Source organism: Rattus norvegicus, chromosome 13 (assembly GCF_021556685.1).
Source record: "Rattus norvegicus strain SHRSP/BbbUtx chromosome 13, alternate assembly SHRSP_T2T, whole genome shotgun sequence".
In the NCBI taxonomy this organism is placed as follows: Eukaryota; Metazoa; Chordata; class Mammalia; order Rodentia; family Muridae; genus Rattus; species Rattus norvegicus.
The window spans coordinates 81,252,702-81,390,392 of NC_141546.1; the positions used below are offsets into that span (position 1 = coordinate 81,252,702).

Sequence of the window (137,691 nt, forward strand, 5' to 3'; positions counted from 1 at the left end):
GACTTGTCAATCAGGGTGGGGCGGGCTGGGCGGGGCCGGGAGGGTGGGGAGGGGCGGTCAAGGCTGCGCTCGGGACGCGGCCGCGGGCAGGCAAGCGGGCGTAGGTTGGGCACGCGCCCACTAGGTGAGGCGAGTCACGTGACCCGAGAGGCGGGAGTTGGCGAACGGAGTTTGGCTGGGTGCTTTCCCGACTGTGAGACGGGCGGGGCCGAGAACCAAACACACGCAACGTCTGCCGAGCGCCAGGGGGCGGGGCCGCCGAGTGGAGTCGAGTGGAGTCGAGTGGAGTCGAGCCTTCAGAGTCTGGGGCGCAGGCCTTCCGCCGAGTTGATCTTTCGGTTGCTGGTGACCGTGGGCCGCGCGGTCTACGGTCGGGCTGAGACGCGCGCTGCAATGGCGACCTTTGTGAGCGAGCTGGAGGCTGCCAAGAAGAACTTGAGCGAGGCGCTGGGGGACAACGTGAAACAGTAAGAGCCGCGGGGACCAGCCTCCGGGCCTGTCCGTGGGTGTGCCCCAACACCAGGGCTGCCTTAGTCCTTGTACTCTCTCACCTCCCTGAGGCCCCAGGCGTCTCGCGGCCGCCGCGGCTCCCGTGCGGCTCGGCTCCGCCGGGACTCGAGGCGCTGGGGGATTTCCGCCTGGGCGCCCCCGACACCGGTGATGCCCGCGTGGGGCGGGAGCAGCACTCCAGATGCCCGGGAAAGGGCGGAGCGGGGGCGCGCTGGGGCGCGCTGGGGCGGGGGCCCCGGAGGGCTTCCTGGAGGCGGAAGACTGGCGCTCAGGGGCCAGCTGGGTTGCATTTAAGAAGCGCTTTGAAAGCGGGTTCGGAAGGCACACAGACCCCAGGTGAGGTCGGTCGGTCACCCGCCCAACAACCACAGCATCCAAGGGGGCGGCAGCCTAGCTGCTCGTAGGACGCCTTTCCCAGCGTTCTGTACGGGTTATCCAGTCCTCAAAACTCTGAGATCGGTCCAGTCATTACTCCCATTTGATAGACTCCGACACCCAGAGATTACCTATTCCTCCAAAGCCAAGGATGGCTTCTGGTTCCCACCCGGTGATGCTTTACAGGGGTTACTTGTAAAATATCCTCGTTTCCCTGCCGGCCTGTCAGCAATGACTGGAACAGAGTGACAGCGGGTTAAGCTGTAGCCTACCGCAGTCATTGGTGCCTCGAACTTCAACTTTGGCAAACCCATAGTTCCTGGCACTGATGCAGAAAAGACTTTCAAGAGCAGTCAGTGAAAGCAGAGATGGGGTGTGTTAATAGAAAGGCTGTCAAAAAAGCATAGATGCGAGCTTCTCACCAGAGCTCCACTTTCAAAGGCTTTAAAAGATATTAATTATTATTATTTGTAGATTTTAAGCACCAAAGTTAAAAAGAGATGCCCAGGGAAAGGAAAAGACATACCCAGGTGTGGGTGTGGACTTCTCCAGGGAGGGTCACAAAATTATGTATTTTGGTGGCAGTCTTGTTACACCTAAGAATTTGGTACGTTTCTTTTTCTTTTCTTTCTCTTTTCGCTGATGAGGTGGACAGGCTTATAAAATATGATAAAGTAAAACCAGGAGCCATTAAAATTGCACAAGGGGTTTCTGTCCTGATGACCAGACAGTTGCCATCTTAGAGCCTGGAAGGGCGAAGGAGGCCTAAGGCAGATACTGTTAGTTGTGTTGGAATTTTCAGTTTTAACTGCTGAGAGACTGCAAGCCGAGTGGGGTGAGGGCCTCTTTTGCCTTTTTATGTTTGTCAGTTTTGATCGTCGGGCCTCAAGACCTTCACTCCAAGCTTCATGGGTGCCGAATAGTATCACAGAAGGACCATCTGAGATGCAAGGAGGAAAATACATTTAAAAATTATTTCAGTAGGTAAAAATGGCAGCCTCTGGCTTCATTAGAACAGTTGTATGCTTTTGTAATATTGTGTGGTAAGACTTACTTTAAAAGACATATCGGGAGACTTGTCTCTTTTTGCATGCACAGTGCTCACAGGGTTTTGGAAGTGAATTGTTACACATGGTGCTAAGTCTGCAGGCCGTGGCTTGTGAGGGCCGAGGCTGTGACTCTGGCTAGACACTGCCTTCCAGACTCAAGTGGCAAGCTTAGGGCTGACAGAAGTCTTTGCATTCCCTCTTCCACTTGCAAAGGCCAAAGGTCACTGTGGTGTTTGTTTAAAGATGGGCACTGGCTGATTCTAAATTTTATGGATGTGTCATGTGAACCCCACAAGTCTTTGTGTCAGGGATGCAGTTAGTGATGGAATTGTTCTACATTTCTCTTTCTGGTCTTTGTTCATTTTAAAACCTGCCATCTTGGTTAAGCTCTCCTGTCTCTGGGCATTTCCTCCTCCTAAGCAGTTTGCTTTGCATGGTACATCACGACCACTTCAGTGTGGTCCTTGGAGGTGGGTGAAACAGGCATCTACAGAGTGCATGATACGCATTGTTTACCGTTTATCCAGCCATCCAAATGCTAGAACCGCAGGCGTTCAGTCACTCATACCCAGGAATATTGTCTTTTTGATGGGGTGCTTAAAACTCAGTTTTTTCTGCTGATTAGTGTACAATTTGAGCTCATCTGAACGGAAGCATGGCACACAGAGTAAGTATTAGTAACCACTTTCCTCCCCATAAAATGTTCACAGTTCAGAGTGAGGCCCCCATGCTCTTTTAAGAAGGTGACCAAGAGAAGGAGAGGCACAGCCCTGCCAGCACTAGTCTGCCCTGAGTCCATCTTTTAGGGAGAAAGGATGTTTCTTGTTGGTCTTCTGCCTCTGTGGTATGTTCCTTTGCTAGGCCTGCCATGACAAAGTACACAGGCTTGTTGCTTAAACCACAGAAATTAATATTTTCACAGCTCTGGGGGTTATAAATCCGCCAGTGTGTTGGAGGGGTGGGTTTCTTCTGAGGCTCTCCTGGGACCTCTGCAGGGGTCTGAAATATCCGCCCCTTCTATGCTGCTGACTAGACAGACTGGCTTAGGAGTCACACCACGGTCTCATCCCAACCCAGGTCTATCTTTATGTAGGCCTGGCCCAGAGCCACGTGCCCAGAGACTGGGTCTAACACAGGGGAATTCAAGGAGGCTTTGCACCTCAGTCACAGACACCGGGGATTATAAAATTGTCTTCCCTGGGGGTTGGAGCAGCTAGAGTGAGCCCAAAATCTGTGGAGAGGCAAAAATCTGTGGTTTTTATGTCATTTCTCCTACTGCAGATACTGGGCCAACTTGAAGTTGTGGTTCAAGCAGAAGATCAGCAAAGAGGAGTTCGACCTTGAAGCTCACAGACTCCTCACCCAGGACAATGGTAGATCTTCTCCAAGTTTCCCCAGATTTGCAATTAGTACTTTTGTTTTTGATGCCGTGTAAGAAAATCTTAACAATATTATGGTTACAAAGTTAACTGGGAAGAGTGGTAGGGAGAGAGGGAACATTAAGTATTTTCGAGCTACTCTGACTTGTGACAACCTTCTTTCTTTTCAGTCCATTCTCACAATGATTTCCTCCTGGCCATCCTCACACGCTGTCAGATTTTGGTTTCTACACCAGGTAAGGGAGTGGGAACGTTTCCAGTTTTGGGGAGGCGGTAGCGGGGTGGATATTTAACTTCCTTTATCAGACACCTCTCAGGTTTACAAAGGAAATGTTTTACCACCACCACCACAAAATGTTTTTTAGGTGATAATTGTACACACATGTGCAAGCATGCACTTGCATGGGCACTGATGGACGGACACACACACACACACACACACACACACACAATCGCCTCCTTGTACTTAGTACTCTTGCTCCCCACGCAGCTTGCTACAGGCTGGGAGTCAGGATTCAGAAAGTGAAGGCTGGGGAGAGGGAGGACAATTGGTACTAGGAGAGGACACAGGAGACACAGCTGAGCACTAGGTGCTGGGAAGGCACAGTGTAGAAGCCTGGGTTTCGGCTGTGCTCTGATCAGAGTAGCACCCAGTAGGAGGCTCAGTGTCTGTTTGTAGATTGATGGGAGGAAGTAAGTGCTTTGAAAATGTCCCTCCTGATAAAGCTATCTTGGACCTTGCTAAAACTGTGGGTCTCAGGTTCTTCCTGCCTCTGCAAATTAAGTCAATGTTTTCTTTTTCAAGCCAGGGGTGATTCTGGGTATCTTAAAAGGTATTTGGGAAATAGCTGGTGTTTTGAGTTATCCTTTAATAATTTTGGTTTTTATTATTTTTATTTATACATCTACGGATGGGTCTGTGTGTGGGTGAGGACAGTTACAAGTATCACCTCTCTTGGGGCTGAAATTCCGGGTAGTTGATGAGCTAGTAACTGAACCCAGGTCCTCTCGCTCTCCAGCCCCTCCCTGTAATATACCTCGTAAGGATTATAACTAACTTCTCTTATTTGATAAAGAATTCAAATACGATCTTAACGTCTCCTCTGAGTGTAGTGGACAGTGGTTGTTCTTCTGACACTGGAGAGGAAGTGGCTCCCTTACTGTTTACCACATTGTCAACACGCAGTTCTACACTGTTGTCAGGGTTCCCGTGTTTTGTTTAACTTAAGTAGCAGTGGACTTTTACTAGATTTGTTTCATGTTTAAAGTTGGGTCATAATGCTAGTCTGTGTTTGAGCAGAAGAGCCAGCAGCCTGTGAGGTTGGCTCCCTGTTGGCAGGCATAGAGTGCAGCCACCTACCAGGCTAACACAGGCTAACACCGCAGGGCTAACACGGGCTGCAGGAGTCGTGAGACAGCCGCAAGATTCAACTGTGTCCCGATATAATTAATATTTGATGTTGTTTAACCTTTACACTTGTGAACAGGCACAGTAACACCATGAAAGCCAGACAAGAGATTATGGGCAGTATATTCCAAGTGAAAAATGGTGTTAGTGAGAATGCACTTGGCGATTAATTAAATAAAAACTCAGTCTTCTTGAATGTATGTTATTGGTTATTTTAAAATAACTAAAAATCTCCAATTTGGAAATAAAGTATTATTTCTTCATTGGATACGATTTCCTCATAATGAAATTAATATTTGCTAGTAACAAAAGAATGGTTTTTGTTAAAAAGTAAAATGTTCTTCTTTGTATGTAACAATCATAGATGGACCTGTTTCATTTTTCTTTTCTTTTATACTTCTTATTTCTTTTGTTTTGTGTGTATGTATATGGGTGCCCATGCCACATGTGTGTGTGGTGGTCAGAGGGCACCTTGCAGGAGTCAGTTCTCCCTGTCCACTCTGTGAGCAGAATCCCAGGGACTGAACTCAGGTCGTTAGGCTGGGTGGATGCTACCTTTCTTTGAGCTCTCTATCCAGCACTGTTTCCTATTTTTCTAAGGCCAGAAATACACTTTAAATTATATTATTTTTTGAGTACAGCATGTTAGATAATCTTTGATGTAACTCCTCAGGGTATTGTCAGTCTCTTTAGAGTGAAAACAAACCAGAACAAGACAGAATGGCCCCGCCTTCTTAAGCAGAAGCCTTGGCCGCAACCAGTCCTCAGTGCTGTGGGCACCTCTTCCTTTGGCTTCCTCTGTGTTCACAGAGTGTGCTCCTCTCCTTCATGGGCCGCACTGTCAGCTTTTCTGCCAGCATCTAGCATCCAGGTTTAGGTGACTGTAGGTTAATGTTTTCCACAAAGCTTCGCTAACACCTACCCCAGACAGACAGGCAGACAGACAAACCTGGAGGCCATTAAAATGGTAACCAGTGGATCTGGGGAGATGGCTCAGTTAAGAGCATTTGCTCTTGCAGAGGACCAGATTGAGTTCCTAGACCCCATATGACAGCTCACAAGCATCTGTCACTCCAGCTCCAGAGGATTTCCCAACTCTCTTGGGATCTGAGGGCACTGGACATTATTTGTGATGCACAGATGAGCACACAGGCAAACACTCATAAAATAAAAATAAATTAATCTTAAAATGGTTAATAACAATTACGTTATTACAATTACGGGGGTTTTTTATTTTAAAATTATTTTTGTGGGGAATGGGGCTGGAGAAATGGCTCAGCAGTTAAAACCATACTGCTGCTCTTGGAGGGGACCCAGTGTTGGTTCCCAGCACTCCCCTTAGGTGGCTCTCAGCTCCCGGAACTCCAGTTCTAGGAAATCCAAGGAAATCCAAAGCCCTAGCCTCCTGGCATACAATCATGTACATGCATACATCACCCCCCCCCCCCACACACACTTTCCACATATATACTAAAAAGAAACTTTTAAAAATTACTTTGGAGGAGTATATCTTCGAAATTACTATTTTGGAGATATTTTTCCAAGAAAAAAAATATATATAAATATATATAATTAAAATACCATATTTGTAGTTCTAAAAGTCCCCCCAAATCAGCAGGAAACATTTTTTTGGGGAAAGGCTGCTCCTTCCTAGTACACTGCACCCCAGTCAGTCAGTCCAGTGTCTGTTGTTAAGGACAGTGGTCCATTGTCCCTCATCCTGGCTTCAGCCTGTCTCTGGCTGTGTGAGCTGCACTGCTTGTCTCTGCCTTGTTACCCTGTGCCTTTTAGCGCTCCCCAGCGTTCTGAGGTGCTTTCTTTTCGTTTGAAGGGTATGTGTTGTCTTTTCCCTTTTCCTGTCTGAACATCTGTGCTTGTCCTGTGCTGCTGTTCAGTGTGGTGTGCTCCCCATGGTTACATCCTGGACTCTTAGACCTCAGTGTATGGTGGAGGAGATGGGGGAGGTTTGTAGGCCCTGCAGTAGCTACGTCAGAAGCAAGATTAGATCAGTGAATCTCGGTACTCCTGGTTGTTTAGATTTTTTTCTCTTTTGGATGCACAGTTTTGCTGCATGGGATTCCTGGGTTTCTTTTTGAGTAGTGGGGTAGTATGCCAAAGTTTGGCTATGTAGCCCAGGTTGGCTTTGAATTTGGAATCATCCTGCCTTCCATGGTGCTGGGATCATGTGCCACCATCCCTGGTTACTGGCAAACTTGAGAGAGTAAGCAGGCCGATCATCTCTGGTTTCCTGTTTGGACATGTGACCCCCCCCTCCCCCCCCAATCTTGAGTGTGCTCCATTGCGGATATTCCGTGTTACCAAATGTGATGAAGTGTCTTCCTTTCATTTCCAGAATGTAGCAAAAACCCCTGGAGACTTTGCTTTCCGGTGAGCTCGACAGCCCCGGGTTCAGTCCTGAAAGCTTTGTCCTAGGAAGCCAGCATCCTCACTGCTTACCCCGGCAGGCACCAGCATGCTGAGTGTTGTGAGAAGAGTCCTCCTCCCTCCTCCCGCTCAGCTGTCTGTTGTAGTTCCCTGTTGTGTGCCATTGTGCTTGGAAGTGAGCAGAGCTGCTTTGTGGGCATGGGGGCTGCATTTGCACAGAGGCCTGCCCATGGCTCGCTACTTCGCCATTGCTGTCTTAATGTTCTTAATTCTTAAACCAGGAGTGCTACATTTTAAAAACTATATTTTCATTGTGTTAGGATTTCATAATGTGTATAATGTGTTTGATTAATTCTACCTCTGCCACATTTGTATTTCATATTAGACCTAGCCCATGGGAGCTTTGAACATTCACCTTGTATTAATAATGATTTTTTGGCTTACCAAGCCCTCCTCACTCCTCGTCTGTTAGGCCTCCTTTGCCTGTCCTTTGCCTGTCCTTTGCCCGTCCTTGCTGGGTTATGGCTTCCATGGGTAAACTTTGTAAGTTATTACCTTGTCAGTCCATCCTGGAACCTATTGAGACTTCATTTCGTTATTTCTTGTAGGCATATGCTATTTGCCTTCCTTTATTTTTAGTCAGGTTTTGAAAAAGAGGTAAATACATGTGTCCAGTTAACCAACTTAGGGTCTGCCCCTCCCCAATTAATTAAAAATAGAGAGCTGGGAAGACGGAAGCGTGAAGACTGGAGTTTGATCCGTTAGAAGCCATGTCAGAGTCAGGCGTGGCGGCCTCTGTCTATAACAGTCTGCCTCTGCTGGGAATCTGGGAATCTCTGCTGGGAAGGCAAGGAGGGGAGGAGCTTGCTGGCTACATAGGTTCAGTGAGAGACCCGTTGTAAGAAATCACCTCCACATGTGTCTGCATTTGAGTGTGAACACACACACACACACACACACACACACACACACACCACACACATACTAAAGGTGAAAAGTTTGCTTTCCTTAAAAAAATTAGTTATAGTCAGAAAATGTTGTTTGAGAGAATTATAATTTTGTACAGCAGTAGAGAGAGAAGGTCGGATCTGAGCTTCAGTAATGTTTCCATTACCACCATGCTGTTTTAAAAGTCGCTGTTGTCATTTCTACTCTGGTAATTGTGGTTTTCACCATGGCTATTGTTTTTCTGTCTCATAGAGGGTGCTGGATCTTTGCCCTGGACAGGGGGCTCTGCAGCCAAGCCCGGAAAACCTAAGGGCAAGAAAAAGCTTTCTTCTGTTCGTCAAAAATTTGATGTAGGTCATCTCCGATAGATCCCAGGGACTGTGGGGTTACAAGCTAGTGCAATAAAACAGCTCTCAATTTCTGAGCTTGGGAAGGGGGGTTGAGAAAGGTCTTCTTCGCATAGTTCTGGCTGTCCTAGAACTTGCTTTGTAGACTAGGCTGGCCTTGAACTCAAGAGATCTGCCTGCCTCTGCCTTCTGAGTGCTGAGACTAAAGGCACCACCTCACATGGCTGAGTAGCTGTGATTTTTGGGGGGAGGGGGATTTTTTTATTATGTATACAGTATGCTGTCTGTGTGTATGCCTACACACCAAAAGAGGGCACCAGATCTCATTATAGATGGTTATGAGCCACCATGTGGGAATTGAACTTAGGACTTCTGGAAGAACATCCAGTACCCTTAACCACTGAGCCATCTCTCCAGCCCAGTAGCTGTGATTTTAAATATTACCAGAATAAATGTATCCTTGTCAGCGTTTTCATATGCCATTAGTAGTTCAGAATTTCTAGTTGTTGGAAGCTGGACTCATGCTACCTCCTCAGTTGTCTCAGATCAGTGCGTCACCCGGGAGCCTCTGGTAGGTTCCTGTTGATACTCGGAGGTCAGCACAGAGACTATGAAGTGTGTGACTTCGTCACTTGTAAACCTTTTGGGATGTGTGGGTTGTGGGAGGGAAAGGTTTTCATCCCAGGCTCTCGTGCTCTGTGCTTCTTCATGGGAGTAGCACACACTCAGTGGTGCTCGCCTCACCACCTCTAGAGTCAGACCTGGGCTAAAAATGTGCTTTGTACTTAGGAAGTGGAAAAATACCAATGTTGTTTTATAATATATATATTGATCACTGTCTCCACTGCAAAATCAAAGGTACCAGGAACAAATCTCCCAGTGGTGGCGGAGTATAGGAATTCCATAGGAATGCTACAATTTTACAAATAAAGGTTAAGTACTTTAGATCACGCCGTAGGCTTGTGTTAGGAGTGTGAACCGACAGTCACACTAATGAGCTGCTGCTGTCCTGTCACGTTAGCTTGGCGTATTCGTCAGAGCTGTTTGGTTCATCAGGCTTTCTAAACCCTAACTGGAGCATTGATGATATATCTGTACTGTCAGAATCTACTTAAACGTCTGCATTTTCTGAGCAGTTCTACGTTGTCTCTTCCGATTGTTTCCATTGTTAGTTTTCATTTTGTGACCACCAAGATGTAAACAGTGAGCCATGAGTGTAGTAAGTGGCTGGGCTGAGCACGGAGGTGCACACCTGTAATCCCAGCTCGTGGGAGGCTGAGGCAGTATTATGAATGTGAGCCTAGCCTTTCACGGCTGAGCCATCTCTAGCCCATGATTACTTTTTACTTTTAATACTCCTGTGGTATAGTTTTGGCTGTCTTAATGTGTAGATCCCCAAGTATGGTAGATGGGTTTCTTCTGTTTGTGTTTTGTTATTTGCTATTGAAGTGAATAATTTTGACGTTTGCTTACTCAGCATAGATTTCAGCCCCAGAACCCCCTCTCTGGAGCTCAACAGTTTGTGGCAAAGGATCCCCAGGATGATGATGATTTGAAACTTTGTTCACACACCATGATGCTTCCTACACGAGGTCAACTTGAAGGGAGAATGATCGTGACTGCCTATGAGCACGGGCTGGACAACGTCACCGAGGAGGCCGTGTCTGCTGTTGTCTATGCGGTGGAGGTTGGTTGCCTATTGGTAGAAGTAACTACAGATGATTGTGAGGAGCTTGTGTGTGTAAAGCTGATCCTGACAGGAACTGCATGCCACTCCTTGTCGTCACTGAAGGAGAGACACCTCACACTTAAAACCGAAGAATCACCTTTAATTGACACGTTTTCCAGACAGGTTCCTTCAAGTACTCATTCGCCTGCTAATCTCTTGTTTTAACTTGTCAATATAGGGAGAGTTTTTAAGAAGAAGAAAACAGAGATCAGAGACTGGGGTGGCTTAGGTCACTTGTGTAAGGTAGTGAGTGCTGCATTTAAAGAGCCTCCGTGTGGCATTTAAACAGTGGGGCTGTTGAACCCATGCCTCAGTCACCTGTCCACTTTGACAGAAGTGCATTGCACCAGTGCCAGACAGTACACAGCTGAGGGTAGATTATCCTCCTAGACATTTCTAAGATGATTGATGCCTTAAACGACTTCTGTGTGAAAACCCATATTAAACTGCGCGCGGGTGTACTGATAGAAGATAGTTACACCGGTATAAGTACAGGGCCTAGCCTGATCCTGGCTCTCCTGTGCTAACATGCATTGGGAGTGTTTTAGTTTCACATTCCCCAGCCAGCTCTGAGGTACTTGGCTCTTCTATAGGTGAGGAGAAATTGAATAGACATGTGTGGTGTTCTGCATCTGTTTGAAGAGCTTTTGAGAACAAAAAGCCTCTGCAGTGAACTTGGTAACCAGCGAATACTAGGTCTTATGTCAAATTTTAAAGTCATTTGTCTTTAAAAAAAAAACAAAAAAAACCCAAAAAAACCAAACTACTTCCTTTCCCAAAACCCATTTCTGAGAAGCTTCAGCTAAGGAAAACAAAACAGAATGCCAGTGGAGTGGTGGACATCTGCTCTGTGTGATGTCCAGTCTCAGCCCTGCAAACTGAAATAAAATCCACTTCAGAGCAAAGCTTTCCCTGCAGAAAGCCTCCTCCTCCTAGAGAGCGGAGTGAAGACTCTGGCTCATGCGTCACCCGTACCCTGCCCCTGTCGGCGTGTACTCTGTTGAAGGGCAGCACTCTGTCGTTCTGCATCTCCACCTAAATGGGATGAGCGTGTGACAGGGGAACTTCTACACTTTGCCTTTGAGGGGCTCTTGCTATTTTTCTTTGTTTTTTTACAGAATCACCTCAAAGATATTCTGACTTCAGTTGTGTCGAGAAGGAAAGCTTACAGGGTTCGGGATGGTCATTTTAAATATGCCTTTGGTAGTAACGTGACCCCACAGCCATACCTGAAGAACAGTGTGGTGGCTTACAACAACTTGGTTGAAGGGTGAGTGAGTGGCTTCCTGTGCTCTGCTGCTTGGTCACTGACTTTATGCGATAGGCCACTGTTTAAAGGATCAGTTACTGTGTCTCTGCAAGTTTGACTTCAACACAGTTATTTCTTAAGCTGCATGCTCTATGGTTTTTTTGTTTGTTTGTTTGTTTGCTTTTTGTTTTATTCTTTTTAAATCAGTGATCGTTTGATCTGATTGCTTTCTCACTTTCTGAAGTGGGATTGGGTAGTTCCTCAGATCCTCAGGTTGTTTCCTGATGGTAGCCTCTGCCTGTTGAGGATGTGGTTGGTCTCTTCTCAGCCAGAAGTGTGGTCTAAGGCTGGGTCTTTACAGTGGGAAGAGGAGGAAGAATGGTAGATGTTTGTTCATGGCCTCATATGACCCTTTTAGCCGGAGCTCAAGGCGGTGGCCTGTGTCCATGTCGTCTGATTGTTCTCAACATCCTGTTGTACAGATATGATCTAGATCCTCAACCCACTCTGGCTCCCAGGGCCATCTTCAGTTCCAAGCCACTCTTCTGTGAGTTGGCTTGGGTTACCTTTACCCATTCTGCTTTCTCACAAAATGTAGTGTTACTTTTAACCTGTAGGAAAGAAATAGCAGTACAGTTTTCTTGTGGTCACCGTAGTGACTGTTCTTACTCTAAAGGCTGGAGTTTGTCTGGTTGTCTGTCTAGTGGAGGACAGGAGGAAGGATGTGACCATACAAGGTCAGAGCAAATATTTAAGACTGGAAGGACAGGTAGGAGCTGCAATAGGGAGCTTACAGAGAGAAGGCAGGGTGAGCGCTGACAGTGGCTTTTCCAAGGCCCTGGAGACACTGATGAGTATCATCTCTTTAGGTTTCCACCGGTGGTAAGTTATTTCCCAAACATCATTCAGACATACTTGTTTGGCATTGCTTCATGTTTAAGTCACTCTCTAGGGAAAGACGAAAAAGACAAACCCCAGTGTTTGGGTAATCAGAGATGTTGGATTGTCTGTGCCATGGCTTTGTCCTGGAGCCCTCCATCCTCGCTCCCCGTCCCCAAAGCTGTTTCCCTAGCAGAGCTTCTCTCGTCTGGCGCTTTACATCCAGTTGCTGCCCGTCTTCGCTCCACATTCCAGGCAGCTGTGTACTTGCTGTGCTAATGTAGAGGCCGTGCCTGACTTCCCAGCTTCTCAGTTATTTTGCTTGCTTTGGGAAGTTAGCAAGATCTGGGTAACTTTTATTTTACTCCCATTTTGTCTGCTACTTTTCTTGACGTGTATTTTCTAAGTCTGCGGTCATTAATATTTGCCTTCTCCATTTGTTTTCAATTTTATATTTCTAAAGTTACACTGTTTTTGTTGTTGTTGTTTTCTTTCCAAAATGGAAAGGTTTAAGGGGCAGGAAACACTTTGGTTCAGTGCCCTGAGCTAAGCCAATGTTAGTATTGTGGAGGAGGGAGCGGTGTGCCTGCGTTATCTTGTCTCCAGCCTGATAACCTGGGACTTTTTGAAAACCAAAAATCTTTATACATGCAGTGAGGTTTCCATTTCATCTAAAGACATGGAGACGGAGATTTCCCAGCTAAGCCTCTATTCTAGGTGTTCACTTATCTCCACTATAGGTGCTGAGAATAGTTCTCTAAAACTTCTTTTCCAGCCCTCCGGCCTTTCCTGCTCCTTGTGCCAGTCAGAACCCAGCTTCTCACCCACACACCGATGACGCTGAACAGCAGGCTGCATTCCTGTTGGCTTGCTCTGGGGACACTCTACCTGCATCGTTGCCTCCAGTGAACATGTATGATCTGTTTGAAGCTTTGCAGGTATTTCTTGGCTCCTTAAGGTTTACCTATGGTTACTGATGACTCGGAATCTGCAGAGGCACTAGCTTTTCTCCTTTCGACTTGCTTTTATGGTCCACTGTAATAGCCTTATTTTTATATCTCAAACCCTGTAGCTCCTCTTACTTTATCTCTCGTCCTCTACCTCATTAAAACAAAAATTCCACCCTTAGTAATCCCCAAGTTCCTTATCTTCGGCTTTTGTTTTTAATTTTTAAAATGTAAGTAGTTATTGTGTGTTCGCAGTGGGTGCAGTGTGCCATGGCTTGCATGTGGTCAGAGAAGGACTTTGTGGGCTCATTCTTTCTTCCCTTCCACCTTTACTTCACCTGAGTTCCAGGGATTGAACTCATGGAATAAGGCTTACATGGCAGTTATCTTAGCTGCTGACTGGCCCACAGAACCATTTAGTTTTCTTATTATCTGACTTGGGATTCACTAGGTTCTGATTTGAAATTCATAGGGTATCTAAGTCATGAGGATTTAAAAAAAAAATACAGGTTTTATTTTTGAATGCTGGAAAATAAGTCTACTGAAGCATAACAGAAAACATGTAACTTTAAAATCACAGGTGCACAGGGAAGTCATTCCTACACATACTGTGTATGCCCTTAACATTGAAAGGATCATCATGAAACTCTGGCACCCCAATCATGAAGAGCTACAGCAAGACAAAGTCCACCGCCAGCGCTTGGCAGCCAAAGAAGGACTTTTGCTCTGCTAAATTAGGATTTGAAGATTTGGGACCATCATAAATTAATTGGTTGCTGAACATTGAATGCTTTTGAGTCCACATTTCAAAATTGAAGTGTATAGTGTATGTATAACCTTTCCTATGGAAATGTGACATTTGAGTGCATTTTGTGTTGCTACTGTGAAGCCATTACTATGTCTGATGACCAGTGTATCTGTCCCCAGCATATGGAGCAGTCATTGTTCTGTGTCTGATAGGGATATTAAGACACCTGGGGTGTCTCTGGTCTGTCAGTCAGATCAGTGATGTTGTAGAATAAAGATGCTGTTGTAGTTCAGTCCCATGATTAGCAGGACTACTGTGTGTTCAGTGATGTATGTTCTGTATCTGGCAGCATAAAATCTGCTGTTCTTGAAGAGCTGTACTCTGCATATTGGTGGAATAGCCTGGTGTTCATCAGGATCTTAGTGACTGGTGAGCAGATGGAAACGCTCCCGTGTTCACTCCAGGGAGCAGGATTAGATGCGTGGTTCTTCTTTGCATTTACTACTCGAGTCCAATTCTTAGAATGTAGTTATCCTTACAGGGTTTTCTATAATTCCATTGTTTTGGCATTAGTATGTCCAAAGGCTGACAAGCTTGTTAATCCTATAGAATGTTTTCATGAAATCTTACTAATTTTCCTATTTCTACAAAATGTCTGTTTTACCCTTTGAGGTGGTACTATGACTTACCTTTGACAGTGTTACTGGTAACCAACCTGCTTTACAGCTACGTTGCTTTTCGCTCATGTAGTACTGATGAGTAAGTTAGATGTATTAGATGGGTTTTCATAGGCCTAAGCATCGGGTACATGTAAATGTTTTTCGTGTGTTCCTATATCTGGATCTGTGGATTTGGTTTTGTATTTTAAACATAATAAATAAACATTTTGGGAGAAACCCCTTTTCTGTTTATTCAAATAAGCAGATAAGGAATATTCTCTTCCACAGAAGCAAAAGTGCAGCCGTATGAGATCTTAGCTCAAACTTCAAAGGAATGCAGCTTAAGACTTAAAAAAAATAATAAAAAAACCCAAACAGCAAACCTTTTAGGGTGTCAGGTGGGGGACACTCAAGAACCTTTTGAGGTCGAAAGGATTTGGAATGATGGGCACAGACCACTGCTGCACAAAGGGCCCCAGTGCTGCCCAGGATGTGGTGTTGTGTATTCTCCTGAATTCACAGAGGCGGCTATGAGTGGTAGCTGGTCTTGGCTGTCCCCAGCAATGGAGAATTCCAAAAGGGTGTAGCAGAGGATGTTCTAAGCTCGAAGTTGTTCACTGTGCTAGGCCCTGGCCTATGCTTAGTGACTTCTCCAGTGAGACCACAGGGTTCCAGATCCATCCAGTTTTGAGGTTTACACTTGGGTCTGTCTTCCATGCCAGGTGTCAAGTGATTTTCTGAAGTGGGCAGATGGGGTTGGGAGTATGGCAAGGACATAATAGAAATTAAGATATTTAAGAGTTCCTGAAAAAGATTTCAATTTTTGTGTTCTACCAAAGGCTGGCTCTATATCTGTTATCTCTGTTGGTCATGCGTCTATATGCAATGTCCTACAATTAGGAAATAATAAACACATTGTCAAAAATAACTTAGGAAAAGCACTTGAAGAAAGCTGTTAAGAGACTGTAATTACAGTGACTCACTCCCAAGTTGTTTCGACTGTTTTTAGGTTTTAGTAGCGTGTTTAGCCACAGGTGACTATGTACCAACTGTCTGCCTTACTTTACCAGGCACATACCTTAGCCATTCATTGTAACACCCTAGCACTTTGTTTCCCCCACTGTTACAAGTCCATCTAACACTTCTGTGCTTAACGGCACACAATAGAAGCCTGTGAATATACTTATACTTGAGAAATTTATGAAAATGACATCTATCAACTTTGCACATTGACTCCTCTGTAACTTTAATCATGGCTGTAACACTGCTAAGACAATCTACAGAAGAAACCTATCTGAACCTCTCTAACTTTTATGAACTAGTTTAACCCTATAGTCCCCTTCCTTTAAAACAAAGCTTGCACCACTTGCAGTACATGCCAGGAGACTGCTTCAGTGGTGTCACGCAGTGCTGCCAGATTGATGAGTCACATGTAGGCAATAGCTTAAAACTTAACTTTTGACACTACCAGTAGGTAAATAAAACCACCAGAGCCTACTGTCTTTATTATCAAAGTTTATTACTGGGATCAGTTTCTGTCTAGTAGGGAGTACCAGTCTCAGTGTGCTATGGTAATTCTCAGGAAATAGCTGTTCTGCTCAGTAGTTGTCCTGGGGCTATGCTAGGTATAGAGCACCTTAAGTCAGTGGAAGAATGTGCCCAGAAGACCCAGACAGCAGAACCATCACTCTAGGAAAGTTCCAGTGCTATGCAGCCTAAAAGGCATCTCAGCTGATGAGTGAGGGTATGGAATGAAAAAGGAGTTAAACCTTAAGATTTTCTACTCTTAAGATACCTGGCTTTTGTGGGGAAACTCAAACATGACATTCTTTATCAAGCAAGAAAAATAGTCTAGAAACAGGACAGTCAAAGGAAGATAATAAAACACAAACCTGATGAGTGCGTGGAGAGGAACAGGGTTTAATTAGATGGCACTGGGCGTGACAAGACGGTACAGACAAAGCTGATAGGAAACAAAATGTCAGCAGTTCCTTGAGTTCTTAAAAGTCTTGATCATGTGTTTGGAACTCTGACAAACTGGGCAGGTTAATGACTGGTTAAACATGAGAAGAGTTAAGGACAGACAGGAGCATGAATACCTGAGTAGAAACTGGGGAAGATGCCGAGAACAATGTACAGTATCCACAGGAGCAGAGCGGAGGAAGGAAATGTGATCTCAGCAACCTGCTGGCTAGACTGAGAACTTGGAATGAAGGATCTAGCAATGGCTTTGCCTATGAGGTTCTGGTGGGAGTTTTGTAGCATAGTGTTGAAGGAATGTTTTTCTTAGCAGTTGACTTAAATGAGAATGCAAATTACCATTGCAGAAGTCGTCAGTGACTCCTATTCTTGTATGGTTGGAGTCTAAAAGCAGCTGTGACTTAAGGCCCAGTTCCTCCCATTGCCTTTTTCCAAGTCAGTGGGCCTTGTTCTGGGTAGACAGGAATGTCGACTCCTGCAGGCAGCCTGAAAAGCAAAGGCTTGTGCACCATGGGCTGCCTCATTAAAGGTGACAGGTCATCATGTAAGACACTAGAAAGGTCTAGCTGCCAACCAGATTGGAAAGGTGACTGTAAGAGCATCGTTTATTTTAAAGTCTTTATCTTGCACCCTAACCTAGTTTACCTACAGAAAAGCCATCTTCTGCACCAAGCCAGTGTCCTACTGGTTTTTTTGTTTGTTGCTTTTTAAAGATTTTATTTAAATGAGTACACTGTCACTGTCTTCAGACACACCAGAAGAGGGCATCGGATCCCATTACAGATGGTTGTGAGCCACCATGTGGTTGCTGAGAATTGAACTCAGGCCCTCTGGAAGAACAGTCAGTGCTCTTAACCGCTGAGCCATCTCTCCAGACCCCCACCCCTGCTCATTAACATCTCATTCCCTCAGTGAGTAGACATGTAACAGGAGTACATGTGTGACATGTTTCTACAAAAGCTTTCCTTTAGTCTTGACCTGTGTGGAAACAGCTTCTACTGAAGCACCTATGGAGGTGTACACACATACACACACACGCACACTTGAGGTTTTTTTCCCACAGTAAGGACATGAGAGCTGTGGTGACATTACATCTTGGTGCTGTAGAGGTGTTCTCCAGAAAACACCTTTGCTCATTTGGGTTTATAGGCTTCTAGACTGAGCAGATCGAGACAGCTCTGAGAGAAGAAATGGGGCACCAAGTTTCTTTTCTAATCTTGTTGCTGAACATAAGGGTCCTAGACTTGGCTGACATCTGACAGGGTATAGTAGATAGGACTGTCTTGATGGGATGTTCATGCTCTCCAGACTAAGGATGCTCAGAGAGCCTCACTGCCCATTTTGGTCTCTCTGCAGCCATCTTACAAGTTTTCCTTTTTCTCCCAACTGTTTCAATCACAGTTCCATTTGCTGGAAAACGGAGAGAACCTAAGTAGACATCAGTTCAGACTTTTGGATGTCTTTTAACAAAATAGTGTTCTATTCCACAGCAGGAGGTGGTTTAATGCTTGTGTCTTCTGAATCTCTTCATGTCTGTTTCCGTTACCTCCCCCAGCAGCTGTACAGAGATGGTAGCATCTGGAGGAGCAGAAGCTCAAGCTGATGTGGAATGTCCCTGGGTGCACAGCTGTGGCTTGGCATGGTCTTCTGCCCTTTCCTTTTCTGGCAGTCTTTGACTAGGTTCCTGGAGTGGTAAATTGCTTAGAAAATTGAAAGTGTTTTCTAACAGGGTGAAAGCAAGAATGTGAAAGGCTAAAACAACTGCAACTCAAAGTCTGCTGTCCAATGGGGCAGCAGAGTGGTCAGCAGCAAAGGAGGGAGCCTGAATCCATGGGCTTTATAAAGAGTGTGTAGGGTATGAGGACAGGAAGGGGGTGTGTGCCACTAAGGAGCCTGTGCGTATACAGCTCACGGGGCAAAGACTTCTATTAGCTTTCACTTGCGTGGTGGGGTTGAGGGAGACAAGTAAAATGTAAACTAATAGTCGTTTTTAAAGGAAAGGTATGCTAATTTTAGGTTTTCTATTAAAGAGCTGGCCATTTTCCTTTTCAAAGTATGTAGGTAGATTGAAAAGGAAAATGGGAAAGGGGCGAGTTGTCTGCTTTCTATGTGTCCCTTACTCTGGCTCTGGTCCTTCTCCTGTTTGCTCAAAGTGTGTGTATAGGGGCTGTGGGCCTTTGCTAGGTTAATTTTATGTGTCTATGTGTGAGTCTGCACCATATATATGCAGGAGCACAGAGGCTAGAAGAGGGCATTGGATGCCCTGGAACTGGAGTTACAGCTGGTTGTGAGCTGTTATACAGGTGCTGGAAACTAAATGCAGTCCTCTGCAAGGATGAATGGTAAGCATCCCTAACTGCTGAGCCATCTCTCTAGCCCAAGGCTGTTTTTAGTCACACAAATACAGCGTTTCTGTGTGTGAAAGTGTGCATGTGACTGCAGGTGTCAAAGGGAGGCTAAAAGAGGTCACTGGACTCAAACTCAAGTTGCAGGTGTTATGAGCTGTAGGATGTGGGTGCTGGGAACCGAACTGTGCAGGAACAGTTATGCTCTTAACTGCTAGGCCAGCTCTGCAGCTCTTCAAAGATTCAGTTTAAAAACATCATCTTTCAGATTCCTGCTGACAACAGGAATTGCCTCTAACGGCTCACCCCATAACTAAAGTTCTATGAAAGCAAGATGATATTTTTAAACTCTCAATATTCCCTAGACAAAAGCAAACAATACATATTGTCATCTCCCTAGTGGACATGGAGATGATAATAACCTCCCTAGGACACAGAGCTGAGGACCAGAGGTTACCAAACTGAAGGCAGACTTTGTTCTCTCCCTGGGCGGTGGTCCTGCAGATCAGTGAAAGGCAGTGCAACTTTGTTAAGTAATTCAAGCAGACAGCCCAGCCCTAAATGTTCAGCATTTTAAAAGAAAGTTGTCTCTTTAGACAACCTTTTTGTGAAGTAAACAATGTCAGACTGTGTCTAGAGGCCCAAGTAACTTTGCAGTGGGACTGCTCTCATGTGAAGTGTTGTGACAGTTCCTTGTTCATGTTACCCATTATAAAAGCACTCCTGGATCCAGGCCACAGAACCCAATCTAAATCAGTTTCTGACAATGAAAGTGCTAGGACCTGCTGCATGGCAGGCTATTTCAAGAGAACTCGAAAAGAGAAAACTAAGGGCCAGACAAAAGGTAAGTGCTAGCTACGACCAGGGGCAGCAGTGATGGCGGAGGATCTATTCCAGACCAGTTACCTGAATCCTCTCAGTCATCCTCAGCCACACCTTCATGACCACGTTCTTTGGGCAACTCGCCCTCGATTTCCCAGAGGACATCACCTTCTTCCTCTAAGTTGCTAGAGATGTGGCACTTTCTGAACCCCTGGACAATTGATTCACTTGAGATACTATTCCACGCAACCATGATCCACTCCAGGAAGAGGCCCAGCGGTGGCTTCTTAGCATTTCCAGTGGGGCTCAGTGCCAGGTTCCCAGCCAGAAGCCAGTTGGAATACTGGGCCCGAACACTGTCATTCAGTGGCTTGTAGACAACCACATCCAGCACCTGCAGCTGGGAGGTCAGGCCCCCCGGGATAATCACCATGTCTGTGTTCATACTCTCCATGGAAGTCTTCACAGAGTCGGTGGCATGGCACCGGAAGCCATTCAGGATCAGCATCCCTCGTTGTTTGGGTACAGCTCCAGTTCTCCGTCTCCACACAACTTCCAACCAGTCTTGCATCAAGTCCTCAGTCATCCATCCATAGCGGTGGCAGCGGATTTCCATGCCACTGGGAAACTTCCCAGGGGGGATATATGTCCCCCTCAAGATGATGTATGGTGGTAACTTCCTCCCATCAGCCAAGACCCCCAGCATGGCTGTGATCCTCAGTTTCTCCCTGCCTGGTGTCTTGACCAGGATGGGCTTTTCACCCTGGTTGTCAACAGTCACTCTAGAGGGCACTTCTAAGCAGATGGGTGTTTCATCTGCATTGCCCATCTGTGCCACCTCATAGTCGTGTGTCCGGCGCAGAGCAAGCACACTCTGCTGGTAAGTGACGAGCTTCTCAGTCAGGTCCTCGGCCAGGTGCTGAGGAACTGGCACTTTATGCCTCAGGGATAGGTCATACCTTCTCATCATCCTCCGACACCAGCCCAGACTTGCCTTGAACCCTTTCTCTGGAATGTTCATTTCCTGGGCGATTTCAAGAGCTTTCAACTGCATTGCCTCCCTGGTGATGGGGTCCCCTTTGGCCTGCATGTATCTGACATACTCAGCCACCCGCTGGTCTACCAGAGCAAATCTTCCATTCTTGGGGCCTCGGAATGCCCGCCGCATGGCATGGGCGTTTTGGAGCTGTGGCTTCACTTTGCGCCAGTCTCGGACATTCTTTTCCAACACCCCGAACTGCTTGGCAGCCTGACAGTTGTTGGTACTCTCAGCGTGCTCCACCACCATCAGCTTGAACCCCGCATCGTAACTGCGGCGCATGCCGCGACTGAACTGAAACTTGCTCGCCAAGTCGTCAGCTGAGAGGTCATACCCAGGGAAGCCCATGGCCATATAGAAGGGGTACCCCTCACTCCACTCAGGCAGTTCAGTGATGTCCTGCGGCAGACGCAGCCCAAAGCTGTTGAAGTGCTGAGGTTGAGGAAAATGGGAGGTGGCATTCATCGGGTTGGCCCAATCTGGAGTCCTAAAATCAGATTCTTCATTTTCTAGAAGACAAGGAGGGGCAAAAATAATGCCAGTATGTAAAATGGTCTATTCATAGACTGGGGGAAGGTCATAGTTTTAATTTTTGATCTGGAGCTTATCAAAAGTAAACCACAAGTTTAACAAATAACCAGCCTAAGTCCTTATCTAAGTCCCATTCATACCGAGTACCAAGTCTCATTTCCACAGCCCTGTGTAACAGAAGTCCTTTGAGATATAAGCAAAGAGGCCATAGGTGTTATGGAATATATGCAAGGTCGCCAAGTTAATAAGTGACAGAGAACTTTCAGTGTGCTCTGAACACAGGTACTAAGCCTGAAGCACTTATTCCTGGGGCCATGTTTGGATGAAAGCAGTGCTTGTGGGTGAGCCTGGTGATGTAGACCTGTGATCCCAGCTACTTGGGAGGCAGAGGCAGGAGGATGACAAATTCAATGTTGCTATACTAGGCAATTCAGTGAGACTCTGTCTCAAAATAGAACATAGAAAGGGCAGCTGGGCTAGAGCTTGCTTGGCATGTACATGGCCCAAGGTTCGATCTCCACTGTCACACCACCATTCAGTGTTTATGTGGACAGGAAGCCACTACCTAATACTACAGAAATCTGGGTGTGCCACGGGCTGGCTGAGCCACAGCCCTTAAAACAACAACAACAAAAATCCCACAACCCAAACAAACAAACAAAACAAACAAAAAAAAAAACCAAAAAAGCCCAAACCTACAACAAAACCTGTAAGCAGAATGGAGCCTTTGAAGCCTTTTACACAGCAGACACCTGGTTCCTGAACAGCGAACGTGAACTGCTTCCCCTGTATTTCTGTTTGGAATGTGGTCACAGGAAGCATGGTTTACTGTATCTCGAAAACTTAAAGGCCATTGGCTATAAAACCCACTGTTAAAAGAACAGCTATCGGGGTTGGGGATTTAGCTCAGTGGTAGAGCACTTGCCTAGCAAGCGCAAGGCCCTGGGTTCGGTCCCCAGGTCTGAAAAAAAAAAAAAAAAAAAAGAAAAAAAAAAAAAAGAAAAAAAAAGAAAAAAAAAAAAGAAAAAAGAACAGCTATCACATGTCCTTTGTTTAAGAGGCATTCTCACTTCCAAGGTAAAATGCAAAGGAAAGCATGTAGTAGACTCAGTGAAATACAGCATTTTAAACTCAACTAGGAGAATAGCAAATATGCTGGTAGTTTCAAGGCTGTGTTACACATACCTCTGTATACGTGTGTGTGTGATGGGTACATGTACACACATACTTTTCTCTTTTTCTGAGATGGTCTCACGTAGCTCAGGCTGGCCAAGAACAACCTTGAACTTCAAATCTGCATGCCTCTACCTCTCAAGTGTTGGGACTCAATGTCTTTTTCTAAATTCTTTTGATAAATTTGGTACTACTTAGAAATAACTGCTCAGATGTACTATGGCTGTTACTGCCTTCCCTACCCATTAAGGAACAGGAAGCCTAGAGTGGAGAAACCTACCAATGTGCTGTCCTTCCTCTCACTAGGTCTGCGCAGAGGCATACGGCATGCTGCCCAAGTGCTGTGCTCATACAGGTGCTGTATCAACCCCAGACTGCTTTACCCACACACCAGGCTACACATGAACCAGTAAGGAAGAAATGGAGGCCCAGGAGAAAGAGGTAGCCTAAATGCACACAATACTAAAAGGGGAAGCTTTACATTCCAAAGCCTACACATATCTTTGTGCCTCACCCCTAAATACCCTACACACTACACATGGAAACTGCAAACCCAGCTTCTTGTTCCCCTTGGGTAGATGCTCAACTGGTTCACTCAGTACCTGCAAAGGTTACTCCCTGGAGCCGCCACTCATCAGATTCAGGACACTCCTCTTCCCTTTCCAACCGATTGATCATATCTGGCTTGGGGAATGGGAATTCTGTTCATAAGAAATAAAGTAGGGAAACAGCTGTGTATTTATTACCAGCCTGGCACAATGCCAAAGGAAGTACTATGCACCCTCCTACCACCCCCAGCTCCCACTGTAGAAGATGAGGACAGAGCTTGGTGAGATGACACATAAAGGATGGAAAGCAAAATCCTTGGCTTTCTGGTCCTCTGAATGGGAGCTGTACTAGCAACAGCAAAATATGCCATTGAAGCAATCACTCTGGAACCCAACTGAGCAAAACTGGGAAAGTCTTCCAAGTAGAAGAGGGGTGGTGCATGTGTGTGTGTGTGTGTGCGCGCGTGTGTGTGTACTGTCAGGGTTACATCCCTAAGGGTCTGAAGCTGATAAGTGTAGGGGAGGTCTTACCCTAATTGGATCTTGATTGTGTCAATAAAAAAGGCAGAAGCCAATTGTAATTGCTGGGCGAAGACAAAAAGGTGGGACATCTGGGTTGCAGGAGGAAAAGATGGGGACACAGAGAGAGAGGATTTGGGCCAGAGTGGCGATGGTAGGAAGCTGCAGAATGCAGGGCACCTAGAATGTGAAGCCTCTGCTCTGGGCGGAGGCCAAGGAGGATGGAGGGGGCTGGTTGCTAAGATTAGGGCAGGAAATTCTTCGCCCAGCCACTGGGTTATCTGGCTAGTTTTAAAATAATAAAACTGTCTAGTGTTTTCCATCTGCAGCGCTAAGGCGGGCAGGAGGAGAAAGTGGGAAGCCAGGGTGGTATTGAAAGCTGGGTGAAGCTAGCCGTGAGGGGCTGCAGGAGTGTGGACAGCAGCTCCTGGATTCTTCGGGATTGGAGTTGGGGGATGGTCATAATCGAGTTGGAACTAGGGGAACCTGGAGAGGTCATAGCGAGGGCGAAGGCACCGGGCAAGGAGATAGCATGATTTTAAAATTACATGCAACAGATAAGACAGCAAAGTCTTCCTTTCAAGAATCAACAGAAGAGGGGCTGGGGATTTAGCTCAGTGGTAGAGCGCTTGCCTAGCAAACGCAAGGCCCTGGGTTCGGTCCCCAGCTCCGGAAAAAAAAAAAAAAAAGAATCAACCGAAGACAGGCTTTAGATCGATCCGTGGTGACATTTCTTCCTTTCTAGGAGTAGGAATACTTGGGCCAAATGAGGACTGCTCTAAGATAAGAGGTAACATGAGTTTCTAAACAGAGGTATGTAATCTGTATGTCATATCCAAATCAAAACCAGGAAATTAAGTTGGCATAGACACAAGAGGGGAGTTCCACTCAGAGGAGGAGGTTGGATACAGCATAGAAGACAGAGACACTAATAAAGTTCTCTGGGTCCAGAGAGTCCAAGAGACAAAGGAGAACAAAGCATTACCCAGGGACAGGACAGTCTCATAATTCATCCTCATGACTTCCCGGTAGAGGGCTTTTTGTTGCTCTGTCAGAACTTCCCACTCCTCATCCGAAAAATATATGGCCACCTCATCAAATAGGGCTGGTACCTGGAACATGAACAGTGCTTTCTGAATGACCGGTATGTACATGCACACGGCCTTCATCCTCACAGGTCACCTCAGGGCTCTCACCCAGGGGGAGCCATCTCTCTATAGTCTCATTGCTTTTGGAGACAAGAGCCCTCTTGTGCCCCACCACTATAACAGCTGCCACCATCACATTGAGGGACCTGGCATCATCTCCTCAGGTAGTGCATGAAATCTGTTCAAAGTTCTCCTGGGATTCCAAAGCCATCCACATCCCCACAAAGATGTCTACCTTATCTTCTACACCTCCCTATCTCCCAGCCAGAGGTCCTCAGCCCAGAGGGTGGGGCTGCATTTCAAGCTGAATAGGATTATTGCTTTCCAAGGCATCTTTGTGGGTCACGAAGACCTCCTCTCAGTGAGTCAACCTTTCCTACTGTTGACTCAAGGCCAAGGCTGTTCTGAGGTGAGCTGCAAGAGAAGGCACCTAGCTTCTCTTCCAGTCTACAGGAGCCTGAGAAGTAGAGAAGCCCAATTCAAGCTTCACTCCTGGATTGAGATCCCGGCAATATGGTAGGCTTTCATGCCAAGAGGAGACTCCCTCTCCTCTCCCATTTGCCCATCTTTCCCCTTCCTTTTCTGGGTAACAAAGGAGGGCGTACCTTCCTAGCTAAGGATGGACAGCCACCAAAATCTTTTGTTCTTCCAAGTGATTTGCTTTTCTTTCTACTGCATGTTCCTTTGTGGTCATTAAAAATTCTATTTCAAAGCTCACACTTAGTGGGAAGAAACCACTGATAAATAAACCTGTGTCAGGCTTTCCACTTTGCATTTTCCCTTTATCCTCAAAGCTGTTGTCTCTCCGTAGCTTAGAAAGTCTATGTATGTATGGCCTACAGCCTCTCCAACAGTCAAGCTGTCACTCACTCACACCCTGGCCTTCCTTATCAACTTACTATAGTAAGTAGTAAGTACTCTCTTCTATATAGGGAGCATGAGCTGGGAAAGGCCCTATAACTGCTGCTAGTTTCCCTCAGTAATCTCACAGAAGAGCAAAGACATTCCAGTTTAGCAAGTGTTGGGAGCATGGACTCCAAGGAGTCTTATTTTTAGGCAAAGGACACACAAAGCCAGTAAGTGACAAGGTTGAGACAGCACGCACATGAGCCCAAGGCTCTCACTAGAGGGAGAACGTCTACCCTGAGTGACTCGCCATCTTTCTGCTGCAGCTGTATTAGCTTCTCACCTGATGCTTGCACACCTTTGCTCACTTGGCCCCTTGGCCCACGAGGTCCTCTTCTTTTGCACCCACCTATCTTCAAGCCCTAACCCAGACTATCCTACTCTGCGGGCCATGAGCACACCAGCACAGCACCATGGCGTCCTGAGCTCAGCACTTTGTCACACCGGACATTTTGTTTGACTTCTCTGCTCTTCATTTAAATCTGACTTTGCTGAAAACAGCTTGTACTCAGTTTGTTTCTGTAAACCTAGAATGCTTCCTATAACTCAGTGGTTCTCAACCTTCTAACACTGCGACCTTTTAATATGGTCCTCATGTTGTGGTGACCCCCAACCATAACATCTTTCATTGCTACGTCATAACTATAGTTTTGCTTCTGTTAATGAACTGTATTATAAATATCTGATATGCAGGATCTGATCTGTGACCCCCGTGAAAGGGTCATTCAACTCACAAAGGGGTTATGACTCCCAGGGTGAGAACTAATGTAATAGCTAGTAGGTGCAAATCATTTATTACAGAATGAGTGACATATTATTACCTCTGGATTTCTCTTTTCCTGTTATACTTGGAACAGTTTCAAAGAATTAAAAGTTTTATTTGTCAAGAAACCAAGTCAACTCTCCTGAGTAAGAATGGACAAAAAAAGTCTTTACATGTGGAACAGTAATTTGGAGGTAAAAATGGCGTGGCCCCTAGGCTTTCCTGACTTATTCTGCAATCTAGAAGCCAGGCAGCTCAGAGAATTCCCCGCCTACTCTATTCCTATTACCTAAGATTTTAAACAACTCTCTCCTGACCTTTTTACTCCCTTACAAGTTCCAGATCTAGGCCATAACTATTTATAGGCCCCTTCTGTTTGCTGATAAGAATGCTGGCCTGGTTATACCAACCCCTACAGAGCAGGTAACACATTTTAGACCTGGCAGATCGGTGACTGTCAAGAGCTGATGTGGGGACTCCTCTCCTAATTATCATATGGCTAGTGGATCAACAAGTTCATGACAAGTACCTAAGGCACTGTCCAGAGAAGTAGGAAGCTTCCCCAGAGCCCTGTGAAGATGGGGCAAGACTCTGGGTCCTACTAGGCAAGCCTTTTATGCTGCAAAGAAGCCTTTTACTTGGTCAAACTCGGCAGAAGTAAACAAGGCTGGCTCTAGGAAAAAATTGAGAGGCCAGGCAGTCTGCAGTTCAAGCTTCAGGTAAGAACCTGCCCTTCCTGTCCTTCCTCCCTCACAGGATTAGGGACTTATCAGAGAGGTGTTCACTCTCCCTCCCAGGAGGCTGGCACTCCAATACTTGCTCGCATGGTGTCTGTGAAGAAGAACCGCACAGGTTTACTAACAGGAGGCCTCTGAGGGCAGTTGGAACCACCGCACCACTGGAGTCTCTGCTAGGCCAGGTAGTGTAGGCTATTTCCATTCACATAAACATTTTATCTCTTTGAAATATTTAAATAAGCTCTGGATATGGGCTTGCTATTGAACTTTTACAGTTAAGGAAAGAGAGGCCAAGGAGCTAGTCTGAGTCTAAAGCCACTGCTGTCTCAACAGGCCACATGGGCCTTATCAAGGCTACTGTAGCAAGTAGCCTTTCCAAGCTCTGCCCTACAGAGGCCTTTCATACAGACTGAAGGGTTTAAGGCTTATTCCTTAAGGTTACTCAGGCCAGCTCTAACTGCCGGGTGTAGCACACCATGTGCCCTGGTCTAGCTTTCTCCATTGCCTGTTCCATGATGAGGGTTCTAGCTTCAGGGGCAGTTCTTAACTCCACCCACAGCCTCCCTTTGCCACGCCTCTGACCATGCTGTTCTCCTGTCTGGCGGGCAAACTCTCCTTCCCCTTTGCTCCTCCCACTCATTATAAGGCCAGATCCAAAGTATATTGTTTCTTTCTATTTGAAACTATTTCTACTCCACCTCTAGTATAGACCACAGTGTATGTGTGAGATGTCTTATTAACCATCTACTTATCATCAAAACATGCATTTAAAACACGTATTTTCCTTCCCTTAATTCAATGTGCTAGAAGATCTAGGTCTGAAGCACGTGCTATTGACATTTCAGACAACTCGATTCCTTGTTATACATGCAGGGCACCTTCATCTGCACTGTAGCCGAACAGGGAGATCCTTGGCTGAAACTGCAGATGCCAGGAGGCCCTCACACCTCCACTTCCACCTCGGGTCACAAGAACTAAAACGGTTGTCTCTCTACACTTCTAAACATCACGGAGTGGGGAGAGGCACAACTCCAGTGCTCAAGACTTCTCCAAGAAGTACACTGTCAGGCCTGAATGAGCCATCCCCACTTCTGCCTGTGAGAATATCCTGAGCTGACCTCCGCTGTCCTTTAGGCTTCTTTCGCTGTCTTGAAGTCATGAGTCCCCTCATGAGACAGGATGCCATGAAGGCAGGGATCTTGCCTTAATCCTGTGTGCACTGTAGATGCATGGTAGACTTCCTGGAGGTTACCAATGCCCAAATCTCACGCCTTCCCCTCAGGCTGCCAGACTCCCTCATCCAGCCACTCTGCTTGTTTCTTCCCTTGGCTTTTCTCATTTGCTCACCACAATCGAGATGTCTACTTCTCCAGCCCATTTAGATATACTGGGTGGCTCAATTTAGCCTCAGAATCCAGGGCTGCTTCTGCTTTGAGGTCTTCCTTCAAGCTAGGCAGGACTGACTCCTGCCTGAGTCAGAACAGAGGAGGACATAGTGGATAGAGAACATGAATGGATAAATACAACAGCCCCAGGCCAGTGAGCCCAGAGTCTGGCAATTATTATAAAGCCACTAGTTTATAATGAGACGGAACACAGAAAGGCGCTCCACTGGCTGGGCTGTAGCTCAGGAAGTCAAGGATTTCCACAGTAAAGCAGGTAACCTTTAGATACTCGAAATTCCCGTCTGTAGGAGGGGTGGACTAGACAATGTGGAAGAAGGGTCTTTCTAGTTCTTTGCCCGCTGCTCTGAGTTCTATGATGAAGGGCTTCCCTCTCACAGGCACCAAGGATATGATGTACTGAAAATGTTTATATACAACGGTAAAGTAAGCAATGCCAATTTATTGTTCATATTCAATTTCCATGACTCTAGTAACCACTGTAAACAAATGCATGTATTAAATACTGTTGCACTTGTACCTGTCTCTTCCTTGGAGCCTGGCGTTTCCACACACACCTAGGAGACATAGCTATGGGTGACAACTCCCATGTCAGCTCTGTGACCCAAGCCTAACATGTATTTAGTGCCTACAATATGTATGGTGCTGTTGTCAGGCACGGGGGAAATGGGTGGCTGAGTGCAAGAAGACAAGGTCTCAGTTTCTGAGACTTCCTTGCAGCCTTGTCCCCTCACCACCTCCTCCACTATTTGCCTTCTGAAACCACAAGGCTGTTTTCTCAGGAATGCAAACACAGGAGACTGGGCTATTTTTACTTCCCATGTCTGCTCTAGGAGGAAGACCCAAAGCAAGTCCAGCTCTCAGGCTGGATCCCCACACCTTACTTACCCACGTGCCTTCCGAGCAGATTTGCACTTTCTGCATCTCTACGGGACCATCCTCCAATTCCTGGATCTCAACCTCATCTTCTTTTTGCTCTTCTTTCAGGGTCAAATTTAGAGGGTAGGCTCGGGACTCCATTTCTGCATTCAAGAGTTAGCAGACAAACCAGATGTCAGTGTGAACTCACGGTCTGTGAGAGGGTGTCTCACACACACACACAAACCTGTTTAGGTCAAAGCACTGTCTGCTTCCCGCTGGAAGGAAGGGATTCGGAAAGGTAGCTTATTTAATTATTTGAGAGGCTGTGGGCAGATAATGTATCTGGCTAACTTCAAATATTTAAAAAGCCTCCTGTGGTAGAGACCAGAGTAGTTTTCATAGAGCCTCTGTGCAGAAGGGCAGAACTTGGAACAGTGGGGGTGCATTCCAGGAAGAGATTTCAAAACAGTGCACTGACAGGCAGAAGCTTCCAGTGCTAGTACCACCAGAACACGGAATCAGGACTAGAGGAGAGTGGTGCTGATTTGTTACCGTGTCAAAAGTATCTGAGCCTAGATAGGAAATTTGAATAGTTTGCCCAAAATACTTATCACCTGGATTTTCCAGATTCATAGGCGCTGTCCACAAGCCACTTCAGAAACTTAAGTCTTTCTGCCTCAAAGGACCTCCCAAAGCCAAGTCCGTGATACAGAGAGGGGCGTGCCCGGGTGGCGAAGGCCAACCCAAACCTGGCAGGACTTCTCCTCGCCTCTGGGTTGCAAATTCTCTCTATTCGAAGCCTCCTCAGGCTGGTACAAAGAGGTTCCCCGTAAAAGGCTGAGGGCAGCTGCTGGGTGTGTAGTGAGAGTGCATCCTGTGAGCTCCATTTTCCGGGACTTCCCGAGCAAAGATCTTCCCAGAGTTCGGAGTCAGCTTCTTCAATGTTTCTGGAGTGGGTGGCGGCATGGGGAGGTAGGAATACTCGTGAGGTCCCGGGAGCCGCGGCCTGCGCCCGGCAACGGGGCGGGAGGTGGGAGGGGTCGGGCGAAAGTGCCCGCCGCCCCTGCTCGCTCCAGCCATCTTGCCCTGCCCTTTCCCGTCACCCCCGCCCACCGCTAAGGTCCTCCGTCCACCTGCAGGGCGGCGACAGTCCACGCCGCCCACCTCCCGGGCCGGCCCGCAACAAAGGCGGTGGCGGCGACACTGCCACGGGCGATCCCCGCCCCGCCGCCGCCCAGCCTACCCCGCCGGCCTCGAGGACGAGCCGCCCAGGCCCCGCGCGCACTCACCCCGGCCGAGCGGGTGGCGTCGCCGCAAGCGGCGACGAGGGTTGTGACCCGGCATTCACCGCGCCATCGGCTCCGCCGCTCCCGCCGCCCCAGCGCGGCCCCTCGGGAGGGAGCGAGGACACGTGGTGGGAGGGGGGTGGGCGGAGCCCAGGGTGTTAGGGGCGGGCTATCAGCGGCTGACGTCAGCAGGCCTCGGCGGCGCTTCCGGCGACGTCGGTGCTTCGAGCCGAGTTAGCCCAGTGGCTGGCTGCCTTGTGGCCGACGAGGTGGGCTTTAACTCGGAGGAACACCGGTGGCCTCTCCACCCAGGCGTTCAAGGCGTCCAGAAATGCTCTGTGCGCGAAGGTGACTGGGCTCCTCATTCCAGTTCTGTCCAGAACTCTGTTCCTAGCGTACCCGAGGAGCGAACTTGAAGAGTTTTGTAATATTGCCCATTAACTCCCAAGCATGTCGTTCCCAGGACGAAGTAGCTGTGAAGTTCTTTCGAGTTGTTTGCCCATAGCTTCGTGGAGAATACAGCAACCATGTTCCAAGAGCTCGAAACTCTTTTTATTTCAGAAAAAGATTACAGAGTCGGAGATCTGTTGGGAGCTTGTTTAAACAAACACCACACACACACACACACACACACACACACACACACACACACACACACTTACTTCATACTTACTGAAAATACTAAGAAATTGAAGTCAAACTGGGGGCTGGGTGGTTTTATAGCCAATGAGAGTACGGGGTGTGGATGGCAAGGTGTGGATAATTACTGGGAGGAAAGATCAAAGATTGAGGGATTCTTGCTAAACCCACTGAACTGGATTCTTGTTGAATGCAGACCAGGGTGATCAGATAAATCAAGGGTGCTAACGTGACTTAGGGGGATTCTTGCTTAAACTAGGCTGGGCAAGCAGAAAGAAGATGGGGCGGGCACTACGGCAGAGGCTGCTCAGGAGAGGGTTCAAGAACCTAACTGTGGTTAAGAAAAGAATCTTTTTTAAAAAAAGATTTATTTTTATTATTTTAAGTAATATGTGCATGGGTATGTGCTTACGCCTGAAGGCCAGAATCATGGGATACCACTGTGTTGGAGTTCCAGATAGTTGTGAGCTGCCCAATGTGGGTGCTGGAAACTGAACTCTGATCCTCTTCAAGAGCAGTGCTCTTAACCCCTGAGCTGTCTCTACAGCCCCAGGAGAAGCTGTCTTTAAATATTTTACTCTAAACTTATTGCTTCTGTCCACATACGCATGTGCATGTGTGTGTAAGCACAAATGCCAATGCATAGATGAGCTATGCTTTTAATGCATACAGTACAGCACAGCAGACACACTTTTGGAATGTCGTTATGGTTGAGAAGAGCAAAGGGGGCTTGATCACTGGTTAGAGGTTATCGACATGCTGAGAGAGAAGGTTAGGATTTCTCTGTTGTTTTAATGGATAACTCTTCTGATGTGTAAATTTAATTTTTTAAAATCAGGAGTGGTGGGTTAAATCGATAGTCGCATTTTAACTTTGCTGAAGGAAATGGCAGTTTCCATCAGAAAAGTGAGGAGAAGGTTGTCAGGAAGAGAGCCAAGGGTGCTGGGTCATGGCACCTTCTCTCAAAGATGATCGTGTGTTCTGATGTAAGAAAAAAAAGCAATGCTAAGTTTTAGTCTTAGAATATATCCATAGAGATGATGAGTGCTTTGGGGTAGAGAGCCTTTCCCCAAGTGTTGCAGCTTAGCAAAGACAGCCGTCCTAGTTGATCCTTGGTGAAACAACTTGTATACTTTATTCCATGTGGTCAAAGACTGTATGAATCTTGGGGAGTAGGATGGGATTTGGAGAGTATAGACTTCCTATTGTCTGAGGTTAAGATACTGGTGATGCTCATGACCAACTGCCAGGGGTCACCTTAGTAGGGTGTTGTGGTCACATGCTCCAGAGCAGGCAGAGACAGAGAAGAGGCAGCTCTGCTCCTGTGGTCTCAGATCTCTGAGATGTCCAGGGTTTGAGCACTTCCCACCTCACCAGTTTTTATACCTATCAGGTAGTGCAGACCATATGACTGACGTAGATGCTCCAATGTTTTAGAGAAATTTTGAGGGAGTTTTTAGGCAGGCAACTTTCTCTGTCATCCCTATAGTTTTGGAAGTTGCCTCACAGCACTCCCTGTGTACTCAGGCAATATTTATTCCTTCTCAAGTCTCTGATGGTGTTGAAGACTAGATAGTTGTGGTCTTACAATTAAGCTTAAGTTGCTTAGGATGTTTTTTAGATCTAAGGAAATGTTTTAGGTTAGTAATACAAGTTATGATAGAAAATGATTTAGGTACAAACCTCTGAACTCACCAAGAGAGGATAGATAATATACAAAGTTGCCAACTACAAACTGACTGGACTTTGTGAATGTAAATCTTACCAAACAGTTTTTATAATTGTTTCATATTTGTTCTTACTGTATGCCATTTATTATTGTCAGAGAAAGAGCCTTTTTATTTAGATAAAAGGGGCAAATGTTGGGGGTTAGTCTTTTGCTATGCCTACAAATGCTAAATTCTGAACCTCAAGATCTGGTTGCCCCAGACGAGAGAATTCTCAGATACACCAGCCTTTGTTGTATAAACCTTGCCCCCCAATTTGGTTAATAATAGGCTAGAGCCTATGATTGGGCAGTAGAGAGAGAAAGACGGGACTTGAGGATCCAATGAAGGGAGGTCTCAGGAGAGACCAGGGCGAGGAGAAAGGAGACACAGAGAGGAGAAGGCTGCCATGAAAGGAAATGGAACATGAGCACATGGCCAGGAGAAATTGACCCTGAGGATAGGCTCATGGGACAGAAATAACCTAGGTGAGACTCAAACAGCAAGTAACGAGGGACATATTCCTGGGATGTAAGTTAGAATAGTTCACAACCTGCCCAATCTAGGCTTACATCTTGTAAATAAAATACCAAGACTTTTGTGTCCAGCTATAATAAATAATTTACAGGGTAAAAAGGGCTAGGATACACACACACACACACACACACACACACACACACACACACACACACACACACACACACACGCTGTCCATAGGCTTGGGGAGAAGGTAGAAAGGGGTAGGGGACACACCAGGAAGCATCCATAACACATCTCATTCTATACCCAGTGAATGAGAATGGCTCCTACAAGCTTAGACATTTTGTTTCTTGGTCCCCAGTTGGTGGAACTGTTTGGGAAGGATTAGCAGGTGTGGCTTTCCACCGTGACTTTTGAAAAATGTCCTGATCTGTGACTTATGTTCTGTTACTATAAAACCTTCACAAAATTGTTACCATGTTGGAACATGGGATCTGGAGTGACCTAAATCTGTTTTTCCATGGCATAGTTACTCATATTAAACTTAAGGAAAAAAAACTTTCTTATCCCCTTTGAGGTGAGAGTTGAATTTTTGTTTTGACACTACTGATATCCCACTGGCCTAACACTTCTGGGGGCAGGCTGAGGTCAACATACATAGAAATTCATTCTGTCCCCCATCAGACCATGACAAAGGTGTCAACAAATAATACTGCCACTAGGAAATGAAAAATTAAGACCAATAATTCAATTTGCAACATTATCTCTGAGTTCTTTCATTCAAATATGTACCCATACCCAATCTATTACATCCCAAAGCCTCACCAAATCATAGCACCAATAAAAAGTACAAACGTTAATAGCATTTATTAAGTTTACTTGATAAAATTATGAATTAAGAAAATGGCTTAGGGACAGGATAACAGAAATAATTATTTCATTTGACAAAATAGGGGATGGTGGACATTTAAATCATATTCATAACAATTCTGAATTTCCAGTGGACAAATGTTGATAAATTTCCTTGCTTTGGAAGTTTGTGCCCTAGGCCTTGGTTCAGATCTTTTCTGAGAGTGATACCAAAATCCATTATTCGTCAGTAACTTGGCTTTGTATTCTGGAGGACCCCTTATCTTGCCTTAGCTCTTCTGCAGAGGGCACTGGGGAACAGATTGATCTTATTGACAGAATGACCTCCTAGCCTGCTTTCTTCCTTCAGGAGTTGGAAGCCTGTGGACTCTTAAATATGGCTAAAAGTCAATTTTAAATGTGTCCTTTTGGCGAGTATAGGTATGTGAGGACTACCTGCAGATGCTGGAAGAGGGCATCAGTTCTCTGGGGTTGGAATTTCAGATAGTTGTACGTCACTCTGTGGGTGCTGGGAATTGAACCCGGGTCCTCTAAAAGAACATCGAGTGCTCTTAGCTCTTCTTCATTTCCTCAGTTTGTTTTTAAGCCATGTTTGTAGAGCCCTTTCTTTCCTGCCATAAGTCTCTTAAAAATGTTTGAGTTTTCTAAAAATTTGGTTCCAACTGTTATCATTAGCCCAAAGAACCTGCACTGTTCTTTTGAAGACGCAATTCTCTCTTAACCCCAGTAAGAATACTTTAGTCACTTCAAGCTTCTGAGACAAGACAGTTAGTGTTCCCATCAATTCTTGCATGCAGCTGAAAGGATACTCCATGTATTTCATGCCCCCTTTAACTCTCATCAAAGTGCATGCTTTTGCTCTCCCGAAAGAGCCTACAGTGGCTGATGCCTTACGTTAGTCGTTTTTTGGGGGGATAATGTAGGAGGTCCTGGAGTCCAGGTCCTTGAACACTCTAGGCGAATGCTTTGGCATTGAACTATATACCTTATCCATATTGTTACTAAAACAGGATCTCACTGCACAGCTCAAGTCTTGGCTTTCCGCATGCTGAATTACAGGTGCATATTACCCTGTCCGGTTGGAGCCAGATCTTACTGACCATTCTTGCAGTCTGATGTGAAAGAGTCTGATGTGAAAGGGTTTTTTCCATCTCTCATACATGTGTACTTCCAAACCATTTTCCTCTCATTTGGCTCTTTGCTCTGGTACTTTATCAGATGCATCTGGTAGCAGCTCATTCGCCACCAACAGTTTCACTTAAAGTCATTTCGTTACGTCTGATGCCTGTCACTTAGGTAACCATAGTGACAGTCTTACCACTGCCTAACGAACACATCACTTTCCAGTTTCCATAATGGATTCTGGGACACCTGCTACCCAGTCAGAAATACACTTTAAGGGTTTTCTCTCAGCACTTCTAATTGTGCATTAGCCAAGCAGATCTCTGGTGTGGCATAGAAAAGCCATTGCAAAGGGAAGTCCACTATTGTCTAGCTGGCGTGGCCTTGGCTTACCCATGTAGCTACGTTACTTGCAGATGTCTGTCTGTCTGTGATTCCAGCTTTAGGGCTCAGGTTTGTTTTGGGCTTCAGGGTCTCAGAAACTTTTCTCATGGAAGATAATAGAACACAAGGGGACAATCCCCACCGTCCAAGCATATCCCAAGTCTCCCATTATTTACTTATATCCCACTGCCTAGTCTTTGATATGAAACTTTTCAGTTTTGTTATTTGTTATTGCCTGTATTAGTTTCCTATCTTTTTAAATGATAAAGTACTTTGGCAAAAGCGACTTAAGAAGGAAAGGCGTTATTTTGGCTCACAGTTCTTTGGGGACACAGTCAGTTACCGTGGCAGGAATATGAGGCTTACCTCTCATTTGGCAGTTCAGAAGCAGTAGGCTATGACCCCTAAGGCTGATCATCAGGGACATACTTCCTTTACCAAGGTTCTGCCTCCTAAAGGTTACAGGCCTCTCCCCAGTCCAGATAGCACCTCCAACGGGGTCACACATCCTCCGTGGGACATTTCACATTCAAACAATAACACCAAGCTATGAAATTTTCTTCATGATTGGGTCTTGATGAGGTGTTTGTGTCTGTTAATTTTAGATTATTAGAAGAATAATCTAATGTGGAGATGCTCCTAGCAGTCTCTAGTGATCGATAATACTTCTGTGAGGCTGGTGGCAATATCTACATTTTCATTTCTGACTTTTGTTTAATTTATATGAGTCTTCTATCTTTTTTGCTTGGTCTTGCTAAGGGCTTGTCAGTTTTTTTATTTTGGAATAAATTCTTTGGTTCATTGGGTTTTTGTACTTTGCTCTCACCTCACTGGTTTCTGTTCCGATCTTTATTCTTTCTTCTACTAGATTTGGGTTTCATTTGTTCTTGGTTTTTAGTTTTTTGTGTTGCACTGATAAGTTGTTCATTTGTGAACTTTCTGCCCTAAATCTTTTGGTATGTGATATTTTCATTATCATTTATCCCAAGAAATCAAAAACATCTTTATTAGTTCTTAATTGAGTCATTTAGTTAAGAAGTTTACTCTCTCTCTCTCTCTATATATATATATATATATATTACCTATAATATATATTACCTATATATATGTATGTGTGTGTATGTATATGTGTATATGTATATGCATATATATAGTTCATAAAACTTTTCTTGTCATTTGTTTTTAGAAAAAGTAATATGGTTTCAATCTTAAAAAGGTTAGAAGCTGTTTTTTTTTTAAAGATTTATTTATTTTATGCATATGAGTACACTGTAGCTGTCTTCAGACACACCAGAAGAGGGCATCAGATCTCGTTACAGATGGTTGTGAGCCACCATGTGGTTGCTGGGATTTGAACTCAGGACCTCTGGAAGAGCAGTCAGTGCTCTTAACCACTGACCCATCTCTCCAGCCCGAAGCTGTTGTTTTATGGTCTGTCACATGACACATCCTGGATAACATTAAATATGATATTTAGAAGAGTGTGTGTTTGTAGCTGGTGGGCAGAATCCTTGTAGATGTCTGGTAGGTTCACTTTGCCTAGATGTAATTATCTCTGGGGTATTGGTTTTCTTCCCGAATGATCCATCCACAGTGATGGTGATGTGTTTAAGGCCGTATTGGTATTGGACTGGAGTTTATCTTTCCCTTCAGACTTATTGGAAATTTCTTAGATATTTTCATACAATCACTAATGCCTGTGGCTGAAGCCACACCTCCATCATTAGATAAAGAGCCTCCTGTGTCCTCTTCATACAGACTACATAGTTGTTTGTAGTTTTTAAAAACCCATTTAATCACTCTACATCTTTTAATTGGAGATTTTTATTCACTTACATTTAAGCTAACTATAGATAGCTTATGTATTATTATTGCCAGTTTATTATTGCTCTCTGGTGTATTTATAGTTATTTTCCCTCCCCCTTTGTAGAGTTTCCGTTTGAGGCTAAGTGATTTCTCTCTAGTTGTGTTTTTATTTTTATTTTTAAAAATTTGTGTGTGTGTGTGTGTGTGTGTGTGTGTGTGTGTGTTCTCTTGCAAGTATGTTAGTGCAACATTTTGTGCCAAAAGATGTCTACAGAGTCCGGACAAGGCAGTCAGATCTCCGAAACTGGAGTTAAAGATGGTTGTGAGCTGTCATGTGGTTATTGGGAATGGGATTTTGGACCTCTGGGAGAGCAGTCAGTGCTCTTAACCCCTGAGCCATCTCTCCAGCTCCTAGTAGCATGTTTTGATTACGGGTTTTTTACCTTGTAGATTTTTAAAAATTTATTTATTTCATGTTTGTGAGTACACTGTCACTGTCTTCAGACACACCAGAAGAGAACATTGGATCCTAATGCAGATGGTTATGAGCCACCATGTGGTTGCTGGGAATTGGGTCCTCTGGGAGAGCAGTCAGTGCTCTTAACTGCTGAGCCATCTCTTTAGCCCCTACCTTACAGATGTTTAATATTAATTCTACATATATTTTTATGTCTTAAACATATTATTTATATTCCTTTTTGATCTTCATTCTAAAGATATAATATATAGGAAGGTAGAGATGTTAACGTTAGCGGATTTCAGGGGCAAGAACTTAGTTTTGTGAGGGCTAAAATTGTTTACTTATAATAATATTTACCTTTTTAACTCTGCTTTTCTGAGACCAAAAGCTGTTGGTTTCTGGTAATAAACTCTTGCTGGCAGCAGCAGGGAATTAAGAAAAAAGGAACCTCCTGCTGGCCAGGCAAGAGGCTTGTAGCTTGGTAACCCTTCATGAACCAGAGAGAAAAGAAAATGGAGAAAGGGAGACTTCAAGCACACACATATACACACACCCTGGTGGGCCCCACCACCCGTCTCATCAACCTCACAAGTGTCTTTGCATACTTACATATGTACACACATACCTACACATGCATGTAGCAGCAAACAGACATATACATGTATACACTTAGTGACTGGGGCAAAGCCCCCCAAGCCACACTTTGATCCTTCTCTCTGGCCTTCTTAAACCTTCTTAGACTAAAGTTTTTTTTAATCTATCTTATAGGTAAGTTTTTAAAAAAATTACCTCACAGATAAAATGTTACACAAGGGGGAGTTACAGAAGGATGTCAGTAGTAAGTTCAAAGCAGTGCTTCATTCTGTAAGCTCATTGTAAGTTCAAAACAACAGTTTCCCATGGCCTTGCTTTACCATAGCTCACACATGTGGCTTCATCCTTGGACCTGACCGAGAATTAATGGTTTTCCGTTGTTGTTGTAAATCTGCCCGATCTTATCTGCTTTCTTATCCTAGTGCAATTAGTTTGTGACACATGGACACATGTAGGTTTACTGAGCCCTATTTTCAGCTTTTCACAGAGCTGGAAGTTACTTGTATACATTTAGGAATTCTATAAAATCATTATCAGGAATTATGAAATCATCAATTTGTCTGCACAGCATTACTACATGATAGGATATCTTTATCGATCTGCAGAAAATCTAATAGGGTAGGCTAATGCCCAGGAATCATTAGGCTATGTAATAGTCACGGGAAGGGCATATCAGCAGCAAGAATCAATCCTAGGATAAAAATCTCTGAAGCCCTGCAATTCAGAGCTTACCCCTTGCAATATAGATTCCTAAAGCTGTGGTTGGTATAGTATCAATATATCAACACTAGAGGGCACCCCAAAACTATATTTTGCAGCAATCATTAGTTGACGTTTTTCAGGACGGACTGACTGGGTTTTAGAATGATTTCTACTTATTGATTTAGACATTTTTAAAGAGGATGTATCTGGGTTGCCAAGATGGCTCCGTGGGTAGAGGGTTTTACTGCCAAACCTGAGCACCTGAGTTCCACCCTGGGACCACATGATGGAAGGAGAGAACCTACTCCCTGAGATTGTCCCCAGGTCTTCACACACACACACACACACACACACACACACACACACACACACACACACACACATGCACGCATGCACACACACAGACACACACACAGAGTAAGTGAATGCAAAAAATAAAATGAAGATTTTCAAATATGAAATATTAATAATTAATATTTCAAATATTAAAAAGTGATGACTTTATTTTCAACCCAAATATCAGACGCTTCAACGTGAGTAGCTGTGCAATGAGAGTAGCTGATCACTAAGGCAGCTTATTTGAAACAAGATCTTCAGATGATTGTGAACGGCTCTCAGTCTGAGAATACAGACACCTCTCAACCACTCACTTTTGCATTAAAACTTTTTCTTAGCTGTGCGGTGTTGCTTTGAGACACCCACAACACACTGTTATCCTTCAGAATTCCTATAAACAGCAAAAAGAGCGTGCTACTAGGCCAGTGCTGCTGGACTTACACATGGCTGCGGCTCCTGCAGAGGCCGAGGCTCCAGTCTCAAAGACCTGGAGCTGTTCTCTGCCCAGTAACAGCTGCCAGAGAAGGTGGGAGACTCGAGGAAGGGCTGGCATCATCTCACAGCCGCACTTCACAGAGGCTATTATTATCAATTACTGACAGGAAAGGGGAACAGAAATGGGAAGTAAGGGATCCGGGCCAGAGATGGTACGATTAGACTTTTTTTATTCCCAAAGACAAGTTTTCTCCCTTCCTATTTGTACTTGGAATCGGCACATCACTGCTCGCAGTGTTTCTTAAGTCCTTTTGCCTCTGGTCGTTGTTCTATCATCTTAAGTTTGTTGGAACATTTTCAGCTTTTGGAAATGGCCCAGAAATGTAAAGTGCTGAGTAGAGGCCGGATGTGACGTTCCCATTTCCCCTGAGGAGGGTTTTCCCCACACTGATACTGGCGAGTCAGATGTGCTAGCACTTTGATGATTCGGGACACTTGGATATCTTTTTTGACTCCTACAATTTGTGCTGTTTTATAGATAAGAAAGCTGACATGAAGGTAGATTAGGTGACCTCCCTGTGGTGACACCAAATAGTAAGAGACAGATGTGGTCCTGACATCCAGCCACCTGGCTCTAGCGCCGCTTTAGCGGGCTCCACTTTCACCGGAGGGTGAGGGGTTCTACCCCTGGCGTCTAGTCAATCTCCTCAGACCTGTCTCTCCCCTTTCCTAAGTTTATACATCTGAGAAAGGTGCCTTGGAAAAGAAATAAGACACAGGGCCACGACCTGAGCCACAAGCCGTGCAGAGCAAGGAGGGCTGAGGGCCGAGAGCTTCCTCTGCTCTTCAAACAAAGGCTGGGTGTGGGAGACAGATGAAAAATTCACAGTAAAAAGGAAGGAAGCAATAGAGAAACTCTATTTCTTATTTGTTATTTGGAAACCACTCCCCCAGCTCTAAACAAATTAAAAGTGGGATCGTTAAGAATAACAAGGGCGTTACTCACAAAATGTATATTTTTTAGATTACAAAGACTCCGGGCTTCAGAATCAAGTACATCAAACCTCCAATGCCCTCTCCTCTATCTTGATCATGGAGAGATTACCCCTCGCCTTTCTAACCTCACTTCCCTGCTTTGTGTAAAGTGAATAAGCCAGGGGGTCTGCTGTGTGCTGAGTTTCTCCCACAGTGTCTATTACACACAAATACTCCCTGGAAAAACACAGAAGAAAATCAAGAGGGAGTAAGACAGGGGGACACGAAAAATGTCCAATGAGAGGTTGCTTTAATAGAAAACTATGTCTGCGCCATAGTGTATTATTTAGCAGCAATTTTATATGTTTTCTTGAATTTTGCTATTTTGTATTTTTGATAAATATACATATTCTTTTTTTTTTTGATTCTTTTTTTTCGGAGCTAGGGACCGAACTCAGGGCCTTGCGCTTCCTAGGCAAGCGCTCTACCACTGAGCTAAATCCCCAACCCCATACATATTCTTGATTATATAAATTAATGAGTTATCCTTTAAAAAATAGCCTGCAAAATCCCATGATCATCAAGAGGAATACCTCTCTCCCACAGTAGAGGAAGCACACCATGCCTAGTGTGTGAACCCCACACCGAAGAGCACTGTCTGTCCTTACTAACCTTGGTCTGTGGAAGGCTCAGTAGAGCCAGGAGAGGAGGAGCGGCTTTTTGGAACAGGTGACATTTGGTATGAATTTGAGCACAGAGTGTAAATAAGTAGAAATAAAATGAGCAGTTGGTGAATTAATCTCTGATTATCCTTTGGTCAGATCTAAGAAAAGGGTCTGTGGTTAGAGTGCCTAAGACAGAAAATAGTATTTGTGAGCCCTGAGGGGTAATTCAGGAGCAGTTCATGAAAAGAGCCATTCAGTGTGAATAGTTACAGTTACGACTTATAGAAACTTCAGAATATTTGAGAGCTTAACCAGTACACACAGTCTGGTATTGTAGAACTCTGTCCTGACATGGTCATTACTCCTGAAGTCAGGGCAACTTTGATTACCATGCCAGACCCTCACAACATTAGGTTTGTTAACATTTCATTGTGGAAGGGCCACATGAGGCCCCACAACTTTCGAGATATAAACATGATTAACAACTGTGGGAGGGGGAGGAGCTGTTCTTTGATGAGATCAACCTACGAGTTGCTCATGATCCCTAAGAAACCCTGAGAAACTCATTGGTTCATCAAGCTAGACTTGCATGAAATCATTTTCTTTTTTTAAAAATTTATTTACGTATATATATTTGTGTGTGTGTGTGTGTGTGTGTGTGTGTGTATGAGTGAGTGAGTCTGTATGTGCATGTTTCTGTGTGTGTGTGTCTGTGTATGTTTGTATATTTGTGTGTGTGTGTTTGTGTGTGTCTGTGTCATGCATATGCATGTGTGCCACAATGTGCATGCAGAGGCCAGAGGACAATCTACATAGTTCATTTTCTCTTTCTCCCATGTGGCTCCCTAGAATTGAGCTTGGGTCTTTACGCTTGGCAGTAAGCACATTTCCTTGCTGGTCCATCTCACTGGCCCTGGGGTGGAATCAGTTCTTTGGTTGGTTGTGTTCCTCCCTGTAGTGAAAAAAAAAAAAGCATTTGTCTGCATGGAGTGATACCGTAAGCCTGTGATCCATTGTGAACTGTTGGGCTAGGAAAATAAAGTGTACGTTGGGTAGATTCCATTGTAGCTCAGTGGTCCTCAGTGTAGACGACAGGCTGTTGGCATCTGTTTTCCATTAATAATGGATTCGTTCAGTGGATTCTCAGAAGCTGCACAGTGTCCCTGTTATCTTTAAAAGGAAGAATAGAAGATAAGGCTAAGTCCCAGAGAGAACTATGCCTTCTGGGAATTCCGAGCCTCTTGGTGACTGAGCTTTTTCTAATTGGTGATGTGGTGAGTGCTAAGAAAGCTGCTAATGGGCACCACTCAGCACCCGAGGGGTGAACTCATGAGGCCGCAAGTGCTACAGCAGCAACGGCATGGCAGACAACCCCATCCCAGCGTCTCATCTCTCCTGCCCCTCCTGCCTCACAAGATGGCTTTGCTATAACTAGGAGATAAACCAAACTTACAGGCACAGATAATCAGACCGGTATTATGATTACTATACTTAAAAAACCCTCTTATTGATTCCTTGTGAATTTCCCAGTCATCTCTGTAGAGAGAATATCTCGTGTATTTTGTGGTTGCATCACTTGTCAATGAAAAGGTATGGCCCATGGCTTAGGCAGGAAATAGAAGGTGGGACACCCAGGAGGAGAAAGAATTCTGGGATAGAGACAGGCTCGGTAAGATCTGCCTGCGAAGATGTGAGGAGACAGACGCATGGTTCCTGAGCACAGGTGACCACCCAGGTGGAAGAATGTGGGTGAAAATAAGTGGGTTATCTTAAGTTATGATTCTAGTCAGAGAAGAGCCTTGCTCTATGGCCAAGGTATTTGTAAATATGTTTTGAGTTTGAGCTTTATTTCTGAGAGCATGAGGCTGGGAGGAAGAGCCAGGCCTAACTATAACACATCTCTCCTGTCCCTTTATTTCTGCCTTTCGCCCTTGCAACCTCTCCACAAAACAAAACAAAACATTGCTGTGGAAGCTGCTATATGTCAGGTGTTACACAGTATATCCTGTCTGTCCATACCCCGTCTGTCCAAACAGCTTTGCCTGCAGATGCTCATTGTGTGGTTCAAGGCTTCTGGCTTTTGCTACTCAATGCTGGACCCTCACCGGGGACTCCTTTTGGATATCCTTTTAATGCTCAGTGTCATGGAGAACTTGCAGCTTTGGATATGCAGGGCTGGCCCCTTTACATGCTCCAGCAGTTCATGGATGGCGTAGCTGTTGGTGTGAGCCAACTCAGAGTCCTGGTTCTGGGCCTGGGTGGAGCTGAGCTGGCCAGCCCTCTAGCTCTCCTGCACCTGAGCCACTAGGGCTGGTTCTTCCACTTTGTCCAGGTGAGAGGCAGGGACGCTTCTGATTCTAAGTCCTGGGACCAGCTCACCTGCATGCCACAGGTGTGTGTGTGTGTGTGTGTGTGTGTGTGTGTGTGTGTGTGTGTTTTGCAAAGAGTGTTTAATATACTTTATTTAATTTTAATTTTTAAGTAGTTTGACAAGTGTAGTTCATCAGTTGGCTTTCATGAGTTGGCAAAGCATTGGGGCCAGAATTAGGTGTTGGATATTTATGGGAAAAGTCGGTTTGGCATTATCTAATGTGAATAGGCTTTCTAAGAAAGGAAATAAATAACTTTTATGTAGCCACTTAAACAATGAAGAAAACTTAAACAATCTAGTTCCACTACACTTGTTAGGTTAGTGAAAATTTTCTTAAGATCTATCACTGTCTTCATCTCCCTCAGCCTAGGACCAATCCTTATTGAATAGTTGTTTTGGGAAAGATAGTATATATATTTATGTGTGTGTGTGTGTGTGTGTGTGTGTGTGAAATATATATATCTATAATATATATTATATCTATATATTATAATTTTCATACATTTACAACTTTCACACACACACATAGGCACACATGCACACACATACCATTTTAAGGGTGCAAATGCTTTAATGTATCTTCTTTAACTTCCTGAAGAAGCACCTGCCCTTTTCTCACCCCTAAGAAAAACTAAACCAAGCACCAGGCTGATTTGGCTTCCAAGTTAACAACTGCTCAGCCACATTCCATAACTCAGTTTTCTACCCCCAGGACAATCAGGACTCATTTACCATAAAGTGGTTTCCTTTTGTATTAGCTCGAGGCTGGAGGTGGAGAGGCCCTGGCAGAAGGACAGAAGGCTGTAAGGTGACTGGTGAAGCTGTCTGTGTATCCGTGATCTTTGAATTCACTCTGCCAATGGGATAACTGACAGCCGGGTTTGAGGAACTGATCCCCATCACGTTCTGTCCTCCAGCTTGAGGGCAGGGACAGAAAACAAACCATTGATATAGCTGAAATTAACTAGGAATTTATACATTAATCTCCGGAGCATTACATCGATATCATTAGTCACTATTATTCACTCCTGGCCTTGTTTTCCAGACGATGCCATTGTTTGGGGAGGTTGCACAGCCTTCGGAGCAGGTGAATCTCTGAGGTGGCCTGGGATGCAGTGAGGTGGGGTTGGGAGGGAGGTGTATCCTCCTTTCTGTCCTCTCTCTGCTTTGTAGTCTAGCGGCCTCATGCTTCTTCTTGCTTCTGTTTTTAATCATTGGTTTTAGAATTATCTATTTTACTCGGTGCATATGAATGTCCTGACTGCATGAAGTATGGCAGTCCTGTTAGATCCCCTGGAAATGGGGTTCCAGATGGTTGTGAGTCACCTTGTGGGATCTGGGACTCATACCTGGGTCTCTTACAAGTGCTCTTAACCTCTGAGCCATCTTTCCAGTCCCCAGCCTCATGCTTCTGGTGCCACAGTAGAGAGCTCTTCTGGCCACCATGCAACTCCTGAAATGTGAATGCAAATAAACCCTCTGTCCCTTGCTTGTCAGAGCAACAAGAAAACTAATTTAATAGATCCCGAAATCTCTTGTTTTAAGAATGAGGCAAATGAGGCTTAGAGTCAGTTTCTCAGCCGGTTACTGGTAAATAGGTATCTCGGTCTGCAGTTACGCGGTGTGGTGTCTTCTGCTGATACACCAGATATTCTGCAGGGTCTTGGAGTGATGGTGGGATGAAGAAAGGAAACCACACCTGGAGTAACAATTTAGCAAGGACAGTCTGCTTCCTCTTTCACAGAGCACAAGGTCTGAGAAATCATTGGTGAGATCATCAACTCACCAATGAAGAGTTCACCACTCCCCTCTGAGCCACCTCAAAGCTCGGAGTTGGCCTCTGCTCCTGGCCCATGAGCATCCAGCAGGAGCAGGAGCTAAAGCTGTGTTAATGGGAGGGGCTCCATACCATCGGTTGGGTCTATGTACAGCACCCAAGCCTGGACCCCATATTCATCATAGACCCACTGTATCAGCAAAAGGCTCAATGGGGAAGGAACCTGGCCATTGTATGATTGTGCGTATGTGAGAGAGAGAAAGGGGGGTAGAGGTAGGGGTAGGGGAAGAGGGAGAAGGAGACAGAGAGAGTCCTGTGTTGGGCATCAATGTGAAGCATGGGGCTCTTCATGGCAATTTTAATGAATCCATCTACTTGCCTTTTCATGATTTCTTGGTTTCTAATCTTGTAATTTTGCTTTCTCTGGGATCCAGACCAACCAGCTAATCCACTGTCTACTGCTCAGGAGTGAAGGCGGATTCTATGTCTCCTTCCACACAAGGTAAGCAGTGCACAGGTCTGCCTACCAGGAGTAATTAATTCCCAGACAAACTATCTTGGGTCCAGGGCTGAGTGTTCTCCCTCTATCAACTGGATGTAGCTTTCATCCATGAAGTAAAATGAACGACAGATGTCAGTGCATCAGATCGGGTGACTCTGAGATTGAGGATGTTCAACTGATTTCTATTCTTTTGACATTTCTAGGTTAGATTTAAGTGCTGGATTTTTCTTGTACCAGAAGTTGGCTCTGTGTTGTGAACATCCTCACTCAGTGAGTTTGACCATTTCTTCTTGGCTTGTTTAAGGACAGTTTCTGTGCCGTATCCAGTATATACTGTTTTCACAGCAGAGGGCAGAGAGAGATGCTAGAGGCTCCAAGAACCAGGCGTGCACATTTAGAATTGCTAGTTAGTCCAAACGCACGCATCCCACTTGCTTCCATTATCCCAAGCAAGTCACCTGGTCAAGGTGGTAGGTGGGTATGTAATCAGTATTCTTGTTGTTGTTGTCATTTATTATTATTACCACACACAGTTTCTAGGAAAAACATAATTCATGAGATAATCAAATGATTTCAGCTGCCAGCTGCTATTTTTTTATTCGTAAAGTACATTCATTATAGTACCTAGTGTGCCCACATGGTTATTAGAACTTAACTTTTTCCCATGCCATGGTATATCACAAGGAGGCAGAGCACTAGAGGGGCTACAAATGATCATGCCAGACTGGATGGAGAAAAGTCCACGAGGCCTTAACACTCCACCGAGAACTAAGCTACTGAAGAAATCTCAGAGCAGGACAGGTCTTCCTTAGGGAAGAGCACACGAATTGGTTGTTCAATGACAAGTAGTCAGCTCTAAAACATACACACAGATAACATTATACACACGGAACAGACTATGTTTAGGAATATATACATATGTACATATATATACGCACGCAAGAACAAGTAGTGAAAAAAGAGGGTATGAATTTGAAGAAGAATGGGGAAGGACTATATGACAGGCTTTGGAGGGAGAAAAGGGATTAGAGAAATGTAATCAAATTATAATCTCAAAAAGGAAAAACAGGCTACTAAAAAAAAAGTCACCTGGTCAAGTTGGTAATTGGGTATGTAATCAGTTTTTATTGTTACTACTACTACTGCTACTACTGCTGCTGCTACTACTACTGCTGCTGCTGCTGCTGATACTACTGCTACTGCTACTACTACTACTACTACTACTACTACTACTACTGCTACTACTACTCCTGCTGCTGCTGCTGCTACTACTACTGCTACTGCTACTACTACTACTACTGCTGCTGCTGCTGCTGCTGCTGCTGCTACTGCTACTACTACTACTACTACTACTACTACCACTACTACTACTACTACTGCTACTACTACTCCTGCTGCTGCTGCTGCTGCTACTACTACTACTGCTGCTACTACTACTCCTGCTGCTGCTGCTGCTGCTGCTACTACTACTACTGCTGCTGCTGCTGCTGCTACTATACCACTACCACTACAACTACTATTGTTGTTAATTACCACAAGCAGTTTCTAGGCAAAAAAGAAAAAAACCCTTTTTACCTGTGTGTGTGTGTGTGTGTGTGTGTGTGTGTGTGTGTGTGTGTGTGCAGGAATGGGGGGCTAGGAAAGTGGCAGGGACAGATATTCCCCACACATTCCCCAAGCTTTCTTCATTCTCTTCTCTCATCGTTATCTTTTTCTATGATACCCAGTGTCTACAGTGTACAATTTACTGTGTAGTTATAAAGTTTTTATACTATTTGATTTAGGTATATCTCTGTCTTTCCAGTAAACTGAAAATATGACCCATTATAGTTCCCTTAAAAATTTAGCACAGTGCTAAAAATGTTTAAGTTCTTCGATGTAACAGCTAAATGACTGATAACACTTAGATAATATAATCAAACCCACAAATCTCACCTGCAACTGCAGTAGTAGATACCTGCAGCTGTGGGCAGGAAACGTTTGCCTATTGTTATTTTATTTACGTGAGAAACTGACTTCTTTTGTTTGATTTTCTTGAGAGAGTCGAATAGCCCAGGCTCTCCTTGAACTCATGGTCTTCCTCATTCTTGCCTCCAACGTTCTGGGTTATGCACGCGCATCACCATGCCCTGAAGAGAGAGTTCAGAGAGCAGTTAGTTCTTAGGAGAAGAAAGAAGATTCACTGATGTGTTCAGCACATGTGTGTGACAGGCCTAAAGACATCCCTTCTTCAGAGTAGATATAAATCTTATGGGGTTTTCCTTTTTTAAATTTTTTTATTGGATTTTTTTTATTTACATTTCAAGTGTTATTCCCTTTCCCGGTTTCCCATCCATAAATCCCCTATCCCATCCATCCCCTCTCCCCCTGCTTCTATGAAGGTGTTCCCCCTCCTGAACCACCCACCCTTTCCCACCTCCCCGCCCTGACATTCCCCTACACTGGGGAGTCCAACCTTGGCAGGACCAAGGGCTTCTCCTCCCATTGGTGCCCAACAAGGCCGTTCTCTGCTACATATGCAGCTGGAACCATGGGTCTGTCCATGTGTACTCTTTGGGCAGTGGTTTAGTCCCTGGGAACTCTGGTAGGTTGGTATTGTTGTTCTTATGGGGTTCAAGCCCCTTCAGCTCCTTCGATCCTTTCTCAAACTCCTCCAATGGGGACCCCATTCTCAGTTCAATTATTTGCTGCTAGCATTCACCTCTGTATTTGTCATGCTCGGGAAGAGCCTCTCAGGAGACAGCTATGTCAGGCTCCTGTCAGCATGCACTTGGCATCAGCAGTATTGTCTGGGTTTGGTGGCTGTATGTATATGGGCTGGGTCACCAGGTGGGACAGGTTCTGAGTGGTCGTTCCTTCCATCTCTGCTCCAAACTTTGTCTCCATATCTCCTCCTGTGAATATGTGTGTTCCCCTTTAAGAAGGACTGAAGCATCCGCACTTTGGTCCTCCTTCTTTTGAGCTTCATGTCGTCTGTGGATTGTGTCTTGGGTAATTTGAGATTTTGGGCTAAAATCCACTTATCAGTGAGTGCGTACCATGTGTGTTTTTTTGTGACTGGGTTACCTCACTCAGGATGGTATTTTCTAGTTCCATTCATTTGCCTATGAATTTTATGAGGTCCTTGTTTTTAATAGCTGAGTAGTACTCCATTGTGTAAATGTACCACATGTTCTGCATCCATTTCTCTGTTGAGGGGCGTGTGGGTTCTTTCTGGCTTCTGGCTATTAATAAGGCTGCTATGAACAAAGTGGAGCATGTGTCCTTCTTATATGTAAGAGCATCTTTTGGGTATATGCCCAGCTGGGTCCTCAGGTCAATGTCCAATTTTCTGAAGAACCTCCAGACTGATTTCCTGAGTGGTTGTACCAGCTTGTAATCTTGGGGGCTTTTCTAGTCAGGGAAAAGACTTAGATATGATTTCAGTTTGGGGAAACAACATGGTGGGAAGGCCACCACAAGCATTTATCTTCTTATTCTTATAACACTGGAATAGAAAGTTAGCTTAGATTTAGCCACCAGGTGTCAACATATATTCAAACTTGGCACTTGTTAAAACCTCCCAGTGAGCAGTCAACACCAGGTGCTGTTGTTTTCTTCTTTTCTCTTGTAAAGTGCATTCATGAGAGACCAGCTTTCCCACAGAGTTATTAGAACATAACTTTCTATTATGCTAACCTGCAAAGCAACATGTATCTAAAGGCCAATCTTGACCTGACCTCTGGTCAAGACAGTCGGGGTCAGGAACACCTTCACTACTCTGTTGTCTTATGACCACAGCAGGTGTGTAAGCTCCCCAGGGTATGGTGAGACCTCAGAGACCATGAAAGAAGATTCTGGAACTTGCAGACCATTTTGACTTGCCCACTGATCCTCAATGGTGAAAATGAATTTGTTTCCCTTCTCATGGTCCTCTTGTTTCATAACTGACACATTTACATCCACATGTGTAAACATTTTTTTTTATGAGCTAGGATCAGATGTGAGGAAGTAATGCACTATTTGCCTTTCTAAGTCTGGGTTAATTTAGTAATTAGCAATATAGCAGTTTCTAGATCTATCATTTTCTGCAAATTTCATAGTTTTTTTTCATGACTGAATGAAATTCCATTGTATAGGTGCCATGCTATAATTTTCTATTTACCTGGAAACTATAATTTCTGAGGTTTGATCTGGCTTTCCCTTCCTCACTTATCTAGGCCATATGGAGCATGGGTAATTTAGCAACAGAGAGACTTGGGATCGAATCTGGGCCTCTCACTACTTACTAACTGCAGGACTTGGGGTGAATTATAGTTTTCTGTCTGCAAAATGGGGCAATACCAATTTAACTACGAAGGCTTACCTGGTCAATGGCCTAAGTGAAAAGCTGTCTGTAACTGCTTCCATATGCTTCCACATCGATGAGGTAAGCTTGCAGTGATGGGCATCTCACAGCCTCTTACTTCTCACCAATTACTTTCCCGGACAGGCCAGTCTTCCCGATGATCTCAGACATGGTTTCCTGGTTTACATTCTTAGATAGTGAAGGACTAGACGCATATCAAGGAGACTGGATGTCCTTTCCTCAGTTTTCCTTTGCGAACATTCCATCTTCTTTTGCTACTCTTTCTAAAGCATGACTTTCTCTTTCATAATTGTCTATCTTAAAATTTTATGGGCTTATTCACATGTATTTTGATTGTAGGAAGGACGGGTTCCACAGGATACCAGCTTTTGCCATGGACTTTAATTGAATACCCCAATGAATCTAGCGTAGTACTAGGCATGTGGAGATTGAGAATATTTAAGGATCTGAATGGAAACTAACTCAAATAATGTATGACATACACACACTCACATACTCACACACTTGTGTGCATTCTTCTAGTTTTAATTATCAACTAGAAAGCCTAGAGTTGTTTGAGAGAAAAGCCTTCACTGAGGAATTGCCTAGATCAGATAGCCCTGTGGCATATCTGTGGGGGATTATCTGGGTGTTTGCCTGCATGTATGTCTGTATGCCCGCATGCATGTCTGATGCCCACAGAGACCAGAAAAGGGAATTGGATCTACAGGGACTGTAATTATAGACAGTTGTGAATTGCCACGTGGGTTCCGGGAATTGAACCTAGAAAGAACAGCCAGTGTTCTTAACTGCTGACTATCCACCCCGGGTGGTTACTCTGAACCCCACCTTGATTATTAATTGGTGCAGAAGGGCCCAGCCCACTATGGGCAGCATCAACCCTAGGCAAGTGTTTCTGGACTATGTAAGGAAGCTAAGTACGCATGAGCTTGTGAACGATTGAACCAGAGAAAAGCCAGCAAACACTGTTCCTCCATGCTTCCTACCATGGGGCTTGAATCTCCATGTTCCTGCCTTGAGTTTCTGCTCTGACTTCCCCCAAATGATGGATTATGAACTGGAAGTATAAGGCAAATAAACCTTCTCCCCAACAAGCTGCTTTTGGATGGAGTGTTTGACCTCAGCAACAGAAAGGAAACTAGACCATATGTATAATGCATAGATATATAGATACTTAGATACATACATATACACATACATGCATACATACATACATATACACACATACATGAACGCATGCATACATACATGCATGCATACATACATACACACATGCATGCATACATAGATACTTAGATACATATATACACACATACATGCATGCATCATACATACATACATGCATGCATACATACACACATACATGCAACATAGATACTTACATACATGCATACATAGATAGACAAATAAGTAGTAAAAACAACACATGGAATAATTTGAGACTGGCAGATTTTTTTCTTTCTTTTCTATGTATTTATCTTTTTACAATTTAATTTAATTTAATTTTTTGTTGTTTTTCTTTTCTTTTTAAAAATTTTTTATTAGATATATTTCTTTACTTACATTTCAAACGTTATTCCACTTCCCAGGAATTGCTCTTGGCAGCTCTAAATCATAAACCCTGTCCATAAGCCCCTATTCCTGCCCCTCCCCCTCCCCCATATGGGTATTCCCCCTATACATCCCCCTTATTGCCCACCCCCATATTCCCCTGCACTGGGGGTCCAATCTTGGCAGGACCAAGGGATTCCCTTCCCCTGGTGCCCCAACAAGGCTATTCTCTGCTACATATGCAGTTGGAGCCCTGGGTCAGTCCATGTACAGTCTTTTGGTTGTGGTTTAGTCCCTGGAAGCTCTGGTTGGTTGGCATTGTTGTTTTTATGGGGTTGCAAGCTCCTTCAACTCTTTCAATACTTCCCCCAAGGGGGTCCTGTTCTCAGTTCGGTCATTTGCTGCTAGCATTGACCTCTGTATTGGACATGCTCTAGACGTGTCTCTCAGGAGAGATCTATACCCGGTCCCTTTCAGCATGCATTTTCTAGCTTCATCAATCTTTTCACTAGTATTTTGAAACAAAGTTTCACTCTATACCCCGGTCGTCCTGGAATTCACAGTGTAGCTCAGGCTGGCCTTAGAGTCCTACTGATTCTCCTGCCTTACCCCAACGCGTGTAATCACCTGGCTTGTACAATGTTTTCTTCAAGAATTTTGAATTTTTGGCATTAGAAGACACCCAGCTATCTCTTATTAAGCTTTCTGAGATGGCCCACCTTGACTGTACTAATTTCAATCTGTCCCTCTTTCAGTCAGGATCACTGCATGTCTGTGAACATAGACGCAGAACCAGCAGAGGCCACTGCTCTGCTGGCCACAGCTAATGATGCTCACGGACTTAGAGCTGCCAAGAGCAATTCTAAAGTGCAGAAGTACAGGCTGGTCTTGGGTACCTACTGTGCGCACCTGTGCAGCTCACCTGCTCTGCTATTCTTCCTTCTCTCATCAGGCTCCAGTGAATGAGTCTTTTCTCATCATGGTGAGGTGTGTTGAGATATTTATTCAGAATCCTACAATCAGGAAGATTTGAACAATCCCTGGATATTCCAATATCCACAGGGTGTGCCAAAGGATTTCACAGACACCTCGATCTGTGTGCCCCAGCTATGAGAACCAAGCAAGCCGTCTTTAACTCACCCTCAGAGGAAAGAGAAACACAGGCATGACCCTCCTCCAGCCTGCCTAACACAAGATTAAACAACAATGAATGGGTGAACGCATTATGTTACATAAGCCTGTTAGAAATTTCTGAACTTAAAAAGCCACAGTGCTGTAATATATTAGTAACACACATTTTCTCTTAAGTTTTGCAATCTCTCTCTCTCTCTCTCTCTCTCTCTCTCTCTCTCTCTCCTCTCATTCTGTTTTTCTTCAAAGTTTCATAACTCTTAGAAAATTTAAGTGTGGCTACATACTGATTTAAATTGAACGACTTTTATTACTTTCTGTCACTAGGTTTCAAAACTTTGCCTAATATTAAAAAGAAGGCATTGCCATTCGAGTAAATCAATACCATGAGTACTTATGTAACTGTTTCGAAGTAAAATTTTCTCCAAATATCATGCCTTGGCATAACAGATACATGGATAGACAGAAACAACAGAAGGAGACCAAACTCTTACGTTGTATATATACATCTATATAAAACATAAAATGTTGTTAGTATATTTATTGTAGTTTTTGAAATTATTTTAAAACATATACACATATACATACATACATACACATACACACACATACACACACACATACACACATACACACATACACATACACACATACATACACACATACATACACACATAGACACACATATACACACATAAAAACATACACATACACACATACACACACATACACACATACAAACATACACATACACACATACACACATACACACATACACACACATACACACATACACACATACACACACATACACACATACACACACATACACACATACACACACACCCACACACTGTGATTTATAGATATTCTCCTCTCTAAAGCTCAGGGGTTGCCAATGTCATAATTTTCAGAAGTGATACTTTTATGAGTTGATTAAAGCCATATTGTCTTTTCTCTAATGAGTGGGACTAAAGCCAGTGGAAAAGATGCTTCACGTAGGATTTGTCTGGTTGGACCTTCTGCCTTCCCCCATGTAAAGGATCATCAAAGTACCACCTTGGAAATGGGACTGGTCATCTCCAGGTCACTGAATTGACTGTGTCTTGACCTTGGACTTCCCAGCCTTCAGAACTATAGGAAATAGAGCTCTGTTCTTATACATTTTTATTGGATAATTTATGTATTTAAATTTCAAATGTTATCCCCATTCCTGGTTTCCTCCTTTTCCCATACCCTTCCCCTTTTTTCTATGAGAATGTTCCCCTTCCCACCCATGTACTCCCTCCTCAACACCCTGGCATTCCTCTATACTGGGGAAAAAAGCCTTCACAGGACCAAGGGCTTCTCCTCCTATTGATGCCAGACAACGCCATCCTCTGCTACAAAGGAGCTGGAGCCATGGGTACTCCCATGTGTACTCTTTAGTTGATGGTTTAGTCCCTGGGAACCTGGCGGGGGGGTCCTGGTTGGTTGTTATTATTGTTCTTCCTATGGGGTTGCAAACTATTTCAGCTCCTTCAGTCCTTTCTCTAACTCCTTCATAGGGATCCCTGTGCTCAGTCTGATGGTTGGCTGCAAGCATCTTAATCTGTATCAGTAGGGCTCTGGCAGAGCCTCTCAGGAGACATCCATATCAGGTTCCTGTCAGTAAGTACTTCTTGGTATCAGTAATAGTGACTGAGTTTGATGACTGCATATGGGATGGATCCCCAGGTGGGGCAGTCTCTAGGTGGCCTTTCCTTCAGTCTCTGCTCTACTCTTTGTCCCTGTATTTCCTCCTGTGTACTTTGTTCCCCCTTCTAAGAAGGAATGAAATACCCACATTTTCGTCTTTCTTCTTCTTGAGCTTCATATGGTCTGTGAATTGTATGGGTATTCCAAGCTTTTGTGCTAATATCCACTTATCAGTGAGTGCATACCATGTGTGTGTGTGTTTTTTTTTTTTGTGATTGGGTTACTTCACTCAGATGATATTTTCTAGTTCCATCCATTTGCCTATGAATTTCATGAAGTCATTGTTTTTGGTTCCTTCTTTTTTTTCTTTTCAGAGCTGGGGACTGAACCCAGGGCCTTGCACTTGCTAGGCAAGCGCTCTACCACTGAGCTAAATCCCCAACCCTGAAGTCATTGTTTTTGATAGCTGAGTAGTACTCCATTGGGTAAATGTACCATTCCTCTGTTGAATGACATCTGGGTTCTTTCCAGCTTCTGGCTATTATAGAAAAGGCTGCTATGAACATAGTGAAGCAGGTGTCCTTGTTATATGTTGGAGCATATTTTAGGTATATGCCCAGGAGTGGTATAGCTAGGTTCTTAGGTAGTGCAATGTCCAATTTTCTGAGGAACTGTCAGACTGAATCCAGAGTGGTTGGTTGTACCAGCTTGCAATCCCACCAACAATGGAGGAGTGTTCCTCTTTCTCCACATCCTTTCCAACATTTACTGTCACCTGAGTTTTTGATCTTAGCTATTCTGACTGGTGTGAAGTGGAATCTCAGGGTTGTTTTGATTGTATTTCCCTGATGCTGAACATTTCTTTAGGTGTTTCTCAGCCATTCAATATTCCTCAGCTGAAAATTCTTTGTTTAGCTCTGTACCCCATTTTTTAATAGGGTTATTTGGCTCTCTGGAGTCTAACTTCTTGAGTTCTTTGTATATTTTAGATATTAGCCCTCTATCAGATGTAGGATTGATAAAGATCTTTTCCCAATCTGTTGGTTGCCATTTTGTCCTATTGACAGTGTCCTTTGCCTTACAGAAGCTTTGCAATTTTATGAGATCCCATTTGTCAATTCTTGATCTTAGAATATAAGCCACTGGTGTTCTGTTCAGGAAAATTTCCTCTGTGCCTATGTGTTTGAGCCTCTTCTCCACTTTCTCTTTTCTTAGTTTTAGTGTATCTGGTTTTATGTGGAGGTCCCTGATCCACTTGAACTTGAGCTTTGTACAAAGAGATAAGAATGGATCAATTTTCATTCTTCTACATGCTGACCTCTAGTTGAACCGGCACCATTTGTTGAAAATGCTGTTTATTTTCCCCCACTGGATGGTTTTAGCTCCACTGTCAAAGATCAAGTGACCATAAGTGTATGGGTTCATTTCTGGATCTTCAATTCTATTCCATTGATCTACCTGTGTTTGCGCCAAAACCATGCAGTTTTTACCACGACTGTTCTGTAATACAGCTTGAGGTCAGGGATGGTGATTCCCCCAGATATTCTTTTATTGTTGAGAATAGTTTTTGCTATCCTGGCTTTTATGTTATTCCAAATGAATTTGCAAATTGTTCTTTCTAACTCTATGGAGAATAGGGTTGGAATTTTGATGGGCATTGCATTGAAACTGTAGCTTGCTTTCGGCAAGATGGTCATTTTTACTATATTTACCCTGCCAATCCATGAGCATGGGAGGTCTTTCCATCTTTTGAGATCTCCAATTTCTTTCTTCAGAGACTTGAAGTTCTTGTCATACAAATCTTTCACTTGCTTGGCAAGAGTCACACTGAGGTATTTTATGTTATTTGTGACTATTGTGAAGGGTGTCATTTCCATAATTTCTTTTTCAGCCTGTTCATCCATCGAGTAGAGGAAGGCTACTGATTTGTTTGAGTTAATTTTACACACAGCTACTTGCTGAAGTTGTTTATCAGGTTTAGTAGTTCTCTGGTGGAACTTTTGGGGTGACTTAAGTATACTATCACATCGTCTGCAAATAGTGATATTTTGACTTCTTCTTTTCCAATCTGTATCCCTTTGACCTCCTTTTGTTGTCTGATTGCTCTGGCTAGAACTTCAAGAACTATATTGAATAAGTAGGGAGAGAGTGGGCAGCCTTGTCTAGTCCCTGATTTTAGTGTGATTGCTTCAAGTTTCTCTCCATTTAGTTTGATGTTGGCTACTGGTTCGCTGTATATTGCTTTTACTCTGTTTAGGTATGGGACTTGAATTCCTGGTCTTTCCAAGACTTTTAACACGAAGGGGTGTTGAATGTTGTATTAGATGGTGAGAAATGCTTTGGAGAGAAATCTAATGAGATTATCATGCATTTTTTTCCTTTGAGTTTATTTATATAGTGGATAATGTTGATGGATTTCCATATATTGCACCATTTCTGCATCCCTGGGATGAAGTCTATTTGATCATGATGGATGATCGTTTTGATGTGTTCTTGGATTTGGTTTGTGAGGATTTCATTTAGTATTTTGGCATTGATATTCATAAGGGAAACTGGTCTAAAGTTCTCTTTCTTTGTAGGGTCTTTGTGTGGTTTAGGTATAAGCATAATTGTGACTTCAAAGAAGGAATTGGGTAGTGTTCCTTCTGTTTCTATTTTGTGGAAGAGTTTGAAGGGTATAGGTATGAGGTCTTCTTTGAAGGTCTGATAACTTCTGCGCTAAAACCATCTGGCCCTGGGCTTTTTTTGGTTGGGAGACTTTTAATGACTGCTTCTATTTCTTTAGGGGTTATGGGATTGTTTACATGGTTTATCTGATCCTGATTTAACTTTGGTACCTGGTATCTGTCTAGAAAATTGTCCACTTCATTCAGATTTTCCAGTGTTGTTGAGTATAGTCTTTTGTAGTAGGATTTGATGGCTTTTTGAATTTACTCAGTTTCTGTTGTTATGTCTTCCTTTTCATTTCTGATTTTGTTAATTTGGATACACTCTCTGTGCCCTCTGGTTAGTCTGGCTAACGGTTTACCTACCTTGTTGATTTTCTTAAAGAACCAGCTCCTGGTTTTGTTGATTCTTTGTATAGTTCTTTTTGTTGCTACTTGCTTGATTTCAGCCCTGAGTTTGATTATTTCCTGCTGTCAACTCCTCTTGGTGTATTTGCTTTCTTTTTGTTCTAGAGCTTTCAGATGTGCTGTCAAGCTGCTCTCTCCAGTTTCTTTTTGGAGGCACTCAGAGCTCTGAGTTTTCCTCTTAGCACTGCTTTCATTGTGTCCCATAAGTTTGGGTAGGTTTTGCCTTCATTTTCATTAAATTCTAAAAAGTCTTTAATTTCTTTCTTTATTTCTTCCTTGACCAAGTTATCATTAAGTAAAGCATTGTTCAGCTTCTACGAGTATGTGGGCTCTCTGTCCTTTATCTGTTATTGAAGACCAGCCTTAGTCTATGGTGATCTTACAGGATGGGATTATTTCAATCTTCCTGTATCTGTTGAGGCCTGTTTTGTGTTTGATTATATGATCAATTTTGGAGGAAGTACCATGAGGTGGTAAGAAGAAGGCATATTCTTTTCTTTTAAAACTCTCAATTACTATAAATGGAGAAACCAAGATATTCCACAACAAAACAAAATTTACACCATATCTTTCCACAAATCCAGTCCTACGAAGGATAATAGATGGAAAACTCCAACACAAGGAGAGAAACCACACTCTAGAAAAAGCAAGAAAGTAATCTTCTTTCAACACACCCAAAATAAGATAGCCACATTAGCATAATTTCACCTCTTACAACAAAAATAACAGGAATCAACAATCACTATTCCTTATTATCTCCTAATATCAATGAACTCAGTTCTCCAATAAAAAGACAGAGACTAACAGACTGGAAAAGTAAACAGGCCTAAGCATCTTTTTTTTTTTTTTTAGATTTATTTATTTTACGTATATGAGTACACTGTACTATCTTCAGACACACCAGAAGAGACCATCAGATCCCATTACAGATGGTTGTGAGCCACCATGTGGTTGCTGGGATTTGAACTCAGGACCTCTGGAAGAGCAGTCAGTGTTCTCTTAACCGCTGAGCCATCTCTCCAGCCCAGGCCTAAGCATCTTGCTGCATTCAGGAAACACACCTTAGTGACAAAGACAGACACTACGTCAGAGTAAAACGATGGAAAAAAAATTTCCAAGCTAATGATATCAAGAAACAAGCTTGAGTAGCCATTCTTAGAGTAAAATTGCTTTTCAACCAAAAGTTATCAAAAAAAAAAAAGATAGGGAAGGACACTTCATACTTATCAAAAGAAAAATCTACCAAGATGAACTCTCAATTCTGAACATCTATGCTCCAAATGCAAGGGCACTCACATTCATAAAAGAAGCTTGACTAAAGCTCAAATCTCACATTGCACCTCACACTATAATAGTAGGAGATTTCAACACCCCACTCTCATCAATGGACAGATCATGGAAACAGAAACTAAACAGAGACACAGTGAAACTAACAGACATAATGAACAAAATGGATTTTACAGATATCTATAGAACATTTCATCCTAAAACTGTTTATATATATTTTAAAGCCTGTCGTAATTCTGTTACGGAAGTGTGGGCTAAAGCAATTTGAGTATGATACTCTTTAGTCATTGCGTTCTGTAGCCAGTGAGCTGAGTGTGTCACTGACATTTTCCCACAGTGCACAGAGCTCCTCATGTGTAGACTTCATTGTCAGCGGTCTTAGTTTTGCTTATATGTGGAGGGATTAATAGAATTGCTAGACTTTGTGGTCATGCAGCTCTATTCAGGGTGCCGACTCTGCCTCTTGCTAAAAGCCTTGGCTTTCCTTTTAATAATAAAATGAAATTAGCAGTTCCTATCTATTGCACTGTTGTGAGGAGAAAATGAAATATCCATGCAAAATGTTCAGCACAGGGCCTGCCACCTCTGCTAGTAATTATTAGTGGCATTACATCAATATGCCTTTGTCTCTCCTTTCAGATATATTCATCTTTTCTATAATTATCCTGCCCTTTTCTGCCTTCAGTCCATTAAGCAATTTTTTTTGATATTCCATTTTCTCTTTGCTGTCATGTTTTGGTCAAATAGTTCTACATTATTATTTTAGTAATTACAGTTGAGATCACAACTCATACCCTTGGATTTTTACAGTTTATCATTTGCGTGTACATGTGCTGTGCATGTGTATGTATCCATGCTTTAATGTGTGTGTGCATGCACCCTGAACCCGAGCTCATCACTTCTATGCTTTCTAGGGAGCCAGCTTGCTCCAGGCACCCTGTCTCCACCTTCTGCGTGCTGGGAGTGCCGGCTACTCTGCCTGCCTATGAGTCCTGGGGATGTGACCACTGGTGCACATGCATGCACAGTGTCGTGAGCCTTCTCTAGCTCCATTTACCTTAAACTAGACATTTGACACATCCCAAACAAGGTAATAATTCCATAGTAGTTTAATCTATTTATTTCCACATTTTGCGTTGTTTCCCTGAATCTCACTTCTGCCCGTTTTATTAATGCCACAAGAAACAGTTATTCTAACTGCTTTCTACAGTATGTTAATTATTTCTTGAGGCTGTGATGAAGTTCCATGACTTATGAAAGAAAATGCCTTTCATTTTGGCTTCCAGTCTCAGAGGACAAGAGTCTGTCGTGGTGAGGAGGTATGGTGCATCAGGCGTGGTGACGGGAGCCGAGAGCTGAGGGATCATCTCTCCAGTTACAAACAACAGAGCCCAGAGAGAACTGGAAGTGGGACAAGGCTGTAAATTCTCAGAGGCCACCAGTAGTGACACACTCTTTCTCCGCAACAGCAAGATTCTGCAACAGCACTGCAGGGAGCCATATTGGATTTGGGCCTAGCCGCTTTTTGAACTGCATGGTTCAAAGTGACTAGGTGACTCTGGGCTGTTTGGCCACAGAGACTCACCCCTAAGATGACTGCCTTAAGTCTTAAGATTGTTGGATGAAAGCCTCTCCCATGAATTTATGGCACAGGAAGATAACATTCAAGGGATGCCTCAGCTCCCTTAGCAGATACCTGTTACCTCCTGAATCAACACCCGGTGTCTCCACCGCCTGACCTCATCGTCTACCGCCTGACCTCTTTGCCTCCAGCTATCACTACCTATATCCGCACCTCCTCCTCCTCCTCTGTGTTTCACAAAGGACACTCCCCCTACCTGAAAGCCTTAAAAGCTGTCTCATTCACCCCAATAAATGAGACCTTGACAACAGAACTTTTGCTTGGTCTCCTTCTCTTCACCCCCATTTTGGCCCACAGGTAGAAAGCCTCTTTGGGACCCTGAATAACTGGGTCCCCGCTGGCGGGGACACAGCACTACCAAGTGGGCACTGTGTGTTTAAATATACCCTCCTCTCATGGACGCTTCTCATTCCAACCATCACAGCCTTCGATCAGAATAGCATAACTAAACTCATCAAATGCCGAGAAAATACTGGAATCCAGCTGTTCTCTCATCAAGCCAGACATTAATGGTTTTTGCCAAAATGTAAATCAGTGCTGATCTTTTCATTAAAATTTCTTTGTTCTGAACAGAGAACCATTTTTCTAAAGAAATGTTATTTATGCCATCATACATTGCATAATTATTTTAAATGAGCAAGTACTTTAAAAATCTTTAACATCTCCATTTATTTTCCAATTACAGAAAATATCCATAGGCATAAAACACAGGAAAAATGGTTCTTTTATGGTCTTTGACAGCTTCAGAAGCATGAAGTTATGTTTTGATGGTATTTAAAATAAGGGGGAGAGATATTGTTTACCAGGTGGCTAAACGTTAAGATTAGTTTTTTTTTTAATGTCATTTCGATACTTTGTAAAATAGGTAGATTTTCTTTGTGCAATAAATTGCTATATAATTTGTTTTGTAAGAAATATTAGTCATTAGAGATAGTATCTGAAGAGTATGTTTAAATATTAATAGCAAATCACTGCACAACAAACAAATCAAGGCAGGAAAGGAAATAAACCAATCTTCCACATTTAAAACAGAAGAGTCGAATAGACAGACAACATCCATTAGCAAATTCCCAAAGGCAGAAACTCGGGCTTAGATGACTGCAGAGCAGGAAATGTTAAGACGGGATGTGTTTTATATAAAATGAGTTTATTGAGTGGAAATCTGGGTCGTTAAAAAACATTTTACTGATTGTAATTGTTGCAATGGCAGGAGCAGAGGCAGAAATGAGAATTCTCATTGTAAATATTCATGTTATAGAGTGTTGTAGGCAGTGCAAATATGCCAACTGCTCTCATCTGAACTGTCAAACTGGATTCCAGCCAGAGAATGCTGGCATGAGCAGCCCCTTAAACTGCAGCTCGAAGGGCCCTCTTATATTCCAGGAGAGAGTGCAACCACTGGTATTACTGTCTTTGAGAGCCATTGATTAAAAATAACTAAGTGATAGGGGAGGTTTTAGCCTTCCTTTATTGCGATGCCATAAAGTACCAACACATTTATGATGCAAAGTTGAAGTTCCACATTTAAAGAGATAAGATACACTACCCTTAAGATTAAATTATTTTAATTATCTGTTTGAATCTGTATGACTTGTGAGTGCAGGTGGCTGCAGAAACCAGAAGCCAGAAGAGGGCATCAGAACCACTGGAGCTGGAGTGACAGACAGGCTGTTGTGAGTAACCTGATGTGGATGCTGGGAACAGAACTAAGTCCTCTGCAAGGACAGAATGCTCTCCTAACTGCTGAACCATCTCCCAGCCTGTAGTTTTAGATTTTAAAACTCTCTCTCTCTCTCTCTCTCTCTCTCTCTCTCTCTCTCACACACACACACACACACACACACACACACACACACACACACACACACACACACACACACACAGAGCGCACATGTAGAGGAGGAGAACTTTTAGGAGTCTTGTTCTCTCTATCATGTAGGTCCTAGAATAAAACTCGGGTTGTCAGGCTTGGCAGTGGTTGTTTGACCCATGGAATCATCTTGCTGGTCCCACTTTTACTTTTCTGAACATGCCAGAAAACGGATTATGGGTGGCTTTGTGAATGTAATTCACCTAAAATTTCCAAAACCTTTGAAAACGTGTCTGTGTAAAACTCGATTTCCACCGGAGCATAATGCAACTAAGCTAAACTAGGGACAAGTGTGTCCCACTGCTATTGAATTATTAAGAGTCAGAAACAAAGGCTTGAGAAAACCAACCACATCATTGGATGGTAGCATGCATTAAGACCTTAAAACTGGCATTGACAAAATGACTATTCATAGAGGACAGTGTGGCTAGAGATAATAAAATTTAGCCAATTAAGAGATTTTCCTCACCCTTACCATCTGCAAACTATTTATCACTGACTAGGTAGGAAGGATATTATACAACTTGAAATAAATTATATCAAATATACAAGGTATTGCCCTTCTGCTCTTTTAACTGAAGGAACTGAAGCTCAGTATGTTTGCATAGCTTATCCGAGGGATCTGCTCTGATGGGTTGAGTAAACAAGTCCATAACTCCTTTCTAGTAACATTGTTATTAATAGAAATTGCTCACACAGCTCTGTGAAGGCAAGCTTCTAAAGTATTAACTACAAGCCAAGGAAGATGTATGGGTGTCTGGTCCTCAGCTGGTGGGACCAGAAGTGGGCAGATGAAGTTTATGTATTCAGTGTAGCATTCTCTCTGTAACCGGTAATGAAGCCCACAAAAGTGAGGACTGTTTTTAAATAAATATGTAGATGGTGCTCTGGCTATATAACTGAAATTTATTCAAATAATCTTCAGATTTGTAGGGGTTTGGGCTATATTTTCTCATTTGTTGCTGGAAGTAGAATTAGCCTCATCTAGAAGAATTGGGATTTTTATTTAAAGTGACATTTATAATTTTGGATGATTAGTGACATCTATTTTGAATTATTTCCTGGTCTTTGGGCATATTCTAGGATTTGGTTGTGCATTCTGCGTTGTTTCAGCATCCCTTGTATACCTTCATTTCACTGAGTGACCCTTAGCTAAATGTGCATATGGGCACTGGGCTAGGCTCTGGGGACACAAAGATGACAATTCACTCTCTCCTATTTGTAATTACGTAGACGTTTAGCTGTATTACAGTTGCCAGAGGGGGAAGAGAAGGATGTCCCGGAGAAAGGTGTCGGGGACTGGGACCGGATCGCCAGACTGGGCAAAGCTAGAGCCCTGCCCTGAGTAGATTTCTGAGAAGGGCTTGACTTTTTCAAAGAAGAAGAACATCTTGCGGTCTAATGATTCACCTTATGTCCTTGGGCACTTTCCAGTACTCCCCCCATCCCCCGCTCCCAAGCTTCAGTCCCTGCTTCAGAGCTTTAAATGCTGTACACTCCTCTCAATAAACAGACCTTGACAAGGACACTGCTTGGTCTCGCTCCTCTTTCTCGCCCGTTCTCCTGAAGGTATGGGTTCCCCCTCGACCCCCATGAATAACTGGGTCCCCGCTGGTGGGGGCAGAAAGGATTTATTTTATCTCAATTCCATCAATGTAAGAAGTCAAGCGGGGAAGGAATTTAAAACAGCTAGCTTCATCATATTCATGGTTAAGAGCAGAGGGAACGATGTTATCCCCTTTCCCTGTTTCCCATCCATAAACCCCCACCTCTTCTCCCTCCCCCTGCTTCTATGAGTGTGTTCCCCTATCCACCCACCCCCTCCTGCCTCCCTACCTTGACATTCCCCTACACTGGGGCATCGAGCCTTGGCAGGGCCAAGGGCTTCTCCTCTCATTGATGCCCAACAAGGCCATCCTCTGCTATACATGCAGCTGGAGTCATGGGTCTGACCATATGTCCTCTTTGGATGGTGGTTTAGTCCTAGGGAGCTCTAGTTGGTTGGTATTGTTGTTCTTATGGGGTTGCAAGCCCCTTCAGCTCCTTTAATTCTTTCTCTAACTCCTCCAATGGGGACCCTGTTACATTTGAAATGTAAATAAAAAATCCAATTAAAAAAAAGATAAATATGCACAGACCACATGAAGCTCAAGGAGAGGGATGACCAAAGTGCGGATTCGTCAGTCCTTCTTAAAAGGGGCAACAAAAATATTCATAGGAGGGATATGGAGACAAAATATGGAGCAGAGACTGAAGGAGCAGCCATTCAGAGCCTGCCCCACCTGGGTATACAGCCCATTTATATACAGCCACCAAACCTAGATAATATTGATGAAGCCAAGAAATGCATGCTGACAGGAGCCTGATATAGCTATCGTTTGAGAGGTTCAGCCAGAGCATGTCAAATACAGAGGCAAATGCTAGCAGCAAACCATTGAACTGAGAACAGGATCCCCATTGGAGGAATTAGAGAAAGGATTGAAGGAGCCAAAGTTGCTTGAACCCCATAAGAACAACAATAACAACCAACCAGGGTTCCCAGGGACTAAACCACTACCCAAAGACTACATACACATGGACAGACCCATGGCTCCAGCTGTATATGTAGCAGAGGATGGCCTTTTGGGCACCAATGGGAGAAGAAGCCCTTGGTCCTGCCAAGGCTGGACCTCCCAGTGCAGGGGAATGTCAGGGGGGATGGGAAGGGGGTGTTTGGGGAGGGGAACACCCTCATAGAAGAAGGGGAGGAGGAGGGGATAGGGGGCTTATGGCTGGGCAACTGGGAAAGGGAATAACATTTGAAATGTAAATAAAAAATCCAATAATAAAAAAAAAGACAAATAGGAAAGCAAACTCAAAATACATGCCCTGCAAACAGCTCGGAAGTTACAAAAACAGGGACTAAGCACAGATGTATTTCCCTGTGCCATCCTTACTCAGCACCTTCCTTTAAGAGGAAAGCCACAGTTTTATGGTTTTTTGCATAAGAAAATAAAAACAAAATTTCAAAGTAAAAATGATTTGAGAATTATTTGTGATGTAACATGAAATTATTTAATGTATCTTTCTATTTATGTTCTTACAGAAGTAGTTAAAAGACAGTGAGAGAAAAAGAGCAGAGCGAATGCGCACATACATGCTTACTAGTCAGCTCACTTTTTTCTTTCTTATACAGCCTAGGGGATAGTACCACCCAGAGTGGCCTGGAGTTTCCACATTAACTAACATAATCAAGAAACCCCCCACAGACGCGCCAACAGGACAGGCTGTTCTAGGCAATCCTACATTGAGACTTTCTTCTCTATCGATGTTTACATTTTGTCTCGTTGATAATTAAAAGGAACCATTGTAGGGGAATAGGTCTAAAGAGGAAATATCTGGCTTTAAAGAAGCCCTGATACTGGAATCCTGAGCTGCCTGGCAGGTAGCCCGCCTGCTGAGAGGATCCGATGTCATAGACACTCAGACCATATGGGAGAACTGCAGGCTGCATGGAGAGACAAAACAAAGAACATTGTTATTGCTCCAGCTCCAGCCACCATCTGACTGCAATCTAATGAGAAACGTTAGCCAGAACCTTCTTTGGAATAAGGAGAAGTAATACAATTTTTTTATCAGGTTGATTTATTATATAATAGTAGCTAATCCGCATAAACCTTACTCATTTTTCAAATCTTGAATTACCGGTTTTTGTTTTATCCACTGGACCAAAAAGCATTTAGAAGAATAATTTTTGGTTTTGTGTTTTTTTTCTTCTGTCTTTATTTTTTTTTTTTGCACCTGAAGAGAGAGTATCACAGAGAGGGGAGACCTGTTGGGTTCTGCACATAAATGCACTTTCTGACTTACCATCCACATGTTTTGAGTGACTAATCGGCTTCTCTTCCTGACTTAAGGCTGACAAGATGATTCTCTGTTATTGTCAGAACGTGATGCAAAGTTGGAAGATTTCGGCTTAATCCCTATACAGTTGGGAGTCATGGTGGCTCCTGAGGCCAAGCTACTCAATCCATTAGTTTTATTGCTCTTGAGGTGATAGACAGGTATTAGAGCTTGTCAGCATGTGAGGGCTGAGGTGTGGGATAGTCCCTGGTACACATATTAACTATCTCACGCTTATAAAATGCGACCAGGCTCTGTGGCAGAGAAAAGACACAAACTCAAGTTAGATCCAATTAAAGGGTTGTTCCCTTTAGGCACACAGGAGTCCAGCTAGGACTCATTTGGGGTTTTCAATGTTGTGGTGACAGAGTATGGTGTCATTATTGTGTACATGACAAAGGACCAGTAGTTCTGAGTGGTCAGCTTGGAGAAGGCTTTTCAGGAAGTAGAAAGAGAGCTCTAGAAGGAGCTCTAGAAGTTCACAGTCTCTGATTGGGTGAGACCTGCTCTACAGCATGGAAATAAAAAGGAGAGGACATAGAGTAGGAAGGGGACACACGGGAGAGGACACAGAGTAAGTAGGAAGAAGACACACGGGAGAGGACACAGAGTAGGAAGGGGACACAGGGGAGAGGACACAGAGTAAGTAAGAAGAGGACACAGGGGAGAGGACACAGAGTAGGAAGGGGACACAGGGGAGAGGACATAGAGTAGGAAGGGGACACACGGGAGAGGACACAGAGTAAGTAGGAAGAGGACACACGGGAGAGGACACAGAGTAGGAAGGGGACACAGGGGAGAGGACACAGAGTAAGTAAGAAGAGGACACAGGGGAGAGGACACAGAATAGGAAGGGGACACAGGGGAGAGGACACAGAGTAAGTAAGAAGAGGACACATGGGAGAGGACACAGAGTAAGTAAGAAGAGGACACATGGGAGAGGACACAGAGTAAGTAGGAAGAGGACACACGGGAGAGGACACAGAGTAGGAAGGGGACACATGGGAGAGGACACAGAGTAAGTAGGAAGAGGACACACGGGAGAGGACACAGAGTAGGAAGGGGACACATGGGAGAGGACATAGAGTAGGAAGGGGACACACAGAAAATCATCACACTTTTTTCTCGCTTTTGTTTCCTGTCAGCATGAGTGTAGAGCTTCTGCCTTTGACACTGGTGCCGTGATGTTCTTCTGTCTCACCATGGGATCACAGTCTGTGGAGCTGAGTGCCATGGGCTGAGACATCTGAGACAAGGAGCTAATATGTGTCATTTATGCTGGGTCTTTTGTCATAGAGACACAAAGTCTCTGCCTTTGGCAACAGTGTTGTTTTTCTGGAGCTGTGCTATGGTCTTTGAGGATATTGAATGCTATAAGTCTACATGCACGTGATGAGAAGTTTGCTCATTGTACACCTGTCAGTTTTGTCTAAGTGAGCTCATGCGGATTTTTTTCCACACTAGATTTTTTACTTCAATGTTGTATTCTTGAGATTCTTCTTGTAGTTTGCTAAAATTGTGTTTTCTAATTGCCATGCCTTTTTGTAGTTGATTTTTCTTACCTTAGGATGGTTCGTCTTTAAAAAACATTTAAACAAATATAATAACACTGTTTTATTTATTCTTTGAGAGTTTCATACATGGATACAATAGATACATTTTTATCATCCCTTCTGACACCCTCTGTCTTTTCTCAGTTTGGGCTTTACTCCAACTCCCAGAGATCCAGCTGCCTCTGCTTCCTGAGTGCTGGGATTAAAAGCATATGCAGCGTGCCTGTCACATTCATCCTTTATTTATTTGTTTGTTTATTTATTTATTTATTTATTTATTTTGACAGCTAGTATTTTATTCAGATAGCAGTCTCATTACACATGGTCCAAGAACATTGCTTGGGGAGATGTATCTTCCACCTTAGACCATCTTTTATTCTTGAGACAGGGTTTTTCACTGGCCTGGAGCTTGAGAAGAAGTCCAGGCTGGCTGGACAGCTATTCCTAAGGATCAACTTGTGTATATTTTCTCCTGGGATTGCAAGCATATACTACCATTTCTGATCCACAGAGAAAATTCCAGGCTAGCCTAGACTACACAGTGAGGTCCTGTCTCAAAAAATATTTCTAACAAAATGGATAGTGCCCGAAAAAGGACACCCAAAGAAGTCCTCTGGACTCCATATACATATATGTATATTAATATCAATAGTGCATTTGCACATAACACACAAACATGCATGCACTTAGCTTCAAGTCCTAATGCTTTTAAGGCAAGCACTTTCCCAAGGAGCCATGCCCCTAGCCCTATACTGTCCCCGCCAGCGGGGACCCAGTTATTCAGGGTCCCGAAGAGGCTTTCTACCTGTGGGCCAAATGGGGGTGAAGAGAAGGAGACCAAGCAAGATTCTATTGTCAAGGTCTCGTTTATTGGGATGAACGTTACAGCTTTTAAGGCTTTCAGGTAGGGGGAATGACCTTTGTGAAACATGAAGGAGGGGGAGATGAGGTTATAGGCAGTGATAGCTGGAGGCTAAGAGGTCAGGCGATGAGGTCAGGTGGTGGAGACACCGGGTGTTGACTCAGGAGATAACTGATTTTTGCTTAGGCTGAAGCATCCTGTGAATGTTATCTTCCTGTGCCATAAATTCATGGAAGAGGCTCTTAGAGGAGTATGTGTGGCCAAGAGTCACGTAGCCACTTTGAGCTATACAGTCACAAAATGGCCAGGCCCAAATCCAATATGACTCACTACACTATACTAACAATTGGTGATGTTATGACCCCTTTACACAGACTTTTGAGACAGGAGTTATCTTGGGAGAGGACATAGAAGACTTGGGGCATGGCTACTTAGGTTAATGAAGGAACCATTCACTCTGGGGATTGTGGGTAGGCTCTAGTGTACATAGGTCCTCACAAGGCTCATCATTTCCCCTCAACCCAAAGTCACAGAACTTTGTGGGTGATTGACCCACAGTAGGAGATAGAATTCATGTGTCCTTCTGTAACCCTGCAGGGAGTAAACCACATTTCAAGATAGGGACAATTTTCTCTCCCTGAGTTATAATGCCTTATTTCTTTTAAGTTTAATGTGTGTTTGCAACATATTTATTCCCAGTAATAAGATGGGTTTTGTTCTATTTTTCCTCTGGGAACACTGAAAAATGAAACACTTACCCTCTGCTTCACCAGCCTGGCTTCCCCCCCAGGCTGTGGATAGAAGTTCCTGACAGTGTGGTCCTCCAAAGAGGAGGAAATAAATAGAAAAAATGACCGAGCAGCTGCCTCAGGAGCTCAGGGTCTGGCCATGGATGAAACCCTGTACAGGACCCTCCCATCCTGGTCCCAGTGTCTGTTCTGGGACTTAGTTGGCCAGATTGGCTTATACCCCTGGGAAACATCCTAATGCTTGTGGCAGGCACAAGGGAATCATTTTCATGGAATCTCAATGTGGTTTGTTTCTTTAAACTAAAGCTCACTTGTACTGCCAATGTTGAAGATGAACGGTTTTAATCTTTTAAACTAGTGTGTGCATAATTTCTATAAAAACTTCTTAGGTTTGAAATGATCAATGGTGTCTTGGGATGTAAGAGTAATTAATGGTGCCCAGCAGGGAATACCATCAACACAGAAACATTTTAATTGTTACATGTAAAGGCTCTTGAATATATAATTGAACTAAAGCCCAGGGGGATTACTACCACAAATGAGAGGACAATTCTGAAGGCATGGATTTCAGAGATAAATCCACTTTTATAAAACCTGGATCCTTGATGGTGAGAACAGAAATATAGAAAATACAAAAAGTGCAAACAAATTATGACCAAGACAGGATAGACCTGATTTTGTAGTTTGGGAGTGGATCCATTATCATAAGATTATTCAGTTATTCAAAAACTTATAAATATGATACGTATAATTTAAATAAACTCATTCTTAGAGCTGTTTGAGGTTCATGACAGGTACAGGGTCTCCCCATATTTCTTGCCTCCATACACTGTAAATCTTCACGGTTATCAAAATCTCCTTCCGGACATATCGGATTTACATGTTAAATGGATGGACCACTATTCAACTCTGGAAGTTAAAATCCATGTGGCACTGCCATGCTTGGGGTGGTGCGGTGCCACAGCTGCTGTGCAGATCGCACATGACCTGCTTTCCAGGCAGCAGTAGTTCTTGACAGTTCACCTGTGACAAGAAAGTCAAAAATACACCGAGGTGCCGACACTTTCCTGGCTCATTTACCTTGCACATGTAACTGTCAAGAAAAATGAACAATCAGCCTCTTGTGGCCCCATATTTAGAATAAGCCTTGGATTGCGTGCACATGCTCGCACGTGCACACACACACACACACACACACACACACACAGAGCAGGTTCTCAATTTGTAATATTTTTATTACTGTATTCTTTCTGTTGTTTGAATCATTCTGTGAGACCCCATGAAACTGAAAAGCTTTTGAAAGGCTAAGTACAAAACAGCAGCCTACAGACAAGAAAAAGATCTTCAGCGACCCTACATCCAACGGAGGACAAATATTCAAAATATTAGAAAACTCAAGAAATTAGACATCAACAAACCAAGTAACCCAATTAAAACATGGGGTCCAGAGCTGAACAGAGAATTCTCAGCAGTGGAATCTTGACTGTCTGAGAAGCACTTAAAGAAATGTTCACCACCCTTAGTCATCAGGGAAATGCAGATCAAAATGACTCTGAGATTCCATATACATTGTCAGGATGGCTAAGATCAAAAACTCAGGTGACAGCAGATGTTGGCAGGGATGCATAGCAAGGGGAATACTCCCCCATTGCTGGTGGGAGTGCAAACGTGTACAGCCACTAAGGAAATCGATTTGACAGTTTCTCAAAAAAATGGGAATAGTTCTACCTCAAGACTCAGCTATACCACGCCCGGGCACACACCAAAACGATGCCCCACTCTACCACAGGGACACTTGCTCAACTATGTTCATAACAGCTATTCATAATGCCAGAAACTTCCCTCAACTGAAGAATGGATAAAGAAAATGTGGTACATCTACACAATGGAATATTACTCAGCGATTAAAAACAAAGACATGATTTTTGCAGGCAAATGTTTTGAACTTGGTAATATCATCCTGAATGAGGAGACCCAGAAAGACATCTATGACAGGAACCTAGCATAACTGTCTCCTGGGAGGCTTCATCCTGCAGTAGATGGAAACAGATGCAGAAACTCACAGCCAGACCTCAGACGGAGCTCGGTGAGTCTGTGGAATAGTTAAGGATAGAATCCAGTGAGCTGGAGGAGTGAAGACCTACAGAGTCAACCTTGGCCTATGGAGGCTCACAGAGACTGAACCGTCAACCAAAGAGCATGCAGGGGCTGGACCTAGCTTCCCCCACCCTGCCGTTTGTAGCAGATGCACAACTTGGTCTTCATGTGGAGCCCCTAACAATTGGAGCAGGGGCTGTCTCTGACTCTGTCGCCCCGCATTGGATCCCCTTCCCCCACCTAAACTGCCTGGTTGGGCCTCAGTGAGAAAGGAGGTGCTTAGTCCTGCTGGGATCAGATGTCCCAGGGTGGGGTGGTACACAAGAGGGCCTTCCCCTTCTCTGAGGAGAAGGGAAGGGAGTAATTGGGGGGGGGGAGGGAGATTTATAAGGCCAGGACTGGGAGGAGAGACAGGAGGGAAGTTGTGATTGGGATGTAATATATATATTTTATACATACATATAATATTATATATTATATTATATTATATATAATAAAATATATTATATATAATATATATTATATTATATATAAATAATAAAAATTTTCTGTTTCTATTCTTACATCGTTTTCTTTCAATTCTATGTATTATAAGGGTATCTTATTCTTAGAACATTCAGTACTCTGTTGACTGGTCAACATGAAACCATCAGGAGACTCTGGAGCGCTAATCCTTAAATGGAACATTTATCTCACACCCCTTTTCCAGAAGGTTCAGAGATTATCGCAGGATGGGTGGAAGGAATATTTTAAGAACCAAGGGCCTCCCATCCCACTGATGCAAGATAAGGCCATCCTCTGCTACATATGTAGCTGGAGCCATGGGACCCTCCATGTGTACTCTTTGGTTGATGACTTCCTGGGAGCTCTGGGGGCTCTGGTTGATTGATATTGTTGTTCGTCCTGTGGGGTTGCAAATCCCTCCAGCTCCTTCAGGCCTTCCCCTAACTCCTCCATTGGGATCCCCGTGCTCAGTCCGATGGTTGTCTGTGAGCATCTGCATCCTTATTGGTCATGTCCCTCTCAGCGGACAGCTACAGCAAGCTCCTGTCAGCAAGGGCTTCTTGGCATTCGCAATAGTGTCAGGGTTCGGAGGCTGGATGCCTCAGCGTAGGGGAATGTTAGAGTGGCAAGGCAGGAGGGGAGGGGTGGGAGGGGGAGCCCTTATAGAAGTATGGGGGAGGGGGTTGGGAGAGAGGGTTTGAGGAGGGGAAACTGGGAAGGGGGAATAACATTTGAAATGTAAATAAATTAAATAACCAATAAAAATACTGTTGTCTATTAAATTGAAAATAAAAAATAATAAAATGTCATATCAGATGAAAAGAAAAGATTTTAAGAACCAGAGTTCAGGCAGGGCTGCTGATAAACATTATCTTCTGGATTTGGCAGGGCTATTGCACAGATGAGTGCAGTAACCGGGAATGTGTGTACAAGACCTGCAGAAGATTAAACCAGCCAAAATCCTCACCATGGATGGCTTGGGACTTATGAAGGCCCACCCCTAGCTGAAGAACCTTTTGGACAATTGGTTGCAGCTGGTGAAGGAGGGTTTCAGCTTGTTTCAGGGGTACACCCACTCCTATGGACGGCACCGTGCACATACTGTGCATACTGACGGGCCTCAGTGGGCTAAAAAGTGCAATAAATCAGGATGGAAAGTGGTAGAAGGTATGGGAGGATTTATTCAAACTGTTATGCGCATGTATGAAATTCTCAAGCGATAAAGGGGAAAACATTCCCAGGATCTACATTTCAATTCTCGGTGTGTGGGGACCTTTGTTTTTGGAAATTGTAAACACTACTTACACTTGTTTCTTGTACTCACCCCACCCTGTCGGTAGCACTGTGACACAGCTTCCCCGTATGAAGGGTGCAGAGTGCTGACTTGTCTCTTACGTTCTTTTTCCGTTCTGCCCGCACCCAAGCCCCTTAGATCAGGCACTGAAAGAACCTAGCTCGAGTCTCAGGATGGTGCGTCTCAGGAAACACCGATCCCGGATGAGCCCCCAAATGAAAGATCCCACGCAGAGAGAGACCCTTACTCAAGTCTCGGGAAATCGCGGACCCCAGACACAGAGAGACCATTTTGGATGTAATAAGCAAAGGCGAGGTTTATTATGGAGATCTATTATGGGGATCTCTGGGCCGACATGTACCCCACGCAGGAGACAGAGGTGTCAACCCCGAAACTTAAAAGTCAGGGGTTTATATAGGGAAAGCTAGGGGGTTTGGCGCGGTTATACACAATTGGCTAATTTCTGGCGCGGCTATAAGTGATTGGCTCATTCAAACATGGCAGTGAGATTACAGTACAGCAGGAGAGTACGTATTGACTGGAGCGTTCAGGATTTTAGAAGCTAGGGGTGTATCAGGGTTTGAAGGACATCTGGTTAAGGTGTGACTCTAAGTAAGCTGGGGGAGGTGTCCTTCTGTATCTTTATGGCCTGTCAGTCCTGGCTGCAGGGCGGGCCCCGCCCTGCCTGGACTGTGTTTAGCCCTGAGTCTGGATTTTGAAACTTACTCTTTTAATTTTATATTTTTAAACCTTAAATCTGTATAATTTTTCTTTCATTACGAGGTGCTCAGGGCTATGTTGGGAGGCACCTGGGACTGGAAGAAGATGGTGCAATACTCTGAGGTGGGAAGGGTGTTTCTCGAGGTTTCGTTAAGTTTAGGTGAACGGGTGAGCCCAGTGTGAGATGCTATCTTGCCGAATGAACTCAGCAGACTCTGCAGGATGCTACTTCAAGATAAAACACGCCTCCCGTTCTTAAAAAGTCACGGCTCGGGTCTACTTCTCAGTCACCCCACGAGCCAAACGAGAGCATTCCAAGTGCTCTTTTAACCATAACGTGGTAGCACAGATATTTCTCGGACCCTCTTATTTTTAGTGGTGGGGCATTTGGCTAAATCCCCAGCAGTGGGCTTCCTTACACTGAGATCCTTAACAAATGAATGGTCCTGCGTTTAACTTAGTTCTTTTTTGAAATATGTGTCTATCTGTCTTCTATTTTGACAAAGCTATTTGAGTGACGTTTGCTATCTTTTGGTTGAGAAGAAGCCAGCAGCTTTGGTCTAACCTATGGCAACAGCGTGGGTCTCACCTATAGCTTATTTCCTAATGTCCTCAAAACTCCAATAGGTGCGGCGTGAAGGAGGGCATCTTTCAGGGACTAATTTCTTTCATTGACTACATGCACACGTGTGGTAGTGTCTGATTATGTTTTAATTCTGCGCTCACCCAGATCTTCTCATCATTACTCGTTTGCTGAGACACAGCCCCACTCGATTTGCTTTAGACGGGAAGGGGGATGCAAAATGAAATCTTATTGACATTTAGCTGAAGCCATGTCAAGCTTCTAAATTCAACGGCTGTGTTCTTGAAGCTGTGTTCTGGTTTCCATTGTGGTTTGTCTGCACAACACAGATAGGCTTGGTAAAAGGTGAGAGGCTTCTCGTCCTGAGGTTTCTGGTCCCAGGAAAGTAGCCTTCTCTGCCTTTGAGGACTCGTGTTCCCAAAACAGAACTGTTTTCCTTGAAGGAGCTTGAGGACGCTGTGAGTCATCCTTGCTGACAGTGGTTTTATGCAACGACCATCAGAAGCAGTAGAGCCGTACGATGTTTGTGCAACGCTTTACTCCGTACATATGCCCTTGGCTTCGTTTTAAATGTCTCAGTCGAAGCTGAAGAGAAACCCAGAGCCAAAGCAGGTTCCGGCTTCAAAATGGACTTACATGCACTTCCTAACTATAAACCATAGCTCACTGAAAGGTTAGGATGGGGCAAAGGGGCTGGATGCTGAGAAGGGAAGTGGCTACAGGCACCCATTGCTAACCTAACCCAGTGCTATCTCTAGTTGATAACTGCTCACAAAGGAAAAATATTAGTTCTGGCCCATAGAGTCTCATCATGTATGCAATCCACACTGAAGTGCAGGCCCCATGCTCAGCAGTAGGTGGCTAACACGCCAATGGTATTTTGGAGTTTTTTCCTCTTTTGGTCTCTCTTTTGCTTCTATATTAGGATTTCTTATTTAGTGTTTCCATAGGAGTGTGTGTGTGTGTGTGTGTGTGTGTGTGTGTGTGTGTGTGTGTATGTGCATGTGCACGTTTGTCTTTATGTTTTTCTTGAAAATTTTTTGACTCTTTTTTTTCTGTTTGTTTGTTTTGTACTCTTTTTGTTTATTTGCTTTTATTTTATCTTCTTTGTACTATTTTAGACACCCATTTGATTTCTAATGAGAGAAAGGATGTGGGTTTGGGAGGGTGGGGAGGTGGGGATGATTTGGGAGGGGTTGGGAGAAGAAAAACTGTAATCAGAATCTATTGTATGAAAAACTCTATTTTAAATAATGCAAGTGAAGTTAAGAGCATCGACTACTTGTTCTGGGGACTCAGGTTCCCAGCACCCACATGGTGGCTCACAACCATTTCTAACTCAGTTCCAGGGGTTCCAACTCCCTCTTCTGGCTTCCATGGTCACTGCACAAATGGGGAACATAGATATAACTGTAGGCAAAATGCTAACACATAAAATATAAGATTTCTTAAGTCTCAAGAAAAAAATTAAAGACTCTATAGAAATTTAAAAAATATAAACACCAAGTCCAATTCATCATTATAATCAACTTGTTATGATTTATTAATGTGCGATTGTAAGGTTATTACTTAATTTTCCTAGATCTCTTTTATCCTATTGCTGTTGTTATTAAGTGCACACATATATGTAATTAACATTTTAGAAAGCATACTAGTTACAACTTCAAAGGTAAGTCACTTATATTGCTTGTATTTCAGTCAACTAAACACACAGGCACACGCACACGCACATGCATACATGTGTGCACACACACAGACGTACAGACACATTCAGACACACATACACACAGACTCTCAGACACAATACACACACACACACACTCTCAGACACACACACACACACACACATACACACCCCTTAGTGGATCAAAATACCAATTTGTCACCCTAATAGCTCCGAGTGCAATGTCCAGACACTGTCTTGAGAGAATATTCTTAAAAACTGAACTATCACAACAGGGGCCTGAGAAATGGGAACAACGTTAGTCCAGGGATCTTAATTTGGCCTGCCACAGCTTCTGGGTGAGAAAGGGCCAGGGAGGCAGTTGAAGGAAGCAGGGTTTTGGATGCTGACAAGCTGAAGGGTTCATGCGGTCGGAAGCATGACTGAGAGAGTGAAGTACACAGGGAGAGTTGTGAGCTGGAGCAGATCTCATGAGCTGAGACCCACCCTGGAGTTGGAGAGCTGTAAGCCTGGTCAGTGGATAGACAAACGTCTGAAGGCACTTATCTGTTCGCTCTCCGCTGTGCTAGAGGCTGTGAATTCTGTCATTTCAGCTGTTTACTCAGGGTCCATGGCTACGTCCCTTTGGAAAGGTATTGAAACCCAGGATTATGTTGAAAGCATGAACACAGGCCCCCCACTGCCCCCATCCCCGTCAAGTATTAATGCCACAGTTGCTCCCTACCCTCCTAGTGTGTGTGGGATGCTCTACAGCCCTGTAAAGCCTTAGCCATACCTCTAGCCTAGAAGGATGCAGTCATCACTCATCTCTGAAGTGCATACACAGGGATGCCCGAGCTCTCTGCGATGGCAGTAGGGATGCCCTATGTGCCCTGGACTCACCGAATTTCTAAGTTAAAGCCCTCTCTCCTCTCTCACTGTCAGGTTTACAAGTGTAAACCTGGTCTTTTCTTCTTATCGAAGTTCTGCCCACAGGGTCTTTAAAGTATTCATCCTCAAACCTCCTCTCTAGTGTGTTTGCCCATCTAAGTTTATCTGTGTCTGTGAATCCAAGTTCAAGTGAGAACCAGGTTTCTGAGACCACACTGATGTCCATGGTGGCCGTTCCTCTGTCCAGCATGAGGCCTTTGGGGTTTAAAGATGTAAACATGTGGAGTCTTCTTTGCTTGGCCAAAGTTTGGAGTATAAGATCTCTCCTCAAAGGATTCCCCTGTAAGGTACCAGTGGGCAAGCTGGGCAGCACATGGCTCAGCCTTCTCCAGGTTCTGCCTGTTGCTAGGTTCTCATGTCTCCCAGGCTGACTTCAAACTAGATATGCAGTAAGGAGGACCTTGAATACCTGATCTTGCTTGTCTATCCCAAGTGTTAGGACCACAGGTATGAGCTACCACGACTGGCCATGTTATGTCTCCTGTTTTAAACTTTAATTTTTTCAACGTGTCAGTGTGGGCTCTTGTATCTCGGGGCTTTCTTTGTCTCTTGCTCGGAGCCCTACTGGGAGTCAGTCTCCTCTTCCCTTACTATTTTGCTCAGCACTCTGCTCCTGTCTCGTTTCTCAGCAAAAGTTCACATGGTTTCTATTTATGGTTGACTGAGACCAAGACAATGGCAGGTGTATAGATGCTTTGCTCCATGCTCGTGGAGGTGAAGGGATGTCTCCGACCCACTTAATACCCCATCTTTCCCACAACTTCTAGCCATTTTAAGTATATTTTAACCTTCCCATTTCTCCACCTCCATACTCCTTCTATTTTGTCCATTTTCTGTGTAACCACTGAGTCACAGTGTAGCCTGTCCTTGTTTAAACCTCTTCAGAAAGTTTCCATCACATCCCAATGTATTCCTACGTGTCCCGTCTGCCCGTCTTACTTGTCGTTAGCTCCTGTATTGACAAAGTCCACTCCCGCTTTGGAGGACTCATTCAAGTATCACCTACTCCGGAGGCCTTTTGTATTAGATGACTCTGCCTCTCCGAGTCGTAGCTCATTTCTTTCTTAGTCCAACCACTTCGGTGATGCTATTGCGCAGACTCACCTGGTCTCGGGTTGGCAATCTCTGCCCTAAACCACCCACCAAGTCTCACCATCTTCAGGGCCTCCTCAGGACTCACACAAGCACATTCAGCCTGTGCACACACATGCTTTGGAAGTGCACAGGAGTTGACATCCCCATGGATGACTCCCATCTAGTAACACATGAGAGTCAGTAACCAACCTAGTTTCTAATGCTTTGTGCAGGAGATTATAATTATACAAAATAGGAAACCGGAAGCCCTGGTACGCTGGCAGCAATAATGCACTCACAGTGCCATCTTCTACCTTTGTTTGCCACTTCTGTTCATTACTTCTGTTCTTTCTATTTGTATGAGTGTGTGTGTGTGTGAGTGTGTGTCTGTGTATGAGTGTGCATGTGAGCTGTTGTGATTGTATGAGTGTGCATGTGAGTGTGAGAGTCTGTGTGTATATGAGTGTGTGTGTGCATGTGTGAGTGTGTGATGTGAGTGTATGAGAGAGATGTGAGTGTATGTGTGAGAGTGTGTGTGATGTGAGTGTGAGTGTGTGATGTGTGTGTGTATGTGAATGTGTTTATGTGATGTCAGTGGGAATGTGTGTGTAATATAAGTGTGTGTGTATGTATAAGTGTGTGAGTATATGTATGTGGTATCAGTGTGAGTGTGTGTGTGTGTGTGTGTGTATGTGTGTGATTGTACATGCACATATGTGCTTATGGGTGTATGTGGAGCCTGAAGTTGATGCTGGGTGTCTTCCTCTACTGCTCTTTGAATTTTTGAGCCTGGCTCTGTCACTGAGCCCAGAGCTCACTGCCTGGTGACTGGACAGGCTGGAGAGAGAGCTCCAGGGATCTGACTGTTGTGCTTGCCCAGCATTAGGTTTGCAGTCACGCCGCTGTGCTCAGCTCTTATGTGTGGGAGATCTTGGTAAAAGTCCTCCCGCTTGCATGACAGGCACATTTTACCAAGTGAGCCATCTCTCCAGCCCTCCTGCTCCTCCTTAATTAACCACCTGCACACAAAACCATGTGTTAGCCTCTGTTTTTGAGTGAATTTGAGGTAAGATAGCCCCGAAACCACCTCATCTAAAATTATATTCAATTCCGTTTGTCCCTACTTTGCTTTTTGTTTTTGTGGGGTTGGGGGCTCTTAATAGATTTTTTGTGAATTTTACATCATACACCCTAATCCCATTCACCTTCTCATTGTCTCGTCTCTGAATCCACTCTCCATCTTGACAACCTCCCTTTCAACATTCCCAACATTTCCATCACCACCACCACCACCACCACCACCACCACCACCACCACCACCACCACCACCACCACCACCCACCTCATCATAGAAGCTGCCACCCATTATACCCCTTTGTTCAAATGTCTTTCCTTGCAAATATTCATTGCAACCAGTTATTGAGAGTTTTAAGGCCTCTGGCTTCTACTACTCTACCAATACTGGATCCTCACCAGGGTTTCTCTCAGATATCCTGTTGTTGACCTGTGTCATGGAGATCTTGCAGCTTTGATTCTGCAAGACTGGTCCCTTCACGAGCTCCAGCAGTTCACAGATGGGTTAGATTATGGGGTGGCCCAATCCAAAGCTCTGGATCTAGGCCTGGGTGGTAGCTGAGTTGGTCAGTCAGCTCTCCTGTGCCCACACTGCCAGAGCAAGTTTTCCAGCACTGTCCTGGGAGCTAGCTCTCCCAAGTGCGCCAGTGGACAAGGGGTAGACCAGCTGTCCAGCTCACATGCCCTGGGGCTGCTCTACTGTGATGACCAGGTGCAGTGCAGTGCCTGCTCTCCCAAGCGCTACAGCTGGTGAGAGGCCAGCTCTCCAACTTCTATCTCATGACCTGAGAATGTGGGGATTTGTATGTGTGTGTGTGTGTGTGTGTGTGTGTGTGTGTGTGTGTGTGTGTGTGTATTGGGGTGGCTTTCCTGCCTGCCACAGGTGGTGAGGGGCAAGGGGGAAAGGGCTCTTGGATGTCAGTCAACATGGTCCCAGGGGACAGCCCAGACATCTACATGGTCTTTGGTGGTAACATGGTTCACAGACACAGACTCCTGCTGTTGCCCTCAGTGACAGCATGGCCCAGGACTTCACCATGGCCTCAGGTGACACTGAAGGCCATTCGCATCAGGCTCACTGTAGAATGCCCAAACTGTTCTGTGTCTCTTTTTCTCCCACTTCTCCACCACATCCTGGCACATCATAGTGGCTCCTGGGCTGGGTGGGCGACAAGGAGGGTGGGCCTCTGGGTGTCTTCTGACCTCTTCCCAGTGCCAGGGACCCTCTCCCCTTCTTTTTAAAATCTAAACTTACAGCACACTGCTGCTTGGCAATTTTTATTTATTTTTACTTCACACTTCAGTGGTATTTATACTGAATGCTCTTCATTTTGTCCGGCAAAGGCAATTTCTGAATAAACTCTAATTTAGTTACTGATGTATGACAGCATAAAGTCGTTGTGTGGACAAGGGCAATGGTTGATTAGTTTGACAGAGTAGTTAGTGGAGACCTTGAATAAAAAAAATGGCTTCCTGTTCAGAGTTCTCGAACTGGACAGCCCATTAGATCAACTGTGGCTGTATATCCTTCCATGTCTGGATGTCCATAAAAGCTAAGCTCATCACTGGAGGGCTTAATCAGAAGTATTTTGCTATGTGAATGAAAGCTCAGGTTTAACAGAAGATGGGCTGTAGAGATGGTTCATTGGGGTGAGTGCCCATCACACAAGTACGAGGACCCAAGTTCCAAAGCTCAGCATCCACAGCAGGAAAAATAAACCCAGTTGTGGTTCTGTCCATCTATAATTTTACTAGAAGGTAAAGAGAGACAGATCTCTGGAGCTGTCTGTGTAGCCAGCCTAGCCATTGGTGGGCCAATGAGAGGTTCAGTGAGAGATCTTGTATCAAGAGATAAGATAAAGAACTATTGGGGAAGACACCCGACTCCGACCTCTGACCTCTACATCCAGTGTGAACTTGCATCAACACTAGCATCTATGCGAACCACACATGCACACACACTAGATAACTTGTCAGAAGCACATTCAATAAGAAAGGATCCACCTGACACATTTGCTGGCTTTTCTTCTGCCTCTGGGTGTGTGAATGGTCTCATCTTTGTTTTTCAAGTTTATCGAACTCTACGAGGCTCACGACAGCTGCGAGATCCACTACTAACAGTGAGTCATGCACTCTTGAAAACCCAGGAGCAGAGCTGGGATAAAAATGCCAGCAACAGTACGTCCTCTTAGTCACGTGAGCATTAGCATAGGAGAACCTGCTGAAGTTCCTCTGGGTTTGATTACTTGGCATTGGAAGTAGTTATGTTGGGTGGAGGGACTTGCTAGTGGAATCTATGTCTCTGGTAGTGTCAATCAACAAGGCGTTCACGGACTGATCCACAAAGATCATGGAGGACAACAAACAGGTCTTGATCTTCCTGATATTAATGTTTGCCACTTGAGGAAGACATGTTTAGGCCTCCAAAACCCTGAAGACCCTTCATTTTAGCTGCCAATTCGTTCCAAAGGGTGCAGTCACTTCTTCTACAGGCCACGTAAGCTGATTTTATTCCCAAAGCACAAAGCCAAAGACTACAGCTACAAACCCACCCGGGTGCAGACACAGTAGAAGAATCTGAATTCTGGAGGTACTGCCTTACTTTTGGGCCTAGGTCTTGGGCTTCAGGTCTCGAAAATTTCTTTTGCACTAAGTTGTGTATGTGAACTAGGGTCTCGATGTTCATCTCCCTGTAGACTCAGGTCCAGTCTCCAAATTTGAGGCTAACAATGGTGGTTGAGCAGTGTGGTGTACCAGATACCCTTCAGGGCTGCTCGAGTTTGAAAACTGTGATGGTGGAGGAGAAGGCAATGGAGGAGAAGGTATCCTGTTGGTCCATAGACTCCAGGTCACCCTGGAATTTGCTTCTGCCCTTTCAAGGTGCCCAGTGGCTTTCTCCCACCCCCCCTTTTCCTCCTCACTGTTGACAGCCCGCTGCATCTTTACCATGAAAACCTTCTAGTCACCAGAGGCCTCATTATCTCGAAGGTGGAGGTTTTCTTTTCCTTTGCTTTTACTCAATTTAAATGATTTTGGAAGGTTTTCAGACCAATTTTCTTCATTATGACTCATTACTTAATTGTAGGGGATTCTTTCTGGAATATTATCCACCCAAATTTTACAGAGCTGTGATTGGGGCGTCTGCGGGATTTCATTTAAGCTTTGGAATTATGTCCCCATGGCTCCCCATCTCTGACTCCTCTTCCAGGGTGCCCGCCATGCTTGTCTGACATAATTTCAAGCTCGTTACATGTCTGCTCATTCATAGATTCTCCCAACTGAAATTAATTTCTTTGTGAAAATCCCATCTTCTATCTTTTCTCTTTATTCATTCATTTATTCATTTTACACCCCAATCTCAGCTCCCTCCCTCCTCTTCTCCCAGTCCCACCCTTACACATCCCTCCCCCTTACCCCTTCTCCTCAGAGAAGGAAAGGCAGAGGAAAGTATGTGGACACGCAGCTCCCCTGATGCCTGCTTTGCCCCCCCCCCTTTTTTTTCCCCGGAGCTGGGGACCAAACCCAGGGCCTTGCACTTGCTAGGCAAGCGCTCTACCACTGAGCTAAATCCTCAACCCCTGCTTGCTTTGCTCTTATGAAACTTCCTCTGTTTGGATAATGTTTGACGGTCACTTCTTATGTGAGGCCCTTGCTATCACTCACTGTCTGGAGAGAGAGCTCTGTGTATCCTGGACTATTTTAGTTTCCAGTTTGATTTTATTTTGTCAGACTCTAGGGATGTTATTAATCGTAGATGGTTATGTTGTAGGAAACAGCCATTGTGGCTAGGTTTCTGATGAGTTTCTTAATTTCTAGCTTACTTTACTTCATAGATGGATTGGACTGTAGAGTTCTGAGCGTGAAGATCCATGGCTCTCCTTACTCTATCTGGATTGTAGCATTTGATTATCTATTTTATATTTGTTTAAATGGTGACGGACTCATTTTTAGCTCACCCTCCATGTCATTTGTCCGCGATGTGTTTCCTATAAACCGCCTGGAGTTGGCTTTTATTTCAAGTTAACATGGGCTTTTGTTCTAATGTGGAAGTTTAGTTGATAGCAGTTTACACACTTTCCCGTGTTATTGTGGCATGTTTGCAATTTTATTAAAATGCAGTTTCTTTTCTAAAGATTTATTTTACTTTTTAATTGTGTGTCTTTATGTGTCTATGAGCACATGAGTGTAGGTGCCCATAGAGGCCAGAGGTGTTGGATCTGCTGCAGACGGAGTCCTGGGTGAGCATCCCAGCATGGGTCCTGGTATCCCGGGTTCTCTACAAGAGCAGCACTGCACACTCTTACCCACCAGGCTGCTCCCTGGCTCCATGCGTGCTTTTATTTCTTGTTCTTTTGTAGTTTTCCTTATTTTGCTTCCTATGTCCTGTGTTTGGAGAAGTGATGGGCATTTTAATGATGGTCACTTTGGGATATTTCTGAAACATTTCTTAACACATACTTTCTTATTGTCCTTGAAGTGTGTTAAGCAGACATTGGCACTTTCTGGTAACTTTTTAAGAGTTCTAAACTTTTTAACATTATGAAAATCTAGAAATATAGCCATTGTGTCTAGCTGATATTAATTACATTTAAGTGTAGAATTGTTTTAACCTGGTTTGGAAAGGTCTAGGGGCTGCTTTCCTCTGTTTATCTGGCTTGAGTCCTTCCCAACTTTAGAGTTAGCGAGCTGTGCTGTGGAAGAGTTTCCATCAGTTTCTAGAAGTTTCCTTTCCTTAAATACTTCTTGTTGGCATCCTCTTGAGCTACTCCGGTGTATGTGGCCCAGTCAAAACTGCCAAATCACCCTTGCATAGACTATAGTTATAGACATTTACCTCTGTAGGAGAGAAAAAATAACAAGGTGCAAGACGAGGTTAGCTTCACAGTGGGAAAATGTGGATTTCTATCAACAGCGGAAAGAAGTGTTCTTGTTACATTATGGAAGGCATCTAGGCTGCTCTGGTGATTTGAAGCAGTTGTGTGACCCTCCTTATGCCTTAGTATTCACACCACTTCTGAGTTACACGTGGGCTGAGTGAAACGTGTCTAAAACGCAAGCTTACAAAGCGCCCGACAGTCAGCTCACTTCCATCTGCTTAACAATCACCGCTCTTCTTATAAAATTCCTTCATGGCCCAGGTTCTTATTCTTCTGCTTCACATCTACCGGTGATACAGGCTGCTCACTCCTGCTCCAGTGCCTTAGTCTGCTATGTGATCCGTATGAAAAGAGGGATGCTGGTGGGGGGAAGGCACTGCAAGATACCATATAGACTCGTAAAGATGGTGTGTACAGGAGTACAGGTAGGAGGGCGCGCCTGTTCTCTGTTTATGGAGGCATTGCTTATCCCGTTGTCATGAGGCCAATCATCACTCCTTAATTACACTATTATAGAAACTCAGATTTCTATAGGAATTTAGTGCAACGTTCAAAACTGCTGTCTGTATGAAAGATCACATTGTCCCTTTGTTCATTTTTCAAGTTCCTTTTATTCATGGGACATATATCTGGATTAAAACACCTCTAAGCCAACAGCACGTTCTCGGTTGTGTTTATCCCTGACCTCATAGGAAGCAACCTGAGAATAGTTTGAGGTGAGCTGTTCTTACACATATCTGAAGCAGTGTAGCAGACACAGATTCTCTAGGTAAGGGTGGTGTTATTACTCAGAGCTCAATAAGGGAACAGAACTCATAGAATGAATGTATATTAAAAAGGGAGCAAAAAGAAGCCTCTGCCATGGCAGGGATATAGCAGAAAATGTCAGAGGAAAAGCTGGGATGGGCTTAGCATATCCTCTGAGCAAGCGAATAGACCAAGAGTTCTCTATACTCTCTCTATATTATATAAGAGTATCTTAGCTGTGGTTTCTAGTGCTGTGAAGAGACACCATGACCTGGATAACTCTTATAAAGGAAAACATTTAAGTGGAGCTGGCTTACCGTTTCAAAGGTTTAATCCATTATCAACATGGCAGTGTTGGAAAACAAGGGTGCTGGAAAAGGAGCCAAGAGTTATGTATTTTGATATGCAGGCAGCAGAAGTGACTGTGCATAACACTGGGTGTAGCTTGAGCTTCTGAGACCTCAAAGCCCACCCGGAGAGTGCCACACTTCCCCTAACAAAGCCACACCTACTCCAACAAGGCCACACCCACTCTAACAAGGCCACACCCACTCCAACAAGGCCACACCTCCTACTAATGCCATTCCTTATGGTCAAAACATTCAAACACAGGAGTGTAACGGGGCCATTTCTATTCAAATAATCCCTATGAGTTTATAAGACTATTTTATAGAATCTATAAGAAAATAATCCCAATATTTTTTTCAAAGAGGAAACGGGTCTTTCTGTGTACTTTATTGACTGTAAACATCTTGAAAGATCTACTAATTCTCAGCAACTTCATTAACTGCTCCTTATTTACACGAATGGGTCTTCTAACAGATGTGTGTGTATGGAAAGCCTCTACCAGTTCAGGCACCCAGAATTGTTTTGTTTTCCTTTCTAATTAAACTGGCTAGGGCTACTTTTGTTTTTAATATTCAGGACACAATTACTGTGAAAAGAGTGACACCAACTAGAAGCTACTCACATTCAGCTGATGCCATGTATGATGTCCCCAACAAAATAGTACAGGAAAGGTTAAAGCATTTAACAGCACTGTCAATAGGAATTCCTGAGTGCCTTAGCTAAGCAAGCAGGCAGCTTACATGGGTTTTACTGTTTTGGAGGGATGATTCTGCCAATCAAGCTATTTCTTAGCTGTCTGTTCATACTGCTTTGTCAAAGACCATGACCTAATTTGTGCTTCTGACTTCCTCAGGAGGCTGGGATGCAGCCAAGAATTATGGTCCTCATGTCACTCAGCACTTACAAAGCACAGGGCTAAGAGGCTCCACTCCTGCTGTATTTATTTATTCATTACAAGTGTTCTGTGGGCTAAGGATGGATATCGATTCACTCATCACAGATGAGAACTGCAAAAGACGATTCTGGTTGTCCTCCTTACTAGAGTAGGGAATAGGGTGACTAGAGAATTGGCAAAGCCTACATACTCTTGTGTATCTGTAACTTGCTTCCAGGGAACCGTGGTAGTGTGTCAGCAAACTGAGATCAGGATAGCTGTTCTGAGTCACAACCCAATAGGCTGGGAGCCTAGATTGAAAGGGACAGAAGAAGAAGGAAGGCATCTCCTACTGGCTCTTAACCCTCTGAGGCAGCTGCTGCTGTTACCCATAGATGTCAGATTCCAGATTCTTCAGCCTTCTTCCGGTGTCTCTCCAGGCTTGTCATGACTTCAGCCTCAGCATCGGCATTCTTTAATCTCCCGAGGCTCTCATCCTCTTTAACTGAACACCTGCAGATTTCCTTGGCTATCCCGCCTTGTAAGACCACTCAATCCTAACTGCATGAGCCTATCTAATGGATTCCTTTCAGAATCATGTACATTCAGTTACTTTTGTTCCTTTGGTGACGTCTACCTTATGCAGGACCACAGAGATGTAGTCAGGTGAGTCAACTTGTCCAGTGTTACTTAGCACTATGGGGTAAGACTAGAGTTTGAATTGTAGTCATTCTGACATTGGAGCCCATGGCCTTTAGCAGTGTATTTCTGGGCTCCTCCTATGGTTTATACTTTTGGATGATTGAGTGTAAAGAAAGAGTTAAGGATGGTGTCATTAAAACTTCCTTCAACGATGCGTGAAATAGAGCGGCTGAAAACATTTCAAGACATGCCACGCACTGCATTCATTTATTTTTTTTGAAATAACATTTAAATATTAAACATTAAGTTTTTGGATGAATAAAGACATCAAAATGAATAATATGAATTTAATTTAAATGAATTACATTAGGAGGGATGGGAACCTAATAACTTGCCCAATGTCACTTGGAATTTGATTCCAGAATTGAATTCCGCTCTTTCACAGCCCATGACCCCTATTTGCTGCACTGGCCCAGAGGCCTAGAAGCTCCACCAACCCTGACCTTGTGTCTTTGAGGCTGCCTGTCCTTTTTGCAAACACTGAGGCATCAACAGTGGTCATTGAAACACACTGGTCTCCCTGGGGTGTGCAAAGGTGGGACATTGACTGGAATGGGGATGGTGTGGAGGCCACAGATAAAACTCTGCTGCAAGGGAAAACAGAAAGGCATGTTGACATCGAGGCTCAGCTCCTCAAGGAGTTAGTGTTAGAGGTAGAAACAATGTGTTACTATAACCTGAAGGGAGGATAGCCAGAAGCTGGGCCATTAACAGGAAACTGTAAACCATCCTCCCTTTCAGAGTCTGTCCACAAGTCACTGCTACTACCAGTGGAGAGAGAGGCAGAGGAGAAACTGAGTCAATAAAAGAGGAGTTTTCTGAGACACAGACAGTTTCAGTCTTGGTGACTTTATTAGTCACAAGCATGTCACAACAGCAGGCAGCAATCCTTTAGATGCTGAGCTGCACTTCTCTTGTTTGGGGAGCACCACAGGTCATCTGGAGTACACACTGAAGACAGATGTGGAAGAGGGACACAGCAAGCTCTATAATGAGTCTTAGGAGTCTCTGGGAACCTACGGAGGCAAAGAGTTCAAACAAACTCAGATTCTGACTCTGCTCATGACTCATGAGAAAGCTGGAGGTCCAAATCTCATGGTGGTCCACACCGCCTCACATTGACTCTCACTGCAGCGTATATCACGACGTATTATTCATTTCTTCCCCTCTAACAAAGCTACAGCAATGCCACACACAGTCTGAAGCTTAAGTGTATGAATTTTGATAAGCAATTATTTTTAAAACTATGAGACTCGTTAATTTTATTATAGAAAAAAAAAAGTATTCTGGCTGGGCCAGTTGTAATTTCGGAGTTTAGAATATTGCCCACATTCTTTTTTTTTCTCCATCTTTATTAAATTGGGTATTTCTTATTTACATTTCAATTGTTATTACCTTTCCCGGATTCCAGGCAAACATTCCCCTAACCTTTCCCCCTCCCCTTCTCTATAGGTGTTCCCCTCCCCATCCTCCTCCCATTACTGCCCTCCTTACAACAATCCCGTTCACTAGGGGTTCAGTCTTGGCAGGACCAAGGGCTTCCCCTTCCACTGGTGCTCTTACTAGGCTATTCATTGCTACCTATGAGGTCGGAGTCCAGGGTCAGTCCATATGTAGTCTTTGGGTAGTGGCTTAGTCCCTGGAAGCTCTGGTTGGTTGGCATTGTTATTCATATGGGGTCTCAAGCCCCTTCAAGCTCTTTCAGTCCTTTCTCTGATTCCTTCAATGAGGGTCCCGTTCTCAGTTCAGTGGTTTGCTGCTGGCATTCGCCTATGTATTTGCTGTATTCTGGCTGTGTCTCTCAGGAGAGATCTACATCCGGTTCCTGTCAGCCTGCACTTCTTTGCTTCATCCATCTTATCTAGTTTGGTGGCTGTATATGTATGATTGCCCACATTCTTGAAGAGCGTGGATAAAAGATTATTATTATTATGTGAATTTCTGGCAAAGTATGTAGAGGTGCTATTTCTGATAAATATCAATAAATGTATACTTGCTAAGCTTACATTAATATAATTAATATAAGTATACATAGGAATGTGCAGTTAATATGAAAATGATCTTAGGACAAAGCTGGTAAGTTTTCTGAATTTTCTTTCATGAGGTTAACCACACCAAGGCCATCAGCATCATCATTTTGCTATTCGGAAGCAATTTCAGACCTGCTTGATAAACCATAGCTTAGTGAATTTCATACCTATGAAGGTTGGTTAGAGTAGCCATTTGAAAACTGCTTGGACATTTGTATAAATTGAGATGAATTCGAGCGAAGAAAGGGGCAGGAGCTTTTACTGGAAAAGTGGAATAAAAGCAAGGGGGGGCTTTAGCCAGGACAGGAGCATGTAAACAACAGACTCAGGGGAGGAAACAAGGGAGGAGCTGAAGCCAGGACCACAGCCTTCCCGAGAGCAATGGCTGACTGAAAAAGGAACCAGGCCAAGGATCCCATTGACAACAGCCACAACCAAACTGCCAGAAATAAACTTACAGATTCCTTAGAAAAACCTCCAAGCACAGAAAGAATCAAGAGTTTCATGGACTGCTGGTTTTAGTATTTGAAGTATTTGGGAAGAATGAATTAATCTTTTCTCACTTCTAAGTCATTAGGGGAGTGGAGTATTACACATTAATAGTATTACTAGACAGAGCGGTACACTATCTAATAAACTCGACCATCTATACTCGAGTGTGATGCCGTGGAGTACCCAGAGAAGTGAGTCAGATGTCTCTCTTATGATCTGCTAACTTTCTATCCGTCAGCCAACACTTTACATTTCTCCTCTTTGGTGTCTGAGGTATAAAGGGTCACGTGAGGTATCAGGATCTCACTCAGTGACTCCATACCTTCTCACCTCGGACCCTCTACTCTGTGTTCACCTCCAACCTCCCTTGCTCCGTATTGCAGAAGGTACCCAGATCTCACCATTGCCACCTCTCATTCTATATCTGTCCTTTCATTCTTGCTTCTCCAAATTGAGTCCTTCTTCTCTTTTTGTTTGAGTTTGGGTCACAATTGCACAAATCATTATATCTCTCCTGAGTTCAGGGACAGATTGGGATGAAGACACAGGAGATAAGTACATGGAAACGAAAACAGGACTTTGATTGCTGATGAATCCAAGGTGAGACTGTAGCGTTGACCTGACTTCCTCATAGTCACCCTGAGTTACCTCAGGGAGTTTAGGTTTGAAAATTATCCACAATGGCTGTTTAACACCTGTGGCATCTTATAGGCAAAGACAGGAAGCGAGAGATCTCAGACGTCTGATTGGACTTCTGCCTTATGAAAAGGGAATAGATCCACTCTTCCCAGTCTCTGAAAGGAGGTGGCACTAGGGACAGTGAGAGCCTCCACATAGGAGAGGAGACTATGGAAAAAGTTCATCTACTGTACATATATTCAGTTAACTCTGAAATAGTTTTTTTTAAAAAGATTTATTCATTTATTATATATAAGTCCACTGTAACTGTCTTCAGATACACCAGACGAGGGCATCAGATCTCTTTACAGATGGTTGTGAGCCACCATGTGGTTGATGGGAATTGAACTCAGGACCTCTGGAAGAACAGTCGGTGCTCTGAACCACTGAGCCATCTCTCCAGCCCGAAATAGTTTTAATTACTTGGTGCTGCTGTTTTTGGTAATGGATTTTACATTATAAGAAAAAAAAAAGAAGGGCTGGAGAGATGGCTCAGTGATCTTCTAGAGGTCCTGAGTTCAAATATCAGCAACCACAGGGTGGCTCACAAACATCTGTAATGAGATCTGATGCCCTCTTCTGGTGTGTCTGAAGATAGTGACAGTGTGCGTATACATAATAAATAAATAAATAAATAAATAGATCTTTAAAAAAAAGAAAAAAACAGAAGCCTTGTTCAGTTTCAAATTATTGGTCCTTTGGATGTCTAAGTCAAAACTCTGAATGAGAGAAATACAGTGATCCATGGTGTGGTCTTTCCATAATGACCTCCTGGAATTTTAATATAGAATAATAGATATTTTTATTCCCCCTTATAACCACAATTTTTAAAAAGCAGCATCTTTTTTAGAGTTTTGAGCTCTGAGGGCACTATCTAGACAAATGATTCTGTTAGTTGACTGTTGCTAGGGAAAAAAATGGGGATGTTTTCTAGTCTAAACCACACATAAATTTAAAGTGTTTTTGATGGACATTTATTTCTTAACTTTTCAATTTGGTAAATTGCCTTTTCACAATAGGTTTGATCATGTTGGGCGTATAGCTCACAATTTAAATATTGGACAGGAAGTTCAGAGGTGAATGAGGATGGGGAAACCCTTCACAGAACTGCTTTTCACAGTAAGACTCTTCTGGCTTTGCTGACGTCTGCACAGCTCTGGGCTTCAATCAAACATTTGCCCATGTGGAGCGGATTTAACACGGCTCACTAAAAACTGTCCTGGTCCCCAAAGTGAGTCTTCTTGGGACTCAGATCTTTGGTATAAGGTGACCTCCCTTATAGAAGCTGCCTGGTTTCTCTCACAATTCCCTCAAAGGGCTGGAGTCCTTTATATGGAGGTAGAGACCTACAACTAAAATAGCAACTCTAGGCTCGTAAATTATTCCAAATATTTTCTAAAACTATGCTTCTCATGTCCATTAAACTTTATGTTGATTGAAAAGTATTTTGAAGAGTGTGCTCATATTGGCCTACTATTTTAAACACTGATCATAATTAGGTCCACTATGAGATGGGAAAGCAGCTCACAATGAATGTGTGTTACCATTAGGTTTCCCGTCTCCAAGACATTTTTGTTAGACATAATGTCTCATGTTGTCTAGGTCTCCTTTTTTATGGCTTGGTTAATAAAAACATGACCATCGAATTTGTCATCTACCTATGGCATGCATATAAACTGTCACATGAGTATGGCTTTTATTTTGAAAGTTCTTTAATTTGAAATTCTCAAATTTACAAAAGAGTCAAAGGAATAATACAAGGGACATTTTATAACCCTTGCCCTAGAATCACCACACATTTCCTTCTTTTCTTCCCTTCCACACCCCACAAAGACTTTTTACAGATTGACGGTATCATTATAATCGACTTCTTCTACACATAAATCTTCTGCAGATGAAGATCTTTATCAATAATCTTGGCATTCATTAATACAAACATGAATCTGGTAAGATCATATAAAACAGTGCATAAGAGATTTCCACAGATATCCTAAAGCAGACCACCCACATTTAAAATTTGTATCCGGTCTATGCCTCCTTGGTTTCCATTATTATAGAAAGATTTATGATATTTTTTACTATCTGGTGACACAGACTTTCCTCTAGACTATCAGGGAGATGTCCAGAGAATATCTTGTCCTCTTCACTTCTCTGATTACTCCTCATGATCACATTCAAGTTAAACATTTTTTATCAGGTCACATGGTGTTGGATTTCTTATCATATAATAAGTAGAGACTGAGAGAATGGCCCACCAATAACCAACTTGAGACTCCTATCATGGGCAGCACCATTTTCCTATCACTATTAATGATATTCTGTTATGCTTGCAGACAAGAGTATGCTGTCCTCCCAGAGGCTACACCCAGCAGCTGACTTAGACACAGACACCAATAGCCAAACAGTGGATGGAGCTTGGGGACTCTTATGGAAGAATAGGAGGAAGGCTTGTGGGACCCAAAGGGTATAGGAACTCCACAAGAAGACCAACAGAGTCAACTAACCTGGACCCTTGGGGCTCTCAGAGTCTGAACCACCAACCGAAGAACATACATGGGTTGGACCTAGGCCTCCCTGTTCATATGTAGTAGATGTGCAGCTTGGCCTTCATGAGGGTCCCAAATAACTGGAACAGGGGCTATTCTAAAAGCTGTTGCTGTGTGTGGGATGTGCTCTGTTAGCTGGGATGTCTTGTCTGGACTCAGTGGGAGAGGATGTGCCTAGCATCACAGAGAATTGAAGTGCCAGGGTCAGGATGGGGGGTATATCCAGGGGAACCCCACTCAAGGGGGAAAGAGATGGGGGATAGGGGAAAGATTGTGGGAGGAGAGCAGTTTGTATTGGTTTACAACATAACTCTGTGAGAAATCTGGGAGAATCTGGCAATTATTGGAATGATTTTACCAAACTCTGCAGATAAAATTTATGAAATAAAATCTTCCCACTCCCCCAATAAAAACTCCAAAATAATGATGTGAACAGTGAAGACTGAGTTTTCAGCACTGTTTGATGAGTTCAAATGGGAACTGTCAGGTTTTCTATTGAAAAGATGTGTTTTCCTCACCTTGGGAAGATAGACTGAAGCCTATGCTATACTTCTAAGCGGTGTGCCTGGCTCCTGTATTATTGCTTATTGGATTCCACTTGCTACTCTCCCTATACAGTCTCATTTTGGGAAACTTAGAAGATATGTTCTCTCATCTATGGAATAAAGTAGAAATGAGCTACGCATTTTAAAACCCCTTACACATAAAACCCTTGGGCAATCCGTAATAGAGTGACTTTGTTTTCATTTAAGGGTTCCTATGTGTCTTAGTCAATCTAATGAACATCTTTCCCCATATCCTCACTTGGCTCTGAGGCACACATGTCAAATAGCAATGACTGGTTCTCTCTAGTGCTTTACCTCTCTGTCAGTACACTATCACTGATATATGACAAGCAGGATAAGTAACACAGGAACAAAGAGAACAATGACAGCACAGATATATCTGACCCAAAATAGACTAGAGGACGATGTCTCACAGTTTTTGAGCACCCGGGTTTTCAGGGGTTTGAGGATCCGGTCTCTCTGAGTGAGGATGGCTACCCGAGCCCCTGCCCATTTCCCTGGCCCTTGTAGACGGTACTGGTATGGGGTACAGGGTCCCCAGAAAATCTCCTTGGCTAGCTTTGTATCCCAGAGGAAGAGAGAGAGCAGGTTGGGTTTGACACCTAACTCAGAAGCAATTTCATCCATGTAGTCGATATACTGCACTCGATGGATGCCTCTGGGACTTTTCACGAACCTGGAACGAGAAGGGAATTCTTAAATGCCCAGGTTAGACTTCACCACTGAGTTTCCAGGGCGGTTAGTTTCTGCATTGTAACAATGTTTATTATCTTCTATTCACAAATCATCTTCCCTTCATACACATGCCTTACTACAGGTTTTGAGTGTAATTCTTATGTTATTGACATCTTCGAGCTCCCCACAGGGCCCCATAGAGTGATGTAAGTATAGGAACTATTGACTGAGTGATTAGATTAATTCTCGGAGATATATGTATCCTTTCTGCAGGCATAGAGTCCAGTTCCATTAGATAAAAGTCACAGACAAGAACCATGAGTTGGGTAGAATACTGTGATAAACTGCAGTCTATTGCAGGCTCTCAAGCTACACAAAATATCTTGTCATGTACTCATGGCTGGATACAAACGTGCCCCTGGGTACTGTTAGGCTATAGTAACTTGCTCCACCAGCTTAGAAACTTGGAAGCCCCTGGCTAAATTTTTCTTGAGTAAAAGAGGAGCAAAATTAAAATTACAGACAATTTATATACCGTCAAGAGCTTTTCAAAGTGTATAGAAGACATGAATGAGTGTTTCAAAAGTATAAAATGTGAATGAGTCATCTGGGTAAATGAAAAAGATAGGGCTGCAAAACAAGGGATAGGGGAGCAGCAGTAACTCATAAAGGCAAAAAGTTATATTCATGGTATCAGAAAAAAAGAGAATTGATATATTATAGAGGTTGTTTCTTGGCAAGGAAAACCAAATAGTAAAATAAACATATTGCTTAAAGTTATGAAGTTGTGACAAGAATGTCTTATTAATTCTTTCAAATTTCCCTAGGGGTGCTCTTGAGGGAAGATCTACCCAGAGTAACTGATAAATAAGTCAAAATAACTGTGCATCCAGCTACCCCATTACCACGCTTGTCTTCCCCCTAGGCTCTGAATTTAACTATTTTAAAACATCCTTTTCTGGGGCTGAAGAGATGGATCAGTGGTTAAGAGCACTGACTGCTCTTCCAGAGGTCCTGAGTTCAAATCCTAGCAACCACATGGTGTCTCACAACCATTTGTAATGGGACCAATGGCCTCTTCTGGTGTGGCTGAGGACAGTGATGGTGTATTTACATACAAAAATAAATAAGATCTTAAAATAAAATAAAGATAATCAAAAATAATTGTTTTCTGACCGCCGTTCTTACAAGGAGTGAGTGACTGCTTCCTGTTATTTTTTAAGGTAGTTTGGCAACTGCTGGATGCAAGGACTAGGCATTCTGGGATGATTCAGTTAGTGAGGGGACTCATGATCCATCTGCTGGGCTTTTTTTTTTCTTTTCTTTTTTACACCTGGACCCTTTGTGTCATTGAACAAAAACAAATGTATTAGGTCACTTCTAGGCATAAAGCATGTGAAAAGAAAATCAAGCAAGTCTCTCTGGACAGATTTCATTTACTTTAACAATAGCAACAACATCAGCAGCAGCAACAACATCAGCAGCAGCAACAACATCAGCAGCAGCATCAGCATCAGCAACAGCAGCAGCAACAACATCAGCAGCAGCAACAACATCAGCAGCAGCAACAACATCAGCATCAGCAACAACATCAGCATCAGCAACAACATCAGCAGCAGCAACAACATCAGCAACAGCAACAGCAACAACATCAGCATCAGCAACAACATCAGCAACAGCAACAACATCAGCAGCAGCAACAACATCAGCAGCAGCAACAACATCAGCAGCAGCAACAACATCAGCAACAGCAACAACATCAGCAGCAGCAACAACATCAGCAGCAGCAACAACATCAGCATCAGCATCAGCATCAGCAACAGCAGCAGCAACAACATCAGCAGCAGCAACAACATCAGCAGCAGCAACAACATCAGCAGCAGCAACAACATCAGCAACAGCAACAACATCAGCAGCAGCAACAACATCAGCAACAGCAACAGCAACAACATCAGCATCAGCAACAGCAACAGCAACAGCATCAGCATCAGCAACAGCAGCAGCAACAACATCAGCATCAGCATCAGCATCAGCAACAGCAACAACATCAGCAGCAGCAGCAGCATCAGCAGCAGCATCAGTAACTACACTCCCTCAGTCCAGGGTCCTTACTCTTTTTCCATCTTCCGTTTCCTTTTGTTGATGTCCGCCATCATGTTGCTCTGTGAGGGTAACTTTTGCAGTCCTGAGAAAACAAGATAGGTTTTGGGTAAAGAGAAAAAGAAAAGGATGGCTTTGGAGTGGAATAGTCATAACCATGAATCTCCATGGAATGAATAGTCAAAGCTGTGTATAGAAAACTCCCCAGAAGACCATTTTCTTCCTGTTAGATTTAGGCTGTCAGCAAGGGGAGTCAGTGTTCTCTCAGGAAAAAAAGTTTTTTGAGTTTTTTTTTCCCAGTTTAAATCTCTATTTAAAACTCATGACTATGAAACGCTCGTGTTAATATGGCTTTTTGATCATTACATAATATTTGCATATATTTGCGAAATACAGTATGAGGCTTTGATTCATGTATATATGGAGTAATAATGAGCTGAGAATAATTAACATATCCATTACCTTAAACCTTTTCATTCCTTTAAAAAAGTTTTTAATTAACTTACAAAGTAGCAGTTTTCTCTATGGCAGGGCAGCAGAGAGAAAACAGAGTTGGGCTCATGGTACCATAGGGATGGTAGGGCAGGCTATAAACCGATAGCGCACAAGTTAGAGGCACAAGGGAAATTGGAGAGATGGCGCCACACTGAAGAACACTTCTCTTTCAGAAGACCCAAGTTCAGTTCCCAGCATCCACATTAGGTCACTTGCAGTTATTTACAATCTAGTTCCAGAGGTTTTATAACCACACTCCTTTGGGCTCTGTGGGTACCTGTGTGTACCTGGTACACACGCATACACTCAGGAACACACACACATATATAATAAAAGAAAACAAAATTAAAACAAAAAAGCCGCAAAGTTGTCTGCCTCTGTGAATAAGTTTCCCCTTCGAGAGATGTACTGCTCACAAGGATGGACAGCCAAGGTTTTCTTTAGGCTAAAGGAGCGCTCCAATGAAACACAGATTGCAAACCTCGCCTCGCGCTTCTCTTTTCTGATAAAACAGGGCTATTAGCCACTTCAACCAGAAGTAGAGTCACGAGCATTCCAGGCAAATTCTCTACCAGTGAGCTGTACCTCCGCCTTAGCAGATGGCTAACATTAGTAAACTGGGTGCCTTCATCATCTGCATGTCTGGTCAGAGCACAGCTGCTCCTATAAAGACCGTCATACCTGTGAACACACGTGTAACCCATCGGCTTTGGAGCTCGGATGTGGGGATTGTGGCTCCGACTGGCTGGAGGATCCCAATGAAGGCTAGCGTTGGCTTCTCCAACTGAGGAGGGAAGACAAACTTAAACATTGTGTGTTCGCTGTCCAGGATTTTGGAGCTGTCATCCAAGAAAGGGAAAGAGAAGGTGTAGCCTGTGGCAAAGACAACATTGTCTACTATCTCCTCTGAGCCATCCTCAAAGATGGCGGACGTCGGGGTGAACTCCTTCACGTTCGGTTTTACCAGCACTCTTCCGGTAATGATGTGATTTGGCAGGTTGTCGCTGAAGATAGACTGATGGCTGAGAAATCTGCACGTTAGGGAGCATAATTATATGGGATGAGAATGAACATTTTCATAAAGAAGCTGTGGTCATTAGCGTTTAGAAAACCACAGCAGTATTTCACTAATTTTTAATACTGTTGACTACCTCCCTGGGCACATAATGGCATTTATTAGTGAAGAATTTGATTTTGGATCAGAGTGGGCTTTATACTTATTCTACTTTTTCTCACTGCGAATTTCTGGAAAGCTCATAAAAACAGTTTATCAGTTTCAAAACTTGTAAGATGATAGTATGACATAAGAATCGAAGAAGACCTCACTAATTGAGTCATGATAACACTATATTTTAATGATGGGATTTTTTTTACCAGGAATAAAGGTCTTCAGTGTCGACTTAGGCATTTGTGCTTGGGGTCATGTAAAGATTGACATAAATTGGTTATTAGTCTCTTACAAGGCTCTACATTATGCAACTGCACGACTTTAATACTGAATCTTTCCTGGTAAGTATTTGTGCTTAGTGACAATTAATGTTTGGTAATCAATTATAAGGTCTGAGTTTCTTAGAGAAAGTCGCATTCTCAGGTGTGCCTCACAGTTGGTCCATTCACATATCATGTTATGTATTCTATGTTCTTCCCCAGGATTATAAACCCAGTATCATAAAACTAGTCATGGAAATCTCTACTTTTCCATTACAGGCAGCTCTGTGCTAATTTTCTGCTTCTACCAACCATAGTAGTTTATGCCTTTGTTATCTTTTACATTGTTTAGCTAATTAGGAAGTCATTTCAATATATATATATATATATATATATATATATATATATATACACACACATACACACTCACACACACACATAATATATATGGTATATGCTTATTTTGCCTGAATATATATCTGATCATCACGTGTGTACCTGGTACCAGATCCCCTGGAAATGGAGGTACAGGTGGGTTGTAAGTCTTCATGTAGGTACTGGGTATTGAACTCAGATCCTCTTGAAATGGAGCCAAGGATTTGAACCTCTGTGCCACCTCTCCAGCCTTGTACACTTAGTTTTTGTTCCTCTTTTTTTTTTTTTTTTGACACAGACTCTTACTCTGTAGCTCAGGCTGACCTAGAATGAACTATGTAGTGTAGCACAGGCTAGATTTGTACTTATATAAGGCAATGTTTTTTTGAGATTATAGGTAAGATCCCATATGCCTTGCTTAGTTAGACTTTTGAAACACAGAAACCTATGTAGTTTGAGAAAAGAAGAGGGCCAAGAAAAACTATGTGGATGGCACCAAGTTTTAAGTGCCGGTTGAAGGACAAAACTGAGACACGAAGTAGGAGAATGTCTGTGGGATTGGAAGAACCAGCGAAGGGTGAGAGAGATAGAAAGATTGGACAAGACCAGAATAGCAGGTCAGGTGGAGTGCATGTGAGGAGGGAGAAGGCTGTGGTGGTAAGAGAATGGGTGCACATATGTCATCTGAAAACCAATACAGTTCTGGGAGGTAAGACTTCATGTGGTGATGGGTGTGGGTGGTGTAAGTGCATGATAGAAGAGTAGAGACCAGACAGCGGAACTCAGATATGACTGCACTGCATGAACATGGCGTGGTCAGAAACACGAATGGTGAAATTGTCCTAGCTGGCAGCTGGCTTGAGGGTTACGGCGGAGAGCAGGTGACAGGTGGTGGCAGATGGGTGAGTGGTGGTGTGAGGCAGGGGGAGTAAGACTGGTGCTGGAACTTAAGAGGACTTCACTTGTGCGTACTCCACAGGCTGTCTTTTATACCCCGGTCGAATGGCCAGGGTGCCTAGTCGGCAGCATTTCCAATTAGAATAAATTCTACTGAGAATTAGAATGTCACACACCTGCCTTATACATTCACTGACTGGTATAGCATTGCTGTTTTTGTTTTTTAATTTTTTTTTGAGTAATTTGTTTTAAAGTGTGTGTGTGTGTGTGTGTGTGTCTGCATGCACAGTGTCCTTGAAGGCCACAAGAGGGCATCAGATTCCCTGAGCCCAGAGTCACAGGCCATTCTGAGCCTGTAAATGTGGGTGCTTGGAATTGAATTTGGATCCTCTACAAAAGAATTAAACGTTACTAACTACTTCAGCGCTGGCATAATTATTTTGAAACATTTGCTTGCCTTAAATGTTGTCTAGGTCTTACCTGTGTTTAGCCTGCAGCCCATAATTGGCATGGTTAAACCTTGCATTTAATTTATTCTCTGCCCATCTGTTGATCAAGAACGTGGGATAGAACTTTTGGATGGTTCTATTATAACGGGTGAAGAGTGTGGTGTCCAAGGGATTCCCATTATCCCAAACTCGGTTCCATATCCACGCCCCTCGTCTTGTGCTGAGGAAAACCTGCCGTAGAGGAGTGGACACCCAGTAAGCCTTTTTTTCTCTAATTATACAGAGCTAACATTCTTATAGTATTGCTTTTTGATTGCCAAGGAAGTAGTAGTAACTGCTCACCCCACCCCCACCCGCTTGCTTCTCTTCCCTTACACTGTGAACAGGCCTTTTCAAGTCACTTAATCACCTTTTCCATTCACTACTGCTTGTCCCGGCCTTTGTTTCTCAGCTGGGTCAGATGTCAGAAATGTGTTAGGTCCCACAATGTGAATACTTTCAGCCCAAATAGGTTTTTGCACTGCGGGTTCCGAGCTCAACCCCATGCTCCCTGAATGTTGTGTGATTCTCTAAATCACAGTGATGGAGAAACAGCTGAATAAAAAGTGAGTCGTAATGACAGGAGTGAAATAGGGAAGTGTAAACTGTAAATATGCTCGTAGTGACAAATGGACAATTCCACGGAAATAATACCTGGTCACACAACCCAAAGGACAAACCTACGGGGATTAGCTCTGCTGCCTACTTTGAGTCATTTAACCGAGACTTTGAAGGAAGACACAGGTTTGTAATGAAGACACGTGCACAGTTCTCTCGCAAGGTCATAATTATAGTGATTTCTCATTCACACATATACACAAAGCCTGGTGTGAGTCGGCAGCCCGCAGAATGGCTGCTTATAGATGTGGACAGAAAGCGCCTGGCGTTTGACCTCTCACGTGTTCTTGGTGGATATCCTGAATTAATGTCAAAGACTAATTCTGAATGACAGAAATCGACCTTCCATGCTTAGCAGCCAGCAGTAATTTCAGTAGAGAAGACTGCTTTTTTTTTCTTATTCTTTAGATCCCTAATTAATGAGATCCCGTGGACTCGCTGCTTAGCTACTCATTCATAAGTCAGTGGAATACCTTTACACACGCATATCGTTCTCTGAGAAATCATGTCCACTTGAGGTTCTCTGTCGATTTAAATGTTTTTCACCCCAGTGTAGTGACATGTAGATAATTCCGAAGTAGTTTACTCTAGTTTGCTATCTTTCACAACTCACTCATTATGAAGAAGGATGTCATTATTTTGGTATTTTCCTATTACTCTCTTCATATATACCCAGGAGAAGAATGCATAATTGCTGTATTGGCTGGTTCTGGGTGTCAAGTTGACACAGCTGGAGTTATCATAGTTCTAGGAGCCTCCCTTGAGGAAATGCCTCCATGAGATCCAGCTGTAAGACATTTTCTCAATTAGTGATCAAGGAGGGAGGACCCACTGTGGTGGCCCTGGGTTCTATAAGAAAGCAAGCTGAGAAAGCCAGGAGAAGCAATCCAGTAAGCAGCATGCCTCCATGGCCTCTGCAACAGCTCCTGCTTCCTGATCTGCTTGAGTTCCAGTCCTGACTTCCTTTGGTGATGAGCAATGTGGAAGTGTAAGCTGAATCAACCCTCTCCTCCCCAACTTGCTCCTTGGTCATGGCGTGTTGTGCAGGACTACAAACGCTGACTAAGACTACTGCCTTTCTCAGCTTACAGACAAAATAGGACCATGATTATTAAAGGCAGAGAGAAAGTCTAGACTCACAGTCTATGCAGGTAGCCAGGTTATATGCAGGAACAAAATCAGAGTATGACACCAAACCTGTTCAGCAACATGGCTGATCTCGCCTGCCACGTCCGCTCCAGAATTCCCAATGCCAATCACGACCACTCTCTTCCCCACAAAACTGTCTGGGTGCCTGTACTCCCAGCTGTGCAGATACTTGCCTTGGAACTTGGAGATTCCTGGAAGAGTCAAATCCCTCAAGTCATAGCGGAACTGGAAGGTACACTTGGCAAATTCCACTTCTAAGCTTTACGTTCGTATATTGTAAACTCCCGTCTCTGTTCTCTGCCTTTTATTGCCAATATTACAGACTAAGATTATCCAAGAAGGAAATATTCATTAGCACAAACTCTGTGGCTAAGATCAGAGTCAAAGTACGTGAACATTTTTTAAATGTCCAACTTTAAATTTGTCCAATATAATTACTCATAAAGTCATGTGGCAAGAGGACATTGACGTTTCATTCTCTGCGAATCTATGCACCTCACAAATGATTGATGTCTTCCTATATACAGCAAGAACAGTGTTGTTCAAAAGAAGCTGGACACTAAACACATTAAAAACTTCGTAACAGTCATGTAAAAATAGGTAAAAATGATACTTTCTATGATTTTTTTTTAGATCTTACTTTTTAGCTGTGTGTGTGTGTGTGTGTGTGTGTGTGTGTGTGTGTGTGTGTGTGTTTGTATACACATCAGTGCAGCTGAGCTGCCGGGGAGTTCAGAAAATTGTATTGGATCCTTAGAAGCTGGAGTTACAGACATTTATGGAACCACCCGACAAACAAACTTGAGTCCTCTAGAAGTGGGGTGAGCCATCTTAACTGCTGAGCCAGCTCTCAATTTCAATGTCATTTGTTATTCAAACATAATCTAAAATGTTAATATTCAACCAGCATACAAAGGTATCGATGAGATATTTTGTACATTTTACTGTGCCTCTGGTGTTGATTTTACATTGAACATACACCTCGTTTTGTGTCAGATATCTCTTTAAGGGTTTAAGAAATGCCGTCTTTGCATCTGTACCGTGACTTCCAGGTTAGTATTTTTCTAGGATTCCTGAGTGTGCTAATGGTCAAATCTCTGTTTTTTGTGTCTTCTCTTAGACTCTTTTCCTTCTGTTTTCTTCTTCTTCTTCTTCTTCTTCTTCTTCTTCTTCTTCTTCTTCTTCTTCTTCTTCTTCTTCTTCTTCTTCTAATTCTGATGTGATGTGTTCATTTTTATTCTATCTGTTATATTTTAATTTATTATACTTTATTTTATATTTTTATTGTCCCCTATAATACTGTTGGTTTTCTAATGAGAGATAGAAAGGCGATAGATTTGGTTAAGCAAGTAATTAGGGAGGAACAGGGAGGAGTAGAGGGAGGGGAAAGTATAATTGGGATATATTATGTGAGAAAAATACCTATTTTCAATAAAAGAAAAAATAGAAGATGATCTATTTTTAGTTTATGTATATAGGTACATACATTGCCTTACATGTATGTCTGTGCACCACATGCATGTATTGCTGTGGAGGCCAGAAAAGAGGGCCATATTCCCAGGAGCTAGAATTACAGACAATGTGAGCTGCAGGGTGGGTGATAAAATTGAGTCCAGGTCCTCTGAAAGAGCAGCCTGTTCTCTTAACTACTGAGTTATTTTTCCAGATCCTGTGAGAGCTGTCTCTCTAGTGCTCAATGACAATACAGGACTATTAGCTACTCTATTTGGTTTGCAAATTTTGAATATTAGGATTTCTTTCTTCATTCATTCATTCATTCATTCACAGAACATTTTCCCCTCACCCAGCTCCTCTCAGAGCCTGCCTCCCTGTTTCTTACCCATTTTTGTGTTCATTCTCTTTCATTTTTTTAAATTGAAAATATACCTTTAAAATGAAACTCATTATATCTCAATAATATTGAGTAATATTGATATAAAGTCTAATTGGGGGGAGTATTTTCAATACCTCAGAGGTGCTGTTTCCTCTGAAATGTCTTGAGTTTTATTTTCCTGTTTCAGTATCATCACCCTCTCTCCCTAATGATGGTCCGACCCCGACTTTCCTGAAAATTACTCTTCCATTCAACTGACACATTAATGATATGAAGATATGACTTTGGATCTTCTCCACAGACAGACAGAAAGATGCACACACACACACACACACACACACACACACGTGCACACGTGCACACACACACGCGCACACACACACACACACACACACACACACACACACACACACAGAGCTTTCTCTGTCCCTCCTCAGTGTTTTTTCCGTAGACTCTTCTACTCCTCTCTGCCAGCCACATCAAGTGTGTGTCTTTCTCTATGCTCACAATCCCACACACCCACTATCTCTTACACAGTTTCTTCTCCAGAAAGGCCTTTCTCCAGGGCCTTTAGTTTCCAGTTTATTGTTAACAGTCTTTCCTGACTGTTAAGAAAGCAGTCTTCTTCTGTAACCATTCTGTGCCAAATAAACACACCCCTCAATGTCTGTGATAGTTCAGTCAGCCCACCTCTTGCAATATCAGGATTTTTTCCTGTACCCCATGCAGTTAAGTACCTGCAAAGTCCTGCAAGGGCAGATACTTCTCAGTGTAGTGACCACTACAGACCATGACCCCATCGAAGACATACGTTTTCTGCTTTCCGTCAACCTCCACCACAACGTCCCACTGGCCAGAGGATGAAAAATCAGGGCGCTTCCTCACCCTGCACACTCTTGTCTAGGAAATCAACAAGAAATCAACAGGAGCGATTGGTCTTAGAACACTGTTCCATATCTTTACTTTAAAACCTGCAAATTCTGAGTTTCAATAAATAAACCAAGTTGCTACTTCCACTCAGAGATCCTGGTTCTTTAAGATTTTAATACAGAATCAGTAAAAGTGTTACTTTTCAAGGATTGGAGTAGATTGGGAAAATAATACGATATAATTCTCCCCTGTCACCCCCCCCAACATTTTACTTTTAGTAAAATTAATGGAAAGCCAGACATGAAGAAAAACCTCCAACATGACGCTTTGATGCTGAGGAAAAAGTTATTACAGAGATATATCTTCATGAGTGATGAGCGTGGGGAGACGCAGGTGGGAAATGCAGGCTGAAACTGTGCCCAGCTGGCTGTGTGCAGACTTCACCTTGACCAATGGGAAGGCAGTGGGCGGGGTTTTGCTCTTTACCTGGAACTGGATGTGTTTCATGAGCCCGAAGTGCCTGGCATACATCCTGAGATACTCCATCATTTTGGAGTTGTGCATGTAGTTGGGGTAATGGTCAGGGATGGGATAGTCGCTGAAGGCTGTCATCTCCTTGGATGTATTGCAGGTTAAAGATTTGTATATCCCGGGCCTTTCTGTTGTCTCCTAAAGGAAACAAATCAACCCTTGGCTTCCAGAAATTTAGGAAACAAAGCACACCGAGTTTAGGGATGATGAGACCTGCAAACGCATGGGTTCTATAAGACTGCCCAACTGGATAAAAACACTAGACTTGTAGAAGGATTCTCTTAGAATTTTTATGGTGACAGACCCAAAACACCAGTAATTCAGACATTCTAAAAATAAGATAAGTACCCAAACATACTAGAAGAAATAAAACAAAAACTAAGAGAAAGGGATTTGGGATGAGAAACTAATGTTCTAATTCCTGTTAGAAAGCGTCTCTCTCTTTCAGGCACAGACATCATCATACTTTATGAGAATGTAATCTGTAATATTACCTCATATCTCCACAGCCCTCCAATGTCATTGCTCTTTTCAAAGCACGTAGGTTCAAGCCCTTCCTCCAAGCAGCACTTAATGGCTCCCAGTCCGCTGACACCAGCACCGATGATTGCGATCTGTTTTACTTCCATGGTCTCTGAATAAGAAAGAGTTCCTTCATATAGAAAACCAAAGGAAGAGACAAGGAGCTGTAGATACAAGCATCACCAACAGAATACAAGAGATAGAAGAGAGAATCTCAGGAGCAGAAGATTCCACAGAAATCATCGACTCAACTGTCAAAGATAATGTAAAGCGGAAAAAGCTACTGGTTCAAAACATACAGAAAATCCAGGACTCAATGAGAAGATCAAACCTAAGGATAATAGGTATAGAAGAGAGTGAAGATTCCCAGCTCAAAGGATCAGTAAATATCTTCAACAAAATCATAGAAGAAAACTTCCCTAACCTAAAAAAAGAGATGCCCATAAACATACAAGAAGCCTACAGAACTCCAAATAGACTGGACCAGAAAAGAATATCCTCCCATCACATAATAGTCAAAACACAAATGCACAAAATAAAGAAAGAATATTAAAAGCAGTAAGGGAAAAAGGTCAAGTAACATATAAAGGCAGACCTATCAGAATCACAGCAGACTTCTCACCAGAGACTATGAAGATCCTGGACTGATGTCATACAGACCCTAAGAGAACACAAATGCCAGCCCAGGTTACTGTATCCTGCAAAACTCTCAATTATCATAGATGGAGAAACCAAGATATTCCATGACAAAACCAAATTTACACAATATCTTTCTACAAATCCAGCACTACAAAGGATAATACATGGTAAAGCCCAACATAAGGAAGCAAGCTATACCCTAGAAAAAGCAAGTAACTAATCATCTTGGCAAGAAAACAAAGAGAAGAAAAGCACACAAACATACCCTCACATCGAAATACGAATATAACAGGAATCAATAATCACTATTCCTTAATATCTCTCAACATCAATGGTCTCAACTCTCCAATAAAAAGACAAAGATTAACAAACTCGATATGCAATGAGGACCCTGCATTCTGCTGCCTACAGGAAACACACCTCAGAGACAAAGACAGACACTACCTCAGAGTGAAAGGCTGGAAAACTACTTTCCAAGCATGGTCTGAAGAAGCAAGCTGGAATAGCCATTCTAATATCGAATAAAATCTATTTCCAACTAAAAGTCACCAAAAAATATAAGGAAGGTCACTTCATATTCATCAAAGGAAAAATCTACCAAGAGGAACTCTCAATCCTAAATATCTATGCTCCACATACAAGGGCACCTACATACATAAAAGAAACCTTACTAAAGCTCAAAGCACACATTGCACCTCACACAATAATAGTAGGAGATTTCAACACCCCACTCTCATCAATGGACAGATCATGGAAACAGAAATTAAACAGAGACATAGACAGACTAAGAGAAATCATGAACCAAATGAACTTAACAAATAATCCCATGCGTCCTATCAGACCACCAAGGGCTAAAGCTGGTCTTCAATAACAATAAGGGAAGAACGCCCACATATACATGGAAGTTGAACAATGATCTACTCAGTGATAACCTGGTCAAGGAAGAAATAAAGAAAGAAATTAAAGACTTCTTAGAATTTAATGAAAATGAGGTACAACATTCCCAAACTTATGGGACACAATGAAAGCTGTGCTAAGAGGAAAACTCATAGCTCTGAGTGCCTGCAGAAAGAAACAGGAGAGGGCATATATCAGCAGCTTGACAGCACACCCAAAAGCTTTAGAACAAAAAGAAGCAAGTACACCCAGGAGGAGTAGAAGGCAGGAAATAATCAAACTCAGAGCCGAAATCAACCAAGTTGAAACAAAAAAGACCATAGAAAGAATCAATAGAACCAAAAGTTGGTTCTTTGAGAAAATCAACAAGATAGATAAACCTTTAGCCAGACTAACAAGAGGACACAGAGAGTGTGTCCAAATTAACAAAATCAGAAATGAAAAGGGAGACATAACTACAGAAGCAGAGGAAATTCAAAAAATCATCAGATCCTACTACAAAAGCCTATATTCAACAAAACTTGAAAATCTGCAGAAAATGGACAACTTCCTAGACAGATACCAGGTACCGAAGTTAAATCAGGAACAGATAAAGCAGTTAAACAACCCCATAACTCTTAACGAAATAGAAGCAGTCATTAAAGGTCTCCCAAACAAAAGGGCCCAGGTCCAGACGGGTTTAGTGCAGAATTCTATCAAACCTTCATAGAAGACCTCATACCAATACTATCCAAACTATTCCACAAAATTGAAACAGATGGATCACTACCGAATACCTTCTACGAAGCCACAATTACTCTTATACCTAAACCACACAAAGACCCAACAAAGAAAGAGAACTTCAGACCAATTTCCCTTATGAATATCGACGCAAAAATACTCAATAAAATTCTGGCAAACCGAATCCAAGAGCACATCAAAACAATCATTCACCATGATCAAGTAGGCTTCATCCCAGGCATGCAGGGATGGTTTAATATATGGAAAACCATCAACGTGATCCATTATATAAACAAACTGAAAGAACAAAACCACATGATAATTTCATTAGATGCTGAGAAAGCATTTGACAAAATTCAACACCCCTTCATGATAAAAGTCCTGGAAAGAATAGGAATTCAAGGCCCATACCTAAACATAGTAAAAGCCATATACAGCAAATCAGTAGCTAACATTAAACTAAATGGAGAGAAACTTGAAGCAATCCCACTAAAATCAGGGACTAGACAAGGCTGCCCTCTTTCTCCCTACATATTCAATATAGTTCTTGAAGTTCTAGCCAGAGCAATCAGACAACAAAAGGAGATCAAGGGGATACAGATTGGAAAAGAAGAAGTCAAAATGTCACTATTTGCAGATGATATGATAGTATATTTAAGCAATCCCAAAAGTCCCACCTGAGAACTACTAAAGCTGATAAACAACTTCAGCAAAGTGTCTGGGTATAAAATGAACTCAAATAAATTGGTAGCCTTTCTCTACACAAAAGAGAAACAAGCTGAGAAAGAAATTAGGGAAACGACACCCTTCATAATAGTCCCAAATAATATAAACTACCTCGGTGTGACTTTAACCAAGTAAGTCAAAGATCTGTACAATAAGAACTTCAAGCCTCTGAAGAAAGAAATTGAAGAAGACCTCAGAAGATGGAAAGATCTCCCATGCTCATGGATTGGCAGGATTAATATAGTAAAAATGGTCATTTTACCAAAAGCGATCTACAGATTCAATGCAATCCCCATCAAAATACCAATCGAATTCTTCGAAGGGTTAGACAGAACAATTTGCAAATTCATCTGGAATAACAAAAAACCCAGGATAGCTAAAACAATCCTCAACAATAAAAGGACTTCAGGGGGAATCACTATCCCTGAACTCAAGCAGTATTACAGAGCAATAGTGATAAAAACTGCATGGTATTGGTACAGAGACAGACAGACAGACCGGTGGAATAGAATTGAAGACCCAGAAATGAACCCACACACCTATGGTCACTTGATTTTTGACAAAGGAGCCAAAAGCATCCAATGGAAAAAAGATAGCATTTTTCAGCAAATGGTGCTGGTTCAACTGGAGGTCAACATGTAGAAGAATGCCGATCTATCCATGCTTATCACACTCTACAAAGCTTAAGTCCAAGTGGATCAAGGACCTCCACATCAAACCAAATACACTCAAACTAATAGAAGAAAAAGTGGGGAAGTATCTCGAACACATGGGCACTGGAAAAAATTTCCTGAACAAAACACCAATGGCTTATGCTCTAAGATCAAGAATCGACAAATAGGATCTCATAAAACTGCAAAGCTTCTGTAAGGCAAAGGACACTGTGGTTAGGAGAAAATGAGAACTAACCAATTGAGATAAGATCTTTACCAATCCTACAACAGATAGAGGCCTTATATCCAAAATATACAAAGAACTCAAGAAGTTAGACCGCAGGGAGACAAATAACCCTATTAAAAAATGGAGTTCAGAGCTAAACAAAGAATTCACAGCTGAGGAATACCGAATGGCTGAGAAACACCTAAAGAAATGTTCAACATCTTTAGTCATAAGGGAAAATGCAAATCAAAACAACCCTGAGATTTCACCTCACACCAGTGAGAATGGCTAAGATCAAAAACTCAGGTGACAGTAAATGCTGGTGAGGATGTGGAGAAAGAGGAACACTCCTCCATTGTTGGTGGGATTGCAGACTGGTACAATCATTCTGGAAATCAGTCTGGAGGTTCCTCAGAAAATTAGACATTGAACTACCTGAGGACCCAGCTATACCTCTTTTGGGCATATACCCAAAAGATGCCCCAATAGATAACAAAGACACATGCTCCACTATGTTTATAGCAGCCTTATTAGCCAGAAGCTGGAAAGAACCCAGATGCCCTTCAACAGAGGAATGGATACAGAAAATGTGGTACATCTACACAATGGAATATTACTCAGCTATCAAAAACAATGACTTTATGAAATTCATAGGCAAATGGAGGGAACTGGAAAATATCATCCTGAGTGAGGTAACCTAATCACAGAAAAACACACATGGTATGCATTCATTGATAAGTGGCTATTAGCCCAAATGCTTGAATTACCCTAGATGCCTAGAACAAATGAAACTCAAGTGGGATGACCAAAATGCCAATGCTTCACTCCTTCTTTAAAAGGGGAACAAGAATACACTTGGCAGGGAATAGGGAGGCAAAGATTAAAACAGAGGCAGAAGGAACACCCATTCAGAGCCTGCCCCACATGTGGCCCATACATATACAGCCACCCAATTAGACAAGATGGATGAAGCAAAGAAGTGCAGGCTGACAGGAGCCGGATGTAGATCTCTCCTGAGAGACACAGCCAGAATACAGCAAATACATAGGCAAATGGCAGCAGCAAACCACTGAACTGAGAATAGGACCCCCGTTGAAGGAATCAGAGAAAGAACTGGAAGAGCTTGAAGGGGCTCAAGACCCCATATGTACAACAATGCCAAGCAACCAGAGCTTCCAGGGACTAAGCCACTACCCAAAGACTATACATGGACTGACCCTGGACTCTGACCTCATAGGTAGCAATGAATATCCTAGTAAGAGCACCAGTGGAACGGAAAGCCCTGGGTCCTGCTAAGACTGAACCCCCAGTGAACGTGATTGTTGGGGGGAGGGTGGTAATTGGGGGAGGATGGGGAGGGGCAGCCCATATAGAAGGGGAGGGGGAGGGGTTAGGGGGATGTTGGCCCAGAAACCGGGAAGGGGAATAATAATCGAAATGTAAATAAGAAATACTCAAGTTAATAAAGATAAAAAAACAACAAAAAAGAAAACTATTTCATTCCACAGTATGTGTTCACATGTACATATGTATATAGTTCTATCTACATATAAACACTTACATCTTTTTTGAGCAATATTATCAGTAATCTTTTATTTCTGCATATATTATTATTGTTCCCAGTTGTGTATGAAGTTCTAAGGATGCAAAATTAAATAAGAGAATTTCTTTTCTTACAAAAAAAAAATAAAAAGAAAGAGTTCCTTCAGTTTTCCTTGAGGAGCAAAGCTAAGTTTATTGCCAAGCCTGTTCTCCCATTAATTTTAGCAATATTATCAATTGTTTGCTAGAAGTTTGATTTTTTATAGCATAACTTCTTTTGTCTTGATTAGAAACACACACACACACACACACACACACACACACACACACACACACACCCCTACTCACAGACAAATACTCCTACAATACCAGATCATTTAGTCATTTAATTCCAATCATAAAAGTTTTCTAACTTAAATGAAACAGAATTCCTTGTAATTACAGATCACTAAAAAACTTCTTCAAAATAGGTATGTCCAAGGTCTTTCATATTGCATTACATTTTTATCCTAAAGGATTTTATGTATGTAATGAAAGTGAGGGGCTTGTTTAGTCAGGGCTGGCATGAAGGTGCATGGGGATTCTGTAGACAGTCTCGAGCCAACAGAAAACAGTATACTCTATTGGTTCAGATGAGTTATATCTCTTGACTCAACATTTGATAAGTCGAGATGAAATTTTTTCCGGGTGGTCTTCGTGTTGATGGTATGGGGAGCAATGGTAGAAAAGGCATCGTAGTTGTGTCTTATCTCATTAGAGCTCTGGGCTGGCAAGATGGCTCCAAGAGTAAGGGAACTTGCCACACAAGCCTGAATTCTCTTCTTGGAACTCATGTAGAGGGGGAATGAGACACTGGTTCTACAATGTTGGCAGTCTTCTGACCTCCACATGCTGTTATGACACGTACACAATGATAAGTTAAAAAAATAAAGCAGAACCCGTGTGTCTATCTCACTTTCAGAGCCTGCCGGGAGCCAGGCTCCACCATGTTTCTCTCTGCTCATCTCTTCGTCTTGCACACCATCACAGACCTGCACAGCCTTTGGTGACCTCCCTAGTTTGGTATTTCCTTGCTCCTTATGCCCTTTGTTAGAATGCCTTCTCTTTCCCTCTGAATCCAAGATTATCACCACAACTTAGTTCTGAGAGAAATATTATCACTGGCCACCTTTTACCTCCTCTTTGACACTCTTTAGTTAGTATATAGTAATTGTAAAACTGATGGGATTGTGGTATTTATACACACACAAAGTATACTTTGTTAGTATTTCTCCCCCACTATTCTCTTTTATTTCCTCTCCTCTTTCCTAACATTTGTTCCCATGTCTTCTTATCTTCTAGATTCCATACATGAGAGAAAGCATACAATATTTGTCTGTGTCTGGCTTCTTAGCTTAAGCTGAGGGCCTTTTTTCCCCCTCTTCCTTGTACTGAACAATGCTCTATACACCTTTATGTATCCATCCATCTATTGACCAGGAAGAGAGTTGACCTCATAACTTGGCTACAACGAATTTGGCCATTTTGGTCTTTGTGCATCTCTGTTTTACCCCAGCTTGTCACTTCAACATTCAGGAATTCATTCGAGTGATCTTGGGTTCTTTTGCACCACACTCTTCTGCAATTAGATGGTGAAGTATGAAGATGGAGGCATCGCGTTCTCTGTGAATCTGCTTAATAGTTCCAAGGGACCCCATGACAGTTCTTTTAAGACTAGGTCCTCCTTATCTCAGTCTTGGTTTGGTGGGATGGGGTCCAGTTTCACTCCCACCTGGTATACACCAGGGGACTTTGTATCTTGTTTTTCTGCCCACTTCATCTGATCAGGATTTGCGGAAGAGGAAATGGCCCTTCAGGTGGGAGACATGTAGACTCAGGTGCCTATAAAAGGAGCTGAAGCAAGTCTAGGACTAACCCCGTGTGCTGAAGCCCTTTCTTAAGTCCCGGAATGGTGTAAAGTGAACTGTGGCCACCCATGCATCCACCGGAATGTGGGCTCTGAGAAATCCATTCTCTGAGGCATCTCGCACTCTAGACTTGAGGGAAAAGAAATGGGGTTCCTGTACAGATTTCCGGATAAGCCATCTTCTCCAACAACTTAAATGGGGAGTCCTGGACTTCAGACAACAAGCCAACACTGTTTTATGTCCATTTTCCTCCAATATTCTTTCCTCACTTGACAAGAATCAGTGAGGTATATGTTTATATTTTAAGTGCCTGCAAGTTCAAAAAAAAAACTGCACATAATCCATTATTTCATTTTGTAAAATACAGATTCTATGTTCAAAGTGGTGTTTATAATTCACTCAATGTCAAAATAAATAAACCTCATACTACTTAAACCCTCAAACCCATGTAGTATTTAGAATGTAACCTGTCTATAGGCAGGTATTATAGCTATTAGCTCTTACATGAACTCAGAGATTTTGTTTATTCCTTTTTATTACCCTACAATTAACTCTTGCTTGTTAATTTTGAAAAAAAATCATGAAACACATAACTAAAAGAAGAGATCAAAATTACATGTCCCACCAAGAAATTATCCATAGGTTACTACATAGGTTTAGACTGTTATTTTGTGAACACACTTATGTGTATATCTATGCATAGATACCTACAAAACTAATATGCACATAGCATGCTACCTAATTTTCAGTGAAAAATGTTATAAATATATTTCTATTCCTATGTTTGGCTAGTGAGTCAGTGAATTTTAATGGCTATAGGATTTTCAATAGTGTTATCTTCTGTTGCAGTTTAAAATCTTCTTGCCCACCACTACTGCTTTCAAAAGTTCTTTTCTGGTTACAAAAGTTCTGTCACTTCATTTGCTTTCTGTGAAAATAGGACTGCTTAATCTATATCCAGGTTACGAGACATGATTGCCTCTGTTGGGTTGTGCCTGGAAGACAGTACATATTCAGTATACTGGAGCTAGCATTTTATTAACTATTTAGGAATTTTCATTGTATAAGAAATACAAGGGAAATCTAATAGTTGGGAGGAAAGGATGTATCTATTAAATTCTTGTCCAATTATCAGTGGCTCCCTACCTAGTTTTATGCAGTGTTATTTCATTTTCTCTAGCTCCTAGCTTTTCTCGTAATTTAATGCCATGTCCCTAAGGAATTTTGGTTTCACAGGAGCAATGTATTTTGAGAAATAAGATTTGAATCTTTCCAGGAATTTTGTGTACATCGAGAGGACAAAACCAGAACAATGAGGATATGACTCTCAACAACACACGAGTATTATAACTATCATTAGCATTTTCCTGAATAGAAAATTCTCATTCATTCTATTTGTGTCTCAATCTATGACAATATATTTAAAGTGAAAAATCCAGGCACAAGTTCAGACAAGCCATTTGTCCACAGTGCTATGATTTTTTAAGGAAGGCTAAGGATTAGGAAGGTAGCCCTTACTTTTAGCTTCTTTAGTGGTTCATAGCTAACTGGCCTTAGACAAGTTGCTTGACATGCTAATTAGTCCTGACCAACCCTTATGAAAAAGAAAAAAACCAATTAGAAACAAATATTCTTTTTTTAACATCTGAACAAAATGCATCCATAAACAGAAGTCAACTTATTTCATTTTTTTGTCCCTTGATTCTTTTAATTGTACTCCGCATCCCCATTTACCATTTATAATCATTATTTTCAAATCTGCCTATAGCAGCAATTTCAAGACTATGAAATAATGTAAGATATATAGTTCTTTAATGGATTATGCTAAGAAATGTCTTACCTTAGGCAACCCATTGCAAGTTAACTCAATGGTGACTGTATCATTCGTTTTACATTGCTTTACTTCTTCTATTAAAGCTTGATCTTTTGGAAATTTTAATAAAAGGAAGGAAGGAAGGGAGGAAAGAAGGAAGGAAGGAAAGAAGGAAGGAAGAAAGGAAGGAAGAAATCCTGGCACTTAGGAGCTGTATTTCTACTTGCAGAAAAGAATGGTTGAAACCAATGAAACAGAAGTTTAGAACAGAAGACAGAAGAGGACAGAAGGAATAATTGCTTCTGCTAGCCACAATCTTTTGATGTCTCTGGGGACATCAGAAGTCAGAGGAATGGCAGTCCAACTCACAGTCTTTACAGAGGAAGTGTTGTCCTAACCCTGGATTGAGTCTTGTCTGCTTTGCGGTTGGTCGTTCTGCCTTTTTTTCCTCAGGCTAAGTTGCTTATTACCAAAAGAGTTGGAGACTCATCCACTGCCTCATGTGCCAGTTCTTGATGATCTTCCCCTTAGATATCCTCTCCACCTCGGGAGGAACCGCATTGCTGCTCCTCCTTGATCCTCTTTTATAAGCATCTGGTCTCCCCACACCCCCACCGGAGGATCTTCACACCTACTACTCAAAGGACCCACCCATATTTCTTGAAATGTATGCTCACTGAAGATAGAGGTGTTTCCACATAATTGCTACAAATCGCTTCTGAGGATGGAAGTCTTCAGTTTCACACCTTGGGCCTTCGAGCACAGAAAATCCCCTTTTACAGATCATATCAGGATTTTTCAATGACAAACCATTACACACATTTCCAAAGCAATGTATTTCATACCTCATGTATTATCTAGGGTTCTCCAGAGAGTCATAATCAGTAGCTATCAGCACATATAAATACAGCAGAAGAGATGTATTAGAGAATTGGATGATATAATCATGAAAGGCAAGCAATCCTCGGGGTGTTGCTAAGCCCGGGAAGCTGTAGGGTAGCCAAGGTCTGATGGTTTTAGAACCAGGGAAGTTTGATGGGAAGCATCTTCTTGAGACTAAAGGTACAAGAACTGAGAGAGTTGCTGGCTTAAAACCTGAAGTCTAGACATCAGAGAGCCTGGTATTCTCATAGGCAAGAGCAGAAGCATCTTTCAGCTCTGTAAGAGAGAGAGAAGGTTACATTTCCTATGCCTTTACTCTCTGCTCACTCACTGGCCCGTTGGATGGTGTCTACTCACGCTTACTAAGATCCTTCCTTGCTCACTCTACTGAACTGTAGTCTGATCTTTAGAAACATACGTGGGTCAGGGCAATTATTCTAACCAAATACCAAAGCACCTGGGTTTTCATCCAGGCAAAAAGGAATGGGCTTGGAGCATACTAGATTAAGTATAATCAGCGCTTCCCTAGTATCTGGAGTCCCTTCATCAGTGAAATTGACTTTTACAAATGAGCATCACGAGTCTACCCTTTGTTAACACGTTGTCCTGCACATCTTGAACCACACTTTATCTCCAAATGAAGCAATGAGACCCACTCATGTGAGAATTATCCTGCACTCAGCTGAAAGGCCTGGTCCGTCTCTGCAGAGGAAGTATAATTCCCAGATGATGTGTTTCCACCTCACGATAGGCTAAAACTCGACGTTACAACGGAAAGTCATCAATACCTAAATGCTGCTATAAGTTAGGTCTTATTTCATATTTGATAAAAGAATAAATGCGAAACGAATGTATCATACACGCTCAGACACACCAAGGAAAAGTACAGAGAAAAATACTGCACCTACCATAACATATTCTCAGTGAAATAAGTAGGAAATGTTTTTGACAATTAAGGTATTCATCTCTATAACTATCTACATGCTTAAAACTGTTATTCATTGATGGATGGATGGATGGATGGATGGATGGATGGATGGATGGAGAGACATTGTATCTGTCTCCGAGTGCTGGTCTGACAGGTGTGCTCTTTCATACCTGGGTAAACTTGGAATTTAAACTACATTTTTTTTTGTTATCAGGATTCTTTTTGGCCAGATAAAACATTCTAAGTATTTAAAAATAAATTTCACACCCAAGACCTAGCCCCATAATTCCATATGAAGTTGGTATGGATGTGTTCAGACATTGAAAACCATCTCATATTCCTACATGTGTCCCTCTAAAAAGGAAAGAGAGAAAGAAAGGAAGGAAGGAAGGAAGGAAAGAAGAAAGAGAGAGAGAAAGAAAGAAAGAAAGAAAGTGTCAAAGGACTAAGTGTATCCATTATTCAAAGAAATAAAGAAGACTGGGTTGTTTTATTGAATAAAACTGTTCCTACTTTAAAACTTTGAAAGAACCAAGGCAGATGATGTTAGTTCAAAGTGAAGTGTCAGATTGACCTTGTGTTTCACAGAGTTTAGTTGTGAGAGGTACTGATAACAGCAAAGTCTCAGGCAGGAGCAAGCCCAAGTATTATCCCTATGATGTTGGCTAGAAGATGCCATTTATAGGGCAGTCAGGGCAAAAGTTACCAAGCACGAATGTATCCTTTTTATATCATACTGAAGTCAAAGAGTTGGGTGTATTCCCAGCTCAAACGACTCATAAAACTCTACAGACCACTACAGTGGTCTTGTCTGTGTATAGTCTGCTGAGGAGCTTTGCGGGGGCAACAGACTAGGTTACTCAAAGGTGATGGGACAAGCACAGAGGTTATATATCAAGATGGCTGCTAAGGGGAGTCAATACATCTAACTAGCTCTTAAAATCTTAGAGTGTCATCTCCCACCACACACACCTTTTGTAATATGTGCTGGGCCTGGAAGGGGTTTTACCTTTGCCCAGCAGTGTTCTGTGAAACCATTCATTTGGCTCGTCAGCAGAGTCTGTGTCAACAGTAGAGGTTCGCACACCAAAACAAAGGACACGAATGCAAGGGAACATAACAGCCTCTGTTTTCCCACCTGTAACCAGATCAATGATCAACATCTTTCCTTTAGAAGGAACAAGATCAGACAAGGAATTAACTCGAGTTTAACAGGTTCCAGACAAAGGCAGCAAGAGAATTCAAACATGTATGTAAAAGTGTTTAGTAGGGATTTATAAAGGTAGATTTAGATCATCTCACAGGGTGCTGTTGATGTCATTGTCAATACACTAGCCATTAAGCAAGGCTGGGGCTTTTAGGGGAACCTTTAGTTTAATACACCTTAAAGTATCCTTTCTTCTTGTTTCAGCTAAAACTTTCAGGGGGGTTGGTGGTGGTGACTGAGTCTATGCAGTGGCATTTCCATCTATCATCCTTATGAAACAAGATGAACATTTTCTAGAGTGTCCCTGTCTGTACTTTTACCCTCTTGAGCACATTTTCCATCATTCTGAATAGAGTATACCCCCAAAAGACGCCTGACATCTTTCTTCTTTAGCTATTCCCTGCAACTGAGCAGACTCACAGATGTGCTCACTCCTAACATGCTTTCCTACAAGAATACATAAGCTCTGTAAATAAACTCCACACTTCCTTTGTTTGGGGAGGTTGATGCCCCAGAGAGATTGCCTATGCTCTCCTTCCTTGCTTCAGTGGATAAACCCCTTTCCATTTTTTTTTATTTCTAGTTTTGGCTCCCCATGTGCTGAGATGTGAATTCATCGTGTATGATTACAAACACAGCAGTAGCTCTCAGGGAGGAGTAACCAACCATCTAATAACAGGACAGGGTCCCTGAATACTTCCCCCAAGGGATCATGAAAGAAAGATTTTATACCAACTATGGGTCTACCAGATATTTTCTTTATCCTCTCCAGGACATAAACTATGGCCACCCAGATTGACTTCAAGAGGACAGATGGAATCTGGGTTAGAAAGGTGTCCTTGCATTGACTGTAGCTGTGTAGGCTCTGGATCCACATTTTGGGTATGGACGGTATCAGTGGCAAGTGGCCCCAGGACATTCATAAGTGACAATTATGTCAGCCACAGGATTATGCTATGACTTATTCGGGCTTATTCTTGGGTGGTGTGTCCTGGTCGTTGTCAATCTGTTCTGGATACACCCGCATCACACGGGGCTCCTTAAGATCTCTGTCAGCGGTGCTTTTTATGGGCTTTCTTGGTAGGACTGATGAGATCAGCAGACTACATTCATGCTGGCCACAGTGACAGTCACAGTATATGTGCTTAATGTGCTGCTCAATCACAAGTCCCCCTGGCTTGCGGCATGGATCACACGATACTCACAGCTATGTTCACTGACTCTTCTGGTTGCTTCTGCTTCAGGGCAGTTAAGTGACAAATTATACTGCAGCAGTAATCAAGGCATGTACCCCATCATCAATGGACCCATGAGTTTACCATACTTATTGGTGTATGGAAACCATCTTCTCTTGAGGATGTAGGATCTCAGATACCCCAGAGCATCCATACTTGTAGGGAAGTTTCGTAGGTAACCAGGAAGCATCGCAGCCCACAACTCAGGATCCAGTATGTTACATGGTGGAAGAGCTCATACCACTGGTTAGAGCAGGAAGATGCATCAAAGTAGATTGTATTGACAAAATTTAAGCCATCCACACACACCCTTTGCAGACTGGCCAGTTCCGACGGTCACTCTGTAAGCACTAGTCAATGATTCCAATTGTGGTAGGGTGTTGTACACCATTTCTGCTGGTGTTCTAAGGAAGGGTTGTCTAGCTTGAGTCACTTATAAAGCTGTACCAAAAATGTAGTTGTTATATTTTCATCCTTATTCTTGCCAGGGAGCCTATCTCATACCTTGCTGGTGACATTTAACTGCATGGAATTCCTGGTACGCCAGCTATCTCAATTCTTGACTTTCAGGTGTACCTTTTCTGAGGAAAAATCCTGTGTCCCTCCATCTTTAGTTGGCCAATGTTCTGGGCACTGACATTGGGCTGGCTAAAGAATAAATGTCCACCAGTAAAATAGGGCCCTACAGATGCCTGTACGTCATTTACCATGTAAGTGTGGGGAGGTTTTGCTGTTGGAGTTCTTGTTTTGATCTGTGTATAGAATCAAGTAAGTCGTATCCATATGGACCACTTCTAGGTACCTTTTGTATAGTCCACAGCCTAGAATCTCACAGGAATTGACAGCCCAATTCTTTCTCGAGTGCTTCGAGTGAACTAATGCTCTGCTCAATCAAGTCAGGCAGTCTAATCTCCACAAATTAGCATATCATCTGGATAATTGGACCAGAAAATCAATAGAGAATGAGAACAGAGGAGGACCCAGGCAACCACGACAAGACATGTTGTAGTGTCGAGTGGATACCTGGAATGCTAAATGGCCTCAAACGAATGCTTTAAAAGGCATTTGCTGAATCGAAAACAGAGTAAACCTGGCCAATGCAGGCCTTTTAAATATCCAAGTGATGTTAGGCACTGGGGAATGGATAGGACCTTCCATCTGGCCAAGCAAAGCTAGCTGAGGAGTTACAGACAGGCAGAATTTTTTTTTTTTATTAACTTGAGTATTTCTTATATACATTTTGAGTGTTATTCCCTTTTCTGGTTTCCAGGCAAACATCCCCCTCCCCCAGACAGGCAGAATTAATAGCTGTCCTCACGCCTATTTATTACATTGCATCCATATGACCAGTTGGCAGCTTGTCTTGCCTGAGATGAGTTAGGGTCAGGATGGCTAGCAGGGTGCCACACATCCCTTTAACTTTACCTTTGCTATTCAAACTTCTGATCTATATTTCCCCTCGAGACTCTGCAGTGTCCTTCTTTCTGAGTAGAATAATCTTCCCCAGGCTTTGGAAAGATGTAGAAGTCAGTACCCAAAGCTAAGTGGTTGCACTTTGTTTCGTTTTCCCCTCACTTTTCATAAGCCCTTTGGAAATAGCACACAATGTGTTTTGATCTTAATCACTTTCTCCCCAAACTCTTCCTAGATTCCATTTTTCTCTCCTACCCAACCAACTTTGTGTCCTCTTTTTCTATCTTATTAAAATGTTTTTAGATTTATCTTAAGTTTATTAATGTTTTTGCCTGGATGAGTTTGGAGGTCAGAAGAGAGTGTCAAATCTCCCTGCAATTGAAGTCACCGATGGTTGTAAGCCACCACGTGGGTGCCGTGTCCTTGACAGGAACAGCCTCCACTCTTAACTGCTGAGCCATCTCTCCAGTCTCTTCTTTTTAGTTTTACTTTAAACTCACCAAGTACAGTTGATGGTGTCCGTATGTTCTTGGAAGTCTGGTCTTCCATTGGAGCATGGTAAACCTACCAGGGGTCACCCCTGTAAAGTACAGTGACTACTATTCTCCTTGTAGCTGTCATTTGTCAATAGCCCCCTAGCTAGGGGTGGGACTTCCTGCTCGTCTTCCTTCTCAGTACTGGGATTTTGCCTGCCTGCTGCTTGCTCAGGTCTTCTGTACACTCTCTCAATGGCTATGAGTTCCTCTGTGGAACTGCCCCAACATATCCAGAAAACACTCTTTTCTTCCAGTCCTCCATCACCTCTGGCTCTGACAAGCTTTCCGCTCCCTCTTCCAAAATGATCCCTGAGCTTTGAAAGGAGTGGGTGGGCTATAGTTCTTTCCCAGTGCCAGAGGGGACAATTCTCCCTTGGCCCTGTGGGTCTCACTGTTCTTGGAAAACTAGTACAGATTTTGCTCTGATGCTCTTGTTGTTGAAGGACCAAGGAGACCTGTTAAATCCCTCATTCTGATCGGACTCTGGCACACCTCGATTAGGAGGAGTGGGGAGAAGCTACTCCTTGCAACTGTGGAGGCCAGCCTCTAGCTCTTCCTAGATACGGATGAATGGGAAGGGTTGGACCTGTTGCTTAAGCGAAAGCTCTTTCCCCAAGTCTACCAAGCTTGCATAAGGCTTTTAAAACTGTCTTTTCTTCAGAAGGCCAGCACAAAGCAGGCCGCGTCACACCTGCTTCGTGTCTTAACCAGCTTCTAATTTCTGTCGTTTCCCACTTTAAATTTGTTTCTTTTTCTTGTCAGATTTCGTGACGAGACACTCCCTGTTCCCAAATGTGCAACGGCCTCTCCCACATGATAAACATCATCTCCAGCATTTTAACTAGGAAGGGAGGGAACAGGACATATTTTTCAGGGATATTTCAAAACAGCTTTTTAAAATGTTGTCTACTTTGTGCCAGCCATGGAACAAGCCTTTCCAGATCCTGGGAATACCTAGGAATAGATGGCTTCTCCCAGGCCTAATAGTTACAGAATGTTCTGAGTAACTGTTCTGTTCCATAGGGTAGCTGTTTTGGGGGACTGCTCATGTAGATATTGAGTTCAAGACATGGAGAGTTTAGCGTTAGATTATCTAAGGGCACAGTTTGACAGAGGGAGAAGAAGGAAAAAAGGAGAAAGTGGAGGGGAAGAGGACAAAGGGGTGGGGAGGAAGGGAGGGGAGAGAGGAGATCATCTTCTATCTGTTTGAAGTGCCAAGATGACTGGAGGGTGCCTGTCCTTTCTGAGTATGTGTCTTCCTCGCACAGCCCTCCAACCGATTGCGCCAACCTCCTCCTGAAACCCTTCACAGACTCACTCAGAAATGCACTTTACTGTTGCTCTCAGCTGCCATTCTGTGTTACAGTCGAGTTTATAATTTCAATTAACCACTGTATTCATTAGGAGAAATGAGTGAAGTTGAAAATTCTCCTAATTACCATGGGTTATACCATTTTACTGATCCTGGGAGTAGAAATATGTCCTGAGACAGTGACTCTCAACCTTCCTTATGCCATGACCCCCCTTTTTTTTTCTTAAACAGTTCCTAGTTCCTTATGCTGTGGTGACTTCAAACCATAAAATCATTTTTACTGCTATTTTGTAACTGTAATTTTGCTACTGTTATGAATCAGAATGTAAGTATATGTGTTTTCCAATGGTTCTAGGAGACCCTTATGAAAGGGTCATTCAACTCCCAAAAGGGTTGGGACCCAGGGGCTGAGAACCACTGCTTTAAGAGGAAGCAGGCTAGGTATTCCTTTGTCATGCACGGCAGGGTGACGTGGTGAAAAATGTTGTCGGAGACACACCAGAATTTTCACTCACCTGAAAACACTATTTTTCTTTTCTCCTTTTTTATTTTATTTAAATCATTATATTACTATTATTACTATTGATTGGCACATAATTCTTCACATGTGTAACTTTTAAGACAGATATGCACATGCTTATATTAGTGTTTGTCTACAGACAGCTGACCTTTTAATTTTATTTTGACTATAGAACTTTCATCATGCTACCCCAGCCCCCATCATGTTACCCACATATCCCAGACTAGCTCACACCCCTTAAGTATCCAAGGGTGACCTTGAACATTTGATCCTTCTTCCACCATTAAGTGTTTGGGATTTCAGGCACCCACCATCATGGCAGGGTTACACAGTACTGGTCATCACACCCAGGGCCTTGCGCATGCTCCACAAGTACTTTAGGAACTGAAATACACCCCTTGCCCTCATGTCGACTTCTTATTAAAGTAACATAACATTGCTTGTCTTGTTAAGTTCTGTGTTTACACGGAAATTTGGAGAATTTTATAGCTTCTTGGCATAATGAGCCTTTCCCATGATTCCTCCCATGCAGACTTAACATCCCCACGGGTATTTTATTAAAGAGTCAGTGCTGGTTAATTTCATGAACTTGAAACAATCCAGAAGAGGAGGAGGAAACCGCAATCGAGGCAATGCCTCCCTCAAATTGTATGCTTGTCTGTGGCCGTTTTCTCGATTGCTGATTGCTGTGGGAGTGATACCCAAGGGCAGGTGGTCGGGGAGGCAGGCTCAACAAGCCACGGAGGCAGTAAGTAGCTTTCCTCTGTGGTTCCTGCTTTGGTACCTGGTACCGGCCTGGAGCTCCTAGTCTGGTTTATTTCAATGACTGACCTCTAAACTTTCCTCCCCTAAGTTGGCTTTGGTGCCTTTTTTTTTTAATCATGGAGACAGAAGGCAGGATTATTTCTAATTTAGTGCTACTTTATAATTCACCCACTCTCATTAATATGCAAAGAACAATTCTCTTAGTGAGAATGGCCCTGTGTGCATGACCTGTGCTTTCAACCCCTGAGGCTTATCTATGGTTTCAAGCCTTTGGAACTAAGGTTCTGAAAATGCAAATGGTTGTTTTAGGAGTGAGAAGGAAAGGGGACACAGTCACATGCGTTTACAAGGTAAAGAGAAAGTGGATTTTATGACACTTTGATTCTGCTGATAGTTAGAGGGAACTCATAATGGAGTAATACAGGTTGACAATATTAGAGAAGAGAATCAATGTGGATCTTCAAGCAGCAGGAGGAGATGCTGCCCTTGCTTCCACAGAGATGTCACTTTTGACCCTGAGGGAAGATTGGAGGGAATGGTGTTGTGAGGGTAGGTGAGCCAAGAGTTTGAGTCAGCTTCTATTTGATGGCTTTGATTATCTGAATGATGTATGAGACAAAGCTATGTTTTGTGGGGGTTAAGGTTGGGATCAGCAGGGGATATGAAAAAACTATGAATCATTGAGAACCTTATCATAAGAGAAAGGTTGGTAGCTTGGAGTGTGGCTGGTCTGGATATGACTAAGCATCATGCATTCATTGTTCTATGTGTCTATGTTCAGATTTCTCTTTTCTGACTTATATATACATAAACATATGTGTGTGGCATATGTATATATGCATACATATGTAATATATATTCATAGTTTTTATGACATTGTGTTTAATATTTTCCTCATTTCCTTCTGGTCAGTGTAGATCTTCCACTGTTAGAATGTAAGCTACATATTCATTGTCTATTCTGTTTTCTGATGCAGTTTTCATGCAGACTGACACAGAATATGCACAGGCACCTGCTTGTTGGTGAATCCCTGAACTGCTAAGCAGCAGTGAGAGCAGAAAATGGAGCTTTTCAGAGTCCAGAGCTGGTTTTACTCAGCGGAAAGAAGTGAACATTGATCTGAGCCTTGGGTAAAGAATTTGCTAAGTAGATGCTGCAGAAAAGCAGGGTCTGGGATGCTATTGAAGTTGTAAGGGTCAAAACCTGGGTCCTGGTGGCTTTAACAGACCTAGCTACTTATCCTCAGTGGGCCAATGAAAGAGACCAGAAAGGGAAGAATTATCCAATGCATACACTTTAGAAATAGGGAGGCAAAAAAGCCCATTGGTCTTCCAGGTCCATCTTCAGGATTCTGGAATGAATATGTTTGAATACTGGGCAAGCAGAAGTCAGCAGTGAGGGACAAAGTTTGTCTTACTCCTCATTGTCTGCTCTTGAGTCTCTCCTACAAGGGGTCTGACAAACTGGCAGAACTGTGAAAAATGTCTTTCTGGCACTTCACTGACTGATCCATCTCCCGACCCCAGATCTAAAACCAAGACAATGAAACTCTAAAACTGCTAGAGGAAAACTGAGAAAATTCTCCAAGATACACAGAGAGGCAAGGAGAACTTTCTGAGAACTTCAGCGTCTCAGGAGACAATTGCAAGCACTCCCCAGTGGGATTGCATGGCATTAGAAAGCTCCTGTAAAGGAACCAAGTGACAGAGCCCAGAGTCAGCCTGCAGAATGGAGGAGCACCTCCTTACGCCAGAGGGGGCTAGAAGCAGCCTACAGAATGGGGGAGCATCTTCATACACCTCAGGGTGGCTAGTATCTAAATATGTAACACAGTAAGAAAAGATACTACCAATAAAAATAAGTAAATCCAATTAACGTGTGGAGAAATGAAATTACAGACCCTATTTAAAAAAATGAAGAACAGAGAGCTGGCAGACAAAGTGAAACCCCTCAGCATCAGGCACTAGTACAATGCAAGTAAAAGCTAGATCTCTGTCAGAACTGCTGTCACCAAAACAAACAACAGCTGGTGAGGCTCCGTGAGACACATCACCGATTAGAATGTAAAGTGACACAGACACTATGGAGATCAGTGTGGAGACTCCTCAGAAAATTAAAAATACAACTCTCTGATTCAGCTACACTACTCCTGGTACTCAGAACAGCCTAAGTCAGCACAGTGCAGACACAACTGGTTATTCATGTTTATTGAAGCACTATTCATGAGCACCAAGTCACAAAATCAGCACTAGGTGTGCACCGAACCATGAATGATGAGAAGAATGTGTCGTGTGTACACAGTGGAGTTTTATTTAGTCACGAAGAGCAAAATTATGTCATTTGCAGAAAAGTGGACAGAAGTTGGTATCTATTAATGAGTTTAATTAAACAAATCAAATCAGGTCTAGAAAGACACATAACATATCTCCCTTCATACATGATACCCAGATTTTATGTGTGCGTGAACACACACACACACACACACACACACACACACACACACACACCATGAAAATATATGGAGGGAACTGTTTAAGAAGAGGAAGAGTTTCCAGTGTTGGGTAGGTCAACAGGCATCAGCAAGCTTGGGGGCCACTGAAGATGAACCCTGTTTTCCATAAGCAGCCTTGGACCCCACCTCCTATTTTTCCTGATAATATTGTAGTTTTAAGAAAGGAGGGAAGGAGGAACACATGTGCCCTTCCCTGAGACTTAACATACGGTATAAAAGGGACCAAGATGGTGCTTTATTAAGTCCTCCTAGGGAAAGCCATTGTTCCTAGTAACGATTATTTTACAGATATTTTTATTTTCCTTGAATTCTCTCTAGTATTTTCTATTATGTGAGTTTTTTTTAAAGATTACATAATTTTATTGTTTGTCAGAAATAAAAAATATTAAGGCTTGTATAATTTCCACAAAATAGAATTATGTAGCTAAATTTGTGTAATTATATTTCTAATAAGCCTATATCTGTGACTAATATATCACCAGTGTATCTTTTTTAAAAAGTTATATAAATACAGTTAGAGTCGTATTTTTAGGCCATAAAGCATGTCAATTATCCATTTTTTTTTATTAACTTGAGTATTTCTTATATACATTTCGAGTGTTATTCCCTTTCCCGGTTTCCGGGCAAACATCCCCCTCCCCCCTCCCCTTCCTTATGGGTGTTCCCCTCCCAACCCTCCCCCCATTGCCGCCCTCCCCCCATAGACTAGTTCACTGGGGGTTCAGTCTTAGCAGGACCCAGGGCTTCCCCTTCCACTGGTGCTCTTACTAGGATATTCATTGCTACCTATGGGGTCAGAGTACAGGGTCAGTCCATGTATAGTCTTTAGGTAGTGGCTTAGTCCCTGGAAGCTCTGGTTGCTTGGCATTGTTGTACTTTTGGGGTCTCGAGCCCCTTCAAGCTCTTCCAGTTCTTTCTCTGATTCCTTCAATGGGGTCCTATTCTCAGTTCAGTGGTTTGCTGCTGGCATTCGCCTCTATATTTGCTGTATTCTGGCTGTGTCTCTCAGGAGCGATCTACATCCGGCTCCTGTCGGTCTGCACTTCTTTGCTTCATCCATCTTGTCTAATTGGGTGGCTGTATATGTATGGGCCACATGTGGGGCAGGCTCTGAATGGGTGTTCCTTCAGTCTCTGTTTTAATCTTTGCCTCTCCCTTCCCTGCCAAGGGTATTCTTTTTCCTCATTTAAAGAAGGAGTGAAGCATTCACATTTTGATCATCCGTCTTGAGTTTCGTTTGTTCTAGGGATCTAGGGTAATTCAAGCATTTGGGCTAATAGCCACTTATCAATGAGTGCATACCATGTATGTCTTTCTGTGATTGGGTTAGCTCACTCAGGATGATATTTTCCAGTTCCAACCATTTGCCTACGAATTTCATAAACTCGTTGTTTTTGATAGCTGAGTAATATTCCATTGTGTAGATGTACCACATTTTCTGTATCCATTCCTCTGTTGAAGGGCATCTGGGTTCTTTCCATTTTCTGGCTATTATAAATAAGGCTGCGATGAACATAGTGGAGCACGTGTCTCTTTTATATGTTGAGGCATCTTTTGGGTATATGCCCAAGAGAGGTATAGCTGGATCCTCAGGCAGTTCAATGTCCAATTTTCTGAGGAACCTCCAGACTGATTTCCAGAATGGTTTTACCAGTCTGCAATCCCACCAACAATGGAGGAGTGTTCCTCTTTCTCCACATCCTCGCCAGCATCTGCTGTCACCTGAGTTTTTGATCTTAGCCAATCGCACTGGTGTGAGGTGAAATCTCAGGGTTGTTTTGATTTGCATTTCCCTTATGACTAAAGATGTTGAACATTTCTTTAGGTGTTTCTCAGCCATTCGGCATTCCTCAGCTGTGAATTCTTTGTTTAGCTCTGAACCCCATTTTTTAATAGGGTTATTTGTTTCCCTGCGGTCTAACTTCTTGAGTTCTTTGTATATTTTGGATATAAGGCCTCTATCTGTTGTAGGATTGGTAAAGATCTTTTCCCAATCTGTTGGTTGCCGTTTTGTCCTAACCACAGTGTCCTTTGCCTTACAGAAGCTTTGCAGTTTTATGAGATCCCATTTGTCAATTCTTGATCTTAGAGCATAAGCCATTGGTGTTTTGTTCAGGAAATTTTTTCCAGTGCCCATGTGTTCCAGATGCTTCCCTAGTTTTTCTTCTATTAGTTTGAGTGTGTCTGGTTTGATGTGGAGGTCCTTGATCCACTTGGACTTAAGCTTTGTACAGGGTGATAAGCATGGATCGATCTGCATTCTTCTACATGTTGCCCTCCAGTTGAACCAGCACCATTTGCTGAAAATGCTATCTTTTTTCCATTGGATGGTTTTGGCTCCTTTGTCAAAAATCAAGTGACCATAGGTGTGTGGGTTCATTTCTGGGTCTTCAATTCTATTCCATTGGTCTATCTGTCTGTCTCTGTACCAATACCATGCAGTTTTTATCACTATTGCTCTGTAATACTGCTTGAGTTCAGGGATAGTGATTCCCCCTGAAGTCCTTTTATTGTTGAGGATAGCTTTAGCTATCTTGGGTTTTTTGTTATTCCAGATGAATTTGCAAATTGTTCTGTCTAACTCTTTGAAGAATTGGATTGGTATTTTGATGGGGATTGCATTGAATCTGTAGATTGCTTTTGGTAAAATGGCCATTTTTACTATATTAATCCTGCCAATCCATGAGCATGGGAGATCTTTCCATCTTCTGAGGTCTTCTTCAATTTCTTTCCTCAGTGTCTTGAAGTTCTTATTGTACAGATCTTTTACTTGCTTGGTTAAAGTCACACCGAGGTACTTTATATTATTTGGGTCTATTATGAAGGGTGTCGTTTCCCTAATTTCTTTCTCGGCTTGTTTCTCTTTTGTATAGAGGAAGGCAACTGATTTATTTGAGTTAATTTTATACCCAGCCACTTTGCTGAAGTTGTTTATCAGCTTTAGTAGTTCTCTGGTGGAACTTTTGGGATCACTTAAATATACTATCATGTCATCTGCAAATAGTGATATTTTGACCTCTTCTTTTCCGATCTGTATCCCTTTGATCTCCTTTTGTTGTCTGATTGCTCTGGCTAGAACTTCAAGAACTATATTGAATAAGTAGGGAGAGAGTGGGCAGCCTTGTCTAGTCCCTGATTTTAGTGGGATTGCTTCAAGTTTCTCTCCATTTAGTTTAATGTTAGCAACTGGTTTGCTGTATATGGCTTTTACTATGTTTAGGTATGGGCCTTGAATTCCTATTCTTTCCAGGACTTTTATCATGAAGGAGTGTTGAATTTTGTCAAATGCTTTCTCAGCATCTAATGAAATGATCATGTGGTTTTGTTCTTTCAGTTTGTTTATATAATGGATCACGTTGATGGTTTTCCGTATATTAAACCATCCCTGCATGCCTGGGATGAAGCCTACTTGATCATGGTGGATGATTGTTTTGATGTGCTCTTGAATTCGGTTTGCCAGAATTTTATTGAGTATTTTTGCGTCGATATTCATAAGGGAAATTGGTCTGAAGTTCTCTTTCTTTGTTGTGTCTTTGTGTGGTTTAGGTATAAGAGTAATTGTGGCTTCGTAGAAGGAATTCGGTAGGGCTCCATCTGTTTCAATTTTGTGGAATAGTTTGGATAATATTGGTATGAGGTCTTCTATGAAGGTTTGATAGAATTCTGCACTAAACCCGTCTGGACCTGGGCTCTTTTTGGTTGGGAGACCTTTAATGACTGCTTTTATGTGAGTTTCGAATAAAAGAATGCAATCCCAGTTGTTCCTTTGACATGGGGTAGAGACATCATATTCTAAACTGCCTGAGTTCAAATACATTTGGTTCCTCCCCTTAAGAGTTAATCCATCTGGACCTGTTCTTCACGTGGCCAGAAGACACCTGCTCAGGAGAGCTGACACCTGCTCAGGAGAGCTGACACCTGCTCAGGAGAGCTGACACCTGCTCAGGAGAGCTGAGGCAGCTGACGACAGGCCAAGGTGGGAGGGATACTATCCCTCAGTGAGACAGTGCACTCAGCATCTCAGGGCCCCTCTCTTGAAGCACTGACCTACCAGTCTTCACTGCTAAATATTTATCTTTCCTAAGGCCTAACTCAGAAAATGTAGGTTTTCCTTTACCCCCACAATATCTCTTTTCTGAATTCCTGAGAAAATCCTAAACGTGCTTGCCGTGACACTCTGGGCCTTCTCACTGTAGAGATACCTCCCACCATGTTATCAGATTTATCTCCAGCTGAGTGTGGCTTTCTTTATTCTTCTTTTTCCTTCCTCTTTCTGGGAGTTGCTGAGATTTATTAATTTTCTGCTTTGTTGTTTTTCTCTTAAACTTCAAGGGAATTGACCATGAATTTTCTTCTGAATTCATTTTTAAGTTATTTTCTCTATGAAACTAAACCCAACAAAGGAGGTTCATGTTCTCTAGTAACGTGGGGAAAGGAGGCAGGCAGGCGAGGGCAATGGATATGGTTGGTGTGATTTATATACTTTGAGAGAGATCTCATGAAAGAATCATTCAGAAATGAAGATTTCAAAACACGAAATTTAATATTCTCTCCTTGTTGGGATGGGTGACGTCTCTCTTACCCCGAGTTATCATCTGTAGCTAATTCTGCTGATGGGGGAGCAGTCACGTATATCCTTTAAGTTCAAACAGGTTAGACCAGACAGAACATGCCAAGATGCCTTCCCTCTTTCTTATCGAATTCCTGAGCTGAGCAGGAACAAGCAGCCTCATATTCTTCCCCGTGGGACAGACGCTTCTCTCCCTTTCAGCATCAGGTTTCCACACTAGAGGATGTCTACAGTCTGAGACGCTGTCCTCCGCATGAGCTGTGTGAAGGTGTTTTCCCGCTTGTGGATTTTGATATTTGACCTTTACCTTATATTTGCACCCACCTTTTGAACATGATTTCATGTGTTCGTGTTTACTTTGCAGCTGGATATTATTGTCATACTAAAGCTCAGTGGCTTTTCTGCCAGGGGCAGCACTCCTTGCCTAGGTGTATTTACTTTTACTTGCTTGAGGGCAGTTCTGTGGTTCTCTGGGTTGCTGTGTGCTTAGAGAGAAGGTTGAGGGCTCTGAAATTGGAGGTGTACCAGTGCTGAACAGTATGCAGTCTTTGGTAAAGCAACTTTGGAATTATTTCTTCTTCTTTCTTTTCCTCCTCCTCCTCCCCTCCCCCTCCTCCTCCTCTTCCTCCTCCTCCTCCTCCCCTTCCTCCTCCTCCTCCCCCTCCCCCTCCTCCCTTCTCCTCCCCGCCCCTCGCTCTTACAATCTTTCTGCCCCCTGTTCTGCAATGTTCCCCAAGCTTTAAGTGTGAAAGGACGATAAACCTTTGAATGAACAGAGGTTCGTTGAAGAAATCAGAGAACAAATGTGAAAATTCCCAGAGTCAAATGAGAATGCAACCCACTAGAACATTGTGGACGCTGCCAAAGTTGTCCTTCGAGTAAAGCTTTTAGGTCAAAAGGGTTCATGTTTAAAAAAAAAATCAGAGAGATCTACAATTAAGGAACCCAATGAGGCACCTCCAGATCCTAGGCAAACGTGAGAACGTGAACAGTGTCGTATACTGAGATGTCTTTTTGTTGGCTGACACTCATGATACATAACAGCAGGAAAAAATGTTACATAGGAACATATTCCTAGCATACAACTCACTGATAAAAAAGAAATAGAAAAGAGTCGAGCACACAGCTCTTTAAACAATCATATTTTAGTTTTACCAAGCAATGTAAAATTCAATATTCCAGTGTTGTCCAATGTTGTAATGATCGGACTCTGTGTTTTCCTTTAGTCTCTTCCTGTTCAGTACTCCAGAAGTTATAGGAGGTGGAAGATGCCACACAGACTTACTCAAGTCACCGAAGCCTGCCAACCACATCTCTTATCCCAGTCTGAACTGATCTTATTTTCTTTGTTATTTTTTCCCATGTACCGGGCTCTCCTTTCCTCTTTGGTGGGCCATATTTGTTGGAACAGAAACTCTCACCCTGTGTCTTCTCTCATTCTCTTAAAGCAAACACCTTTTTCTATCTTTTTGTGTACTTCCTTGGATGTAGATAATTCTGGAGTTATAGCTGAGGACGATTTCCACCCTAAACCATTTATAAAACTCTTTTCTGAAATAGAAAACACAAGGAACTAACCCAGATAGAAGAGAAATCAAATATAACTTGGGTCCTTGGTTTGGCAGAGAATTGAACTTCTGAATGTTTGAAGTATGGTGAATATACATGCTGTCTCCTTTGCCTTCTCTTGGATTAACTTTGTTAAGTCTCACCGCAAAGCAGAGACTTGTTGCTATTTCTCTTCAGCTTCATTTTCACAAACTTAACATGGCTGTAGCACAGTATATGATGTCAATGCTTTCGAAATCCAGCAGCATGGGCAACTTGTCAGAGCAGAAATGATTAAATAGTTTGCGTTAAAGAAAATGATCTTGGAATTAGAAGCTTAATTGCTTGAATGAATTGAAACAAACAGTGATTTGTCAGTGTAGATTTGAGGACTGTCACCAGGCCTTCTGTGCTGTTCTCAATAGGAGGATTGTATTTCAGTTTTATTTCCTGTATTTTGTAATGCTTTGTGTGTCTTTGTCTCTTTGTCTCCCTTTTTCCCACTCTCTTTCTATCTCTGTGTATGTCCTACATATATTTCCATGCATGGATATTATCATATTCCATTTTATTTCTTGGAAGATGGGATTCTGGGGTACAGAAATGTAGCATTCATCTATGCTGTAATGATGAAGTGAAAATCAAGAAAAAGAACCATAAGCAAAAGTATTATCATATGGCAGTTGATACATTCTAATTAAAGTTCCCCATAACATGTGCACAATGCACTGGTGTTTGTTTCTTTGTGGAAAATAAAAAGTGAGTTAAACATGTATTAAAATAGCATAGTTCCAAGTCTTCGCATCTCAGGCTTTTAAGAATAGTCCATACGTTGGAATACAACCCCGTGTCCATTTGTGCTATCACAGCAAGGTGGTTCTCCACTGTCAGTTCAGACAAAACTATGGCCCTTCTGTTGTAAGTACAAAGGGCACTTCTAGCTTTGTCCGCTTAGAAAGAAATCTTATTACCACCCTGTTTCAATGTACCCTACTGAGAACTGTGAAGGGTATGGATTCTCTTCTGATTAGCTTTCCAACAATCCAAAGGGACACAACATTATACAAAACAACACAGGGCAGTGCTTCTCGGCTGTCTGCAGAGAAGGCTGTCCTAGGTTATTATGAATGTGTCCCCGCCCCCGTGTCCTGGGAGACAGAGTTCTTCTGGGCCTATCCCCTCACTGGTTGCACTAATTGACAAGTGTCCTCAATGGTTACTACTGAACCAAAGATACTTTGCTTTACTTGTCAATGTGTCTTTAAGTAAAACTAGCTTGGAAGCCCTGGTCTGAGAAGCTCTAGTGTGAGATGCTGGTAGATACACTAGCAAGGTTAAGCACCAGCCAGAGCTCTGTGCTGTGATCGCCTCCAGCCATTTTCTGCTTCCCCAGCACCACTGTCCTGGAGGTGGCCTCCATTCTCCTTGGGCATGTGCAGTGATGTGATTACATAGGTATGATGTGTTTGTTTATACTTTGAAGCAATTTTTCAAAAGCTAGCTTCTGATTAGGTAGAATTTTTATAACTGAAGTTTGATTCATTTGTTTACACAGCCAGACATTATGGAGAGAGAGAGAGAGAGAGAGAGAGAGAGAGAGAGAGAGAGAGAGAGAGAGAGACCTTGGAACACACAACTCTAAATGGGATGTCTCTATCAAATCCCTCCCCCATTCCAGAAAGAACCGGTGGAAGAATAGGCAGAAAGCCTATAACAGCCAGAGGGAGTGGAGGACACCAAGAGAACAAGGCCCTTTAAATCAACTGAGCAAACTCATATGAACTCACAGAGACAGAAGCAGCACGCCCAGGGCCTACATGGATCTGTACCAGGTTCTCTGTGTATATGTTATTATTTTCAGCTTTTAGTATTTTTATGTGACATACTCAAGTGAATGAGGTCCAATTTTGTTGCGGAATGGAAAGTCAAGAAAGCAGCCCTGACAAGATCCACCCTCAAGGGTGCTAGGTTTCTTGAGCCTGCCTGAGCAGACTGCTCCCATGTGGTTTCCTCAAGAGATTTGCTTCCAGAACAGCTTCGGAAAGCTGCTGACCCTAGATGATCTCAATTCATCCAGCTTTACAGACTGATCCAGTCAGGACTTCACTTAAATCTAAACTTTCTCAGGACAAAGAGACTGGACAACAAATGATGCCAGCCAGCTTTCTTTTGACTTAATTCATTTCCCCAATTTCCTTATGGGCCCCTCAGGAGAAATTATTTGCCCTAATCCAGCAGAAAGCAATTATTAAAAGACCATTGTCCCAGCCCCTTGAGTTGTGGTGGATGGTTTTGGTCATTTATGAATTATGTTGTCATTATAGGGAATGATTACAAATAATTATAGTCTTGGACAGGGAGGAAACAAAATAGGGAGCTTAGACTTGGGGATTTCTGTCTTTCCTTTTCTCTTCTCTATCATTCTTTCTTTCTTAGATAAAAGGAAGGGGGTTGATGAAAAAGGAGGATATAGAATTGTCATATAGAAATAATAAAATAAAAGATAGATTATTGAATCTACCCTTCAACTTAGAGGTATTACTATTCTCAAATAATGCTATTTTTGTTTACATTGACATGGATTATTGTTTAAGGTGTTCACTGGTATGAATCTTTGTATATTGATACAAAATGTAAGGTTAATTTTGTTACAACATAATTTATGTTTCAACTCTTGTGTAGGTATTATGCCTATGCAACTCATTTAAAAATACAAGGTTTGGTCCTTTTAGTAGCCGCTATTGCAAACTGTTAGGAATGATTGAGAAATGAAAGTTAATAACTGTCAAACGCATGGTCATGTCAGATACCCATCTGGATTATCACAGAAATATGCATCCTGGGTTGAACAGATAATAGGTAGCTGGAGACAGGCAATGTTTGCTTGTTCAGATATGCTAGGGATAGGTAGATAGTCTTCAAAATTTCAGAATCTCACAGTATACATCATTTAAAGATGTAAAAAGAATTAATTTAAGTCTTTTTGACATTGAGACATGTCAGCTCCTGGCAGCACCCCATTTGACTTGAAAGAAGATTAAGGGCATTGAAGGAGCTCCATTTAGAGATGGCTTCATTTGCAGCAAGCTAGCTACTAGGCAAAGAAAATGCCCCAACTTCATCTGAAGACAAAATGCTGACTAGAAAGGACACATAGATGCAGGGAAGTCACTACCAAGCTCTACTAGGACAGGGTAAGCAAGTGCTTCATAATTCCTGCTTCTCAAAAGGTCTATCAGATATTCTGGGACAGAAGGTTGAACACAGATGCTCCAACATTATAGAGAATATTGGGGACTGTCCAAGTGGTCATCATCTCTGTCATTTCTATAATTTTAAGAAGCTGCATCCCTGCACTTCCTGCATGCTCTGGTAATATTTATTTACTTCTCAGGCTTCTGATGGGGTTGAAGACCAGATAGTCACAGTCTTATGATAAGCTCAGTTTGTTTAGGATTTAAGATGTTCTAGGTCAGAAAGGACATTTTAGGATGATAATACAGGTTAAGGATAGAAATTGAAATAGATACAGATCTCTAAACTCACCAGGATAGGATAGATAATAGAAGACTTTCTCCTGAGTTGCCAAATGCAAAGAGACTGATTTTTGAATGTAACCCTTATCTAATAATTTTCATCATTGTTTCTACTCTATGCTGTTTATTATTTTAGGAGAAAGAGCCTTTTTATTCAGACAAAAGGGAGAATTGTTGATGTTTGGTCTGTTGCTATATAGTCTAGTTGCCTATGAGTTAATACTCAAGTTTACATGCTACTGTTGGGCAAACCTTGTTCCTTAATTTAAAACCATTGGGTAAATAAAATGGCTACAGCCAATTACTAGAGGGATTAGAGATAGGAAGGTTTTTGAGTTACCTGGTTGAGCAGGGCAGAAGGAGAAGAAAAGGTGAGTGAGGAGGACAGAGAAAAAAGTGCCATAAGAAGAGATGGACCACTTCTGGTTTCCATCTGTGCCCAGAGCTGATGCCGTGCCACAGCTCTCTGTACCCAGATCCTGCTGGGAGAGAGCTGGTCTCCCAGGAGTGCTGACACACAGGCTTAGAGGAGGGTCAAGCCACTGTCAGAGACAGCAAAACCAGCTAACACCAGAAATAACCAGATGGTTAGAGGAAAGTGCAAGAACCTAAGCAACAGAAACCAAGGCCACTTGGCATCATCAGAACCCAGTTTTCCCACCACAGGAAGTCCTGGATAGCCCAACAAACTGAAAAAAGCAAGATTTAGATTTAAAATCACATCTCATAATGATGTTAGAGGACTTTAAGAAGGGCATAAATAACTCCCTTAAAGAAATACAGGAGAACACAGGGAAGCAGGTAAAAGCCCTTAAAGAGGAAACATAAAAATCCCTTAAAGAATTACAGGAAAACACAACCAAACAGGTGAAAGAATTGAACAAAACCATCCAGAATTTAAAGTGGAAATGGAAACAATAAAGACATAACAAAGGGAGACAACCCTGGAGATAGAAAACCTAGGAAAGAGATCAGGAGTCATGGACATAAGCATCACCAACAGAATACAAGAGATAGAAGAGAGAATCTCAGGGGCAGAAGATACCTTAGAAAGCATTGACACAACTGTCAAAGAAAATGTAAAACACAAAAAGCTCCTAACCCAAAATATCCAGGAAATCCAGAACACAATAAGAAGATAAAACCAAAGGATAATAGGTATAGAAGAGAGCAAAGATTCCCAACTTAAAGGGCCAGTAAATATCTTCAACAAAATCATAGAAGAAAACTTCCCTAACCCAAAGAAAGAGATGCCCATACACATACAAGAAGCCTATAGAACTCCAAATAGGTTGGACCAGAAAAGAATTTTCTCCTGTCACATAATAGTCAAAACACCAAATGCACAAAATAAATAATATTAAAAGTAGTAAGGGGAAAAGGTCAAGCCACATATAAAAGCAGACCTATAAGAATTACCCCAGACTTCTCATCAGAGAATATGAAAACTAGAAGATCCTGGGCAGATGTCATGCGGACCCCAAGAGAACACAAATGCCAGCCCAGGCTACTATATCCAGCAAAATTCTCAATTACCATAGATGGAGAAACCAAGATATTCCATGATAAAACCAAATTTACCCAATATCTTTCCCCAAATCCAGTCCTACAGAGGACAATAAATGGAAAACTCCAATACAAGGCGGGAAACTACACCCTGGAAAAAGCAATAAAACAAT

General features: G+C 42.9%; 3 protein-coding genes and 1 long non-coding RNA gene across 17 annotated transcripts; 2 read left to right on the forward strand and 2 right to left on the reverse strand.

Moving 5' to 3' along the window:
- Positions 1–291: 291 nt before the first annotated feature.
- Tada1 (transcriptional adaptor 1) lies at positions 292–14,849 on the forward strand. 2 transcript variants are annotated; one of them, NM_001037980.2, is made up of 8 exons: positions 292–467; positions 3,216–3,307; positions 3,484–3,549; positions 8,307–8,404; positions 9,879–10,088; positions 11,249–11,400; positions 13,034–13,196; positions 13,786–14,254. In NM_001037980.2, the coding sequence occupies exons 1-8, from the start codon at positions 394–396 to the stop codon at positions 13,936–13,938; spliced, it is 1,008 nt and encodes a 335-aa protein (NP_001033069.2). In that variant the 5' UTR covers positions 292–393; the 3' UTR covers positions 13,939–14,254. The 2 variants fall into 2 exon arrangements, with proteins under 2 accessions (NP_001033069.2, XP_087437393.1); XM_087581267.1 differs by having other exon boundaries at positions 299–467; positions 1,755–3,307; positions 13,786–14,849.
- On the reverse strand, positions 1,334–30,796 carry Pogk (pogo transposable element derived with KRAB domain). Of its 13 annotated transcripts, none has more exons than XM_087580966.1 (7): positions 30,677–30,796; positions 30,137–30,334; positions 29,415–29,548; positions 24,555–24,681; positions 23,105–23,203; positions 19,844–21,307; positions 1,334–1,825 (listed from the first exon to the last, which is right to left on the reverse strand). In XM_087580966.1, exons 3-6 carry the CDS (start codon positions 29,544–29,546, stop codon positions 19,854–19,856), a joined length of 1,812 nt encoding a protein of 603 aa, XP_087437092.1. In that variant the 5' UTR covers positions 29,547–29,548; positions 30,137–30,334; positions 30,677–30,796; the 3' UTR covers positions 1,334–1,825; positions 19,844–19,853.
- A 118-nt stretch (positions 30,797–30,914) lies between these two features.
- LOC120096308 (uncharacterized) lies at positions 30,915–61,460 on the forward strand. Its single transcript, XR_015635589.1, has 6 exons — positions 30,915–31,021; positions 45,264–45,305; positions 46,430–46,497; positions 46,701–46,767; positions 60,480–60,655; positions 60,852–61,460. It is a non-coding gene; the product is annotated as an uncharacterized LOC120096308 (long non-coding RNA).
- A 31,074-nt stretch (positions 61,461–92,534) lies between these two features.
- On the reverse strand, positions 92,535–106,032 carry Fmo13 (flavin-containing monooxygenase 13). The gene is made up of 8 exons (XM_087582031.1): positions 105,898–106,032; positions 105,359–105,541; positions 104,740–104,902; positions 102,217–102,359; positions 100,394–100,593; positions 97,895–98,244; positions 96,731–96,803; positions 92,535–94,619 (listed from the first exon to the last, which is right to left on the reverse strand). Exons 1-8 carry the CDS (start codon positions 106,030–106,032, stop codon positions 94,256–94,258), a joined length of 1,611 nt encoding a protein of 536 aa, XP_087438157.1. The 3' UTR covers positions 92,535–94,255.
- Between the last annotated feature and the right edge of the window lie 31,659 nt (positions 106,033–137,691).

Coding starts and splice junctions, on each gene's coding strand:
- Fmo13 (XM_087582031.1), bottom strand. CDS start 106,032: ATGGAAGTAAAACAGATCGCAATCATCGGTGCTGGTGTCAGCGGACTG. Junction 105,542..105,897: donor GAGGGCTGTGGAGATATGAG/GTAATATTACAG, acceptor TGTTTCCTTTAG/GAGACAACAGAAAGGCCCGG. Junction 102,360..104,739: donor GCCCTTGCAGGACTTTGCAG/GTACTTAACTGC, acceptor TGACTCTTCCAG/GAATCTCCAAGTTCCAAGGC.
- Tada1 (NM_001037980.2), top strand. CDS start 394: ATGGCGACCTTTGTGAGCGAGCTGGAGGCTGCCAAGAAGAACTTGAGC. Junction 10,089..11,248: donor CTGTTGTCTATGCGGTGGAG/GTTGGTTGCCTA, acceptor GTTTTTTTACAG/AATCACCTCAAAGATATTCT. Junction 11,401..13,033: donor TACAACAACTTGGTTGAAGG/GTGAGTGAGTGG, acceptor CTTCTTTTCCAG/CCCTCCGGCCTTTCCTGCTC.
- Pogk (XM_087580961.1), bottom strand. CDS start 30,731: ATGCCGGGTCACAACCCTCGTCGCCGCTTGCGGCGACGCCACCCGCTC. Junction 24,682..29,414: donor TCTGCTCGGAAGGCACGTGG/GTAAGTAAGGTG, acceptor TTCATGTTCCAG/GTACCAGCCCTATTTGATGA. Junction 21,308..23,104: donor CCAGGGAGTAACCTTTGCAG/GTACTGAGTGAA, acceptor CTTGTCTTCTAG/AAAATGAAGAATCTGATTTT.